The 121,896-nt window shown below is 37.3% G+C and overlaps 1 protein-coding gene across 4 annotated transcripts; it reads right to left on the reverse strand.

Moving 5' to 3' along the window:
* Nucleotides 1-33,169: 33,169 nt before the first annotated feature.
* On the reverse strand, nucleotides 33,170-121,318 carry tafa3a (TAFA chemokine like family member 3a). Of its 4 annotated transcripts, none has more exons than XM_079629597.1 (6): nucleotides 120,851-121,318; nucleotides 67,075-67,359; nucleotides 62,019-62,131; nucleotides 40,824-40,973; nucleotides 37,708-37,832; nucleotides 33,178-33,916 (listed from the first exon to the last, which is right to left on the reverse strand). In XM_079629597.1, the coding sequence occupies exons 2-6, from the start codon at nucleotides 67,104-67,106 to the stop codon at nucleotides 33,905-33,907; spliced, it is 432 nt and encodes a 143-aa protein (XP_079485723.1). In that variant the 5' UTR covers nucleotides 67,107-67,359; nucleotides 120,851-121,318; the 3' UTR covers nucleotides 33,178-33,904. The 4 variants fall into 4 exon arrangements, with proteins under 4 accessions (XP_079485724.1, XP_079485725.1, XP_079485723.1 ...); XM_079629596.1 differs by lacking the exon at nucleotides 120,851-121,318 and adding an exon at nucleotides 98,261-98,458; XM_079629598.1 differs by lacking the exon at nucleotides 67,075-67,359 and having other exon boundaries at nucleotides 33,170-33,916; nucleotides 120,851-121,311.
* Between the last annotated feature and the right edge of the window lie 578 nt (nucleotides 121,319-121,896).

Raw genomic sequence — 121,896 nt, forward strand, 5'->3', positions numbered from 1 at the left:
GATAGTCCAGTTTGGATCCAGAAGACTTCAGATGCCCAACACATATAAAGAGACAGCGCTCTTTATATGTGTTGTAATTATTATAATTATTATTATTATAAATTACAGTGCTACCACTACTCCTTCTAATATTATCATGAATGTTGTTTATGTTGCCACTGCTACCGCTACTATTGCTACTACTACTATTATTTTTGTTATAATAATAATTATTAGTAGTATGAATACTACTACTACAACTCTATTATAGTTACTATGAATCTCTCAAATTGCCTCTGTCTATATCACTAAAATATCCCATTGCTTAAACTTACCAATGTACCTGCATACATCACTATATCGATATATTTACTGTCTGTTTTCTTTCCTTTTTTAATGTGTGTGTTCAGTTTACGTCCTTCTCTCTTCTGTGTGTGTATATATTTCATTGAACTTTTACCTTGTATAAGCTACAATGTTTTGTTAACTTGCAATAAAAAAATTTAAATTAAAAAAAGAGACGGCGCCAACTCCAGCGAAGACTTCAGATGAGGCAAACTCTGAATCAACATGCACCAATGCTACATTTTTCAAAATGTCATAATAATTTGTTAACATGTATTCATTACTTCAATGAGCTCATTGTTTCTGCCTTAAATTATTACATTGTTTAAATTAATACATTTTTAGCTAACTGTGATTTTGTATATGTACATTTCTGAAAAACATAACTTCAGACAGTTACCTCTGATAACACATAACTCTGAATTGTAATGTGGACTCGTGCCTTTTCTGTCAAGCTGCTTTGAAACTATGTGTATTCTGAAAAGCACTATACAAATAATTATAATTATAAATAACATTTGTTAGTATAACTATAATTTGGTGTGCCATTTAATACATTTACAGTGTCCTTGTTACATGTAGTTACTGTAGTAACAAAATTATGCATAATTATGTGCAACTAACCCTAAACCCATGCCTAATCCTAACCCTATAAGTGCATTAATCAGTACTTGAATACATAATAACACTGTAACACAGACACCTTTAAATAAAGTGTGATCACCTTAAATGTGATGTCAGATTAAATGCCACAGAAGGCACAGGGAAACATTTTAGAATTATTTTTTTTTTTTGCAGATTTTTGCACAAATGCCTATTATGCATATGTATACCCATAAGCCAACAGGTGCACAGTAACTCTACAAGGATCTGTATTTTCACACAGGTAATGTTCGACACATCACTCGCAGTGAGACAAGAAGAAATCTATTTTCAAAATGACACCTGTCATTTACACACTCTCTCCTTCTCTGTCTCTCTCTCTCACACACAAACACACTGACAGTCACTTTCTCCTCAGATGAATTATAGATAGATCCAGGGACTCCGCAATAATGCTTTTGTCACATCTATATAACATCTACCACTCTAACGATTTATCTGCTGTTATATACAGCCCCAGCTCAAAGGTTCCCTCTTGACATTTATGTGGAGTGTTATGACTGCTCAGTGCAGAGGGACGTCTCAATAGCAGTGACACTGACTGGAGAGCCAGAGAGCCGAGGGCCCGAGGCATGCACATTTGCATGAGACCTTTCCCCGTGTCACCCAAAGATCAGTCTGGCTGCGAACTGTGCCAACAACCATGTGTGTCTGCGACTGTGTGTACGTTTTGGATGCTTAAACTACACTTTAAAATGTATGAATTTCATTCATAGAGAAACAAAACAAGACTTTTTTTCACAGCTAAGCCATTTTGATACTTCAAGTATAGCTTTAAGCGAAAACCTTGGCACTGCCACCATGTCATTATATATATATATATATATATATATATATATATATATATTTTTTAAGGTGGCATTGTTACAGTGTAATTATATATTTAATTAATGAGTAATATTATTTTTTAACACGTAGGTTAGGGTTGGATTAGGGTTTGGTCGAGGGTTAGTTGCATGTAGTTATGGATAATTTACTGTTATTACTTTGGTAAGTACATAACAAGGACACAGTAAAATAAAATAAATATATATATATATATATATATATATGTATGTATAATTTACAACCTAAAAAAGTTCTTGCGAAATATTCTGCTCGAAATGTTTACTTGAGGTATCTTTTTTTTTTAAATGTTGTTTGGCTAAATATTTTATTAACTAATTTCATGACCTTAATACATTTGTAAGTTTGCGTTAAAAGCTTTTTGGGTGGCACTGTATATCAAGTCCAGGGTCTTTCTAATGTTACTTTTCAAATCCTAAACATGATTAAATCCAGTTAGTATTGGATAATTAAAAACCAAAAGCACTTACCGAAATCACATATTTTTTCGCCCTACTTTTGAATTTCAAGGAGGTTGGCACTCTACCAGCTAAATGCATAATTCATAAAATGCACCTGCTTTTTTTTTTGTCGCTCCCCGTTTCTCTCTGTCTGCATATTTGTTTCTATCGTTTCCCTGAAAATGTATTACAATCATTCTCTATCCATAGTGACAGCATGTTTTATTTAAGTTGTAAGTTGTTCTGTATCTGGGGTCAGGTGGAACCACTTTCTACTGGCTGTATGCATCCCACACACACGCACACACACACACACACACACACACACACACACACACACACACACACACACACACACACACACACACACACACACACACACACACACACACACACACACACACACACAGAGAGAGAGAGAGAGGGAGAGAGGGAGAGATGTTTACTGTAATAATAAATTATATTCCTTTAAATAAAGTATCAAGTACTTCCAGTACAAAGAGAATACAAAGGGTAACAGCATTCTGATGAAATTATGGTATAATATAATTATAGTATAATATAATATACAAATTGAACAGCAGCATTGCTGCAGTATTCAGAGCTTCATGATACTTCAGAACTCATTCTAATATGTCGATTTGCTGCTCAATAAACATTCATTATTATTATTACAATGTTGAATTTCTGGAAACTGTGATAATTTCTTTAGGATTCTTTGATGAAAAGAAAAGAACAGCCTTTGAAATAGAAACATACGTGACTTTACTGTGATACTTTAATAAATAAGATAAAAAAGTTAAGAAAAGAAAAGTAATTTTTGCCCTTCAACCACCTGACACAGAAATGAAAGTATATCGAGCCTTTAGGCTCGTCTGCTGTAGAACCCACCATATTTAAACTTTCTAAATGTCAGACTCCAGAAAAATGAAAAATAAACTATCACAGAGAAGGCAAACTACAGAGAAGTAGTAGATGGAAAGGCTAAATTGCCCAAAATAACATCAAAACATTGCATCAGAACTGAATGAGTCAGAAAAGTGTAAAGCGATTGGCCTACTGCCTGACAAAAAGGATGTGACCCCCCAAAAATACAAGGATTTCAATTTATTTTTAACTAAGGTCCAATTGAATTGGACCAATAAAATGTGTATAAAACAGAACTAGTATTTATCATTTGTTTTATTTTCATCTCTTAGAATTCTGTTTAATCCTAAAGTTTCTCTTTGTATGTGACATATTTTGGTATGTAAAACCACAGTATACTATTTATTTCCAGTTGTGTGTGTGTATGAATACAGCCAGCAGAAAGTGTTTCTCCTGACCCCAAACACAGAACCACTTCAAAATAAAGCATGCTGTCACTATGGATGGAGAGTGACTGGAATACATTTTCATAGAAATGATAGAAACAAATATGTAGACAAAGAGAGATAGAGAGCAACAACAAAAAAAGAAGCAGGTGAATGAGAAGATTGCGACGCTTCTCAAGCCACAGTGAGGTTGTCTGGTTTTGTATTTGTAGACAGGCCCTGGATTCATGATGGTGTGATCTGTATTCACCTCAGAGGAAGTGTTAGTCTCCTTCCTGCTGGAGCAACTGCTTTGGGGTCAGTGAATCCCTTCCACCACTGCATAACAAAAGCTTGTGTGTGAGATCCTTGTGTTGGAGCGACATCTCCATTTATTTATTTATTTATTTATTTTTCAGCTCTAGGCCTTCTTAATTTGAGCCGTGCTGTGAACCATTGTAAGAAATCAAGCGCACTTGTTACGAACACTCGATTGCAACTTATTCACAAGTGCAGCTGTCATTTCAGAGTCATTAGAGTTTTCATACACTTCATTCTGATTGTCATTGCTGGACTCTCTCTCTTTAATAAGCTTGCCCCGAGCTTTGACAGTTTCGTCAGTGTTGCTCTAATGAAGCGTGCGCTTCAAACCCTGTCTGGCTGGAAGTCACACTGCGTATCTTGGTCTATTGTAAGTCTTTCTTTATATCAGAATGTATGGACAGTTACAGTATATGATTGAGCAGCTTATTGAGGAGAGATGTGATAGTACTTTTCAAAGAGATTAGACTTCTGATTTTCAATTTGCAGCAACAATAAGAGTAAAAAAAATAAAAAAAATAAAGAGTTATATTGAAGAATGGAACAGATATCTATAAAGTCTTGCAATATCTGAAAAAAAATTAATGGGGTCAGTAAGCAAACACATAGCATCTCCCTAGAAAACACTCAGAATACCCTAGCAACCATTCAAAACCATTTAGATCAACCTAGCAACACCACGGTAACTACTTAGAACACTTAGCAACCACTTAAAACATTACACACTGGCGACCATTTAGAACTACCTACAGTAGTAGCAACATACAATACCCTAGAAACCACTTGTAACATCCTAGCAACCACTTAAAACACAAAGCAACCATTTAAATAGATTTAAAACAACCTAGCAACACCATGGTACAGAATGGAACAAAATATCTATAAAGTCTTGCAATATCTAAAAAAAAATGGATGGGGTCAGTAAGCAAACATATAGCATCCCCCTAGAAAACACTCAGAACACCCTAGCAACCATTTAAAACCATTTAGATCAACATAGCAACGCCACGGTATCCCAGCAAACATTCAGAACAACTTAGCAACAACTTGAAACATTACACCCTGGCCACCATTTAGAACTACCTAGCAACTTGCAACACCATAGAAACCACTTGCAACATCCTAGCAACAACTTAAAACACAAAGCAACCATTTAAATCGATTTAAAATAACCTAGCAACACCATGGTACCTATTTAAAACACCCTAGCAACTACTTAAAACATCCCAGTTACCATTTAGAACTACCTGGCAACTACTTAGACCGACTTAGCTACACCTAGCCACTTACAACACAATAGCAACCACTTTACAAATAACCAAATAACACCTTACAAATAACCTAGCAATCATTTAGAACAACCTAGTAACACCTTAGCAGCCACTTACAACAACCAAGAAAAACCCTAGTAACTAATTAGAACCCCCTGAAACCAGTGTTGGCTGTAACTCATTACTGTAATTTAATTACTTTTTCCCTTGTACAGTAAGGGATTACTCTTAATTGGTCTGTAATTTATTTACAGTTACTTCTGATGTAATTGGATTAATACTAGACTGTAGAACAGTTCTATATAAAAACAATAGTGGATTTAACATCATAATTTAACGTCTAGAAAAAGAATAGAAGAAAACGATTATTCACTTAATGCTGAAATTGCCCAGTTTATATTTTTGAATGGGCAAACTTTTTTTTAAAGTACAATTATTCCATGTCTCTCAATTAATATACAGTATGTTTGTAAAACTGCATGCATAATAATTGCGAAATCGTTTAAAAAGTGCTGTTAAAGAAGCTTTAGATGAATTATAGCATATCGCACCACAGGAAACTGCTGCCTCAGTGGCAACATGCCATCATCTAATGGCCTTACGTGAATGTGTGCGTGTGCGTGTGTGTGTGTGTGTGTGTGTGTGTGTGTGTGTACACGTTACAGTATTTGAACCCCAGGTCTGTTGGAGCAGGCTTTGAGAGACGGGCAAAAACAGGAAAGACAGGATTATTAATGAAACTGATTCTATCGCTGCAGGGGTGAGCATATGTTATGATAAATAAATGAAATGAATAGAGCTAGGCTAAATAAATAATGTTGATTGGGGAGATGTCCAGAGAGAGAGAGAGAGAGAGAGAGAGAGAGAGAGAGAGAACAAAAAAGGAGGTGGCCTATAGGCTGATGAGTGCTTTCTGGAGAAGACCGCGTGTCCCTGAGGCCTGCAGTATTGGCCCCCTGTGTGCTGTCATTAAGAGTGATTAGACCTTCATCAAACAAACAGAGAAAACAACCAATAAAGTCTCATAATGCCAGACTAATTGCAGAGGAGACTTCAAAGGGCTAATGTCTTTCTTGATAGAGAAAACATAAATGAAAGAAGGCCGCCATTGCAGGCTTCCATTAACTTCCTTTACACCAAGGTTCCCACAGCTTTTCAACTATGAATTTGCATGTCTTTTACAGCTGGGTTTGTTCGCTATAAAAGGTTTTTAAAAACCATTTTATAGACTTTTACAAAGAGGAATTCAATATTTTAGACTTGAGAGTAACCCAGAGGTGCTGTAAAAAAAAACACACACACACTTTGTACTTTGGTACAAAGCTGATACAAACAAACTAAATGTATAACGGTGTTCAATTCGGTGCCTGAGTGGCAGCTTTTAAATGCAACGTGTGTTTTGTATGCCAAAATACATGTACGCTAAGCATTTTGCCGAAGTGTTAACATAGACAGTTGTGTTTTATAACTTCAACAGCATTAATCTAATAATGCAGTCAAGATGATCCCAAACATTTTTATTACCATAAAAAAAAAAAATTCTGAATGTTTACTTGAATACTTGATATGCTGTTAGCTGAAAACATGCACTGTTTCATTTTCATCGTTCCTTATTTCATTTTTGACTGTTGACTAGTCTAGGCTAATTATAAACTTACGTGAACCAATGCTTAGCAATGCTGACAGAAAAAAAAAGTATAGTAAATAAAGGATTGAATTTTCATTTTTGGTACATCTATTTCTTTAAAAGCCCTCTAGGTAGCTCATAGGATTTGAAACGGAGCGACAGACGCAGAAGGGAACACCTCAGTCGTTCTACACTTCTAGACAAAGGTGCGAAGTATATTTTGCTGCTCTCTGCCTACATTGAATAATTGATATCTCGTGCACTCTTGCTGAGAAAGGAATAAGACAGCAGCATTCAAATAAGTTTTGAGATAAAAGAAAAATTGATTAAAAAAAGATAAGTAAAATTAAAAAGAGAAGACAGAAGCCCTGGGGAACACATTTAGCATATAAATGAACGAGAGAAAAGGAAACTTCTCTCCAACTTGTGCATCCTGCCTGACTGTATTTCCTCTGGTCCGTGTGACCAGCAGTCATTGTTCACTTATCACCAGCTCCACATTCACATCAAACACCAATCATCACTCTTATCTAGCCTACAATATATATGATACGATTTATCTTTCTTATCTGTAATATTCTCTATTTTATGGAGGTTTATAAACGTTATGGTTTATAATCCCATACAGACACATGACAGGCAAGTGTCTTCTGGATGCTTTTTAAAAAAATAGTTTGATGAGATATATTTTAGTTTCTATAGATTTTTGTGTCTTTTCCAGTACTGTCAATTTAATAAGGTAAAATACAGTATATGGTAAAATAATTTAATAAAGTTTAAGGGGCAGTTTACCCAAAAATTAACAAAACTGTCATCATTTATTCATCCTCAAGTTGTTCCAAACTTGTAGGATTTTCTTTCTTCGGCTGAACACAAAAGAAGATATTTTGAAGAATGTTGGTAACCAAACATTTGATGGACCCCATTAACTTCAATAGTAGACTCGATCGCTTTACATGATGAACAGATCATATAAACATGCTTGACACGCGAGAACAAACCTCATTATTCTTGCTGAAGCTCAATCGTACTACGTAACATGAGAATGAACCTCATTGGTTCTCGCACGTCAAGCGAACATGCTTGATCTTCCGTTTACCACAACTGATGTATGAGTTGATGTATGTTTATAAGTGAATAAAAATTAAATCTGTTCATCATATAAAGTGATCGTGTCTCTCCAGAAAATTTGGACTAAACCGCTCAATTCATGATTAGTTTTACGATCTCTTTATGAACTTTTTGAAGCGTCAAAGTGTCAGTTGCGTTGCTGTCAATGGAGGGACAGAAAGCTCTCAGATTTCATCAAAAATATCTTCAATTGTGTTCCAAAGATGAGCGAAAGTCGTACGGGTTTGGAACGACATGAGGGTGAGGAATTAATGACAGCATTTTTAGTTTTAGGTGAACTATCCTTTTAACAATTTTTTAAAAGTACCAAAATGTAAAAAAAAAAAAAATTTGATTGACAATATCTTAAGGAACCGTATGTAAGATTGTGGCCAAAACTGGTACTGCAATCACTTTCAAATTACTATAGAGCGGTGTGTCCTCTCCCCCTCCCCCTGACTCGAGGTTGCCAGATAGGCTGCAGGATCCAGCAGGAACGTCGGCTGCTACAAGGAGCTTCCAATGGCAAGACTAGAGCAGAGCTGGCAACCCGGATGCCGAAGCACTACTGACTTCGTGATTGGTAGATAGGTGGAGGGTGGCGCATCAGGCCAAAACACAACATGACAACATCAACATCAGTTGAGGGCTGCAACTTCACTTTTAAATGACAATATCCTGGCCGTACTACTGTTGTCAGTGATATAGGTATTTGAATTGAACATGATTTCTTAATGTCTACTGACATAAGGGCCATTTTATGATTCATTGAAATACATTTTTTACATACGGTTCCTTTAAAGTGCCATCAACAGTTCGGAATCAGACCTCTCAAGGCGTCTCTCAAGCACTTAAGATGTTTTTCATGTTAGCTAAACTATAACAGATGCCACTAAATCGCTCATTTTGCAGCAGTTGTTTTTGAATTCCTCATTAACCATAAGTAATGTTCACCTTGTTCACAGTGGCTACGCTAGTTCATTGTTCAGCACTGAATTGGCACGTCAGATGATCCCCAGCACACAATCCACTGCCAAAGACTTCCGCCAAGACTTCAGCTCTCATCAGCTCTGCTTCCAATTGCCAAGACTGCAGCACACACAGAGCTCAGATCAGGAAGAGGAAAACTGCAAAGAGTGATCCCGTTGAAGCCCACACAACAGTCCAAACTAACTCAAGCAAACACTTCATCTGACAGACAGAATACAGTAGATGTGAGGGTTCAGCGGCGAGATCAAACTAACACATTCTTGAGGGCAACATTGAAAGGTTCGGATCTTTATCTGAACTTTAGGCCAAAGTTCTCTTTCAACTTCTGATATTCATGTTTGAGGTCAGATCTTTGTTTTGTTGTTTTAATCTGACATATCTTTATAATATTACATATTATTTATATTTCAAATAAAAAGCTGTTCTTTTGAACTTTCTATTCGTCCCAAGAATCCCGAAAAACTCAATAGTAATGTCACAGTCATGTCCAGTTTGTTTCAGTTTTCTTGGACTTTCTGTTTGTTTTCATTAATCACGTGTTCCTTTGTTCTAGTTTCCCGCCACTCATCAGTCACCATGGACACTAACACTATCATCACAGCGGTTCATCCTTTAGTTGCTCATCATCACTGTGTATTAAAGTTCCTGTCTGTGTTCTGTTCACTGTCTGGTATTGTTCGTGTTTGCAGTCTATTTGGATTTATCTTTTATTATATATATTCATCTTCATTTGATCTAAGCATTACAAGTAAGCACTGCAACTTTCTTTTAAAATAATAATTGATGATAATAATAAATGTGTCTTGAGCAACAAATCAGCATATTAGAAGGATTCCCAGAGTAATGATGCTGAAAATTCAGCGTTGCCTCAGGAATATTGCCTTTAAATATATTCAAATAGAATACAGTTATTTTAAAATGAATTAATAGTTGATAATATTTGAATGACATTTGAATGGTAGTTTAAATTATACAGGCCTACATCAGATTATGAATTTGTAATGTGGTTTTAAGACTTTTGGACACTACAGTATAATTAAATCTATTCAGCTTTGCAATCACATGAATAAATGACATTATAAAATATATTTAAAAATAAATAATTTATTTGTAACATGTTTCAAATACATTTAAAAATATATTTCGGTTAATATAGAGTAAAGTATTATTTTATGAATCATTTTTATGTATATCTCATTTTGCTCTTACTAAATTATATTATATTCATATACAGGGCTTGACATTCACTTTTTTGCTCACCATCCACTGTAGTGGTTTTCCAAAGTTAGCCACTCACCATTTTCACCGGCCACAATTTTGACATCGATACCAAAGGGAAAAACTGCCATATCAATATTTTTAGTATGATCTCATAATTTGCCAGCTGGTATATTAGGCTGCTTTCACTTTAAGACCTGACACACAGACCCATTACTTATCCAATATACTTGTCCTTATGTGCGCACACTTTGGGTGTGAGTAAAATTATGCTCAATACGCACAATCCCATGCCGAAATTCAAACCCTGTAACTCCAAAAATAATCATCCGGAGCAAATGAAAGGCCCCCAATATTCCATTGTCCTGCAAATGAACAGCCAAAGCACAAAGTTTTATATTTTTAGTTAAACACATGTCATGTAAAGGGCCCCTGAGATTGCATTAAAAATTTGATTAAAACCCTTTACTGTAAGCCTGGAATTAAAGAGTAAATTTCAGGATTTTGAAAAGAAAAGTTCTGAAGTAAAATAAAGAAATATTCTTCGCCTTTTTTTCTAGATCACTAATCAAAGAAACCAATTTCTGCTCTCTAGACATCAGCAGTCGCTCAATGACAAAGCCATACCTGTTGAGTGTTATACACATCTCTGGTAATTCCTCTATCTTCCATCTCTCAAACATCACTTAAAAGACAGTAAAGGAAGTGAAAGCTCAAGGGTTCCTCGAGTTCTTGACTTCATGCCACAGTTTTTCCACATCCCCGCTCCCAACCCTGAACCTGCTGCTTCTAAAACTCGAGAGACGGGTTGAGACGGGTTGTTGAGGAAAGCAAGAAACAAACAATAACAACCAGAGGCTGATGAATGGGTCTTGGCATAGGAGCTGGGATCGAAGCGATTGATCCGAACCTGGCTATCTCAGCGGCACTTTTACCCTCTGTCAAACCCCTGCTAGAGGGAGATGGATTTTGTCGGCTAGAGCAGTGGATTAATGGTGGAGAGGTGACAGCTGGGTCCGGCGCTGTGGCCATCCCCTCGGGCAGGGAGTGTCTGGGCATGTGTGTGTGTGTGTGTGTGTGTGATGTATCGACAGTTCTTCGAGAGGTAGATGCTTTCTGTGACTTTATTGTGCGTTCCTGGATTGACAGCTCCAAGACCTGTAGATTGGGCCATTCCCTGGCTGGCAGAGGATGAACATGATTTCACCAAGTCTAACATGTTCCTGGATCAACATCTTTGATCAACCAATCAGATTTTAGGGGAAGTTTACTGTTTATGTCAAGTTTAGGCTTACAACCTTCTACATTAGTGTAATTCTTCCCCTATCGTTTCCCTTTGATTTATGGGATAACTTATGGGTAGGGTTAGGTTTAGATGTAAGGATAAGTTTGGGACAAAATCTTCAGACTGGAATGTTTTTCCAGGATCTACAAAATATGTTGATCCAAGAACATGTCTTCCAAAAGCACGTTGACCCTGGCGGAGCCAGTGGTGTCCTGCTCTGGTACTTCTCTTGTGTGGGCAGGTCAGTTGGTCAAGGTATGAGTGCATCAACAAATTAAGTTATGCAATAATTTATTCACCCTCATATTGTCCACACCCATATGACTTTAATTCTAGTTTGCAAGGTTGAAGAATCTAATTGTCGCTCTTTTCCATATAATGAAAGTCCATCAAGCTTCAAAATGACCAAGAAAAGCACAATAAAAGTCGATTCTGTGCTCCAAGTGTTCTGAAGACTCGTACACTACCATTCAGAAGTTTGGGTCAGTAAGATATCTTTTTTTTTTTTTAGGGAAAGTAATACTTTTATTTGGCAAGGATGCATTAAAATTGATCAATCGTGACAGTAGACTTATACATTGGTACAAAAAATACATTCAATTAAATGCTATTCTTTGAACTTTGTTTATAAAAAAAGGAAAAAAATAAAATAAAAAACGAAAATAATGTATCATAGTTTCCAGAAAAAAATATTGAGCAGCACAACTGACATTTTCAACATTGATAATGATAAGAAATGTTTCTTGAGCTGCAAATCAGCATATCAGAATGATTTCTGAAGGATCATGTGAAAATGAAGACTGGAGTGATGACGCTGAAAATTCAGCTTCGCATCACAGGAATAAATTACATTTTAAATTATATTACAATGGAAACAGATAATTTTAAATTGTAACAATATTTCACAATATTACTGTTTTAACTGTAGTTTTAATCAAGTAAATGCAGCCTTGGTGAGCAGACTAGACTTCTTTCAAAAGCATTAAAAATCTTACACTTTTGAACGATAGTGTATACATTAAAAAGCCTAAATTAAATTTGGATCAAAGTTTTCGGAAATGCATTTTAACCAGTACAACAAGGTCAGACAACCTCTTAAAAAAATAAAAAAATAATAAATCATCAGCTCCAGCATTTCCCCCCCATCCTAATTTTTATTCAGAGGGCGTGATACTTTATTCTCAAATATTAGGATTCAAAAGCCCATCTCATGTGAAAAGTACATGACAGAACACTGAAGGTCACAAGCTTAAGAGCTCTGGGGCAAACCATTCATTTCAATTCCTTTGCCAGTGTTCCAAAGTGCCGCATACTCCTCTTTTTTGTTTTGAAACATTCGTTCGGAGGGTGAGGCGAGGTGTAGTTAGCATTCCAGGAGCGTGGCGCTCTCCTCTCCTCTCACTCACTTTCTCGTTCTCTCACCCACCACCACAGCATCTGCAATTTCTGCAGTGCCACACAAACCATTGCGTTCTCACCCGAAACATTCCCTGTCAGCTCGTGAACACAACAGAGTGCGCGTGCACGTATTCTCACACAGAGTAATGAGGATAAAAATGTAAGCAGACAGCTATGGAATTAACAATACCTCCTGTTTTCACCCCTCTACACTTTCTGAACGCCAGCCCCCATCTTTTGTCCTCTTACGTCGCGCATATTTTGCCTTTCTGATATCTAATTAAAACAAAAACTGCACGGTGAGACTTCACTCTTTCCTGCGTTACTTGTAGCTGATGAGAACACACATTATGTCACATGAACGAAGATGCTATGTCTAAAAGAGTGTTTAAGCCTGTGTGCTCTTCAGTAGTGGATTTGCTTCAAAACTCACAATATCAAGACCACACAATCTCAAACTGGATGAATGTTTGAACGCTACCGATCTGAATTCTGACTTGTGATGCAGTTCGAATCATAATCACACTGTGTTTGTTTGTTCGTTGGCCAGAGGAGAACTGGCTCTCCGGCTGATCCTGGTTCCTCCCAAAGTTTTTTCTCTCCATTCTGTCTCCTGGTGGAGTTTGGGTTCATTGCCACTGTTGCCTCTGGTTTAGTTGGAGACACTAAATATTCAACAGCATTATTGATCTGACTGTACGGACGCTGTTGACTGAGAACTGAGCTGGACCACGACACAACTGCTTTATAGATAAAATGAACTGATTTAATAATTGATGATCTTTACAAGGGAACTGAATCAACACTGAACTGACTTAAGCTGAAATGCATAATTTTCCTGTTACCAAACAATCTGAACTGTATAAAAACTATATAAATAAAGGTGACTCCACTTAAGGTACTGTATGAAAGTAAAGAAAAATGTCCTTAAAATCACTGAAACAAGCCCAGCATTTTACATTGTCTATATATGTTGAGTGTTTGTTTTCTAAAGGTCTCATTTCACACACTTGAAGCCAACAACTCATTGCATGACACATTTCTGTCCGCTGCTTGTTATTTGTTTGTGGTTTAAGGATGTTATGCAACCTGTCCATGTTGGCATCTACCTGTATTGGCCAGATTTTACAAAACGATTGATGATGAATTTGCACCAAAATACTTGGAATGGACACAAGGAACATGGCATCAACAACTAAAAGATATGGGAAGCATTTTCTCCTTCCTTTTTAATAGGAAGAAAATCCCTTGTATATAATAAAACGTTCATTTTGCTGGTTAGTTGCATTTTATAATTTATATTGAGCACTGTTTTCCCCCTTAGATGTATGTACGCCACCATTCAAAATATTTTTTTATATATATAATATCTGAAAGAAACTCTCTTAAGCTCACCAAGGCTGCATTTATTTGATTAAAAATACAGAAAAACAGTAAAACTGTGAAATATCATTACAGTTTGAAATAACTTTTCCATTTGGATAGATTTTTTAAAATATAGTTTATTCCAGCATGTGTCAGTGTCTCTTTCGACACAACTTCGATTACAACTTAATTTTCTATACTATAAATCAGCTCTCAAGCGTGTCCATGTATTTTTACTCGCAGACATCCGACCTCGACGGACTGAACCGGATGAAGATTTCCACGTCAAAGAAGGCGGAGCCTCAGAGCCACACCTACATGTTACATAATCGCCACGCTCACGCACCAATGTTAGTTTGAAAGCATTTACCAGCCAGAGCCAACTTTTCCGGAAAGTTTGCTTTGGCAAGCTGTTTTAATCTCCCGAAATGAACACATAACAAACTTCATTTTGTCTTAAATTTCCTTTGAAGCATATCGGTTCCTTAAAGCTCCGTAATAAACTCGTGGCAAAGTTCTTTTTTGTTCTTTGCTTAGGGGTAAAAAGAAGTTCAAAATATGTTACCAGCGATATACTGTTAGCGAACATCTGACGCTGTCCACACTTCTGAGAGCGACGGTTCGATGAATATGTTAATATGTACTGCGCTTTCCTCTCAATTACAGAAGCAAACAAAACATCTGATCATAGCAATGTTGATATGTTTGCATGAGCTCTGCAATTCGGCACTCTAGTAAGGTCATGTAACGTTTATTTATATGGCATTTAATAGATTGCTTAAAATCAGGCAGCTTGACCTTATAAACATGTAACCGTGTCAGTGTCTCGTTTCATCAGAAGTACAACTTTATTTTCTACTTTAAAGCAGGTCTCCAGTGTGTCCATGTTTTCACTCACGGATATCTGACCTTGACGGACTGAACAAAAGAAATGAACCGGAGAAGATTTTCACGTGAAAGAAGGCGGAGCCTCTGCATACACCAACATATTACGTATTCTCCTCATTTTGACAAGCGGTTTCGAACTCCCAAAACGAACTCCAAACTAACTTAGTTTTGGCCTGATTCTGATCGAAATGACATCACATCAGTCATTGCAGTATATCGGGGCCTTTAAGTGTGCAAACTGGTATGCAGCCATACACATGAAACTAAAGGTACTAAAGGTGTCCCACTGCATATACATCTCAATATAAAGTTCAGAAAGTTGCTGCCACTGCACAAGTGTGCAAAGAGCAACAGGGAAAAGGAGTAAAAAGACAGAAAATGGAGGAATCAAGTGGTTGTCTGAGCAAAGGGGACGTCGGGAGTGGGAACGGAGACGGATTGTTTTCTGTTCTCCGGAGCGGCATGAGAACTAAAGGAGACTTTTTCCCCCTGTCCTCAACTGGCCTATTCATCTGTGTCACAGCCCGACGCAGATGTGAGAGGGGAAAAGAGAGAAAAGAGTTCATTTTAAGCGGCTCTCGGCGAGGAAACTCTGTATCTCAGAGCTCATCAATCTAATCTATTATCCTGCTTACTCCGAGCCGGTTATCGGAGAAATACAATCTCCTGATGAAATAAAAAAGTGTCTTTTCTGCCCACTCAACCTTTTCCATGTCACGCATGAAGGCCGTGTTGCCGCACGAGTCCCTTTTATCTCTGCTATGTTCTCTCATTTTTGTTATCGAAGTCTTGCAGCAAATGTGAATGTTTTTTGCATGTGATGTAATGGTTAGGGTGCATATTTTATGCTGCATTTTTTCAATATTCAATCCCTCAAAATCAGCATGTTACATTGACATCCAAATGAATATATTCTGTACGGTTTAACGCATTTTGCTGCTCTATGACAGTGACAAATAAAAAACAATGCTTTCGAGACACTTTTATGCTGGAAAGACACACTGTCCATTTACACAGATGTGAATAGTCTCGAGTTTAATGGCTGTGCTTTGGAAGAGCGTACTTCAGCAAGTCAATCAGAAGAAGTAATTGCGTCTAATAGGTGCGCCTCGTCGCTCGGCCCGAGAGATTTCTCTGCTCTCTGATCGCTGCCAAACCTCTGACGACCTGTCGTCTCTCATGAGTCCTCTGTCACCAAAAATAAATTGCCTGCTCACTGAACGGGTCACAACAACAAGCGATGTCATTACTTTCACGGCAATTGATCACACCTTCGGAGAGAAAAGTCAATAGTCAACATAATTGTTAGTGGTGTTGAGCCTCACATTGAAGAGGTCTGGTTTGTAATGCATGCAGCTCATCTTGCGACCCTCCTTTCAGGTGAAGTTGTGCTCGTTTTTGAGGATCAGAATAAAGGAACTTAATTCTGTGAGGGGTCCTGTATGTGCCGAAATTAGCAAGTGCTTAAAGCCAGAAAAACATAGCCTAACCAGTGCGTCTGGTGTCCTAATCAGATATGACGTGATAAAGCAACAAAAAAATGTTGTTGTTTTCTTCACGCATAAACCTGAATTTGTTTTCTAGTTATCTGCTACCACAACCAATGGTCCGATGAGGACATTTTGTTACATGGTTTCTATTTTGGCAGAGGCTATGTGTAAAAAAATTTTTTTATAAAAATTAAATAGAAGTATTTGCAAAATAAGTAATTTTTCTGAGAAATGGTGGGCAGAGCTACTGAAAATAGCCTTTGCTAACAGTTGGCTATAATGCTGCAGGGATGATGCATTTTTGTAGACCAAAACCCAGAAACTAGTTTGCTTTTGGCACTTCCGGTTCCATCGTCCTGAAGTTAATTGCTTTTTTGAATGGGTTTTCGGTTAAATGCTTGAAATAAGGACTGTAGTGAACACAAGCTAAAGATATTTTCACTTTTATTCAATGATATAAAACACACAAGTAATTCCCTCTTTTGATTTTTTTTTATCTTTTACTTTTGAAAAATTAAAACGAGTTTGTTATAGCTCAAGTTGTGAGGTAGCTCTGCATAAAGACACAGATACACGTGCAGCTGGCTAATCTGAGGTCTGTAATGTCTGAATAAAATATGTTTTTTGAGTTTCAACTTGTTTTGATGACGTCACCTCTTGCTTCGCAGATCTCGGGCTAGAGAGTCTTTAGAGAGCGTAATGTTTGCTGAGAGCGTCGAAAGAAAAGGGTGTGCAAAAATGCCCTAATATGGACATGGCTTGTGCGTGTTTTATGTAAATTATGTACCTCACGCACGCTCATTTAGAATACTCCGAATTCATCAACATTAGAATGAGGTTAAGAACAAATGTATGCGCGTACACACGTGTTGTGTATTAGGTGTAAAGTTTCCGTGAGAAGTTCAAATGTACGTATAAATATGAATAGTGTACGCAATTATTAGTAAATGAGACCCACTGCCTTCCGTTTTTGAGGTGCTGCTGCGTAGCTCCGCCTACAGTAAAATCTCATTGGTTCAAAGTGAACTGCTCTAGGTAACTGTATACAAAACATCAGTTTCTGATTGGCTGTGATTTATTAATTGAAACAGTGTTGATATATTAATTACAATTCATTTTGTAATTCCAGATTTTTTTATTTCAGAAAATGAAAATATAATATAATATTGAAGTTATCCTGAGGCCCCCCAAGTTGAGAGCCACTGTGTTAGTTGTCATGTGACAGGTGGCGTTTTAATGACTACATTATGCCAAGAGTGCGGTAAGTAGCTATATGATGCAGTGGGTTACACAAAGGCCTGTTGCTAAGCTATATACGTGTATATATAGATAAGTTTTGTACAACATTCAAAAGGTGACATTTAAACTGTTTTCACTGATTCCTTTGCATAGATTTAGTCTCGATACCGCATAATATGATGCAAGGTGTTCCTCAGTGTCCCGGTCACCACTGCCATACATACACACACCCCCTCACACTACCTCTGATAAAAAGTGTTTTTTTTTTCTTTTCTTCCTGTGTCCATCTGTTCTGCTGTGAATATACATATATTTGTGCAAACCACCATTTGGCCTTTCCTCACAGTCACAAATGCATCACAGCTAATTAATGAGTTACGTTGCGAGCGCAAATCGATCTCCGCAAAGGGTCTAATGGGAAATTAAAAATGGTTACCGATACTGAATCGTGCCAAGCGAGAGTGAGCTGCTGCCACAGCCATTTTCAGAAAACCTCAAAGACACACAAATACACCCACACACACTAAAAAACACCTCGCTCGTCCTCTCTCTATCTTTTTTACACACAGACATACACACACTTACTCTTTTCTTCTGTCTATGTCGTCCCACAGGATGTGATTAGATACAGCAGCAGCCATTCGGCAGTGTGGGATCCCAGTCTGGTCACATAGATTTGAGACTTTGAAGGCACATATATCATTTTTCCTGCAGGCCTCCACAGCCCTGGCCTCCAGTCATTATAGAGCTCCTGTCATATGCTTCAGTCTGATAAACTGAATGTCACATGGGTACCGTGAAAACACAAATCCACATATACTAGTAATCATCATTTGGATCACGTTGATATTTGACATTATGAGCAAATATCTGATTTAATGAGTGATTGGGTCATTATAGAAAAGAAAAGAAGAATGAGGGGGCTTCTAGGAGTCCGGGCGGTCATGAACAAGAAGAATAGCACACCTGAAAATGGACTTTGTAATAGGTATTCTACAAAATGCCAAATGTAGCTATGTCACGCAACATGTTTACCGGCAGTTCTGCATTGTGACTCGCAGGATATCCTGTCTGCGTTCCATTCCTCACTAACAACTGACAAGGACACTGTCATGCTGAATGTGTTTGGGCTGAATTGAGGCAGTGTGAGGTAAGGCGACAATAAGGCAGCAATTCTATTTCTGCTGCTTCTCTCTTTCCCTCACACACATTTTATACAAAGAGGGTACAAAATGATAAACTATATTCCACAACATACATTTTAAAACATGCTAAACGCGTCAAATGTCAGAACGCCCCTTAATATGTCATTGAAGAACAAATACATTTGTTAATGTCCAAAAACATGCCATTAATGCATGATATTGTTTTCAGAAGGTTTTTAACTTTGTTTCTGGAGGCATGCAACTGTATGAAGGGTTTGAGACTGTGAATGTTCTTGTAGCAACATCAGCCGATGAGCATGACATCTTTTTTCTGGCTCCAAAGTAGTACGCCACATGGCATTCACAGCTCAGGTGATTTTTGGCACGTTTTGGGAATTCTGCACTGAAAAGACAGATTTCATATTGTGTTCTTCTGAGGGGAATCAATCATCCCTGTTACAAAAGTTATTGTTAGAAAAAAAACTGATTGAATAAATAACTTTTTTGAAAGAAGTCTCTTGTGCTCAACAAGGCTGCATTTTTTAAAATAAAAATACAGTTAAAACAGTAATATTATGAAATAGTATTACTATTTCAAATAACTGCTTTCTATTTTAATATCTTTTAAAATGTAATTTGTAATGTAAATTGTGAAAAAAATGTAATTCCTTATAATTATCAATGTTGAAAATGGTGCAATATTTTTGTGGAATCCTTTTTTTCAGGATTCTTTGATGAACAGAAAGTTCAAAGTAACTGATTTATTTGAAACAGAAATCGTTTGTAACATTATAAACGGTTTACTGTCACTTTTGATCAATTTAATGTGTCCTCGCTGAATAAAAACTTTCTTTAAAAAAATCTTACTGACCACATGCAAACTTTTGAATGGTGAATATGTATCCATATACAGTATCTGTTGACAAAATTACACAACTTAAGGTTTAAAAAGAGTAGCAAAATTGTGCATGAAATGATAGAAACTTGAAAGAAGCAGATCTTGCAGGTTTAGTTTTGTCCTCCAAAATTGGTCAAACTCAATTTTCGGAAGGTCAAGAAAATTGTTGAAGGCCATTTAAAGACTTAAAAATGAACTAAAAAGTATGCCCTTCGCCTGTATTCTGCCCCCCACACACACACACACACACACACACACACACACACACACACACACACACACACACACACACACACACAGCTATATTTATGGGGGCATTTTGTCCCCATAATGTAGGGTTTACCAGGACACACACACACACACACCACCACCACCAAGGCTACAGTTTAAAACGGCACAGAGCAAGTGTGTCCAAAATGTCTCCTTACGTCATCACAAAAACCTGTCGACTGGCTCTCTCACCACCTCTGACCACTATATTACTGCCTCACACTGAAAAGCAGAACATCTGACATCGTGTCCACTGAGTTTTCACTGCCATTTTAAGCAGCGTTAGGTGGCATTGTGAATTCTTCTCACCCTTATTTAACCCGTGCCTTCATAGGTATTATATGCCATGCATTAGCTTTGGACTTTTACACATGCATGAACACACATACTAACGGACACAGTCCACAGTTCCACCCCACCGCCCATTTTCTCTTATTATCTTTTGTTTCTTTTGGGTTAAACACACATATGCATATGAGCCCACTAGCTCTTTCAAGCTGCCGGGGATGAAAATGCCTTTTCCTTGAATTATTCACATCCCTAAATGAGCTAACAACCTCAGCAGAGAGTGCAGTGATAAGAGCAGAATGTTAGGTTTAAATTCAGATGCCTATTCTTAGAGAGCTCTGGGACCACGATACACATTTAGTTTGTTTCATTTAGCAGGCAGCTTCAAACTGACAAAGCCATGTCAGCGGCGTCTACGGTTGTCGTTCGTGAAGCTAGTGCGCCACTTTTGCTTTGTTGCCAAATTGGAATCGTGTGCTTCCATTTAGATAATCATGCAAAAGTATCTTTCTGTGAGTAAAGCACACATAGAGGGAGATCTGTCAAAACATGACACATTTTCTTGCTGACTTTATAATGCCGGTGGCACTTAACAGTTTGCTAGGAACATTAAATTGCTATAGGAGATGGAGCTCCTAATGTAAATTTACATACAAGATATAAGAAATAGCCAATTTTGTAGAATTTTGCAACAAACTTCCCTAAAAACTCAACAGATTATATTTCTTTTTTAGATTTTTAAAGATTTTTCATTTTTATTTACAGTAATGTGACCCGCCCTGTCTGACATAAAACAGCTTAGTTTAGGCAACTTTCAAAGATATAAGTCCACGACAAATAAAGTTATTGTTTCCAAAAAGAAAGAATTGATTCTGAACTGCTGAAACAAGTCATCAGTGATTACAGTATCACTTCCTGTTACATAGGCTATACCGTAACAAATTAGCATAATTGCAGCCTATGGTCTTCATTGCTCGTGAACAACATCTACTCTCTCAAACACTGTAGTTGTAGCTGACGCCTGGAAGAGTTTGGTTTGTGTTGTCGACATGTCGAGAATATGCTGTTTTCAGCGCTCTGAATCCACTTTGCATGCACTTCAAAATGACGAGGACTCGTGCTGGCATTGATACGGTAAAACCGACGCCATCGTTAATGTTCGTATCATTGTGTATCAAGTGCTGAGGAAGATCTGGAGCTGAAATTAAAATTCTGAAAAAAAAAATTAGGTGATGGGCAATGTATATGAGAAAATAATGTGTTTGTACACCTATTTTAGATTACCTCCAAAAAAGTATGAACCTTTAAAATAGCAAAATAGAGAGACTTCAAATTTATTTATTTTTACAGAGGAAAACAGTATTTATTTCAAGATGGATAGATCAAGCTGGATAGATTATTCTTTAGTTTTTTTTTTTATTATTTACATTTACAAAAATGCAACCTGATCCATCTCAAATAAAGCAGCATATATGCCATGATACAAGAGTCTTCATGACTTCATTGTTATCCTATGTGATTTATTTTATTTTATTAAAAGTAGTAGTTTTACCTATGAAAAAAATGCATATTAATATGCATTTATATACATTTCAACATTTACTAATACTAACACTAATTTGTTAACATTAATTAATCCACAGTGAACATGAACATATGCATTTTTACTGACTAACATTAACAATAATAAATAAATAAATGCTTTAAAAGTATATTGCTTATTGTTAGTTTATGTACAGTAATGCATTTACTAATCTTAACAAACGACACCTTATTGTAAAGTGTTACCAATATCATTTATATACAATATTTATTTCAAAAACGATTCATAAAGCAGTTTGTATTGCTAAACTGGAAGGTTGGGCTGTTTTTTTGTTTTGTTTTGTTTTGTTTTTTACATTTCTAGGCAGTAGAAGACCAGAGACCAGATGTGCCAGATGTTGCAGATATTGGTGTAATTGATTTCCATTGACTGACATGTTGGTGATAATTCATTAGAGCTCAATTTTGATTGCACTGTGTTTTTTAATATCCCCACTTAGTGGCAAACTGGTACTAATATAAGTCTACGTTACGACAACATCAAGTCTGCAATAATAGTATTGTGAGGAGTAGATGGCAGAGGAAAGATTCTGTAATGACACAAACCCAATGTCACAACAAGAAAAACATGATGTTGATGAGGAGGAGGTGCCAGCAGTGCGTGCCGCTCCAGGCATGGGAATCTCATCTGCTAATTACCCATGAATGTTAACAGCCATCCCCTTCCCTGCACCAAAGGGCCCTGGGCTTAAGGAGAACTCGTTCGGCTGGGCTCCGTACCTCTGCTGGCACTCGTCTGGTCCCACACAGATGGAGGGGTGTGCCCTCTGGTAACTGGAGACAGCATATGAGACATGGATGACCAGGTCTCTCGCAAGAAGGCAGCAGTGGGCATTTGGGTACTGCACTACAACACATAATTAGTGAGGAGCATCTGTTCTAGAAGGTTCCTCCAAACTCAGAGGGCTCGGAGAGCTTGAGTAAGCCTCTGGCCTTCGGTGGGTGCCGTAGCCTTTATTGCTTTGGATGATGAATTGCGGCGTGTTGCCTGTTGAGGGACTTAACGGTGATTATGGTAACGAATACAGATCAAGTACGTTCTGCGGTATGTTGCCATACTTGCATTATGCTGAGGGAAAGTGAGGCACGAAGCGAAAGGGGTTTGATTCAGCGTCAGTGTGTTGTGCATCTCGGCAGAACTAACAAAAGAATTTCAGATATCAATGAGCCAGAGCTAAGAAGAATAGAATAGAATAGAATAGAATAGAATAGAATACAATAGAATAGAATACTAACACAGGTAAAGTGTTCTTGTAAATGAATGTACCGATCTATAAAAAATGAATTGAATTAATAAAAAATTATAGCACATTAAAATTCACATTTAGATGAACAATGACCAATTTTTTAAATGTTTTCAAGCAAAAAAGCTTGAAAATTTTCTACATATTTTGTAGAAAAAAAGCTACATATTTTCATTATTTTGTAATAGTACAAATTTATGTAAATATATTAAAATTAATAAAGCAGTTTTGTTGCTACATTGTCAACTGATTACCCATCCATCCATCCATCTCTCTTTTAAAAGTAGTTTCTCTTAATGTATAAAAAATTATTGCACATTAAGAACACATTTGGATAATTGCTTCCATAATTATTTTATTTCATCCATCCATCCATCATTTTGAACAAACAATATATTGCATATTTATATAAACAAAATATATATAAAAAAAAATGAATAAAGCTGTTATTTTTGCTAAATCTGAGAGAAAAAAAATCCTATCCATCCACAAATCTCTGTTAAGTGCTTTAATCCTTCAAAGGCTTTTCAGGCCAACATTAAAAGTTTGTCTTGAAAAATTACAGATTCCATTTCTATGAATTTCATTATTTGTATTCTACTTCCTTGTTCAATTTCAAATTGCAGTTCTGCATCATGTTTGTGATCTCATTTCAAATCCAGAAACTGATAGGGAATCTAAAAAGGCATTTTCAATTAAATTCTGAATGCCACACACTCCTGCACTCCCTTTTATATTCCACGAAAGAAAATATTTTCTCAGTAGGTCATACCATCGGTATATTCATGAAGCAGAAGCTCAGACACATCAAACGCAAGATACATATATACCGTATACACATATATACATAAATATACACATACACACACACACATATATATATATATATATATATATATATATATAGAGAGAGAGAGAGAGAGAGAGAGAGAGAGAGAGAGAGAGAGAGAGAGAGAGAGAGAGAGAGAGAGAGAGAAATAAGATGCAGAGATGAGTGTCATTAAGGATAATGTAAACTTTACATGTTTGACAGTCATCAAAAAGTACTCTCTCATCCCAGCGTTTCGTCCTTCCTCGCATCAACATCCTCTCTTGAGGGAGCTTTATAATGAGAGAGTTGTCGAAAGAGAGCACTCACCTTTCCTGCCAACTCATCAGCCTTGCTATCAATGTTCTGACCCACCTTATGGAAACTTGCCCATTAGGCAAAATTGTCTCTCTCCCCAAGAAGCTATTTACCACAGCAGAAGAAATAAATAAATAAATAAGTAAATGCGCACATATCAAGAAATGGGGCCAAGGAGAAAGAAGCTGTTAGGAAGCCATCAAATAGTCATTCTATGCGTATCTCTCTCTCTCTCTCTCTCTCTCTCTCTCTCTCTCTCTCTCTCTCTCTCTCTCTCTCTCTCTCTCTCTCTGAGCAGATAGGTATCAACTCATTCCAGCATCAGCTCCCATTAACCTGTTCACAGGTTGCAAAAGAAAGGAGGCGTTTTTTTCTCCCCCCTCTCAGACGCTCCATCTCTCCTCCTCATTCGCGTTCTCGCTCTCCATCTCTTTTGGTAAGAATCACAAAAGATAATTTCCTTTTCAAATGACTGCGGCCCCCTCAGCTGACCCCTGGGCATTGAGGCGATGCAGAGAGGGAGTGGAGAATGAGGTTCTGAGGATAACTTCCTCAGGCAAACCTCACAAAACACTGCATTCATTACCGACGGAAATAAGGCTGAAAGAATCGAGGAGAAAGGGTATTTGGAGGCATGCAAGGGTTATGTTCGCAAACAATATTTGACAGCTGGTGTGGCGTGACTATAAACGGGGCAAAAATGTACATCTGATTAGAGACTGGCTGCTCGCTCGTACACTAAACCTGCACACCTGACGGGAAACAGTGCACTGCTGTTTGCCAAGCTACAAGCTGCTTTTTATTTTAAGTTTTTTAAAGCAAGAACCCCTTTCATAACCCTTAAACTGATCGTGGACCAGGGGGCCTATACCATGAAGCCGGTTTAGGTAGATAGCCAGGTACAAGATGTTTCAGTTTAGTTTGCACCAACCCTAGGCTTTAGGCACCATGAAAAGTGACCCGGCTTTAAGCGACTATACATTTGCCCATGTCTCTGTATTCCTATACATATTATCAAATATATAAACTAACTTCACAATATATTTTATTCTTGCTGTGTAAATGCAGTCAGATACAGTAGTCAAGATTTGAAATGGATCAAAAAAGTTAATCAAAGTTGTCCTAAGACAATTCATGTATACCTTTGATGAAAGGTTTTGATCCACTTCAAATGTTGACTACTGTACTTCATATTCTTCAATCTCTTAATCTTCGACAGAAGAGAACAAATAATCTTGCTAATTCACTTGTGAGAAGTGAATTGAAATGTCTCTATATTTCAAGGCATGCAATTGGCAGTTGGCTACTGATTTCACACTAACATGTGCACGCGCTCCATGAACTCAGGATCAAAGCCTGTTGACAGAGAAAGTTGATGATCAGAATCATGGTACCAACAAAAATTGAGTTTGTTCATCTACCATCACGGTACAGGCCCCAGTTCACGAGCTACTGTATTTGTATCGACAACAAACCACTTAATGCCCTTTTCTGTGTTGCACTGTTTAAACTATATTTAATTCTCTCCTGTACATTTGTATAAGTAATGAATGACAATAAAGATTGAAGCTTTAATCGGTTAGTCCTCAAGGCTGACCTGTGCAAAAGGAGGGAGGTTACAAAATCCGTTCTGGGCTTTTTTCCCCCCAACAAAGAAAATAAGTATTTTACTAGATTTTCTAAAGGCTGTAAACAACAAAAAGTTGCATTTGGTTTCAGAGATTTCTGAGAGAAGTCTGAGAGGATTTTTTATTTTTTTTAAAACAACCTCTCCGAGTTGCTGCAAAATAACACGCAGGAGTCAGATGAGGTTTCAGGTGGAGACGGAAACTTTAATAAAAGTTCTGTCTCTCTCTAGAGAATCCTATTTTGCTTGAAGTCGTTGCAAAGTAGCCCTTGAAACAGCCGTCTTCACGACAAACAACACATGCAACTAAATTGCTCAAAAATAAATTCAACCATAACCAAGTTACAACATACAATGTGAAGATGAAAGCTATCTGGATATTGAGCAATTAGATCAATGTGACGCCAAAGTTCTCAGGTGCGACTTTTTACCCAGTTTGACTCGAGTATTTTCCGGATCCAATGCTTTTTTATTAAGCTCCGTCAGGTTTCATTACTAACTGGAAAATCTAATTTCATTCTGTGTATCTGACAGTATTTCAAACTAATTCATCTTGTCAAGGTGCAGGCTCGACAAGCCCACCAGATGGTGTTTGTGTAAGATGAAACCCTGCTACTTGCCCACCAGGTTCTTAAAGGGCACCATTACCTCTTTGAGATTGCCGTTGCCTCCTCGTTACAGTCGTCTCCCCGTCTCATTTCATGCCTCAAAGCAAATCATCTCTGCTTCACTGATGCCAGAAGAAGAAAAACAAACATAAGTGTTGTTGGATTGTTCTAGATATCTCAAAATACAACATGTACCATTTTTTAAACTGAAAGAGAAGCTTTGTGAGATCCAGTGTTATATATAGCAGTGGCGTAAAGCCAAGATGGCAGCAAAGTTCAATAGTGCTTGTCCGTGTACAAATCACTACTAAAGTGTTAGTGGTTGCAAGGGTGTTCCGAATAGTTTTTCATACATTCATACATTAATATAATACAGCTGCTAGGGTGTTCTAGATGGTTACTTACTGGTGTAACGGAGGTCAGCTAGTGAGAGCTGTGCATGTAAACCTCACTCCCCTGATTTCAAGACACGCATTAGTGAATTGTTAGCACGTCCGCCTCCCATGCTGGAGATGGTTCGAGTCCCGCTCGGAGTGGGGCGTGTTGGACTAGAGGGGTTACACTGGTGCCGTGACCCGGATGGGAGTGAGGTTTAGGAGGGTGAGTGTAACGGAGCGGGCTAGTGAGAGCTGTGCAGGTAAACCTCACTTCCCTAATATCAAGAGGCACACTAGCGACTGCAGTATTTAGCGTCTTTGTAAGCACATCTGCTTCCCATGCCGGAGTGGGGTGAGTAGGTCAAAAAAGCCCACATGATGCTAACATGCTTTATGGTCCACAGGCCTGTTGTAACTTCTCCATCCAGTGATCATGATTAATCACTAGAAAATGTACACAATGTTATTACTGTTACCTAGAAATAAAGCAATTAAAACAATTTTCGGTCATTTAAATACAGCTGAAATAAAATAAAATATAAGGTAACACTTAGACGTCTTAGATTCTACTACTAACTATAAATAACTTTGCATCTGCATGTCAACTATAGTTTTTAGAGTATTAGAGAACTGTCTGCTTAATATCTGCTAACACTTTATTTTGATGGTCCCTCAACAGACATTCTGACTATAATTAACTTTGCAAGTAAATACTAACGTATGCTACTAAACCTAACCTAACAGTACACTAATACTAATGAGAGCGAGTTGACACGTAGCTGCAAAGTTACTTATAGTTGGTAGAATGCCTAAAGTGGACTATAAAAATAAAGTGTAACCCAATATGCATATTAAATGAAAAACCTAAATTAGAAATGTAGCCTTGGCAACTAATTGAAATAAGTTTAAGTTAAAATACAAAAAATTGTTTAGAAATAGCAATGAGTTCTGTGAAAAAGGCACAGCCTTTTAAGCAGCCATATTTCCATGAACGTACTCAACTGTTGAGACCATTTAAGTATCAAACACCCAATCAACAGATGTCTAACACCTTTATACAGTAAATTGTACAACTTTTTTGACTACATTAGCCTACAAAGAACATAAGGGAACGCTCTGAGGATTCAGATGAATAAAGTGTTTAATATTAATGCATTATTATAGACGTAAGGTGAACCACATAAGCTTTGTTTCCGTACTAATGGGGTTATGAGGTGCAGAGAGGTTAATTCCAGTATCCAAGCCTAGATTTACATCATTGTTTGTAGATTAAAGAGGGCTTTCCAGGGAATGGTCTTCTCATGTTTGCCCTCTCTACCACAAAGCAGCTGAATGTATTGCGGTCTGATTAATCTTAATGAATTATGCAAATGTACGTTATCTCAAGCGATTTCAGAATGTTTCTGTATTGTTTTATTAATGCGCTTTTGAATTACTTCGCACAATTACAAAGCTCTCTCTCCTCCTCTCGCGCACGCACCGCAATGTTTCTCATTCAGACGCGTTCCTTTATTAAAAACTTGTGGCGGTCTCTGGCGAGTTGCGCGCACGAATAAGAAATTAGTCATTACTGTAATTTAATGACTTTAAACCAAACAAGACTGCGGTCTAGATTACTAAGCGTAACCCGAATCCTCCTCCCCTGCATCTCAAGGGTCTGATCTTTGGGAGTATGTCTCCTTAATTTCTACTTAATTAATTATGTTCGTTATCACGACTACCCTGTGGTGAGAGCGTGGATTCAATTACGATGGGAAAACTGACATAACAATACAAAAGAAAGCCTTGACGAATGCTCTCATAGAGGTGCCGAAATTCTGAAAGTTTGTTATTGACCGAGTGAGCTGAAGTGTCTATTTATTACTCTGTGAAGAACTCTTCTGCACATCGGGCTGCTTCAGCACAGGACCTAAATGAGAGCTGTGATTTACTGAGCATGAGTCATTCCATTGATAAGAGAAACATTATCGAAGCTTTTACATATAATTGCGTACACGATTCACTTCAAAGCGCACATCAAAAGGCGGCGGCAACACTGCTTATCTCCATAAACGTGATATAATGTATAAATCTGGGGATTATGAGGGGATTTGGATAACAATTTGCATGTGGGCAGAAATGCTATAGATGAGGACGGGTTAATTTGGACTATAAAACTACACTGACATGACAGCTCCAATAGATTATATTAGCTGCCTCTTCATGTATCCTTCAAATGACAGCTTGTGCATTTCAATCAGGATGTCCAAGGATTATGAAACATCCAGCGTGTAGCATTCATTCTAATGCGTGATTTCATATTCAAAGCATAATGCTGATATGCTTATCAATGCGCTGTCATGCTCGGAAGGAAATGCCAACAGACAGCATTCATATTAAAGTCGAACTGCAACACTCATGCCACTACAGTGTCTCCTTGATCTAATGGCTTTTTGGAGAACCTTGCTTTGGCCCTTCTGTGCCATATGTGCGTCCACTTAGGGTGCAGATGACGTGCACGTTGTTTGCTTTCTTCACCTTTTGATTATGGATCAATCAATGCACCAACTGATATCAAAAAAATTGTTGGCACATTTTGCAACTCTAGTGCAACTCAATAATACTAACGTTTACAGGGGGGGGGGGGGGGGGATACTTGTGCACAAACAAAAACTGTTTTAATTGTATGAACTACTTCTATGGTGTTTTTTGGTAAGATGTGGTGACTATGGACTATATTTGTGTGTAGGTTCTTTTGAGCTTCATAGATGAAAGTTAGCCATACAAGTTTATGACAACAAGAGGGTGGGTAAATAATGACACAAGGTTATTTTTTGGGTGGATTACTCCTTTAAAATCGTCCATGTACCAACTGGTCATCATGTTTGATGAACAACATGCATCGATGCATACATACCTAATTCCATGTCCAGTTAGTGCCAAAACCCCATACTTAAGCCACACAATGCGCATGAATGCAATCCTTTCCCGGGATTTCGGAATTGATGGGAAGGTCTGGATGCTACTTTATAAACATGGAATATGATAATCTTCATTTACATAAATCTCTTTCTCTCCAGTTTCACATTCATCCCTCTCATCATCCCCTGGCATCATACAGAGGTCAAGGAGGTAAAAAAAAAACACAGCAAGTGTCCGTACATAACGGCCCTTTCCACACCATCCATTAACCTCATTGAGGTTGTTGATCATTAAGCGAATCTTTGTTTCAATTACTAGAAATCCTCAGAAGCGACAAACATTTAAAATGAATCTAAATAAAACCTGGCACTTTTGCACTCTCATAGCACACGCTCTGGCATTCCTCCAATTCCAATACCTTTTGTAATGTGACTGTATTCCTAATGTCTCCATTACCATTCTGATGCAGGTGAAGGTGATGAAAGCAGTGGTTGGTGTTAGGTGATGCGACATGAGGAAAACAAACCGATTCCTACCTGTGTCTTCCCTGCACCCTAATGAGCCCGGACGCCCGTGGACTCAATCCCCCTCACAGCTTGCTCTATAGCGACCGAGCGCGCTCCGCATGTAGATAAGGATGCCAGGCGTGATAATTCATAAGGGTTCATTCAGGATCTTCTGGAAAGCCTTGTGAATTCTGGGGCTGCTGCGACTGCCCTTGGCCCAGATGGATTAACAGCTGAGAGACCCAGCATGGCAAAGTCTGCTTAATCCTGGTCACTCTACGAGGTATCATCGCTGTCCCATATCTGGTACTGTCCTCAGTCTGATACCACTCATTAGACTCCACAGCTGGGCTTATATAACATGGCAGTCTTAACTACACTCTCTGCTAACTGTGTATATTTGAAACATGTACACACACCTACAGTTTTCTAAGGGCAGGAGTTTTAAGATAAAGAGTCAAGACAGCCTGAAAGATCTCCAAGCATGCTGCCTATATGCGCACATACACCAACAAATGCTATATTGTTAAAATACTAATTGTAGAAGCTGTTGGTGTTTAGTCAAGGTACCATTTCCAGAAAGTAAGAGTTAGATTAAGATAGAAAAAATAGGTACATGGAAGCCGTTTAAAAATATTCCTAAATATATCACTATCAAAAACTATTTATTTTTACAATCTGTGTACAATCAAGAACAAAAAAATAGTCGTCTCTGACATTGCGTCTGAATACGCATACAGTACTTCCATACTATATAGTAGGCAAAAAACAGTATGTGAGCAGAGAAGTATGTCCGAATTCATAGTATTCATAAAACAGTAGGCGAAAAGTTTCCGGATGACCTATTACTTCCTGCGAGATACTGAAGGGTACATTCAATGAACAATTTACTATCCTATGAGGCCACGGGGGAGGATTTGTGAATGGAGGTGAAGCGACAACTGATGCCGTGGGTCACATGACAGTGACAACATGGCGGATATAGCAGGCTATATAGAATGGCCGCAAAGTAAGTTTCAAACCAAATGTAGTACCTACTATACAGTATAAACAAATAGTACTTTTGCTTTGGATTATTTTGATGAATCAGGAATGAAAGATTAATTCCCAAATTGGACTGAATTGTCCAAATGGTTCTTCAGCCAGTAACTTACTGAACAACAAACCCAGGAAAGAACCAGACAAAATACGGCAACACTTTATTTGGTTACACTTTATTTTAAGGTGTCATTGTTACAGTGTATTTATATATTTAAGTACTGAGTAATTATAATTAACTACATGTACTTATTATATAGGGTTAGGGTAGGATAAGGGTTTGGTAGAGGGTTAATTGCATGCACTTATGCATAATTTACTGTTATTACTATGGTAAGTACATGTACTGTAACATATGTAACAAGGACACTGTAAAATAAAGTGTTACCCTTTATTTTAAGGTGGCGTAGTTACACATTACTACATGTATTTACTATAGTAACAACAATAAATTATACATAATTACAAGTAACGAACCTTAAACCAAAACCTAACATAACTCTATAGTAAATGCATTTAGTTAATTAATATTAATCAGTACCCAGTGCAAGTGCAATGTAACTACGTTATCTTAAAATAAAGAGTAACCCAAAATACACATATATTTGTGCAATCCATTTTGTGAACAAATTATTTACTGAAAAGTGTTCAAGAATCGGGAATATTGCTACTTTTTGTTTTTACTTAAAAAAAAAACATTGTAATGAGTCACAAAGTTTAATGAAACATTTCGCTGCTAATAAAAAAAATCATTAAATGCTGCACATGGATTGTTGAATCGTTCACAGACTGAGTTCACTAAAAAATAATCATACTTCTGAATGCCACACCTACAGAAAACACTTTTAGAATCATTTGATTACTGCCTCAGTTCAGTCGTAAAGCTAACATGTGAATGGAAAAGTACTTTATTATTGTCACACTACTTAAGATGTAGTTTTTAGTCTTGAGGTAAAAGTTTCTAGCCTTGATACTTCGTTATTACTCCACAACACAGTCATGAATATTTCAAACACCTACCGTGATTCAAGGGCAAGAAAGGTCTTTGACTACTCCGTTTCAGAGGACAGACCTTCGTCCTAATGCCATGACCTGCAGCACAATGTCCTGAAAATACAGTCAAAACACTCAAAACTGCCACAACACACACATATTCCTAAATGCTTTTATCTCCTCTTGGCTAATGACGCATTCTTTCATTTGAAAGCTTGCTCACTGTCTGCAATTAGCTAAACACATAAGTACATTAGTCCATCATTATGAACGCCTGAATGTTATGTTTATGACATGTTCGGAGCTATCCTTTGTGTGGCTTACTTGTCAAAGTAAATGACATCTTGACTAACCTCGCAGTGCCCCTCCTTGTTCTACTGTTGATACTGTTAATGGTAAATTAGCCAGACAAATCGCTGGCAAATGGTATTATGCTAATAGCATTAGCCCTGCCCTATGCAAGTCAGTCTGAAGTGTTCTGTGACAGCTGCATAAGCACTACGTGATTCACAGACTGAATGCTAATAAAGTGGCGTCTACACACAAATCGGTATATTAAAGAAAGAGGCTACATGTCAATTTCAATGCGAACATTAGCATAGTCATGTGACATCTTGATGTTCTTGAAGATTTAATCAAAGTTGGCGGATGTGTTAATGGATAATGAAATATGTCTGATTGTTTATTCTCTTTGTTCTGATGGTGGGTGGATGTTGCATTTAAAATGCACTTTCTCTTTTATGATGGCAAAGTAATCATCCTTCAAAGTTACAACTGGACAAGATTTCCCATAGAGATATTTTTATTTGAGATAATACTGACACTTTGACTCAATATTGGCCACCAAGGCTTTTAAAAACAAACAATAAATCATTTGCTATCTTCTTTTTCGCTGCTCCCGTAGACCACTTCAACTTTTCATCCATTATTAATACCTGTAATTCTTATCGTTATACTCGCTTTTGCTCAAGTCCGTTTCAAAATGGAGCAGAGTGCCCCCAAAACCATAAGCAAAAATCACACACCTCGCACGGATCAAAAAGTCTGTCCATAGTAGATAGAAGAAAGAAAATATTGGCACCAAAGGATAGGGGACTGAATATTAGTGCCTCTGGAACATATGATTCAAGTAATAAGTGAACCTTTCAAGTCCACATTCGCTTCAAAAATGTAATCCACTGTTCCGAAATTGCAGAATTGTCTCTGAACTGGTCCACATCTTGATTTTTATGGAATATTTACTTTACATGGTTTATGATCTTGTCCAACACTGTTGTAAAACAAAAATGGGAGTTTGGCAAAGCGAAAATACTGTAGAAGAGGGAGGGGGGGAAAGAGAAATACTCCATGTGTTTAAATGGTCCATTCCAAGCGACATTAGTATTCAGAAGTCCAACAACTTGATCCCAATAGTTGTGAAGTAGTTTGAAGTCTATGTATCTTCATTTCCATTGCTTTGATCAAAAAAATAATAATAATAATGCTGCTATTCCCAAATGTATATTGGTCCCAGACTATCGTGTGACCTGAAATAGAGAAGTCCAAGTTATCATTTCGTAAATGTCTGCAAATTATTTCAGTAGGGCTGGATTGGATAGAAGTGTGTGTGTGTGTGTGTGTGTGTGTGTGTGTGTGTGTGTGTGTGTGTGTGTGTGTGTGTGTGTGTGTGTGTGTGTGTGTGTGTGTGTGTAGCCCGCTCCTACTTTTCAGTCTGTCTGAAATGTTAAATGTGAGGTGTCATCGCTGGACTAAACATTACAACACTTCAGTTTATATCATCATAACATAACGACAACAATCACAGAGTGTTAACTAATTACCTCTTGAATATCAGAGGGCCTCCAGCACTATAAAATTGGAAAATTCTACTATTAGAATTATTCCTCTAAGGCATGAGGTGTTAGTAAGAGACTGACACATGCTCACACAGGCACATTGTACTGTCACCTACAAGTGTCATTAACCACACCACCAGCATGAGCTCAGCGGCAGCGGCCTGAAATAGAGACACACTGAGGGATTGGAGCCGTTAGTTCCTCTGGATCTGAGAGGGTTTAGCATGCAAGTCTGGTCCTGTTCCAGCTCTGTAACACAAAAGCACGGCTCTGGGTTCAGAGGCCAGGGTGGGGCAGGTCTCTATAGCGGTGGATGAGGCCAGACTGGCAGGCTGCTAAGGGAAGCCCAGTGTAATCTACACCTTCAGGTCACTGCCAGCAGGCAGCCGGAGGACACAGAGGAAGAGGAAGGTGTGCTGGTCACAGTCTCCTTCACTTCCTGCATTCCTCTCTGGTTCAGACATGAGATTTGGTGGGTTCACTTGACATGCAATTCAACAGAAATGTGGGTGGGCAAGATCAGACTCAGCTACTGAGAACTGTTCATACAACATTTGTCTTATTGCTCAACACTATATTATAGTTTGTATTTTTCAGAAATGTATACAATACAGTATTATCAGCCAATTTAATACACACATTTCAATTGCAAGAGATGTGAGTTTGTGCAATCATTTATTAGTCTTATAATAAATGTTTAAATTGCTCTTTGTCTCCTTTTATGTTGCTGACCCCTTTCTCAACGAGCATCTTAAAAACAGGGGTTCGTAACATTACAGTCCTGTTCAATTTAGGGTCATAAGTCTTTTATCCTCACCAAGGCTGTATTTATTTGATCAAGATAAAAATAGTGGTTGTTACCGCTCTTTAATTGCAGTAACAACACTATGTAGCACTTATTATATTTATTACTACTATCTAGTATTTTTTAATTCAATGTGGTTTTCCAAAGTGTGAAAGTGTAAGGAGTGTTTAGGAGCAGCTGTAATAAGTGAATTTCCCTGGTGTGGGATTAATAAAGTTTTCCTATCCTACCTAAGAATACAGTTATATTGTGAAATATATTTACAATTTAAAGTAACTGTTTTGTACTTTAGTATACTTTCAAATATATTTTATACCTGCATTTTCAGCATCATTACTCCAGTCTTCAGTGTCACACGATCCTTCAGAAATCATTCCAATATGCTGATTTGCTCAAGAAACATTTCTGATTATTATCAATGTTGAAAATAGTTGTGCTGCTTAATATTTTTTGTGGAAAATGTGATGCATTTTTTAAAGATTATTTTAGTTAGATTAGTTTAGAACGTTTAAAAAAAACAGCATTTGTTTGAAATTAAAATCTTGTTGTTATAAATGTCTTAACTGTCACTCTTGATCAATTTAATACACCTTTGAAGAATAAAAGTACTTATTCCTAAAACAAACAGACAAAAATCATACTGACCCCCTAACTACAGTGGTGTAAGTAAGCAACATTTCATTACTTTCCACTTTTTTCCCCAATTACAAATTAATTTGTATACCGGTATTCATTTTTGCTGTGGTGTTCAGAATTAGAAATTTCAAATTTATTATTATAGACCATTGAAAATTTGGTATCATCAAAATAGGCTTCATTGTCTTTGTCACATGAGCAAAAAGGAAAACAGATCTCATTGCATTCGCTTGTTGGAGAAAGTGTTGACGGCAGTATGAACTGATGGCTATATCAATAGATTTTTAATCGGCTAGTTGTTTTATTGTTGCCGTTTTATTAGATTTCAATATCTAAATGCTAGTGTGAAGAAGAAAAATAAAACCTTTTAGATATCAACCTGCATATGCGATGGACATCGGTTATGCTCATCTTTGCTCCCTTCTTTGAAGGTATATGGAGTAAAAGGGCTCCATATTTAACAAAGCACACAAAAGACTGAACCGGAAGCGATGCACCCTGTTTTACAGAATACGAATGTTTGTTGTGCATAACCCCCATTCTAGCGACTAAAAAATGTATAATCTGGAGTATATAAACAAAAACAAAAACCAGAACATGGCTAAACATTTTTAAACTGCATCAAATGTCCAATTGAACATAATTCGGCCAATGGACCTGCTACAAAGTTTAAAGTAATGATCAGAGTGATCAGACCTTAACAGATTAAACAATCCCATCATGCCCTCATCGTTTCTGGGATTTCTTCTTGCGGTTATATTGCATGTCCATGTGCAAGGACGGTGGCCTGGAGGGCCCCAAAATCAAGGCCAGGTTTGAGAGAAGCTCCCAACACCTCAGAGGTCTGCCTGCTGTTGACGTGTGAGTGCAGTGGCATGAATTATTAACAGGGCTAAAGTAAAAAAAGGTCTGCCTCACGCAGGCCCCTCTGCCCCATGAATAATGGAGCGCTCGACTCAAGCGCAAGCATTTGGTGAGTCAAACTTCTCAGCCTGATGGATGGTTACAAGCCCAGCGTGTCAACCGTACATACACAGTTGCTCGCAAAACACACGCCGGCAAACATAAAAACAATAACTCGTATTAGCCTGCGGAAGTGCATCATTGCCCTGCCCTGACTTTCCTAAATGCAATGCACATTGTGTTTCTTTTATCTGGGCTTTTAATCGCACATTAAAGTTTGTCTAGGGTCCCAGATTGTGTTTTAAGTCGATGTCAAATGCAAGGACCACTAACAAGCTGAAAGCATGACAGTCGAGGAAAGCAGAAAACTAGTGCATTCTGTGGAAAAACGGAAGCGATTACTAAAGGCCTGTTCACACCAAGGACGATAACTATAACAATAATGATAAAGATATAGTTCTAAAAACTGTTGTAAATATAAAAGAATAGAGTCCACAGCACAACTATAATGATAACGGCACAGATAAACAATGTCATTGGAATCACTTTCAGAATGTGTTTTTTTTTTCCAGCTAGTGAAAACCTTGACAGCCAATCAGAATCCATCCTGCTTTAAAGAGCTTGAGCATTTAAAGTGGCAGACGAAAAAACTGCAGCGCGGGCTTAGAACAAATTGAGCGTTATCATTCATCGGCATGGATGCTAATATAGTTGTCGTTCTTTGTGTGAACGGGCCTTAACACTAGTTAGCAAAAGGCTTTTTTCTTTTAAATCAATCAACAGTAAAACAGATAATACTTGACCAATTTAAAATGATATGAATTATTATTAATACTGATAATAATGATTAAAGAGTATATAATATTCAGTCTTGTGTATAAATTTAAATATGATTCATTTTAAATATTAATTTATTGTAAAGCGCCTTGAGCGTGGGCAAATTTATACAGTATATATATATATATATATATATATATATATATATATATTCATTGGCCCACTTTATTTCTGTTGTATGGTCTGACTGTTGTTGCAGATATTCCGAAACATTTCTTAACCCACTGGGGTCGGAGGTGTTTTCTGGTATTGATATTATTCTGATGGATATAGTACTGAGATTTGATGGGCTCCCTCTCACCTTGGTCGTCTTGACTTTGTTTCCCGTGCTGCAGCTCCAACCTTTTAGATCTGGCAACACCTTACACTCCTCGCCCTCCATACACGGCTGCATCTGACACCACCACTTCTGTGCTACTATTGAAGCTGCGCAGACAGAGAGACAGACAGGAAGAAGAATCTCAACACTCCGCTCACTCTGTGGGAACTGCCAAAATGCGAAAGACACATCCCCAAAATCACCATGGTTTCCAATATTTTAAAGGATGAATCAATGAAGATTGAGAGGAGAAAACCTCAGAAGATCTCAGTCACGTCCACAAAGAAATGAAACCACCTCATTCTATCTCTTTCTCCCTAAAACAATGAGGCTAGTGTAAAGGAGGTGGTCTTTGATTCAAAGCTGACGGTTTGAATCCATCAATTCAGTGGGCTCGACACTCACTATGTCTTTCTAGAAAAAGTTCAACCTTCATGTCAAGATGACAAGGGTTGCGGTTGGGGGAGCTGGCATGAAGTTGAGGGTTAAGAGGAATCGAGAAGTAGAGGGGAGACATTGTCAAGCTTTGGGCCTTAATTTTTAATTCAGAGCAGAGAGGAAGATGGTTTGGCTGACTGTTTAAACAAAAGTTTTTTGCCTTTAAGTCTACATCTATTAGGTTTAAATACAAATATAAGATAAAATTCTTACGTTGAAACTTTTACCAGATATATTTGAAGGAAAACAGGCCACAAATATTCATGACCTTGAATGTAGGGATGTATGCAAATGTTGTGTGCAGTAAAATGCTTTCTAACATGAGAATGTTCTAAATAACACCAGCAACTGACTAACAATAGCCCTTTAATATCTTCCAATCCAACTTTCAAAATGAGACAGAACATTATGAAGGTCAAAATTTCGACAATTTTACAAAATTTCACCAAAAAAACATTTGCTACAGTTATATTTACTACGATAAATCTATGGTAATTGGCCACCACTGATATTCTTACACTATTTGAAGGAAATCCCACATTAATTTACAATTTTACAGTAATAACAAGCAAAGTGAATATTGCAAATATAATTAATGGTCATTTTTATATTTCAATAGCAAATGCAACTTTCTGCAGCTTTCTACAGGCACTTCTTTGAAAACTTCTGTTTGTGGGGTCCGAAAATCTGATATCCTTTTTAAAATTTCTATGTTTGACATTTTTTTTATACACATTTTTTTATAAAAAATTACTTATCAGAATAAATAAATGAGGCAAAAAGCTTGTGGGGGGAAAAGCATGAAAAAAAAACATGATTTCCAATGTGGTCTCCGTTTTTTAAACCAACAGTATGACAATCTACAGCATAAAAATAGTGCAGAGAGGTCAAATGTCTTGCGCAGTGGCTTTTGTCCTCGTACAGCAGGTAGAATCATGCGCTGTGGTCTCGGTGCTCAGCAGGGGGTGGCAGCACCTGTCAGATGCATTAGAGGGCAGAAAAGAAGATCAAGATCGATTGACCTGTCCAGTGAGGGGGCCGTTGACATGTTATTAGACAAGCAGCCCACGCTGCACTTGAGCGAACAGCAGGATGACAGTGTCACACTCAAACGGACCCTGACTCTGATGTGACAGCCCAGAGAGATGAGACTGAGATAAAGAGGGGCAGCTAGACTTTTAAAAAAAGACAGCCAACTTTAAATTGACAGTTTAATTTAGAAGCATAAATAATTAAAATAATTAAACAGACAAAAGATAGACAAACGCAGCTGGCTATTTCTTGCACATTTTCTACTGTGTTTTTGTAAATTATACCATGATATTACCATGTTTTTTAGACATGGAACGTAGTAGTACGTTCTTTACATGTAAACACTGATGAGACAAAACATTATGACCACCCGCCTAATATGCTGTTGGTCCTCCTCGTGATGCCAAAACAGTGCCGACCCACCAAGTCATGGACTCTACAAGACCACCGAAGGTGTCCTGTTGTATCTGGCACCAAGATCCCTCAAGTCCTGTAGATTGATCGATCTTGTTGGTCCAGCACATCCCACATATATTCAATTGGATTGAGATCTGGGGAATTTAGAAGACCTTGAACTTTTCATCAAACCATTCCTGAACAATGTGTGCAGTGTGGCGTTATCCTGCTGAAAGAGGCCACTTCTACCAGGGGAACACCATTGGCATGAAGGGCCTGGTCTGCAACAGTGTTTAAGTAGGTGGCATGTGTCAAATTTACGTCCACGTGAATAGCCGGACCCAGTGTTTCCCAGCAGAATATTGCTCAGAGGATCACACTCCCTCCATCAGCTTGTCATTGTCCAACAGTGCTTCCTGGTGCCATCACTTCCCCAGGTAAACGGCGCACACCTACAGGGCCATCCACTTGATGTAAAAGAAAATGGAAAGGTCATCACAGGTCATCACAGGCTCTCTGATTGGTCTGTGGCTAAGCAGCTCAGAAGAGTGCGATGCACTTGTGTGTTGTGACATTCCTCCCATTACCATTATTAAAATTTTATGTGGCTCATGCCACAGTAGACCTTCTGTTGGCTCGTGCATCGATGATCCTTGGGCGCCCAACACCCTATCGCCGGTTTGTGTTTTCCTCGTCCTCAGACCATTGTTGGTAAATTCTCACCCCTACTGAGGGAGACACCCACAAGCCTTGCCGTTTCAGAGATACTCTGACCCAGTCGCCTTGCCATAACAATTTGGCCCTTGACAAAGTCGCTCAGATCTTTATTCATGCCAATTTCTCCTGCATCAAACACGTTAATTACGAGAACTTGATCTACCAGACCTTAATATGTGGCCTTGTTAGGAGATTATCAATGATATTTGCTTCACCTCTGACTGGTCATAATGTTTTGGCTCATCAGTATACACATTTATACATTAAAGTTGAATGGTTGTACAAAGTTCACATGGTCAGTTTCACAGATTTGCTTAATTAGTTATTTTTACATCATAATTTATTTATGTTGTATTTCATAAAAACAAAACAAATATTATGTTCATTAATGTTTTAATGTTATATGTTAACGTATGTGTGTGTGCTAAAATATATATATTTAAAAAAATCAAACAGCAGACACACACACACACACACAAAACATGAATACACACAACAAATAAAAACAGTCCTACCGTCCACACAGGAAGGAGCTGCTCTTGTTGTCCCAGCAACTTGCCCAGGGAAGCAAGAACACTTGACAGTTTGGGAGCGCTCCTCGATTTTGTTCTTGTTACAGCAGCGGTGGGCTGCAATGACCTCACAGGTTCCCGCTTTGACGTGCACTGAGGAAAAACAACAAGGACACAGAGTCTATTAAAATCAACCAGCTGTTTCAAACTCCCCTTGCCGACAAAGGAAACGATGAGGCACTAATGCATATTCTGTTGCTGCCGTTGGCTGCAGTGGAAATGAATTTGACATGGTGGCAGTGTACAATTTAATTAATGCTAATGCAAGCAGTTTTATTTGTCCCAGGTCAGAAATCAGAAGAAAATGGTCTCTGTGATCATCAGGTTGGGTTTTACGATTCACTTTAGTAATTACAAGTAAAACGGTTAATTGACAATCAAAGGCCTTCAAGCATCTAGAAGGGTCTTTTATTTTTTTGTTTTGTTTTGTTTATCTTTCACCTATGACTGAACAACAGCGGGGAGGAACATTACTTAGCATCTGAAAGTGTGTATTCACACATCATTCTGAAGATCTAAATTAAGGAGTTAAAAAAAGAGAATAAAACATTTTGAAAGTTTTAGTGTACCTTTCAAATCAGCCTTAATTGCATTGGTAAAGATTTTCAATTTAAGACTCGAGTTTAAAATTGATTGAAAAACGGGCCTCCATTTTCCCATTAGCTGGCCAATCTCAAAATCTCATCAACAACATTAAAAACATTTTGCCTCCAATCAATAAAGAGCCTTTAACGTGCGCACAAAAGAGTCTGTCGAGCGGCAGGCCGATTGTGGGCTTGGAAAAGAAAAACAGAGATTTACCGATGCAAACGCTGGCGGGTGAAGGGCTGAACCCCCTTTGTGTGATTATCTTTCAGCCTGAACACACTGCAGGGCCAAAGTTAATTTCAAAAAGTTTGAGCGGATGCAAATTGAATATTCAATGGTGGGAGTTTGTTCCTACAGCTTATAGAAAATGATTGCTTTGACTCATTCAATGTGCATTACCACCTTTATTTATTTGTGTACCTTCAACAGTGCTTGAAAAATCTATAAGAAAAACAAACCGGGCTGGGTTACTCCAAGCTGGGGTTTGGGGGAGAATTTTGAGTTACCTTTTGAATTTTTTAAGTTGCTTTCACTTAACTGGTAGCAATGACGTGAAATATGGTTTGAGAGTAAATAGTCAAGTTAAAACATGCTAAATAACATTTATTGGCATGATATATTAAGAATACTCTATTTCAGCTATGTACAAATTAACTGTTAAATGATCATAAGAAAATATACGATTATAATGAAACAGGAAATGTTGAAACAGAGGAAGCTGTTCACTGCTCTTAGCTGGATGACTTTAACTTTAATAAGCCATTTAAAACAGAATATTGACACTAGAGCTGCTGCAATAATAACCGTTAAAAGATCGCAATCTCGATTCAAACACCCACGCAATCTTATTCCTAAATGACAACGTTTCGGCTACAGTATTAAACCTTTGATAAGAACAATCACACCGATTCAAACCTGTGTTTGCGCTGTTGTCATGTAAAGGTTTGAAACAGATTCATAAACAGTCTTTTCAACCACACAGTATCTAAATGTTACAATAACTCAAATTAACACAGAAGTAATGGGATACAAGTTTATAGTTCAAATATAAAATAGAGTAAATCACCTTTAAAAAAGTAATATGACGTATTAAGAAATTTTTAATTCTTTTTAAAAATCTGCTCTTAAAAACTAGGTAAATATTGGGTACAGCAAGTTTAGAAAATAATTAAATTACAAGTTCTCCATCGGCCCTCTTAAAATTAGTTTGACACCCATGTGGAAGAGCATGGCACTAGCAACACCAATGTCATGGGTGCAATCCTTAAGAGCACACATATTTAAATATTTTGAGTGAACCGTAAATTGCCTCAATTAAAAACAATTGTCTGCAAAATGCATAAATGTACTGTAAATGATATTATCTGTGTGCTCATGAGCTTCAGTGAAAACTCAAAAGCTGAAAATTAGCAGTTTCTATGTTTGGCACCGATCAAAATGTGTTCCTTAACTCGAGGTCACACTGAAACTGAATCAAAACAAAGAAAGTGTCGTGTTCCTGGAACAGAATGTTTTTGGCAGCGCCACAGAGATCAGCACTGACACAGGAGCACCTGATCCCGGATCAGCCCTCGACCTGCTGTGGGAACCCTCTCTCAGAATAGCTGCCTTCATTACACTGCAGGAATGGGTTGGCGGGGCCTAGAGAAACAGTGCAAACTACTGATTAAACCATAACCCTTTCACCAAGGTCATAAACAAGCCAACCAAATCTATAGGCAGTATGTGTGTGTACGTGAGCAATCGGCTCCTGTGAAGATTAAGTGACCAGTGTTCAGCAAGGTGCCCGAGGACCAACAAAGAGAATTAAACAGTTACTTCTTGGCTCCGTAAACTCGACTGATGTGAGACCTTTTCTAAGAAGGTGTTGTGTCTTTCTCTGGACATCTGTGCAAAATTTCCATGGACTTGCAATAGCTGCGATCGATATGTTTCACTTAAGGTGTGCAGGCTGGTCGTCTGGCAGAGGCAGGGAACGTCTGCCTCAGCAGCAGGAGGGGGCACGATCGGGGCACTAACAGTAATGGAAGCTGGCATGGCTCTTATAGGCACTGCTTTCAACACCACAATCACATCCATTGATCCCACATTGACAAGCAATGAGGAAGGTGAGGAATGGATAATGGATAGAAACAGTTTATGCTATTTGACAAAAGCCAAAATAAATGAGAAGCTATATTTGATATAAATCGTTATTATTATACATTTGATCACAAATACAGTAAAAAAAAAAAATTTGTGAAATATATTGTGAACATATTGTGAAATATTACAATTTTAAAAGCAGTTTAAAAAAATTTGTATTAGGGCTGTCGATTTAACACATTAATTTAATTAATTAGTTATGGGGGAAAATAACGTGTTGAAATATTTAACTCACCCGGCTCACAGATCGATGTAGTTCATCTTACATTTCATAATGTTGATTGGTGATGAACACGAAGCAGGGCAACAACTTACTGTGTGACGTACAATTCAAGATATCAGGACAAAAATGCACCTGTATGACTCTTACATTTATATCATGATGTAGTTAAGCAATATCACACGAGTAATGAGCGCAATATCACACGAGTGCTGTTATTGTCCCAAATAGCATGAGTGCAAAGAGAGCCGTTTACTTAATTCCTGAATGAATCAGTCGTTTGAACGAAACGAATGAATGAATGACTCAATGACTTAATCATTTAGACATTTACCACCACCTACTGGCAGTTTTAGTTTCTTATTTAGAGTATATTTTAATAAATAAATAAAATCTCCATAAAAAAATCTATGGAAATAATTTCCATAATAATTTTTAAAAAAATGAAAAGGTATTAGTTCACCCAAAAATGCTGTCCTTATTTACTCACCCTCATGGCAGTTGAAGCCTAAAAGCTTTTTCTAATGTCTATTTGACACAAATAATGTAACACAAATGACTTTAAATTATCTTCAAAGGTACACTGTGTAGGAATTTTTCCTATCTAGCGGTGAAATTGTATTTTGCATTCAAACGAAAAGTGCTCTCTAGCGCCTCGCTTTTTCAAATGCGTGTTGCAACTACGGTAGCCGTTCTGTCTTCCAATAGCACTTCGGCGAGTTTTCTTCCGGGTAATGAGGTTCGATATTTCAAACAAACTGCAACTAGTTGACACACAACATTATGAAGTACCGTGCAGTGCAGCCTTTCAAATTTGCCGGGGCAGTGACAAGCGCCTCTCTCCTTGTCCGTGTCAGCTGGTTTCAGTCACGTGACGCTGGCTCTGAACGAAAACGCATTGTGGAAACGCATTGAGGTAGGCTAGTGCTTTTTGTCCCTCTCTGCTATTATAGTTTTTCAAAATGGCGGGATGACATGGAAGCCTCCTTGGACTTACCCGTCCAATGTAAATAAAGATAAGAAATTATTCACATACGTGGATAAGTCAGATCATTGGCAGAGGTAATTTTACACTAATGATGACATATTTATGAACAAAGACATTGATTTTAGCTACTAAAATAATTTTAAAAAACTACAGTGTACTGTACCTTTAAGAGATAATTACTCAGCCAAATTTGATGTGTGCTTAATTTGGGATTAATTTGATTAATTAATAGCCACATTGTGTAATTAATTAGATTTAAAAAAAAGATCACTTATAATATGCCGGCAATATGTTATGCCCTAAATTTTATGATTAACTAACTGTATTTTGTGTGTATATTTTTGAAATGCATTTTCTGTAAAGCTGCTTTGAAACAATATGTATTGTGAAAAGCGCTATACAAATAAACTTGAATTGAATTGAATATAATAAGTCCGTTTTAATATATTTAAAAAGTAAATACTGCAGCCATTCCTCCAATCTTCAGTATCACATGATCCTCCAGAAATCGTTTTTACTGATTTGCACATATTTTTGTGAAAACTGTGATACAATTGTTTTCAGGGTTCTTTGATAACTGTAAAGTTCAAAAGAACAGAATTGATTTGAAATATAAATATTTTGTAATGCATTTACTGTCCCTTTTGATTCATTTAATGATTCCTTGCTTAATAAAAGTTTTTTTTTTTTTAACTGTACTGCCCCAAAACTTTTGAACGGTAGTATAAAAAAAAAATAAAAAAAGACATGGATTTATATTATCTAATGCAATGATACTTTTCATCTGGTTTCACAGACGAGGCTTAAGTCTAGTCCCAGACTAAAATGTATGTTAGAGTTGTTTTAACTGAAAGAAACTTGCACTGACATATCTTAAAATGTCAGTGCCATTGTTTTGTCACAAGATGCACATCAGTAATGTTTTTTTCTAAGGCATGTTTATAAAAGCTACTTCAAAGTTCTAATTGAACAAAGGTCTAATCCTGACTTAATCTAAACCCTGTCTGTGAAACTAGGCCATAATATTTTAAGTGTGGCTAAAGTGTCCGGATACTATTATTTACAAATACCAAGTACCTTTCCAAAAACAATAGAATATATATATATATATATATATATATATATATATATATATATATATATATATATATACACACACACACACACACACACACACACACACACACACACACACACACACACACACACACACACACACACACACACACACACACTATAAAAAAAGGTTTTTCCAATTGCCCAAAAAGTTTTTCGAGCAATGACAAACATATGGTTATTTTACAGGATTTGCAAATGTTGCTAGCACTTGTCAGATGTGGTTAGGATCTAAGAGTCTCCATGCAGTTTCTCATTAATGTGAGTTGAAGGGTAAAATCATCTAACATTGGGATGTGTGACATTCTCCACAAGGGTAAAGGCCATTTTAAAAATAAAACAGAACAGATTGCTGCCTCAGATGCAAGTATGAGCATTAAGCAGGCATTTTTTCCCCTTATGCCTTACTTTTGTGCTTTTCCAGTCTGTCATTGATGAGCTTTTTTGGAGCAGAGCGGCTCTTTTACCACAAATAGTCAGCGAACATATTGACAAATAACAAAAAAGGGGAGAAAATACATAAAATGTTCCTGCTAAGCTCCTATTGAATTAGCATAACACAGCCACCCTCTGCTTTGGTGCAAGAGAGAGAGATGACAGACTTTGTGTTTGCAAAATTGCTATTCAAAGGTTGTTTTTCCACCTAGAAACACTGTGACGGAGACTCTGGACGAAAATATGAGTGCAAGCTGCTTAACCGTTAAAGCAAAGGCTGACAAAATATAACCATATACCTCAGATGAATGTAGTAAACAAATGATTAAACCATCATTAGCCGAGGACACATCAAAACAGCTATTATGTTGCCATGCTGAACAAAAGCATAAAGGGATGTCCTTAAAGGTACAATCTGCTTTCGTTTCATGTGACAGGCAACAATTACCCATGAGCAATAACAAAGCCTCTTCATATCTGTTAACTCCTCTTATACGATTCAAACGCAAAGCTCTGTTTGCAGCCTCAAAGCTAATAACTACAGGGACAGTTTGCTTAACCAAGAGCAAAAATAAACCATTGCAGACCAGATTGGATTCTGTATCACACAAAACAGTCTGACACTTAAATCTCACGTAAAGAATGTATATTTGTGTACCAAAACATTATCAACCCATTTTAGACACCGTGAGAAAAGGGTTAAAGGAATCCGTCTCTCTAAACCCCTCTTTTCCGAGAGACAACTCTGCTCTGATTGGTCAGTTGGCGCAGTCGGTTGTCTACTGCTTACAGTGCTTGTCAGAAACGAAAAACCCATCAGCAAATCTGAATTTCAGCTCTGGATCTTCATCGGCACTTAATACACAGTGATACGAACATCAACAATGCCGTCGGTTTTTCCATTTCAATTGTAGCCCGAGTCCTCAATCTTTGGAAGTGCATGCAAAGTTGATTTGCTTTCGCAGCGCAGAAAACAGCATCTTCTCTACATGTCGTCGACAACTCTTCCAGGCCTCAGATACAACTAAGTTGGGTTGAGACATTGTTCGCCGACAGCCAATGAAGACCATACTGGAATTATGCAAATGTGCTACAAACCTAAATAGGTTTGTGCAGGAAGAAGTACTGACAACTCGTTTCAGGAAGAATGTTTTTTTTCTTTTGGGAGACACTAACAAGCTTTTATGTTCACACACAGCTACACATATATTACACACTACACAACTGGCCTGACACATGCCTAATGCAATATGCTTAAAAACATTCATTAAGAAATTCACAAAGTCGGCAGGTTCATCCTGGAACCAAACACACATTCATCGCAAGAGTCTTGGTAGTCTCTCCATCCCAAGGCGCTTGACAGACAATATCAGCCTCACCGGTTCAATGGAGCAGAGATGGTGTGTGTGTGTGTTGTACGATGGAAGGAGTCTGATACGTCCAAGATGGACTGACTCTTCATGGCAGTAAAGAACCATCTGTTCCTTCATCAATGTTCTATGCTCAATGAAGAAGGAAGGGTAATATTGATTTAGTCATCCGAGAGTTAAATAACATCATGAAGTATTCATTAATGGTGCACTGACCAGAGCACACTGGCACATGCACAGCACACCTTTCTTAAAAAAGAGAAAACAGAAGTCTCACGTTTCGCACATACACTGTGCTTAGTAGTAAATAAAACAGCAATGCACGCGACCATGTTTAAAAAAAATCAAAAGTTTTGGTATACAAATGACTGTACAATTGATACAATTATATATATATATACTGTTCTTAAGTTTGGGGTACAATTTTTACAATTTTACAATTGTTACAAAAAATCTATTTCAAATAAATACCGTTCTTTTAAACCTTGTAGTTCCTGAAAAAATTGCATCAGTTTCCTCAAAAATATTAAGCAGCACAACTGATTTCAACATTGATAATAAGAAATCTTTCTTAAACAGCAAATCAGCATATTAGAATGATTTCTGAAGGAATGATTTCGCTCCACTCGCTTATTCCGCTCAGGGCCGTCCACTCAACCCAGAATACCCTTTAATGCTGGTTCGAGAATACGTGAAATAAGCAATATGTCTAAGGTTACGGAATTCAAATTGTTTTATTGTAGTTGCACACCTTATAGGCCTATAAATTCACAGCAAACACAAGTTAAGAACAAAGGAGGAGTAGAAATGAAAGGGAGTGTGGAGAAACTGCGTTGGCAAAGATTCATTTTGTGATATACTCAGCGAAGTTCTTTGTCGTTCTTCGCTTAGAGGTAAAAAGACGTGTGAAACACCTTCGCAGTGGTACAGTATATCGTTAACGAACATCCCGATGTCGTCCACGCGCCGTTTAGATGAATATGTAAATTAGTGCTTTGTGGTTTTCTCTCAATATCAAAATAAACATACAACAACAACAACAACTGCGGTGAGAAAACAGCAGAAAAAGAAAGCATCTGATCATAGAATTGTGGATATGTTTGCACAAGCTCTGCAATTTGCCATTATCCAGTCAAATCACGTCACTTAGCCTATACCACTTTCCAATAATGCTTTAAAGCCACACATATCATTACTGTTATCTATAGGCCTACTGTAATTGAGACATTTATTCAAGAAATTCATTACAATCATATACTGCAGTACAGAGAAATGTCATGTCGGAGCAGGATTTGAGCGAACGATCTTTTACCGGCGAGTGTGAGTGGTACATGAGTGGAGCAGAGCTCACTGGCATAGAGAGCTTCACTCACATGCTCCGTTTCAAAAACATTTAAATAATCTTACTGGCATTTTACCGACACACATTTTTCTGCCCAATGAAATTTCCTTACTAATCTATGTCTGTAGACCAAATTTTTATGCCAAGAAACAAAGCTAAAAACTTCAACAACCAAAAGTAAATGACAAAAACATTGTGCAGCTACATTTATAGACAACATGGGTGGTCAGTAGAGGCAGTAAAGCAAATGTTCTTCAACTCCATTGAGTTGCACATTATTAGCACATTCCAAGTTGCGCTGCAGGAAATAAGTGCACTCTTTTTCCTCGACTTCATGATCAAGCTCACTTTCACTCCGTCTGTCCTAACACTTATTACTCAGTGTGACTGCAGCGAAAAGAAAGAGAAATGATTCTCTCTTTTTTTTCTTTGACCAGAGAGAGCAAGTGAAGCAGAGTGGCAACCCAATTACCATACCATCACCATGGCAATTTACAGCAAGTCACTTATGAAATTGTTATGAGGCGATAGGAGAGCTAGCCATCTGCGTTCTGCAGAAATGGAAGATCAAACGTTCCGTCTCGACGCCGCACTGGTTACCTGATCAGAGGTGTTTGGGTGTGAGGAGGGGTGAGACGGTCTCTAAAAAGTCTAAATGAATAGATGTCACATCAAATGTTCTTTACCGGGTCAGAGCTTTGACACAAATACGCTGTGTTTTTCCCTGACACAAGACGCACTCTGATAACCAACGAGCCGTGGAAAGCCCGGGCTGGGGCACTGACAGCAAATTTTCGCCTGCAAGATATGGCCGTTCAGGTTCTGCTGAGGAACAACACACATACACGGCTAGAGTACCTCTGTGGTTGGCAAAGGCTAATATGAAGTCAACACTCCCAAAACAGGAGTGAGTCTGGGCAGAGGTCCAAAACCTCACGCTGGTGTAAACAAAAACTGAAAAGCACACAGTAGCATCACACATGAATACCTGTAAATGAAAAAGGCTTGATTTTTATGGTAGGAAATGTACAGTAAGGTAGCTGTCTAGTCTGGGAGTTGTTGGCCCAAATTTAAATATATTTTTCCCACTGACATGGATTTAATTATTTATCTATATATATTTAAATGTATTATTTCAGATTATATATATATAGTTTAAATATATGAATTTCACTACATTAACAATCAAGTAGAAAAGTAAAAAAAAAAAATACAGTAGGGTCAAAATATCCATTTGTGCCTAGTTATAGAAAGTGCTTCTATTATGCTTTTTTTTTTTTTTTTTTTTACAATATAAAATATTCACCATAATTGTATAATTGCTCTGAGCTCATTTCTTGAGTTATACAATACAAAATGTAAAGAAACACTATTTGAAAACAAACAATTTGAAAACAGACTCAAATCTCCCATACAAATATTTTTCCATTTCCTTCATCTAAATAAATGTCCTTAACATGCCAACTTTATTCTTCAGAAAGACTATGGTTTTCGATTGACCCTCTATTGTGCAAACACAAAATCTAATAACAAATTCAAGGTACATTCATTTTATTTCCCAGGCAGCTTTCTGCAAATAAACATTACAACCCTTTAAGCACAAGTCAACATTATTAATAATTCCATTTTGCTGATGATGCCTTGAGACATCACCAGCGGCATCATTATCATTTAACACAACCCGAGTTTTCCGTTGGCATTATTTCTTTTTAAAAACGAATGAGTGATTTTTTCCTAATTATCGCATTAACCATAATGCGATTACCAACAAATCTGCATTTACATGAATGCTTAAACAGTTTGAGAAATATTATTTTCGCATTCTGGGTCAACACATAAGCACACAGCTTAATGAGGCAGGGATAGTGATTCCAAAATACTCTACAGATCATTGCTTACCATTCTCCCTCTGTAAATATCATTCATCATAGCGGTATCCGTTTGAAAGATCTCTCTGGCTCTCTTTCCTTCCGCTGCTGTATCCTTTCCCAGACACCAGAGTGCACATAGTGGTCAAGCCAAAGGTTTGGTGACAGATTGCAGTAGCTGACAGATTCAGAACACATCGGCCAAGGGCTCAAATGAACCTCTGTCCAACACCATCCATCTCTACATTGCACCATTAATGGCTGCCCCTGATCAATGGTCCTCCCTTGAGGAATCACGGACCTATCTCAGTCAATGGTCTCTGAATGTTATTACATTTCAGTTGTTGTGGAAAAAGAGCAACACCCTGAAACTAATAGAGTCGCTGTCACTGTTTGACACGCACTTGGCAAATGGTGGATGAAAGTAAAGGTGAAGAATACTGTTATTCCAGCATTTCAGAAATGGCATCGAGTCTAGAGAAAGGCAAAAAGAGCTTCGATTTTAAATCCAGGATTTTGTTTTGTGCAGATACATACAGTTCTCAATACAGATACATACAGTACAGATGCATACCCATGTGAAAATGTTAATAAATCATAAAAATTGCATGTTATTTTGTTTAATACTGTCCTGAATACACTGTTTCACACAACAGATGTTTACATATTGTCCACAAGACAAATAATTGAATTTATAAAAATGACCTTCAAAAGTTTATACCCTTGATTCTTAATACTGTCGTTACCTGGATGATCCACGACCGTTTCTTTATACTTTTTTTGGTTCTTCACAAGTCCAAAAAATACTCCAAGACCTGCACAATCTTTGGTTTCCCAGCATCTTTTGCATATTTGAACCCTTTCTGACTGTATGATTTTGAGATCAATCTTAGGGACAACTTAGGGACTCACAAACAACTACTACAAAAGCTGAAAGCATTCACTGATGCTCAAGAAGGAAACCAGATGCATTCAGAATTAACCCTTTGAATTGAATGATCAGTGTACTTAAAGAAACATAATGTTATAAATAAATAAATAAATACGTAAATAAGCAATTAAATAAATAAGCAGATAAAAAAAATATCTGAAAACAGAAAAGGCTGTTGGTAGATTCTGAAACAAACACAAGGAAGTTGTAATGCTTCTGTTAATCAGCCAAGTGGGCATAGTTAGTTATTGATCAATATTCTCAAGATGGCCAAATATTGGCTGATACATTAGGCAAAATTTACATTTATTCATTTAGCAGCCGCATTTATTCAGACTGATTCGCAAATAAGGAATATACAACAAAGTAGTTACATAAGGAGGCAGTAAGTTAGTAAGTTGTGCTGTAATACAAAGTGCCATAGGTTCCATTATGTTTATATAAATAACGTTCTTCGGATGAGACGTTAAACCGAGGTCCCGAAATCCCAAAATGGCTAAATTGGTCCAGTGGCCTCGGTCCATCATGGCCTCCTAATCATCCCCATATATATATATATACTATATATATATGGGGATGATTAGGGAGCCATGATGGACCGAGGCCATATATATACTTATTGGCTTCATCACTCTTGTCTCCTCTCCACCAGTAAGCTGGTGTGTGGTGGGCGTTCTGGCGCAATATGGCTGCCGTCGCATCATCCAGGTGAAGCTGCACATTGGTGGTGGTTGAGGTGATTCCCCCCTTCTATGCAAAGCGCTTTGAGTGCCGAGAAAAGCGCTATATAAATGTAATTAATTATTATTATTATTATTTATATATATATAAAAAAATATATATATCCCTCCATAGTTAAATTGTGCCCTGGCTGCTCTGTAGATAAATTTGGGAACTGAGAGATGATATCTACTTTTCTCACTTCTGAGACTTTTATTACACCTGCCTGTCTGCGTGTTCTTGTCTTGTCTAGCTTTCAAGACGATAGCTTCAGTATTTAGTTACTTTCCTCATCCATTAGAGGAGCATCCGAGGTCAAAAGCTTGCATACAGTACCATTCACATCAAAGCACCTGACTATATTGGATAATAAATGGAGGGAAAAAAATGACAAAATGACAGAAATATGTGTGCAACACAACAAAGTTATTTTTAAAGGCTCAGGTTTGATATTACTTTATGGCTTTAACAGCACATTCTAGCTAGTCCACAATTCCCAAAGCTGATAAAATATATGAAATCATGATGTAATATCATACGAAACATACTGATATATCAAAATATGCTCAAAGGCTACTTATATGGACTACTATAATGGTGCATTTTCATTTTGGAGCCACATTCAGCCTAATACCTCCATTAGCAGGGATTTCGGTGTTCGTTTTCCCGTGTGTTTGTTCATTCCGAATGCATCCTGTCTCTCACTACAGTCATGTTTGCTCTAAATAGCATGCTGTCCCCACCCTCAAAGTGTCAGTAGTGTTTTATATCTCACATATGCACACATACGCACACATACACTCTCCTCTGAGCCTGCAAAACATGACTGACAGGAGAGATGTCATCACACATGCTGCCGTGGTAACAAACAACACCAATCAGCTTCCTGTGCTGTCGTCTACAGTCTGAGGTGGAAAGGAAACAAACACAACCCTCTCGGATTCAGAATCGTATAAAATATAGTGCATGCTCCAAATAAAACAAATGCTATATTAACAGGACTGTATTAAAAAATCATTTTAGTTCAATTACGGTGAAATTTTTCAAATGTAACTTTGAGATATGAAGGTTGTACATCTCGGAGGGCAATACAGTATTTTAGGATAGTTCACCAAAAAAAATCATGGTGTTATTTTCCAAGGTCCAGAATAGATTTCCAACCAAAACCACCAAGGCAAAAGGCATAAAAAAAAACTCCATTACTAGCTCTGACTCATTCAAGTACACCATTTCGGGTCAAGGTGAAATATTGCTAGCATTAATTGTTAATCGGCCAAATTACAATGAGTGTTAAGCAAAGCTGCTGCTAGCCAGAGGTGAAATATTACAATTATGAATTCTTAATAGTCTAAATTACTTTAACTGAGGTCTGTTCAAGAGTCATTAACTTACTGAATGGTAGCTGCTGGTCATAATTAATTCACATTTGAAAACACCACATCGCTCCCTGACACTGAACATTTAGTTTTGCATAATTTAACCAGCATCACTTTTCTAGTAGTATCACTGGTCACTGTGGGTCACCAGACAGGGATTAGACTGCATGTACAATATGAATGCTAAGTTAAATCACAGCAAAACAGATATGCGCAGGTAAAAAAAAAAAAAAAAAAGCATTTATAATATAAATTACCATCCACTTTTGAGAGCAAATGATGGGGTTGTCAATTTCTTTCTTATATTTAGTTTTTTAGGACTTCAAAAAATATCACACAACAAATACCTAATAGTGGCTAATTAATAGTAATTCAGCAAACAGCTCAATAATCCAACAACTCTAACCACATGCAATAATGCATGCTGGGAGCTTGCAGACCCTTAACCAATCAGTAGAATTGTTCAATATTCTATCTTTTTTTTACACTCTTTTTGGTTTGTTGGTACAAATTTCAAGGGAATACTGTCAGTCCAACATGTGCTATTATGTAGATTTATGGTAATTCACATTTCTAAGTATATCTGACTCAAAAGGCCCCTGTATGCTGGATAAAATGTAATTGCAGTGTACAAGATGAGTCATCAATATTTTTGGTCCATTTTCCGAGAAGAGAGAGTCATTTAAATGTAAAATGCGTACTGTATATCTGCTTTATTTTAGGAGTACACTAGCATGCAGATGGTTTCCGAGTAAACGAATAGGCCTATGGAGGAGAATTCTGCATCCATGGGTTACAAACCTTTGGGCAGATATTTAGACATTTGACTTCACAAACACAGGAATCTATGTTGATGCATTATGTAAAATCAGCACTGGAAATAGGACGAACATAATTATTTTTTTATGTGGTAACATACTGGTGCCCTTATTACTGTTGAAGTAAAACAGATATCTGAATTCAGTTTCATCATTTATCACTATTATTATTTATTACACAATTTCACTCTGCAACGGTTTAGGTTAGGTAGTGGAAACCAATGAAGGGAGAGGGAACCAACAACCCAAGAAATCCACAAAACCTGTGGAGCATCTCTCACAATACTTCTCTCGCCTCCTCTTGTTTTGCTAAGGATGTCTGCTCGTAAATGTCTTCCAGGATTGATATCGTATTATTACTTGCACTTATTGAGTGGGTAGTTTCAAAGGGACAGTTATTAAAGCAAATATCTTTAATTTACGATCTGGGGCCATCAATCTGTTCTAGTAATAACAGCAAGGAATTCCTTATTAGAGCTGAGAGAGAAATATTGAGTTTCCTGACATATCCTCAGCTGGGTAAAAATATAACCGTGCTCAAATCATGAAATGCGACTCTACTGGAGGTGTGCAAACAAACCGTGAGAAAAAAAATACCTTGCGTTATCATAGAACTGCAGTTAACACAGTGAAATCTAAAAAGCAATGTGCGCATTCAAAATCAATTGATAATTTTTTTTTGTTTAGCCTTACTATGCAATATTACTTTCAATATAGTAATAATAATTGACAGGCTACATAGTGGATGATAAATTAAAATGAAAGGTATCTTACATGCACTCTTCAATAAAGCAGGGAAAGGTTACACCCAATGAAAAAGTTCAAATGCATCTAAAAAATCCAAAGATAAGGTATTTAATTCTGTCCTTTAATGGCAAAAAAAAAAAAAAACTGTCACACTTATCTCAACAATTGATGGCTACAATTGTAGGATCCTAGAACACATAAATGTGAGGTTTAGATGTGAGGTAATTTTAAAGCCTTTAAGGCGATGTTAAAACTGTTCTCAGCGAGGCCCGCTAGACCGCTGTCAGCACTTCTCTGCTAATTGCCGCCCTCAGTTAAAACCATTATGATCCCCTTTTATTCTGCCCAAAATAGAAAAAAATCATGTTGCTCAGTCAAAGACTGACCGCCAGGAAGTCTCAATGGCTACTAATGATATGCTAGTCATGGGTAAAGGCTTGTCGCATGAGCTCTGGGGCCGTTGCATAAACAAAGCCATTATGTTAAGACAGTGTCTAAAGTTCTAGTAGTCAGTCAGGGACAATCAGTCTAACTTTTCGGTATCAAATTAGGCTAATCTACGTTTTTATGTAATTGATTTTAAAAAGCTATGAACAGTCTTAAAGAAAAAAAAAAGTTGTCTAACTTCTAAGACTCATCATTATGAGTTATAATGATGGCGATAATGACAACTTGTTTAAACAGTGAAAATGTGAACAGTGAAATATGTTGAATGTAAACTGATTACTACTGTTGCTATATGTTTGCTCAAAATTATATAGTTACAGTTCCAGTGTAGTTTGGGCACACCAAGCTTACCATCGTCCACTCAACACTTAAAGGGATAGTTCACCAAAAAATTCTGTCATTATTTACTCACCCTCATGTTGTTCCAAACCTGTAAGACTTCCGTTCATCTTCGGAACACAAACGAAGATCTTTTATTCACATTTAAACATTGATCAGCGAACATAAAACAGAAGCTCAATCGTACTACGTCACACATACGTCAAGCGAACATGCTTGAGCTTCCGTTTACAACAACTAATGTGTGAGTTGATGAATGTTTATATGTGAATAAATTCAACCCGTTCATCATATAAAAGTTATCAAGTCTCTAGAGAAAATTTGGTCTAAATCGCTTAATTCATATGAATTAGTTTTAAGATCTCTTTATGAACTTTTTGAAGCGTCAAAATGTGTAGTTACGTTGCTGTCAAAGGAGTGACAGAAAGCTCTCAGATTTAAACAAAAAGATCTTCATTTGTGTTCCAAAGATGAACGAAAGTCTTACTGGTTTGGAACGACATGAGGGTGAGGAATTTAATGACAGCATTTAAATTTTGTGGGGTTAACTATCCCTTTAAGAAACGTCAATTAAATTATATTTACATACCACTTTTTACAATGGACAGTGTTTCAAAAGCAGCTTTACAGAAAGATATTGCGGTAATAAATAACAATATGGAAGTTAGTTATGTAGATGCCAAAAAATATCTATTTATCAGCTTCTTAAATAGTATCTACAGAAGATGAGCCCTGCACACTCCTGGGATGCTTTTTAAACGGTATTAAAGGACTTCACATATATGCCAGACTCTTGGTGGCTGGTTTCCCTTCAGTGATGCGCGGGTTGATCCAAAATGAGCGGGTGCCTGCGGTCACCCGCGGTTACGAGTCATCCAAAAATATTTTTAATGATATTCGGGTCACAGTCTTTCGGGTCGTTTGAAATAAAGATGCCAATTAAACCTTTGTAATTGATATAGTACTAGACACAATTTTCTATGGAATACATAGGTCTACACTTTATTGGCTGAATAACTGGCGCGAAGATGGCGCACAAGCTCGTAGAGATGCAAGTGGGAAATCCTTATTTACCTTTTGAATGTTGACCGCGTTATTAACTTTTGAATAAATGCTGACGCGGGACAAAATGCCCGATTTCTCAACACGTTGAACTGAGCAATGTCATTGTACCATTTTAATTGGCTACTTTTAAACGCATATAGCTCAGTAATGTCCGTTTTATGTATTTTCTGAGAGGGGGCGGGATTTTCATTGGGAAAGTCGGGGGAGAGACGCACACTTCGATTAGACTGGATAAATACATGCAGCATCTTAATTGTTAAGAAAATGAAACGAAATAAATGAATAAATCAAGCCTTTATTACCCCTAGTTCCAAAGTCTATGGCCCAATGACGCTACGATGATGCGGGTCAGGAAGCGGGTCGGGTACAATATTTTCTTCTTCTTTTTTTGCGGTCCGAGTTGCGGGCGGGTTAGTTGAAAACGTCGGTGCGGGTTGCTTAAACATTGACCCACGCATCACTGTGTTTCCCTTCACTTCTTTCACATTTTCAGTGTAGTGTCAAACAAATGGTCAAACTTCGACCCAAAGGAAATGCCATCTATGACAACTGAAACAATCACTACCTGCATTAAATGTCACATGCAGTACTTTAAGTCAAACTATATAAAAATGTTAGGACATGTATGCCATGTCTACTCTATCTATCTAATCAATTGCATTCGTCTATTTGTCTATCTGTCTGTCTATCGTTCCATCCACCATGTGTTTACTCCAGTATACGGTGAGATGTGTTCCAGTGTCCCGGAGGAAACACTGACCTGCCCTGCAGACACCAAAATGTCACAGTCCAAAAAACAGATGTCTTCCTCCTGTCTTTCCCTGGTAAAAGCTATAGCTACACTATTCTACACAAAGTGCACTGAGGCATGCACAATTTCCCTTGTAGACATGCAAGCCCTCTCTAAATTCTGCAGTCTGTGACAAGCCAGCCAACATGTAAACGAATATGGAAATTACTTTAAAGATTTTAAAAAAAAAGTGTTTAAAAATTAAATGTACCTGCAATAACGGCAAGGAACCCTCATGAAACATATTATAACAACCACCAAGATAATAATACCTGGAGTGAGATATGAATGGTGTAATTATGAAAGCAGGGGCTAAGACTATGCTAATGAATAATGTCAACCATTATTTTTCTGGACAAAGAAGATATTATTCAAAAGTGCAAGTGTTAAAGTGTTGTAAGTGTGTATGTGCAAGTTAACCTTTTTGTTTTGGTGATCTCATTGACTTAAAAATTCAGTTTGGGGCCATATTTCATCTCAACATCAACAGACCATTATTCCAGAAACCAGTAACATCTATAACTTTATGACCTGCATGGTGTATCACTTCAAGCACCATATCTGAGGAAAAGAAACCAGCTGTCAGATTAAATCTGATAATCAGTTCTTGCAATGTGGTTTTCACGCCTCCATTATTCCAGCGTGCGTTGCAGAATCTCCCCCTGCAGCTACTGACTAACAAATCAGAAAATGCTTGATTGCTGCGTATTAATATGGAGACGCATCTATTTAAGGAGAAGAGGAGGGAAACATTCCATCTAATCAACAGCAAGAGATGATCTTATTGCTTTATGAATTTCTATGGAGAGATTTTACATTGATGCATCAGCGTCTTCAAAATCAACACAGGAAATGCAGGACATAAATAAAATCTCAATTGTTTCTCCTAGAGAGCAATAAGATTAAGAGGTGAGCAAATGGGAAATTTCTCAAATATCCCTTTGAGTTTCACAAACTGTGTTCAGATATGCCCACTTGCCAAGACACCAACGTCTCTAATAAAAAGTCAGAAATTTCAATATAAACTATTTCCCAACAAATTCTTCCAAGACCAAATGATAAAAGCTATAAATATCAATGCCAATTTGTATAGCTCTTACTGTAGTAGAAGTATAGCTTTTTAATGCCAGGTCTTATCAGCATCTGATGCTATCTTCACGGCAAAAACGGAGTTCCAAAAAAATACACGAGTTTAATAAATACAATAAAAATAAAAACCAAACCAAACAAACAATACAGCAGTTAATATTATACAAGATGTTTAACATTTACACATGATAAAAAATTCTAAAACATTTTTTGGTAAAGTCCTTAAAAGAAGCTTACTACATAAAAATGTTGTCTACTTGCATGAAACATGGGACATTCCAATAAAATAAGGTTTAAAGTCTATGCAGAACATACATTTGCAGCCTTTAATCAATCTAGTATGACCAATGCAACATCTGGTGAATACCACTTGATCAAATCTTGTTGTCAACAGTTGTCTCATTAATGAAAAGCAAATACGGTTGACAAGGAGCACAATAAGCAAATGTTTTAATAGTATTGACAGTAGCTCAATGTTTTTTCAAAATAGCTTTTCCAGTATCAAGTTACTTTTTACAATAACTAGCATTTTTTCTAACAAATTTTCAGTCAAGTCTATTGAACATTGTCTAGGCATTAAAAACAAAATGGGTTGCCAATGGGTTAAGAAAAGTGTAATCCAAGTCATATTGCCTGAAAAATATTCTTTATTTAATTATTTGTTTATTTTTGCTTCTCAATGGATTTTATTTTAATTGAATGATGTTAAGATAGTTTTACTGGGGACAAAAGCAAACAAAAAGGAAAAGGATTGTGCAGTACATTTTCAAAGTAGCCTTCTCAAAATATATTTGAGACAAAGATGAGTCTCAAATATTTCCTAAAATATAAAAGACCTACCTTTGAGCAGCATTTTCTCTAGATATGCACACATTTAAATTGTGCATGCTTATTGTGGAGACCCCAAAAACAACTACTTAACAACTACCAAAAACAACTACTTTATTGCATTTCTGCGAGTTTTTAATGTTTTTATTTATTTATTTATTAAGTTACCAGATTTTCCCTCATTTCCCCTGCCTCTGTTTTTTCATCTCATGCCATATCTTCCTCCCAATGTTACCCCGTCTCTCTCTCTCTCTCTCTCTCATGACTAACTAATGAGTCCTGGCATTGCTGTTGTCCCTGAGGTGTTATTGGGCTGATCTGTGCTCTCTTAAGGGTGTTCTGAGAGGTTGACTCTAAAAAGCAGCATGAGGCCCGCACTTCTCTTAAATAGCGGGGCTAAAGAGGTTTGTTTACTGGGTAACACCTTGGCCTGACCTCCCCGAGCCACTGGGAGTTACTCTGTGATTAGTTCTGTGCTAGCCTGGAGCTGAGGAGCCGGCACCGGGTGGAAAGCCACTCTCTTCCCACCACAGGGTGAATGATTGGGCAACTTGCTCTGTAATCAATCATCCTTTCTACCTCCGACATACCGCACGTACATATCCGACGGGAAAAAGATGGGGCCTCCTAAACTTGTTGCTATCTTTGTCGCTGTGCCTGAAAAGCAGCATGATTTTATTTAGAGTCGGCCTTTGACTTGATAACAGGAGATTAATTGTCGCTGTTGCTTGGCTTTTCCCCAATGGGTCTTTGTGGCTTTCGGCAAACACAGAGAAAGGAAGACACAGCCTCACCAGGATATACACAGCTTATGTCTGTGTGTGTATGTACTCAAACATGACTTTCTCTTTTCGCTCCTGGTCCACTCCGGTTTGCCACTCGGCCCCTGTGGACGGGGTCTCATTATTGCGATGTGTATTCACATCTTCCACCTTTTGCCCAGGGTTCTCCTTCACGTTGTCGCTTTCTCCTTACAATGACATTTCAGTGACAAGCTGTTGGCCTGCAACTGGGCTCCAGTGACCTAACGCTGCACTCCCATCAAGAGACTTCAGAAAGAGGAATCACAAAAGTTATCACTTTTACATCTAAATGGTTTCTCCAAGAAAGGAGCAATGAGAGTAAATGGAGATCTAGGGTTTCACAATTGGAATAAAACGGTAATGCTTAGAGGCTTATTTCGTAGTTGTAAATAAAAAATTATTGGAGTGCATTTGACAAGAAACTACTATTTCAGAATTTCATAAATTGACATTTCTTTCATATTATTTGTGAAATTAACTAGCAATTTCTGAGTGAAAATTGCTTCAAAGTAGAACCAACACCTATTTTTTCTTAATCAAAATTAACTTTAAAATTGCAACTTAATTACATGAATATATGCGCTGCATGTTTCAGAGTTAAGAGCCACACTGTGTTCTTTTACACACAAGCATTTGGGTCACTTATAACTTGTATTTGTAATGAGAGCTTCTTATAAATCAGCTGCTGTCAACAAAAGAGAAGCTTTAACAACAGTAATAACTGTCCTCATATTTCTCCTATAGCAAACTGAGACAAAGTTGATACTGTAATGAACCATAATCACGAACTCAGGTCCATCTCAGAAGCTTAGAAAAACCAACTAAGCTAATGCCAAAAGAAAATTCTCATTCAAGCTAATGCCATATTATTTCTGAACAAGGTCAAGCAGATGGTTTCGAAAACAAGTGGCGCAAGGCTGTTCAACCCCAAGTACAACAAGGCAACAGTTATCTATGAGTTTCCAGGAAAAATGGACTTCAGATCCTTGGGATCAAGCTCATTCTACGCTAAATGCAGCAGTTGAGTGGGCAACATCTGAGTTGATAGTCTGTTTTCTCTAATGCTTCCCAATAAAGTTAATGTGTATGTTTAGATGTTTGCATGCAACTCACCAATATGGCTGCGATGTGTTGAGGCCAGGCTCAGCTGACCCCAAAGAGACAGCAGACAGATGCCCAACAGCAGCAATCTCCTGCCCACACGCTGCAGTTCCCTCTCCCGCATCCTACAAACACACACACAATACATCGAGGCAATTATTAACATATGATTCAATGACATATGGGAAATAACAGTCAGTAAACAGCTAATTTATCTTAAACACATGGAAATAAAAGTACTATGGTTTAGTAATGCTATCAAATTGTAATACTACCGCACTTTTATTTTAGAAAAAGAGGCTAGTTGTCACATAGGCAATATATCATTAACCACACTAGCATAATATATTAAAAGTTTTGTTGTATTATCAATCATTGTTTATCAATTTTAAATTTAACTGAAAAACCTGCTAACCTGTTGTTGTCGTTTTGACAACACAATATTGTTTGAACTATTGGGGCATGTTGTCACAAAAGGTCAAGATGCGTTCGGTAATAATGGTGGAAATGTTCAACAGCTTTTTCTAGCCTAAAATCAGGTATGTGCAAGCACTGCAAGGTACTTCAATCATGGTATTTTCTACAAGCGATGAATGTTTACATGAAACGGCAATTTTGATTTCTTGTTCATTATAATGTAATAACATGCTACTTTTCTGTAGGGAAACATTCTCATTTTACCCCATTTGGCAAACAAACAATTGTACAATTCCCTGTAATTGCCTCAAACACCCTGAAAATAGCCCATTTACCATTTAAATGTCAGATCAAATATCATATTTTACTCTGAAATACAGTCAGTCAAACTACAAACAACATGACCAATAAATCCTCAAAACGCGAAATCGTTTAGAACGCAGCAGACACGAATCCAAACAGCCATTAATTTCCTCAAATATCAGCCATCCTTCAAATGTGTTAGCGAGTGACACAATCTAGCTTTTTGGTGGTGGTCCGCTCTTGTCTGGAAAGCACCGTAATCTTGATATACTATCAGAGGCTGCAGGCCAGTAATTCCCTCTCTGTCTTTGAGGGGTCCGGAGAGACCAGAACACACAAAAGCAATCATCGTGCCGACATGCCAAGCTTGTCTTATACTTGTGGAGCGGGGACAACAGCAGTATCACAGGCATCTTTTCATGTCTTTTGCCAGCATCTCTCCTCAAATTACAGCAAAGGCGGGCACCATGTGAGGAGCTGCGAGCCTGCATGTTTGGCAGAGGCTGTGAGGCTTTTCTGCATATGTTCAGCAGTAAGTCAGACTCTGGAGGTTTCCCTGTCCCTCATTACACTACACTAAAAGAACATTGCTTTGGCTTTTATGGCCGCAGCAGAAGCATGCGAATAACCCAATTTGAGGTTTTGATTAAGGCAGACGTTTTCTGAATCAGTACTATTTGATTAGAGAAAAAGCCTTCAGTAGCATTTTGCAAGCCAAAAAAAGTCTTAAACATGTTAATGAACACTACATCGATATATATATAGGCCTATAGAAAGAACTAGATTTCTACAGTAGTGCTTACCCATGTAAAACTGACTGACACAATGTAGGGTGTTCTGGGTGGTTGCCAGGGCATTCCTATGCAGCTATAGCTAGACTTCTGATTGGATGCCAGGGTGTGGCTATGCAGTTGCTGGAGATTTCTAGACGATTGCCGGGGCTTTGCTATGCAGCTAGTGCAATAGAGTGTTTTCACCATGTTACTATGAAGTTGCTACCAAGCTAACAGGGAACGTTCTCAGAACTCTGGCAAACGTTGTGGCAAAAACAACATTGAGCAAAAAGCTGAGAAAATCACATTTTGGTCAAAGACTACGTCTGGATCGGATTCAGAACGATGATCAAAACATACAGTTGATCGACACCCAACACCCCTAATGCTTGCACAGTCCTGTAGCTCATTCTGGGTCGACATTTCATTCAGTAACATTAGGCAGTTTTGAGTTATATGCCGTTTAATGTTGAAGATCGTGTTATTTTACATATGTATATGATATCACTTGTTTCTGCATCGTCTTCGCATGTGTTTTGATCAGGAGATTTAGCACTCTTTCAGAAGCTGTGTCATAGCGCCCCCTAATTTATAACAGTGAACACGGAAAGCCAGAAATTTCCATCAATGACCAAATAATGAAAGAGTTAATAATGTTCTCAAAATATTAGCAAAAAAACATTTTTCATGGAATGTTTTTACCCGAAAATTTTTGTTGGATGTTCGCGTAACGTTTTTTTAAATGTTACTATACCGGTACTTGTTTCCGAACATTCAGAGAACATTCAAAAGAAACGCTTCCATCATGTTTTCAAAATTATAAAATGGAACATTCACAGAAGAAGAAAAACGTTTAAAACATTTAAAAAACTGGGCGTTTTGAACGTTCAGTTTTCATAACTTAAAAGGAACATTGGCAAAGCGTTCTTAGAACATACTTTTGTTAGCTGGGTAGTATGTTGCCATGGAAACCATGCAGTTTGCAGTAGGAAAGGTTGCTTCTGGTACAACTTTATGTGGTTGCTTGGGTGATTCTATTCAGAAAGGTGGTTCCTTTCATTTGTCCTGTCCAGTTGGATTGTTTTTTCATATGAGTGGTGGGTGTTCTGGGTGGTTGTCAGGGTGTTTCTATGCGGTTGCTGGGGTGTTTTGGATGATTGCCAGGGCTTTGTTATCCGGTTGCCAAGGTGTACTGGTGGTTGTCAGGGCATTTCTGTGTTGCTGAAAGTGCTCAGAGTGACTTTTACAATGTCACTATGTGGATTCTAGCGAGCTCTGAGTGGATGCCAGTAGAGCTGCATGATTCTGAATAGGGAATCACGATTTTTTGAGAGTTCCTGACAAAATGTTAATCGCTGCAGTGTCTTTAAATGGTTTAATTCATCTGAATGATTTAAAAACCCTCGGTTTGAATGGATGATCCAATGACTCACTCATAAATACTTCACGCGTTTCGTTACTGGATGAACTGTTTGTGAAGCCGTTTCATAACTACACGATAACCGTTTTCTCTGGGTCAGCGCACAGTGTTACAGTGTGATTTTGCCAAATATTTAATAGACAGGTAAATCCTTGTCACTTAGGAACAAGATCACACGTGGGTGTTTGAATAGAGATTGCAGTCTTTTAATGATTTATCGTGTAGCTCTAGTTGGCAGGATGCTGCTATGTAGTTGTTATGGTGTTATTGAATGGTTGTCAGTGTGTTCCTATGCAGTTGGTAAGGTGTTTCGAGCTAAGATGATGCTTGATTATGGGTGCTCTGACTGGGATACTTCAAAGATATTGTTATGCAGATAAAAAAGTATTTGAGTGTTTGATGCATGCTATTAGTGTTGTTGGTAGGATGTTGTTATGCAGTTGGTAAAGTATATTTATTTTAGAATGCTGTTGCTAGGGAGTTTTTGCTTCACTGTACAGTTTTCCATTTTGATCGTTCGCATGGGGAAAAACGCCACGTCTGATTACCTAGAAAAGTAATAACACCTCTCCTCAAGAAGCCACACAATCTGAGGTTTTATTCATGTCCATAACACAAACTACAACAGACTTCAAAATCCTACAAGAAATAATAACAGGGATGATTGCCTTAGCAAACAACACTAAAAAATGAAATATGTGCTTTTTAAAACTTGATTGGAAAATTCTAGTTTTTGCACACATAAGTATCATTTATCACCCCATCGTCTTTTCTTTCTCTCTTTCCCTCGTGCTTTCTTTCTCCCACCCATAAGCACAATTAGACTCTCTGTCCGCAATAACCGCACAAAGCCGAAGGGGTTCACAAGCTTATGAGGTCGTTGACAAGTCACTGGAGTTGAAGTATTGAAAACACACACACTGTAAATAGCTGACGTCGCCCTGCATGTACCCAAAGGGCTTGCACATATTGATTGAAGAGAGACGTTGGTAAATAGGAGCCAAAGAGGTCAGAATGTTTTTTTCCTAACAAACCCGGGCATGCAACAACACTTTCCTAAGCGGACATGTTTTGGTTTAAGGGCAGAACAATTCAATTGCATTTTTAACGTGTTTAGATTCAAACATGTAGCCTTTGACAAGCCCTCATGTGATCCAATCAAATTCTCAAAACACAATCTAATTCAGGGTATGATAGAGGCATCCAATAAGTTCATTATTAATGTGGCCAGTATAAACAGTGCCTACTAAGTTTTTTAAATAATATGTGAAGCAGTATGCATTTCGCAACAGTGAACGTTTCAAACAGTAGTCCAAACATTTGCATTCTGTGCACAGTATACATACTACATAATGCAGAAACTACTGTTGAAAAATTTGGGGTCAGTATGATTTCATATTAAAATGATTACTTTTATCTGGCAAAGATCAAAAGTGAATGTAACGACTTGCATATAATATTACAAAAGATTTCTATCTCAAATAAATGTCACATACAGTATGTTGCAATAAAACTCATCAAAACGTCATTTTGCATTCTTAGCTGAAAAATGCACGTTTTGCACACTATCTTTATAAGTGGTAGCACATAAAATGTGAATACAATGCAAACAACACAACACACTGAAGAAATAATAGTGGTAAACTATTCCAAATCCTGCTTTTTCCTTTGTGGACCCACAATTCTTCACTCCCTCTGAGGCAGTATGACTCACTTTTAAAGCGTATAAACACATAAACCAGAGGGAGGAAAGAACCAACAAGTTATTAAGCGTCTTCTCCCCAGACTCATCATCTCGCTGCAATATGTGTAAAACACTATACACCTAAGGGACACCAACAACAGCAGCTGATTGGCAGCGTTAAAGACACCAATGAAGGCATTTTATAAAACATTCAAAGAAGAACAGGCATTAAGAGTAAAAGTGCAATTGCCAAACCACTCAAACGCAATAAAGTGAGTGAAGGGGAAAAAAAACAACTCCTCCACCTGTTCTCCCCTAGAAGAGCGAATCACTTTCAAACGAGCAATCCAGCCCACCACGGCTGGCTAATTAGTCCCTTTGGAATGCCCCTCGTGCAGATGGCAAGATGTCTGACATATTTATTTTGGTCCTTCTCGTCAAATCGCTCCTTTCTCTGGTTCTCAAACTCACCCTCTTCGTACGAACGGAGGCGGTAAATGCATTTAGTCCTGCAGATGTAGAATCATTCAAGTTCTCCAGACTCGCTTGACCTTGCTGCGTGGATGTAAGTGCGCTCATATGAAAGAAGCGAAGAGAAAACAAAATTACAGAGCCGCCCAGGTAGGCGCGTTTCCCCACAGGGCTTGAAGGAACCGGGCACGCGAGGCTCGCGTCTGCCAGCTCGCCAACCACAGGAGAGCAAGTTAAGATCTAGACATCTGCTGGGTGAAGTGGGGAATCAAAGATGGAGAATGTCTGAAACGAAAGAGAGAGGAATGTATTCAAAGGAAGAAATGAGGGCCTCAGGTGTGGTTACGGGTCCACAGCACCATTGATGGGCCTTGACAAGAAGAGCCAGGAGGGGAAAACAGACGTTTGGGCACTAGGCACTTTCCACAAATAGGATTCAAAATGGGTCTGAAGTACTGTATTAGTTACTTTTTCTACAAATGCTCAGTCAAAGAAGGTGCTTAGCCTTCAAAACATGGTGATCATCAAACTAAATGATATATTAGTCAGTTGCAAAATTAAAACTTAAAAAACAAACAAATACAATTTAAAACTTTGATTGACATATAAAAGCATCAACATTGGACTTTCACTTTAAAGGGGCTAGTCTATTTGCAACGAAATGTGATTTTTCCTACAAAGGATTTCCACAACAAATAATATTTAAACACTAGATTTTTTATTTCATGATCTCTAAAAAAAAAAAGAACAAATGAATGAATGTAGACACAATCTATAGAAGACTGTCAGACAGCATTGTTATCACTGACAGAACAATATGGTTTGTTTTTTGATCAGAAACAATATCAAAATGTATTTGTGTTGAAATTAATAAGACAACATATGGTAGGCAGAACACTTTGTGTGACAAGCCTTTTGGTTCAATCGCTTTGAAAACTTCTCATGCCAGCCAATATGGAAACTTCAAAGCTCAGCGTTTTGATGGCAGTCAGTTGGTGAAATCAATAGCAATATATGCAGATTTTAAAATGGATTCTATTGCATTTGAGTTTAGATTGATGTGCAAAACAATAACTTTCAGTCGTCAATGTTTTAAAGGAATTTCTATAAGCAATCTGTTAAGGTTAGTCTCAAAAGTCCCTTACATGGTTAGCCGACTATTTCAAACTGTCAAAAAAATTAACTACTGTAGTATTCTGTACTACCATGCAAAAGTTTGGAGTCTATAAGAATTTTTAAATGTTTTAAAAAGTCTCACCAAGGTTGCATTTGTTTGATGAAATATACTGAACGCTGTAGAATTATTGTGAAATATCATCAATTAAAAATAGCTCTATTTTATTTTAATATATTTAAAAATGTAATTCAGCATCTTTACTCCAGTCTTCACTCTTCAGTGTCACATGATCCTTCAGAAATCATTCTAATATGCTGATTTGCTGCTGAAGCATTTCATATTATCAGTGTAATATGACCAAGACCAAAGCCAGACCAACACTCCTTAAATTCATCTAAAAGATCCACATTTACTGCCTGGGAAATGTCTTATGTGATATCCCTGCAGTTGTGTCTTGCCCGGACTTGAAATTAAATACAGAGTCCACTTAGTCTGAGACCGAGACAAGACCAAGACCTTCAAAAATGGTCTCGAGACCATATAAACTCACCTATGATTATGACAGTCTTGGGGTTTTGAGTGGTAAAGAAAACAAAGCATCCTAATGCTATAGTTACCTTTCAACTAATGTAAATTAGCATTTTTAGTGCGACATGAAAATATGCAGACAAACTTGTGATTTAGCAGTAGGAAGTATGAAGTCTTGGTTCACAGACTTAACAAAAATGTCCTCGTTGAAAATAGTCCTAATTTACACCCAGGTTCTGACTCAAAGGACGATATCTGATGCAATATGGTTTACCGACAGACACACATAACTTTGAACGACTGGAACAATTTGTTGTAAGATTGGGGGGAAAAAATGAGAAAAAGGAAAGAGAATGCAATATAGGTAAAAGAAAGAGAATTCTGCAAGATTACACACCTGTATGAATGTGAGAACCTCATTTTCCTTGCAGCTTCAAGAAGACAGCCTGTTCAAGAAGCGGCTGTGAAATACGGGGGAAGCTAGTCGAAGTCTTGCATATCTCTTCTGTAAAACTCAAACCTCACACTGATTGCATGCATTTCACCGGGCTGAGAATACAAAGGGTTTTCTTTGTTTTTCTGGGTGATCTTTCCACTTTGTGGCACACTGGAAACTCCTTACATATTCACCTGTGCTCTTCATTTCCAGATGAAAGACTCCGCAACAACACGAACTGAGCCGCTGGAAACCTGTCTTTAGTCTACAAACATCTGTTGGAACAAGGAATGGAATGATGTGCAAAGGAGAGTCGTGAAACTAAAGACGCGTTAGAATCCAGTTGAGTGTCATCTTATCTTAATAAGCCTATGTTACATAACCTAGGCTGCCAAAGAACATTTCATGCGATTATAGGAGAAGAAAAGCTCGACTTGATTTGCACATTCAGATTTAAGGCTTAATTATTAAAGGGACAGTTGAAAAAAAAAAAACATTAAGTCAAAGGGGTCTAATGTCGTTTGGAACACTCTTCAAAATCTCTTCTTTTGTGTTTCACAGAAGAAAGCAAGTCATCTGGAAAGAGATGACAGTGAGTGCGAAGTCTGCGAACTATCCCAATAATACTCAATAAGCATACACACATTTGACCGGAGGACCCATTGTTTAAAACTCCTGGATTACAGACACACGCGTATGGTACATGAATGTACACAAACACACACTCATCCGGTCTTGGCTCTGCTTGTCTCAGACTGCCCTGAGGATGTGCCCGACTCATTCTGCAAGTGTCTCTCAATTTCCAGGTCTCTCCGTATTGGTCCCGCTGAGGAACAGAGGTCAAAGATTTCGGAATGACTTGGACTAGCATAAAACTCCAAAGAGGATACGCCAAGAATGTCACACATAATGTCAGATCAGAGGACAATTTTTGGGCATTGGGTGAAAAAACAAACAAACACAAGAACAAAAAAATGTCACTTTCATCTTTTTCACAATCTCTTACAGTTGCTTAACACTGTGTCCTACCATACATCACATGACAAAGTCACAACAACAAAAGCAGAGCCATTCGAATTCCTCATACCATTGATGCTCAGGCCCCAATTACACACCACCACCTCATAATTATATTATTAACATACATGACTGGTACTAAAATTTGGACTAAACAGTTAAATTCATGTGCATTAGTTTTACAATCTCTTTAGATCTCTTTTTCAAAGTGCTAGTTGCGTTTGTACAGAACAACATAAGGGTGAGGAATTAATGACAGACTTTAAATTTTTGGGTCAACTATCCCTTTAATGCCTTATCACGTCATGTTTGATTAGGACACTATAATATTGTTCTATTTATTCTACTATACGTATAAACTCAAATGTTAGCCAAGTTTTTGCATTATTATTTAATAGAAATTTTTTTTTTTTAAGTTAATGTATCATTATCAAAGGACATCAAACCAGTAAACGCACGCATGTCACAGACAGTGAAACCAACAAGGCATAGCGTTCTATTTGAACATTAGATTCACAATTTTTTTTTTTTTTTAAAAGAGCATATTCACATGCATTCAAAGCCATAAACGGTGTAAAACCAACATTCAAAAGGTAACATTAAGTTGATCGAGTTAATACACAAATCATAAAAAGGATGCAAATCCAAAAATAACTGAATATCCCATTTATTTTATAGGTGTTGTTATTGCTACACCATTTGTGGAATTCAAAAATAAAGAAACGAAAATAAAGAGGAAAATCAACCTACCAATGGTCTACTGAAAAGGTCATGGTTTATGCACATTCATGAACATGGATAGGAAATGATACACCTTTAAACATGTAAATTCAGCTAGAAGCTGTCATTTTCCATTGCATTTTCCAGGCAAAAGTCTCTAGGAGCCCAGCGAAGTGCATTCTGAATAACCAGAGCAATCAGTATGCAACCCTGACTGCTTTTAACTGTTTCTTTCATCTGAATATTGGGCTCTGGATTATTTTAAAAACCTTCCCGCTTTCCCTGTTTCCAAACTACTAGTATTTTCTCCCCCAAAGCCCAAACTGCTCTCCCCACTCCACCGACCGAGATTTCACTCAAGCAGATGATTGCTAAATGCTAATGCTAAAGCACGAGGGGGAAATCTGACACAAATTGAAAGCATATTGAAGGCCAGAAGAGCCGTAATGCGATCAAAGGCATGCTGAGTGGATCTCCAGGCTTCCCCCAGTGCTTTTCAGCTGACACTGTGTCTGCCTGAGCAGAAAATTATGCTTCTGTTTTTGTCAGTCATAAGAAAATCCTCCTCCTCCTAACTGTGAGCCCTGGAGTCTGAACGCTCTAATACTGATGACAGAACCCACAAATTGGCATGAGCTAGATTTAAGAGTTGAAATAAATACTGTACCTGCTTGGAGGCATTAGAAAAGTCTTGAAGTGAAATTCTTTGCACAAAATGAAGCTTTGCAGTATAGTGTTGTGTATGAAGTCAAAAAGATGATTAATTGCGTTCCAGTTCGCATGCTGTTGTTTAAAGAAATACGCAAGGCCAAAATAAGTTAAAGAGCTTGGCACTTTAGAGATGCCAAGTGATTCATCCACGTGGGCTCTTTTTATTTTGCCGTTTTCTCTCTGATATTCTAAACAGCCATAAAATGGACATTCTTGGATTAAAATCAAGAGATTTTTGTGGGTTGTTTGTGGTGGTTTGGCTGGCAGCTACACCACACCGTGACCGGACTGCCCTGAGCTCTATGACACGGCTGTGTCTTGGATGGAAACGTTTAGTGATGTAGTCACTACGGCTGTCATCTGCATTTGATGATGGCCATGCATTGATTAGAGGAACAGGAGTTGAGTGGGGTGCATAAAACCCCCTTAGCCGTTCTAAATTCACTGCACAGCTTCTTGGGGCTTATTGCATTAATGTATCATTATTAATCAATAGATTATCAGAGGACATCAACCTAGTAAACACACGTCTAAAGCCTTATTCGGACGGGATTAGTTGAACATGGAGAGGTGGGGTAAAGTCATTATTACCAGAGATTTTCAGTCCCGTCCGAATGTACCATCTTAGTAATCATTACGGACTGTCAGTAAAGATTACGGCGAGTTTTACCCTCTGTAAAAAGGTCCAGAAAAATTACCTCAGGTTATACTAATCTAGTGCGAATAGACACGCTGTAAATACGTACGTAAATATTCCGTAATTTCCGGTTTAAAAGTAGTTTTCCGCGTTTTTTCAAGTATGGAGGCACTTAAAAAAAGCATTCAGTTACATTCTAGGCAGTGGGACAAGTCTGTGGCAAAAGTGTTTTCCACATACCATTCAGATGTAGTCAATTTAGAGACTACAATATATTAACTAGAGGTCGACCGATTCATCGGTTTTGCCGATTAATCGGCACCGATTGTTGACTGGTGGAACTATCGTTATCGGCAAAAATATATACCGATAGTTTTTCCTGGTTGCGTCCATTGCAGGAGCGGCTGAGAAGCGCACGCTGTCATTCATTACACAGAGCTGAGAAGGGTCTGCTGGCATGATGCAGTACAAGAGCGGCCTCTAGAGGTGTAATAAAAACTCGTGCCTCGTGTTGTTTATTTCGACACGTGATGCTGCGTGCTGCACTGAGAGCACATGCTGCGTGGAGAGCGCTGACATCAGACGCGCGTTTAAAGCACCGACAGCTCAAATGTATGTATACAGTACATTTAGTCATATCATTATAAAGTGATTAATTTGTTGACTAAATGCTGCATTAGTAGAGAAAGAACAGCACAACAGTATGTTTGTTTGCCTTCGAGGCTGAGAGGACGCTAACATTAGTAGTGCCTCAAGCGGTTAAAACACTGACAAACATAAACGTAAGTCTGACCCGAATGTTTAATGTCACAATTGTTACCTCTATTTGCATTAGTTCATATCCAGCTGGTCACTTTTATGCATTAAATATGCAGAGAAGTTGCATATTTAAAGCTAGACGTAAGCAAACTGATAGCCTATGTTAATACAGCCGACAGAAACATAAACGAATCAGAAAAGCATTCGATTTCGGTTATTTATTTTTTTCATCTTCACTTTAATACAAATTTTGTTACTTTTTTATTAATTAAGTTGGCTTGAAAAGAACAGTTAAATAGTTACATTTTGAATGTAACTGGTTTTATTTGTTATTTAGAGTATTACTTTTTGTTTCAGTTTGAATGAATGTCTTTTATTGACTTAAATATTTATTCACATTTATATATTTATTTCATTTAGCATGTTTTCATGGTTCAATACAGTTTTTTTTTTTTTATAATAAAGTTCAGCACTGTTTTACTTGGAGTGTTATGTTTGTTTTTATCCAGTATCAATTTAAAAAACTATCGGTTCATTAATCGGTTATCGGCAAGTATGGCCCAACCTAGCTATCGTTATCGGTAAAATCCACTATCGGTCGACCTCTAATATTAACTAAAAACGAATAGTTGGCAAATGATTTGTAAGTACTTTATTACTGTATACTTATTATAAAGTGCTACCAGAAAAGGTTCTTACAGTTGTACACATCCAATAATTTAAATGAAAAGTTGTGTGTGTATGATGAGCAGATGATTTTGCAGAGAGGTTTGGTAACTGAGAATCATATGACACCATGCTGCTCTGTTCTTGCAAGTGTCAATCGTCTCATGGCTCTCACTTGGTCTCGAACACAAAACACTTTTTACTGTCAATTAACATCAGACAGCTGTATTCTTCCTTCACAACCAGACCACCATGAAACATTGGACACTGCAGAGTTTGTATCAGAGAAGTGCTCGAACAGAATGATCTGTTGTGATTTTCACTCTATGACTGCGAGTTTGATCGATAATTGTGTTTTCTTCAATGTTGCACTTGTCATCTGTACAGACAATAACAGCAAGACTTTTTTCTGTAAGCTACAGATGAAAGAATGATGCAATAAATGACAAATATTGTCTGAAACATTCTGTTTTCTACAAACAGGATTCAGCTGCCTGCTGCTGGCCTACACGTACTGTATGTATTCAAATCATGTTAAAACCGTACGGGAGGCTCTATTAACAAGTAGCAGTCGCCCAATAGCCCAGACGCACAGATCAAATGGCCAATATCGTCACAATAATGCACATTTTCCAGTTTAAAAATATTTTTTGAATAGTATTGTGCAAAATAATAGCTCATCCATTTTAACAATTTTAGTCATGTCTCACTCAACTTCTTTATCGCCATTGACGAAATGTTCCGTCTTTCCGTTTTTCAGTTAAACGGTAGACACTATTATACGCAACTTCTGAAAGAGTTGTGAATCTTTGGATCTAAGAACAAGCGATAATAGCATATGAATGTTATAGTCTTTGAAAAAAATATATGATTTTCTCATGTTTTGTAAAAAAAGAATGCATGAAGTACTGTTCTTTTGTATATATATTGCACATATATATTATATTGTATTATATTATATTATATTATATTGTATTACAGGGTACTAGACTTTCTAGACTAGACTAGAATAGACTAGACTAGAATAGCCTAGACTAGACTAGAATAGCCTAGAATAGAATAGAATAGAATAGAATAGAATAGAATAGAATAGAATAGAATAGAATAGAATAGAATAGAATAGAATAGAATAGAATAGAATAGAATAGAATAATTTAGGAAATGGCAACTGTTAAAATCTAACAACAGACTAACAGGGAAAAAATGCCAAAGAAATATTTGTAATATTTTAAAATGACACTTAAATTAAATTACCATATTTAATAATAAGTTTTTCATTTATAGTTCAGTCCAGTGCACCAAAATAACTAATGTAAACTAAAGTCAAACTACAATAGTGCAATTATTTCAAATGTACCGGCTGCCTTGCTCTCCAGAAACTGGTCAGCCGTTACTATAAGCTTGTGTTTTATTAAGCACTAAGCTTTTAGTAAGTAAACAAATGATTCACATTAATGGGTTGAGAGCAGCAGAATTGAAGCTAAGCAAAAGAGGGAAAGGCAAACCACAAACTCTCAGACCTGCTTTGGCTGTGGTAATAGGCCTCTTTAAAACACCTGCTGTGAAGGTCTGCAGAGTGAGAATGCTGATCTAGGATCAGGAATCTCTCTCTCTGCATTAGTCTTAGTCAGCAAGCGGAGAGAAGACGGTGTGTGCCTCTGGAACAGCACTGCCTGGTGAACAGCCTCCTTGCATTATTCACAGAACCAGCAGACAGGTTTGGCTGCTCCATTTGCTGCCCTGCTGTCAAGAAGCAGCGAGCATGCAGTCTTACATTATTGACCAATGCAGCTCGCAAAGGGGTAGCGAGCAAAGGGAGGGAGAGAGAGCAAGATAGTCCACAAAAGGGTTAGCAGGATAATCTGAGTTTAAAGAGGCGCTTTTTGCACCATTCTACCATGGGGAAAAAACACCACTTGATGAGTATAAGCACAAGGAATAATAGGATGACAAAATAACGCAAAAGAATTACCACGGGCTACACTTTTGCCACCATGTTACGATTATTCGATTGCTGGCATCAGCAAGTCATTACACACCAACAATTTAACTGGGAAAGGATTTTCTTTTTGTGTTTGTCCCATTCAAGTTCTTTTGATACTTTAAGCTGGTTTATGGATGCAAAAGGGTTCAATTGACACGGTTTTTTAGAGCAGTACATGATCCACCTCGCTCGGCAACACACTCTCTGTTCTGGCGAAGTCACGAAATAAAATGCAAACAAATGTGCACCCAGTCATGACCCCAAAAAAAAAACATTTAGTAGGAATTTTGTTTGGTTTATTAAAAGCTGTATATGCAACCCATGACCACTAAAGTCAAAAACAAGAATGCTATCTATCTATCTATCTATCTATATATACATGTACTACTGTACTGTATGTGTTACTGTGCATGAGCATGCGTGCGTGCGTGTGTGTGTTGAATAGGCTCCTAAATATTAGCAATATCCCTAGAATACATTTATAAATCTAATATAGACTGCATGAGTTTTCGAAAAAAAAAAAAATTCTAATCAAATTTACATCCATGACATTGACACAGCTGTGTACAGTACAGTTTTTTAGCATGTTGTTATGTGATTGCTAGGGTGTTCTGGGTGGTTGCTTACCGATTAAAGTCCCTAGATATGGTTCGGGTCCCTGCTTCAATGTAAGCCTGTGGAAGTTTTTTTTACCCATTTTATCATCTGCCTGCCAGGTGAAAATTGTAAGTCTGACCACTTAGAAAAATAATAGTACACCTCTACTCAACATGCCACATGATTTTATATTATTCACATCTGGAGAACAAATGGTACAGGATGAGTTCCACTTTTCTTTAAAGATGAAGAATTAGTAATCATGATATGTTCCTCGGCAAGCAGCACTACATTTCAAAGCCTTGCAGATGACATTCATTTGTAGCTGTACTGAATCTGCACAACATATGTGCTTGTTTGCAAAATGTGAAATTCCTTTCAAGGGCAGCTAATAAAAACCGCTACAGCTCTTAGCCTTGTGAGACGCGGCTGACATTAATTAGATATGTAATTGAGTTCTCTGGCATGTTTAGACAAGCTAATTCTCAGAGCAATTTCGAGCCTTTATTCCTTTATTTCAGTTGTTAACGTTCCACAATCTTGAATTCTTTAAAATCATTACGCAGGCCACTCCGCATGCATACAGATCAGTTTCTCAGCAAGATAACCACAGGAATAAAGCTATGAACTGTAAGAAAATAGAGTCCCTATGTACCATAGGTGGAGTGTTTAAGGCACGTTTGTGTGCATGCATGTGACATTCTTCATTTCCAGAGCTGATAGACAAAGCAAAAGGCATGTTTGACTTCCTAACTGCTTCATTTCTTCTTTCTAAAGGTCTCTTGTAAAGATTTTGGTTTCCTCTTTTTATCTCACACAAGCAATTTTTGCGCTCAAGGTTTTGCCAAAGCACATTTCCACCTTCTTCCATTTATTCTTATGCACATAGTCTTGACTTGATGCTATGCATAGAGTTTAATATTTATTTTGCCTATAGCAGTCTTGCAGCAAATTTGCACCCACCCCGCAGCATTATGGAAAAATATTACTGGATATCATCATAAACGAACGTGTTACATAAAGCTGTGTGTTTAGCAGTGCTTCACTTAATCGCTAGCTGCTTTTATGACACAAAATGTTTTGCTGTTATCACCATGATTTCGAAACGCATTACAAGAGAAATAAACCCTCTTTACATATATTATTCATAATTTAATTAAGACCGTAAGGCTATATTTCAGCTGCAAGGAAACTGCGGTGAATAAAGATAAAAACATATAGCAGATTAACAAAAAATATGATTGAACACACAGCAGCTACAAACTGGATTTAGTCACTTTGTAGAGACAACAGTACAACCACAAATGATAGCCTAATTCGGTCATTATTTACTCAACTTTATGTTGCTGCAAGTGTCAAACACAAAAGAAGATGTTAGGCACAATGTTTATGGTGCTAAATATAAAAAAGTGACAAAAAAATACCACAAAACCATATGACTTGTGCACAACATTACATCTCTTACAGTAGCTTTGTGTTGAGAGACAAAATCCAAACAGACTGAAATTAAAAAACTAAATCACTGCCATATTCCTGCAAATATCTGCATATTCAAATTTGGCATGTTGTGATTGCTTATGAGACCCATGAGAACCACATGACATTTGACACATTTTGACTTACCATATTTGAATATATGCAAATGAGATAGGAAAGCAGCGCTGGAAAAGATTATCAGCGAATAATGACTTGAATTGATCTATTTTTCCCCATCACACAAAGCTACTGCATGGTTTTAGGAAACTTGGAATACCACGCATGAGTCATGAGTTAAAATAAGAAATAAAGTCAAATAGGTACACACACTGGTAGTAAGAAAGTAAACGAACGGGTGAACTATTTGCCAACAAAGGAGGCCGCTGTAGTTCATCTTCTCCAAATAACAATTTAGTATTGGATAGAACTGGGGAAAAAAATCTGCCATTTACTCAGCCATTTTAAAAGAAGGCATCACTATGCAGTTCATTTTTACTAACAAAGAGCCCTTTGATGGACTTCAAAATGCTAATACTCCTTTAACAAATGTATTCCTTTTGAATATCAGAGAACAACTGAGGGATTCCGGGAAAGATTGTGCTGTCGGCAAGCCATCTGCATGAGCCTGTGCTTGCTTATGTGTAAAATGAACAGAGGAAAGAGCTGGGAGGGGAACAGCGTTTTCTTCGCTTGTGAATAGATGCTCTTGACATTGCATTAAACAGACATAATTGCCAGTTAACCCCTTGCAGGTAGCCTGGGGCAGGGCACTGCCTCCACAATTGCAGTTCCAAAGCGCAGAGTTCAGGGGCGTAGCCCAGGGGCCACCCAGGTGACGGAGAGACGTCTATTTATTTCAGTTTATGTCAACTCCTTTTTTTCATAATTATTTTTCCTCTTGTCTGTCCCCTCGCTTTCACTCAATATCAAACCTTCTCTCCAACTCTCTCTCTCTCTCTATCTTACTTAACTTTTTTAGAACAAGAACATGCACTAAAAAAAGAATGAACTGGTTTGCGGCAAAAAGAATGTTCTGGATGGCATTCCAAACCCATGTGACTTAGTTTCTTAGAAAAGGAACAGTTTATGAATAATGTACTGGTTCATGTTTAGCATTCAATTACATTAAATGGACACATAGTCAAATGGACCAGTAGCTATGTTTCCATCCAAAGTTGCAAATTTAACGTATAACGTATAAAACATTTAAAACAGTTTCCATCCTGTTGAGTTCCATCCTGAGTTGAATAGAAAAAAAACTGTCACTTCCTGATAAACTAGAGCAAAATATCACTAAGAAAAATGGTTCTACATTGCTGCAGTAGAAGCCACTGCGGGTCTTCTTTTTCATAGTAAATTACTTGCGCCTCAAAGCGCGCAGACGAAACACAATAAATGGCGTCATGCTATCTTGCTTAAGTTGCTGTCAGGGGAGGATACCTGCTGTTTGGGAATCCAGTAGTGTAAGACAGGTTTTGGAGATGATTATACCAAACCACTTTGACGACAGACTTTGGGCTAAGGCATTTCAGAATGACCAAAACAAAATTTCTTATGTTGTGTAACGCGATTGGTCCGGTTATTATGTCCCGTCGTGCAATTGAGCGGATACTTTTATGTGCATTTTTAGAATTCATGTGCATCTTGCCGTTTACATTCATTTCTATGCAATATCCCAAAGTGCACATAAAAATATTGATGGAAACATAGCTACTGTTTTTGAGACTTTGACCTGTACAATTCTTCAGACCATGTTGTGTTTCACAGAAGAAACAAAGTTGCACAGGTTTGGAATGACATGAGAGAGAATAAACAAAGCAAACTTTACCCACAAGTTAATTTAACACTGAAAAAAATTGTAAAATCTAAATTACACCGTCAGGATTTTTATTTTTTTTAAGTTGCCAGTCACCGCCAGTGTTTTTGATAATTTTTTCCAAAAATGTCATGGGCCTCCAGAATATTTCGTTGTATGAGCTGAACATGCAATACATCAAAATAAAGAACAGACTGCTTTTAAACAAATATTTTATATTAGCTTCATGCGTTCTTTTTTTATCAACACTTGAATAGGTAAGTTTGATTAAAAAGCAAGATTTTGAGCAAAAACCAAAGAAAATCACATTTTTGCCAAAGATTACGTCTGGATCGGATTCAGAACATCAACACCCCTAATACTTGCACAGTCCTGTAGCTCATCCTGGGTCGACATTTTATCCAGTAACATTAGGCAGTTTTAAATACAAGCGGTTTAATGTTGGTGATGACATTATTTTACATGCATATGATATTGCTTGTTTCTGCAACTTCTTTGCATGTGCTTTGATCATGTGATCCAGTACTCTGTCAGAAGCTGTGTCATAGCGCCCCCTAGCGTATAGCAATGAAATCACGGAAACCCGTAAAATTCTGTGTTTGGTGGGGTTAACTGGTTTTATTCAAGCCAAAAATAGTATTTAACATGACTGAACCAACCTATATACATTACTTTATACCAACAAAACTAATTTTTATGAGTTAAATGAGGTAAATCACACTTTAAGGTAACATTAGCAGGTTACCACTTTTTACAGTGAAGACCGTATTCTTTTGCCTAGAACAGTAACACAGCTAAAGAATAATTTAGACAACACTACAGAGTAAATACCACTTTTTTGAGCATAAATACGATTATCATTTTTGTACAGAAGAATTCATAAACATGCTGTAACACAAACCCAATGGAATGCCCTGCACATTGACCTCAATTGCAATTGCATTAGTGTTAACATGTCTTTTACATTCCTGTAATAATAATATGCAAATGCAAACACTGCTTTAACCATTTCAGAACACCTCGACCCTCCATTGTGCAAGTGTATTTAACAAACTGAAGGTCAATATGATCTGTGGTAATTCACAGCAAGCCAGAGATGCTACTGATAGAACTAATTTTGAACCCAGAACATTCCTTTAAACCTATTATAGAACCATTATTAATGTCTATGATAAACACTGATTTGCATGATTGTCTCTACATAAATTATCTCTTCAAGGCAATATTGTTGCTGGAATCCTTTCAGCACTCCAGATGCAAAAATGGGGCACTAGATCGTGCCAAAAACAGAAAGAGAGACAGATTTAAACATCAAAATTGCCCCTCTTTATTTTCTTCATAATGTATTTCAAAGAATGTTGTAATTTTTCATTATAGTCCCTACCATCTGACCACCAGCCAAGATCACCCCACTTACATTTTTCTTCATTAAATGTCCTTTTTACTTGGGAACACGTCATATTATCAAAGTAGAATGGGTGGCAAAAACATTTCAAAGTGACTTTAAGAAGTCACGGTGACCGGGACAATCTGAACGTGAGCAAGCACCGCTGACCTCTGAATGTTAAAATATAGTCCACTTAATCTGGGTCGAAGTGGTAATGGTATGTCACACAGCCACAATTAATGAGATGAGCTGGTCAAATCTATCCCACGCTCTATTAGCTCGAACTACAAGGTCCCGTCAACAGAGCCTCATTACCGCACTAAACATAAGTGCCAGCGGCAGACTGAAGAACACTAAAAAATTATAAACCATTTGCACCCAATTCTATAATTCTGGAGAACTAGCAGAGTCTAGACGTTAAGCACTTGCTAATGTGTAGTGCCTATTTAGGTTGCTGTCCATGGTTCTGAAACATGTTCCTCACTTCATTTGTTCCCCTCCCCTCCCCTGCAAGGCAGCTTTGACATCATTTTGAATATCACACAGACTTTATCATAGTGGCACTGAAAATGTGCCTGTGCACAGACAGTTTAGCGCTCTTAGGAGTTCTCAAATATGTCATGCTGCTGAGGTTAAGGGCTTTCCCCTATATGCAATATGCCTTGTATTTTAAGCAGATTTAGTAAGAAAGTGTCTAAGAACATGCTCTGTGCAAGTATGCAAACAAAGACACAAATGCTTGGCTACTACTTAATAGTGGTAAACCTCATTACTTCAAGGGCAATAAAGTTAATGTCAGTGCCATTAAAGTGTTAGTTCACCCTAAAATTTAAATGGTCATCATTTACCAACTCTCCACTATGATTTTCTCTCTTCTGGGGAACACAAAAAGAGATGTTTTGAAGAACGTTCACAATGCACTTTACAATGAAAGTGGATGGGGACCAGGCCAGTCAAGCTCCAAAAATGCAACATAAAAAAAAAAAAAACAGTCCATATGACCCATGTGCTACAGTGCTATATTTCAAGACTTCTGAAACTTTGCATCATATTGCACAGGTAAGTCATTGTTCACTGAAAATCTTGCATGGCCACCATTCACTTTCATTGTGTGGAAAAGAACAGCTTGGACTTGTGCTATAAATAATAACTCCTTTTGTGTCCCATTGAGTTGTTAAATCGAGCTTGTGTATCTACAAGTGCTTGACTTAAAAAGTAACTTTCAGGCCTAAATGCAATAAATAAATGAATGGATGCAAATGGCAAGTCATTTCTATTTCCATCAGATCTCTTACTATGAAACAGTAGACAAATATTTACAAGAATAAACACTGAAATAAATTCCTCTCTGTACAGAAGGAAGCTATAAAATTGTATTTTGAAAATCCATAAATATAATGTGCTCTCTACAGATTTATTTCCAGAGGGCTTATCTGATTTTACATTTAATGTAAAGACGATAAGCCCTTCCATCCAAAAGATAAAGCAAATGAATTTCATTGAATGCCCAAATCATTTGTCAAGCAAACGCTCAAAATAGCACAAGATCATTCTTATTGACAAAGTAAAAACCTAGTTAAGATCCATAATCTCTGATAGGCAGTGCCTGAAAACAAAACAAAACTGATGAGTAAAACCTCCCTTTATTTTGCAACTATTATTATTTTATTACACTAACCCTAAACTAATGTAGTCTCCAATTGCATGATTTTAAATAACCTCCTATACTCCATGTCCTCAACTCAATGAGAAGAGACATATACAGCTATGTCTAAAGCAATAACAGCGGGCAAATATTCTTAGATAAAGTTCATTTTATTATTTTGTGCAACAGCTTTATTCAGTTGTTACGATTACAACATATAAGACCGGAAAAATTCCATTAGGGCTGGGCGTCTATTGTTAGAGATTTTGCTATATTGTGTACAGTATATCGCGGTATGTAAATATATACACTTTAGAGTGATGAAACGCATAAATGAGACAATAAAGAGCAGGACATGCGTGTTAAGCCCAGTGAAAAAGAACTCAATGCGGTGCTGGCGCTGACTGACACACACACACACACTTCTGAAGCACACGCACAGAAAACTCGTCTCTCAACTTACGCTCGCGGATTCAGTTCTCTTTCAGCTTTTATTGCGCTTGAATGGTCGAATACACACGCAATTGTGTCAAAATGCCCATCATGTGAAGTATCGATGTAAACACAGTTATGTCTCAAGTGAAAGTAAACACTGTAAACCGGATGTGTGTATCAGTATAATGGATCCGTGTGTTTTGTCTTAAAGTGACAGCAGCAGCCTAATACAAGCTGTCATTAATGTTAATCAAACAAATTAATCAAACATGACTGAATAACTTTTCTTTAATAAGAATAAATGTATATTTATTTAATACAGTATTTTATTTGTATATGTAATTATTACATTTCTGTACTATGTCTAACTACATGTAAAAAATAAACGTACTGTACCTGAAAAAAATATTGAATTAATATTAGTTTGTTTTTAGCTTTTTTTGTTCTTATTTTTAATAACAAAAATATAATAAAATAACAAAAAAATACATCCTGATATTATATAGCGTTATTGTAAAATACATTTTCATATTGTAAAATAAGATTTTGGTCATATCACACACACCTACTTTCCATAGTCAAAGCTAAAAAAAATTTTTTTTTACATAAAAAAAAACTTGGATAGTGGTCAACTTCTAATTTATCAGCTGAACAGTTTCTGAATCTAGTGTTTTTATAACTCTAAACCATCTAAAAAAAAACATCCACACCTAAAACTAAATATATAAATGATTTCACAATCATTTAAATGATGATATAAATGACGGAGCCCCTAAGGGACATGGTGTTGGAGAAAAAAGAATAAAAACCTTTTGAGCTCTTTGCGAGAGAACACAAAGTTTACTTTATTATTTTGCAGTAGCCTATATATGCTCCAAAAACATACTTTCTATCAATGTAAGTTCAAGCGATTTAACATTTTAATGTCAGCCATGAGAAAAGTAAGTCAGATCGCTTAAAGTACAGTTAAAGCACAACTAATAACAAAGAACTATACAATTTAAAGTATCATTCATGTCAGTAACTTAACTCATAAGAGTCATAAACTCACCGTTTGTGCTAAAATGGCCAAAAATAATAGTAAGCCTTATATTAGCCAGATTCGCTAATAATAAAAATTTTAGGAGCATCGTGTTTTTTTTTTAAACAAGAAGAGAATTAATCATGGTGATGATTACGGAGAAGATTGCTGTGAAATACACAAAAAGTCTGCACAATATCTGCTGTGTGTGTGTCAGTACAATGACAAAGACTTATAGTTTTATGGCAGCGTTCCTTGATTTATGATGGCATTATTTAATTCAGTTGCATGACAGCATGAACCTGTTGGACATCTTCATCCATTAGCCTTTCACATTGTATTCACATCTACCTTATCACCGTAAGAAAGTCAAGCTCTGAAAGGAACAGCCTGCGGTTTTCATTACTGTATTGTGGCCGGGCTCAGAGATAAGGTGAGGGAAACAGTTCAATGTGTGACCAACCGTTTTTCATTTCCTGACAGCAACAAACCCGAAGCATATTAGCATACAAGCATTAGAATGTATCAGGCATAACATCTAACTCTTTGGAATTGGAGGCAGAACATAATGTAGCAGCACACAGCAACAAAATTCCCAACCTATTTGAGTTTTTTTTTTCCTCCAGAACTGCATCTGCAAACAACAGGGGAAACTCATGGATCAAATAAACAAAAGACTGCAGCAAATTTAGCATTCTCCCGCCGCGAACAGTTTGTGTGCCGTGGGTTCATTTTCAGCATAATTAATATTTCTGTTGTTCTGAGAAAAAGCTGCACATTTGTCATTTTGAGCAACTAATTCATCAGCAATTATCCCATTTTAGAAAAGGAAGGTTGATTTGATTTTGAACTTACAGGACATTATATAAAGATGGGCAAACATTGAGAAGGGAATTCGTCAAGAACACATTGCGTTGGCTGACAGCACGTCGATGCTGTTTTAGCACCCAAATTATGGAATTATGCAAATCATGTAGTAGAAATTGTGATTGCAATTTGAAGAAAAAAAATTAAAAAAAAAAAATTTACTGTAAAAAAGTTCCCGTATATGCTGCAATGTGCTGTAAATGATGTGCTGTAATTTACCCAACCAGATAAAATAATATACAAAAGATAATAATTATCTTTCTTCTGAAGAAAGAAAGTCATATGGATGAACAATTTCAATTCAATTTAGTTCAAGAAATGAATTGAAAAAAAAGATCAAACGAAACGAAAAGATAAAATGAAATGAGACCAAAAAAATTTAACAAAATGTAACAAAGTAAAATGGCCATTTGTCCAGGGTGTTCCCCACCTTGGGCCCGGAATGGTGGGGATAAACACCCCTACATAGGATAAGCTGTTTGGAGAATAAACAGATGAATTTAAATAAAATAAAATAAAAAGTAGTGCAACTAAATTGTAGGGTTAAACTGATGCCCGGCCTAGGAAAACTGACATCTTCATACTTTATTTAATATTATCAAAAAATGTGTTACAGATTACAGTACATATTGTGCTTGGAGTCAATTGTTTTACATGTGATAAGTTAACGCAAAGAAACATGCCAAATTGTGCGGAAAATTTTTTTGGTCAGGCTGTCATAGATCGAAATTATGAACCGATGCAAAAAAAAAAAGAGAACTAACAAAATAATAATAACAGATTATGTTGTAGACAATGTATGAATTTTCCTGTGAGCTTTTTGTTTTACTGCGCTTTTTTTCGTAGCAAAAAACAAAACAATTACTGTAGTTTGCCTTTTTGACAATTTTAGTGTTTTGTTTTTCCTTCATATTTAAAATGTTTAAAAAATATACAAAATATTTTCAACATATTTTGATTGTTTAATCGAACTTGTAGGGGCATAAACTAATATTCCCTTCCGGCATCACTTTTAAGTACACTACTGTACTTAAAGTAAATGAGCCACAGGTTTTGCACTGAGATACCATGAAGCAACATGATTAGTGATGCACGATATATCGGCCATCATATCGGCCGATATATATGTTCATTTTGAAAGATATCGTTCCGATAAGAAATTGTGTCTGAAATCTTAAAGACAATAAATAATGGATTATTTTTATTTTATCCATTGCATATGCATTTTGATTCTTCATACGCGGGTATTTTGTTAAATTATTTTTTTGCATTATTTAGGCATTGTTTTATACATTTGGCCATAGTAGTGTAAAATTAATTTGAAAACGTACACTGGTTCAAACTATGCTACTGCTACTGTATATCATTTATGTTGAAGTGTTTGGGTCATAGCTTTTAATGGTGAGAATTTTTTTTTTTTTATTAGGCTCTAAAAAAACGATATAAAAATTTGATTTAGATTTATCGGCCAATATATTGTTTAACTCTAGGGGAGTTGGAAAATGAGCCTATTTCCCAAAAAAGTGGAGAGTTCCTTTAATGGTGAGACTTTTGTTCTTGTAATTAGGCTCTAAAAAAAAGTGTATATAAATTTGGATTTAGATTTATCGGCCAATATATTGGCTATCGTCTTTCAAATATAAAGAATTATCGGTATCGGCCAAAATGTTCATATTGGGGCATCCCTAAACATGATAAAACATGATTCAGCAGTAGCCAGATTCTATATCCACTTCAGAAGAAAGGCCTCTTAAACCTAACTTATGACAGCCTTGAAGTTCAGGTGGAACCACGAACGGTTCATCGACCCTTAGACCGCAGGCACTGCTAGCCCTCTGGATGAGTATGCGAAGGATTTTTCAGAACAGGAATGCCCTGAGCCCCTCTCATTAGCTTGAAAGAAAATACTCCATCCTTTCAGGGAAACAAATCTTTAATTCTCAGTTAGGCTGTGACCTGTCAGGCTGGAACTGACGGTGAGCTGAATGTTAACCAGTGATGTGTTGAAGGTGAGCAAGTCGAGATGATATTGAGGGTTTGAAGAGGTTTGGAGGTGAGCTCTGAGCGCACCTCTTGTCTTTCTCAAGTTAGAATAGAATCACTTTAACGATCAGATTCTTCTTTCAAGGCGTTGTGCAGCTGTACTCGGATGAGACCTGAAATGAGATCAATGAACTTTGACATTCTTCTCAAAAGTTTGGGCGAAGATTAGACGGCGCAAAGCTGGAAAGGCCAACTCACGAATAAAGAGGGCGAAACTAGCCTTCAGCCACAGTTCTGCATGTTCCCGTCAAGCTTTCTGTGATGTCATACTTCCTTTTTGTTTCACATCAGAGGGTGCGAAAACAACGAATCTGCCAAACGAAGCTGTTAATCGGTTGGCAATGTTCCTCACGGGCTTCCGCCAAACACGGGAAAAATACAGCACGACACAAGCAGCCCTAGCATCTGTTCTCTAATCCAGAAGACCCAGTGCATTTTCTGTTTCTCCGGCTTTTATTTATTAGCTGTCATTTTGGCTTATCTGTCTGCGAGAAGAACGTGACATTTGTAATTACGAAAAGTCAATTCATTAGCGCAAAAACATGGCAGACGCCTGGGCAGGAGGTCAGAGAATGGAGAGTGCCACCGCACCGCAATCTGTATTCAGACGCCACAAAGACGAGAGGCTTTTATCTTTTGACGCGGCAGGTATGTGAAGAACATCGCGCCATTGTCGAGTCTTCAGCTGGAGCTGTGAGAGAGACCAGGCCCGGCAGGAGAGACACAGGCGAGATGGCTTGATCTCCGGATGTCTCAGCTATGGGGAAACGAAGCCGTTTCAATTTGACGGTGGAGAACACAAGCAAGACAGGCTCTCAAATGGATCAAACCTACAGGGAGGTGAGCGTCACTTCAACAAAAGCAAACTCTGTCATCCTACAGCTCCACTTTTACATCACAGGAAATGCTTTAGCCAGTCTACCGTAGGAATTCTAGGATGTCTTGAGACTTGAAAGGCCCTTAAAAGCTTGAGTCAAAAGCTACAGTTATCAAAGTATAGCCACACAGTTGTGCGTAGTACTCACTTATGAATCATAATTCTAAATGTCACTACCCATGGTGTCCCTGTAATAGAGCCTAACTGCAGTCTGCAAGCTTGAATTTACTGCTGTTTTGTAGCACCAGAGTACCAGCATTTTTACCACGTTTTCATATAATCGTTTCACACGTTTCTATTCAGCAAATTTACTCACCCTCATGTTTATCCAAAACATTTGCATTTCTTTCTGTTGCGGAACACAAAACAATATATTTTGAAGAATGTTGGACAAAATTGGTTGAATATTTCACAGAAGGACAGGAAAGACTTACTGGTTTGTAACAACATGAGTTAGAGTAAATTATGACAGAAGTATCATTTTTGGGTAATCTATTGCTTTAATGCATTTACTGAATTATAACGCTTCATTATAACTATATATATAAACCAATATAATTTATATATAAACCAATTCCAAAAACAGAAATCATTTGCACTTTATTAGGGATATAAATTACCGTTGAAAAACTGTGTTTTGTACAAACATCTGGTCTGTCTGGTGAAATTATCTAATACGCACTTACAGTATATTTAGCTGTCTTCTAAATGAATTGTTTACACAGTATTTTGTTGTCTTTTCTTAAAAAGTTTAATTTCCGCAGTCGCCCAAAGACTGTTTATTCGTTGGGCGAGGTACTGACACCGAAGTACCCGAGGTCAAAAGTAAGTATCAATCCAATCCCAACAATACATATAGTACAGACAGTCCCGCCCAGTGAAAAAAACACATAAATACTACCGTTCAAAAATGTTAGTTTAAGTAAATGTATACTTTTTTTCTAGTAGAGAGATGTTTTAAAGTGAACAAAAATGTCACAAAAGATTTCCATTTCAAATAAATGCTGTTTCTTTGAACTTTCTATTTTCAGTTTCCTGAAAACAAATGATCATGCTTTCCACAAAAATACTAAGCAGCACAACCGTTTTCAACATTTATTTCTTGAGCAGCAGTTCAGCATATTAGAATGATTTCTAAAGTATTGTGTTACACCGAAGACTGGAGTAATGATGCTGAAAATTCAGCTTTGCCATTACAGGAAAAAATACTTTTTAAAATGTATTCAAATAGAAAACAGTTATTTTAAATTGTAATACTATTTAACAATATTACTGTTCTACTGATTTTTTTTTTTTTTTTAATGCAGCCTTGGTGAGCATAAGAGACTTTGTTTTTTCAAAAACATTTTTAAAAATCTTATCGACCTCAGACTTTTGAGCGGTAGTGTACACACTGAAACACTAAACAGCATAGCTAAATCGACCATTTGAACCAATTTCTATCGTCACATGGTATAAACCACCATAATGCAAAGCCCTACTATACTGCATCTTCATCTCTACAAGGCCATTGCTTTGCAACTAAATTGATTTGTTGGGTGCAAAAAAACAACTTGAGCAATAAATTTGTAGAAACAACATGTGCACCCTGGCCTGTACACACACACACACACACGTCGTACACACAGCAAAGAGAGAGGAATACTATAGCCATGTATAAGTGGACTATCAAATAAATGCTTAACTCATTAAACAAAAGCCATTGAATGGGCTTTTGTATGTTTCTGAGGACAGAGAAAAGCTCAATTCAAGGCAAAACTGGTGCCGTGTGCATTCAGAGAGTAATTCCGGTGGGACAAGAAGACAGAGCCGGCCGAATCAAACCTTGCTTAGGAGTCATTATTTTTAGCCTTGTTTACCGGGTGGCCTGTCTTGTGCTCTTCTTCTAGACTACAGGAAGAAAAACAAGAAAGTGGCACGGAGGAATGAACACATCATTATACAATCTGATGCCACATCATTAAGATCAAATCAAATCCCTAGACAACACTAAAATATAAGATAAACAACGGAGGAAATAAAACAACAAAATAAAGAAATGTTACATTGAGACTCACTCCACACTACGCAATTGACTATTTTTAGATGAGGTGATCAACAGTATGTGATGCAGAATCATATCAGTTATGAACACTCTTTTTGTGGATTCTGGCAATGCCTGCTGAGCATATGCCCATAAATACCAAAATTTGCAGAGTAATCGCTAGTGCTAATTAAACAGAAGTTAAATTAAGGGTCTGCGGTGTTAAGGGTAATTTTGCTGTTGGTAATTTAACACATTTGATGTTTTAGTATATTTGCACACTAGATCTAGCCAATTGAAGTACCAGTGTGTAATACAAATACCTTTTTATTCTTCTTTTTTTAAAGATTAAAATAAATGCTAAAATGAAAAGTCAAAAATATACAGTATTCTGTCACAGCATACTTTGCATATGAATACAAAATATTTATCATTATTCAAATAAAAAAAATCCCTGATAAAGCAATGGTTAAAATATTATACTACAGTATGTAATGTATTTATGGCCTAGTCCTACAAACCCACATAAAGTTTGAGAGTATTAATATTTTACTTGAGGTGTGGTTTAGCTGATTCAATACTTGTTGTGGCACACAAATGCAGCTCTAAGTGCTGATAATAATAGTTTATAGTGAACACTGCTATTCTCTAAATAATTCATAAGACATGATAGCAGGGCTTGACAATAAGGACTGCCCGATGGCCTGGGGCCAGCGTAAAAGTCCATCGGGACAGTTGACTGTCACTTGCCTGATCGGGCCAATGAGGCATCACGAAAGTTTATCATGTGCTCGTTTATAAGCCTTGCCAGTTTTGAGTGCGCACACATCAGAAGCTCGTGCCAAAAATGCTGAATTGAGCTCTCTTTCATGTCTTCTTGAACTGACATATTCACACAAAATTACGTCAAAAAAATGCTGGTCGAGTTTATGAGTAGCCCAGTAACCTGTTATATCTTAAAGGAACAAGCCGACTTTTTGGGACTTCAGCTTATTCACCGTATCCCCCAGAGTTAGATAAGTCCATACCCTTTTCATCTCCGTGCGTGCCGCAACTCTGTCTGACGCACACACCGCTAGCCTAGCTTAGCACAAAGACTGGAGGTAAACGACTCCAGCTAGCATACTGCTCCCAATAAGTGACAAAATAACGCCAACATTTTCCTATTTACATGTTGTGATTTGTGTAGTCACAGCGTGTACAAATAACAAGGTCACATGAGACACAGCCATCTTCCACGGGAAAGGTCCACGATCCGGGACTCAAACTCGGGACGCCCTAAGCGTAACTGCTCTATATGTCGGCACGCTGCCCACGAGGCTATTAAAACAATAAATAATCACTCACTGCTCTTGACTGAATAACTTTTGTAACTTTAAGGATTAATACATAATTAAATATATTTATTAGAATTGGAATTCATGACATCATGCTTTTCCACAACTTTCTCCTCAGTCATTCGTTCATCTACCAATTAAAAATGTACAGTAAAGTTTAAATGTTTGTCAATGAGCCATTGAACTTAAAAACGGCTGTGAGGGATATATGTATAGTATATTTGAGTATGTTGAAGAAGAATACTGTTGTCTTCTGTTAGTTTGGACTTTTTGTGTTTCACCACCGTCTGCCGTTAGTCGTTTGTTGTCTTGGTCACTCATTATGTTCAGCTGTGCAATCATTATCTACCTCGTTATCACGTGTACTTAAGTTCAGTTCTGTTTGTGTTCATTGTCGGGTATTGTCTATGTTACGTGTGTGAGTAGCGCTCTCTCTTTTTGGATTTATGACTGTGGATTAATTAAAGAGACTTTCCTCTTCATCATCTTGTTCTTGTCGATCATCTACACAGCATATGTGATCTTTTCAAAAGATTTCATTTGCAAAGCACAAAAAAACTTAATTTCTAACAACCTCATTTACATTACTATCAAATTAAATATTGTACTGTATCTATCAGGGCTGGACGATATTGAATATTCAATATAATGATATTGTATATAAATATAAAGTTAAACAACTTTGTAAATATTGCAATGATTTTACAGCACTTATTATTTAGCTATAAAGTTATAACATCTTTTTAGATTAGCTTAATGAATCTTTCCTTGCTCCGAGGCAAAACCAGCGCTAGAAAACTCGGCAAATCAGTTGAAGCTAAGATGCTGACAGCAATGAACCGATTCAGAATAGATTTAATGATGTATCTGCATTTATTTATCACTAAATGTTCAAGGAGGTCTACCTTCCATTAAAAATGGATAAAATAAATCAATAATACATCAATAAGTCTACCTCTCCAGCACTTCAGATAAATAAATGATAATAATCTTGATGTAGAAATAAAATATATTTTTGAAAGGTTGAAAAAGTTGTACAGTAACTCACATCAAAACTGTTTTACATCGGCTACTGTATATTCAAAAACAGTAATGTGTCAATAAAAGAGTCACTCAGTGGCACAAAACTGACCGACTTTACCTCTTTTTCAGTCACCTTTATCATTATCTCTGCATCAGCTGTCATGTGTACACGCATACCCATATTCCAGCTCTCACAGCTGTCATATCCAAAAATATGAATATTTCAAAGCTCACTGACATACTGGCTATTAAATCAAATAACAACCTTCACAAACACACACCGTATGATTTGAGTTTAAAGAGAACTCACTCAAATTCACCCCTGAATCAGTCAAAATAAAACCCCTACAGCAGATGTGGGAGGACAAGAGGACAAAATGTGGTTATGTCGACTATGGCGAAAATTTTTACATGACTGAATTGAGCGAGTTTATTTGCCCACGCTATCTTCTTTGATTTATTACTGTATTGACTAAATAAAGTCACTGGTTAAGCTGAATTGTTGGAGGTTAGTGAATAAAATGCTGTTTTTTACGCTAAGTGTCACTTTAGTCAATACGCCTCACTGTCTTTGGATGAACGGCTTTCCATTCTTGTATAACCACTGAGGTCAAATTGAAATGTAGGCAAAAATAATCAGCCATCTGAGAATACAGCCAAGCCCTTGAGAACTACAGTCATGCTTTCCTGGTCTAATCAGATTCAAATCACCTGATCTTCCCACTGTATCTTCCTGTCCTCACAATCTCCCACTCGTTCTTTTACAAATTCATCCCTCCATCCTCTTCTTTCTTTCCTCTATTTGCACGATTCTGTCACACGGTTACATCAGCCTACCCAAAGGGCCAGAAACAGAGGCAGAAAGGGAAAAAGAGAGCAACAGACAGACAGATAGATAGACCCTGTGGAGATGGGAGGAGCCGGTCAGTTAGACACACCTCCAAAATCAAAACTTCCGTCCATTCATCAGCTCTCTGCAGAGCGTGAGTTAATGAGTTCATCTTGATGGATCCCGGGTCTTCATCTGGCTCATTCTCTGTGCAACACGACAGTCCAAAGTCATTTCCATCAGCTTTACAAAAAGTGCAGCACTCACTTGTTTGTGAACTAAAAAATGCTTTTTAATTCCTCGATATTTGCCAATGCCGTCAAAAACTCAATTCTACAGAAACAACATAATTCATTCCAAGGACGTATAGGTTCGGTTTTAACATGGGTAGGGCTATTTTAAAATCCACTAAACCAATACACAATGCTTTAACTTAAACAGTAAAAAGCAGACTAACAGGTCAAAAGACCATATAGAGTTTTTATCTATCAAAGATGTTAATAATTAATTGTGCATAAATATTCATGAGCTCAACCATTTCATGATGTTAAAAAATTGTGTTCGTGAAACTGCCAAAACAAAAAAAAATGACACCCATGTATTATAAATATTGCATTGGCTACTCTGCTCGCTAAAAAAATCAGTCGACCACTGTAGTTTCACAATTTCTTCATGAAGACCAGAAACACGCATTAAGACAGCAAATGGGATCAGTTTTGATTTCGTGTTGACCTTTTTTTTTTATTATTATTCCCAAAATATGTTCGCAGGGGCATAATTGTTGCATGCAAACTATGGGAAAAATATCAGATGCGATATTGCGAAGTTGCAATAGTCTTTTCTTCCATTTTGTGACGTATATCTGTGAAGTACAAACATTTCTCGAACAAGAAAAAAAAATAGGGTCGGGACTTGATTTTGTCCATCAGGAATTAATTGGATGGTTGGATTGTTGTGGTTTGCTATTGCTGTGTGATGTCATGTGAGTGACAGGTGCCAAAACACACGTCATAAGAAAAGAGAATTTTGTGTCAAGACGCAGGGGTTAAGTTATTTTGATTAAAGTTTATGAGGACACATGAATAAAAAAAAAAGAGTATGTGCAGATAAATTGTTTATAATAAATCCTGCAATATTCCATAAAATAGGAATTGTCAAATATTGATTTCATGGTGACTTTAAATTACTCTCAGCCTAAAGACAGTAATACTAAAATAACTTTACATTCTATAAGTTGTGACGTAATTAAGTAGGACAAACACAATAATGCAACGTTACATTTAAAGGTATGTTCCTGAATAATATTTACATATGTCAATAAACGTGTTAAAGCCTCTGTTTAAGTTTGTGCGGCTACGAGCTTCTTAATGTGTCTCCTGTAGTCACGTCTCTTCAGTGCTTGCTCTCATTCTCTCGCTTTCATTATTTATTTCTCCTCCCAGCTTCACTTGGCAGTTATTTTGTCAGGCTGTGTGGGAGACAAAATAATTGCCTCTATATTTTCCAAATTGATTTTCTTGTGCAAGTTTAATACAGTTCTCACTGCAGAGTCTGCTGACAGCCATTGTGCAGTAGCCCTCGTTGTATCCCATTTACATACTTGCAGGTATTTACAAAGGATAAGTCTCATTATAGCAGCCTGACTGGAAGATCATTTTATTAATATCCGATGGCCAAAGAGATCATTCTGCTCTTGTGTTTGCTTATTGTCATTTAGCAAATAATTGTGGCAAAGAGAACAGCCACGTTGTGAATGAGCTACGAAACTGTACATTGCATTTGTTTACAGATACAAAACCTTAAATGAAACATCACAAATAAAGTTTGGCAGATGCTATTTGCACCCTAATGTAAACAGTAATATTCTATACTACCTGTACACCACATTTGTTGAATTAACTAGCTCATTCTGTACGTTATGGGGCGAATTATAAATGGCAGCTTCGGAATCACTGCAGAAAGGGAAAGGCATTCGAGGCCATTAGTGAAATGTAAATACAACAGTAATTTCAACGAAGTAATGTGCGGTTTATGATCAACATGATCCCTGACAATTTATTTTGAAATGTGAGGTCATTTATTAACATAACCCACTTTTTAGCAGCCTTGAGAGTCATTTTCTTATAAAATTTCTCCATAAGGATTTTAAAGGGATAGTTCACCAAAAAATGAAATTTCTGTCATTAATTCCTCACCCTCATGTCGTTCCAAACCCGTAGACTTTTGTTTATCTTTGGAAAACAAATGAAGATCTTTTTGATGAAATCTGAGAGCTTTCTGGCCCTCCATTGACAGCTACGCAATTACTACTTTTACGCTTCAAAAAGATCATAAAGAGATCGTAAAACTAATCCATATGAACCAGAGTTAATCCCAATTTTCTGAAGTTCTGAATTCTCAATCGCTTTATGATGAAAAGTAAGGGTGTCACGATTTCGATTTTAAATCGAAATCGATCGAAATTAAGTCACAATCTCGATCATCGAATTAAAAAATGGAATCGTCGATGCTGCCACGCCCCCATGTCACGTTCGGTCGGCTTGCCAAGCGGAAAAAACCCGTTTATATAGGCTACTGTCTATGAAAAAAACACGCGTGCTGAAATGCTGCGAGTCAACCTCCTCTCTGGGCCGCACGCACACCCGACGAGAAGCGCCGCGTCTATGACAACTCGAGGTATCGCACACACCGGACGAGAAGCGCCGCGTCGCGTCCATGACAACTCGAGGTATCGCACACCGGACGCTCTCTGGCGCGGCAGGATTAATTTAACAAAGGTCCTGAGCCGTTGCTGGGCGCCGTAGACAGACGCTGAATGGCGCCGCCGGTGTGTGTGTGTGTGTGTACACTCAAGAGAATAGAATAGAAGTGTTAGAATTTTAAAGACGTGGCTCTGCGCGACGCATAGATTTATCTGTTAAACTGTTTGTTTGTTTGTTTTGTTGTGAACTTGAATGTCATCTTCTGTGAAGAAGACTGCAGTTACAAAAGAGAAACTAGATCGCAGGTTATTTTGTTTAAGTTTCCAATTGACTGAAATAAGTTATTGCTACATTATGTTCTTAATAAATGTTTTAAATTTGACAATGTAGTGTGGTACATTGTGAACAAAGGTCAGATATTATGCATAAAAGTCTGGTCTAAAAATGGCATAGCAACCTGTGCTTTAAAAAAAAAAAAAAAGTAAAAACCGAGAATCGAATCGAACTGTGACCTTAGAATCGAAAATGTAATCGAATCGAGGATTTGGAGAATCGTGACACCCCTAATGAAAAGGTTAAATTTAGGCTTGATCCATATAGGTGAAAGTGAGAGACTAAGTTTTGAATGCTTATAAAAACTTCTAAATGTGAATTTTATCATTGTTTTGGAGAACACTATAGACTACACTAGCTAACATATTCATACTAAAAGCCAAAAAACATCAATTTTGATTTCATGGGGACTTTAAAGAATAGGACATAGTGATGCGCACTTTCAAATGAAATTCACCCTTTGTCAACTTCCATAAAAACATGTAAGTTTACCATCATATAATGCCATCAGGTTGACTTGAAGGGCTTTTTTCCCCCTAGTCAACGAAACTTATTTTGAACAAACAGCTAAAATGTTTGATTCAACTAAATGAAAACGTTTTAATCAGGCACACTAATTAAATATGCTCTCAAACGAAAATAAGAAAGGATCGCAACAATGGTCTAATGACAAACTCCTCAGGAAACGTAATGACCAAATAAAAAGAGCATTAAGATCACTACAGTAATCACAATGTTGCATAATTTTACATTGCAATCAAAATCAGCACAGCTTTATGCTAAATATTTGCTATAGACTCAATAGCTTTAGTTGCAAATGGACTCATACATTGCATTGGCATTATATCAGCAATAAGCCACCATATGCTCTATATACCGGCACTATCATCCATCACTACAAGAGAGCAACTAAAGCTGGATTTCCACTTTGAATTTTTCTGTTTTATCAGCCTGCTGAATGTTGATTAAACCAAAGAACCTGAGAGAAACCTCAGCCCCACACTGATGGCGGCCGAATATAGGCCCTGGCCCTGGAGAACCAGAAACCAGGACAGCCAGAGAAAAAGCTGGCTGAGAGAAGAGGGAAAATGAGGGGGAGAAAAAAAAAGACGACACAAATGAAAAAGAACAGCAGCCTTTTTATCCACTCTCCTGCCCACTCTCGTCCCTGCTCTTCCCACTTCATCCCTCCATCTCACAGAGGCGGTGCTCCCACCCGAGAGAATGAAGGTAAAAAAAGGAGGTTGAAGAAGAAAAAAAACTAGAAAATCGTCTGTCGAACATCACACCTTTTTTTCTCTCTGTCCTGTCAGGGGAAGGCAAAGGCCGCTTACGGAGGAGAGAGAACAAGGTAAGAGAATGCATTAGAGAGGACTCATGCTCTCTCGCTGTCATTAATGAGGGGCCAAAACGACATGTCCATCCACACACACTCTTGCTTTCATCAACAAACACACACACCATCCCTGAATTTTTTTGCCTGAAATACAAGGCTATAAATAATGGAGAAGAGTGCTTTCGAAGTTTTACATGAATGCACAGATGTGGGTGTGTAGATGCATATGCAGGAGCCGAGCTAGTGCTGGAGATTTCGAGATTTGTATCTTTTGAGACTGTTCATCAAAAAGATTCATTCTGATTTGTTAACCGATTTGTTCAGTGACACTTTCTATAAACTACAAAATGTCACCAGTTGTTTGTGACCATGTTTTTAGTGACTACATAGGACTATATAGGCCTACATGTCTACAGTATATAGGTGACTGCATTTTGTGACTACATAGGACTACAGTATATAGACCTACACGTCATTAATTGTTAGAAAAAGAAAAAAACAACTCTAAAAGTAGGCTACTAAAACAAAAAATCTGTGTTGCCAGCTGGTGTGTTAATAAGGAGAGAAAGTGAGGAGTGGTTAACAAACAAGCCAGATGCAAGGTGCACAAACTGTCAAAGTCAAATTATCTCTAAACCACATACTCACACGATACAGTTTCTCAAAACTACCATTTAAAACAACAGTAGCCTTCCATAGCACAGTGTACTCAAACGGAAATATCATGCAATTTTGTATAGCCCTAAATGACTACCATAATGTTCTCAGTTGTCTCTGATATTTGCATGGTACTCTAAGGTAATTCAAAGAACCACAGTGTATATCCAAAAAACATGGCAATGGCATATTCGAGTTTTAATTTACCTGGAGAGTCATTCGGGAGTGGCCCGTGCAGGTGTTTCCACACAGTGAATACCTTCATCGCTCGTAGATGATAAGATGTATTTCTAAAGATCGCAGGGAAATATCTACTCAATCCGGCGCTATTTTTTTTAAAAAGTTTCGTGTTAATGTTTTGAGAATGAGAAATCGCTTCAAACGACTGTCAGGCTTCAGCGCGTCAGAGCGGTCAGAGCAGAGGGATACGAATGATTCGAACTGAATCATGATGAACCGATTCAACCGTGTTTCTAGTTTGATCAAGTCATTGAAAAAAACAGAATCGTGAATCTCTCGGTCTGATTCTAATAAACAGCAGACGGAATTCAGCAGACACACGGTAATATAATGGTTCTTTAAATTAATTCGTATGATATCCTTTTCACTTTACTTCGTGATATATTTTCTGGTTGGATATGCCTGGTCATACAGAGTCATTCACAGGCTGCATGTGATGTTATTTAACTTTAAATTCTTCGACTCTAACCAGCATGAATTTCTATTTTTGATGACAAAAGACTGTAAGTAAATATTCACTTCGCTCTATTGATCTTTTTTGTTCAGTCTATTGTGTTGTTTTATGGAACGAGAAACCGTTCCAAGTGATTCAGTGCGTGAATGAACTGTCTAAAAGATTTGAACTTAATGTAGAACTGATTCAGACAATGTTGCTATGTTGTTTGGCCAACTCACACGAGTGAACCGACTCAAAAGAGTCATTCATTAAGGACAGGGACAACTTTTTACCATATCTACCCTTACAAGGTGCATATTGCTACCTCAGAGTAATATGTGGGCTATTCTGATGGGCAGGGAAAGTATTGCTCATTCAGTAGTATGGGCATAGTCATTCAGTATGTACAACCAATGATATGCTCCTTCACAGCCCTCTGTGTTACAGTCAGACTTTACTTAAAGTGAGAAAAGGTCAAAGCAGCCATGTGCTTCACAAGGGAGAGAGTTCAATGAACAAAATATAGTGAATGAGAATGGTTTGTTCAAATAAAAAAACACCACTAACAAACTGTTTGGACACAGAGAAACTGAGCATCATTTAAAAATTATTGCAGAGATCTCAGTTATGGAGATTTGGGTTGTTGGTCAGAGCCCTGTTTAAAACTTAATTTAGCCCTAGAAAGATTTCCCTCTAAGTGCCCACTTATGCGGATCGTACAACTTTATAGCCAGATTTCTGTGAGACACATTCATCACTGTGGTCGTTAAAGACCTTCCTTTTATCTCTGTGTATTTTTAATTTTCAATAAAGTTTGAACATTTTATGTGAGAAATATAAAAGAATAATAAAAAAAATAATACGTTTTTCATTTTTATGATGATCTGAATATATCGTTCAAAAGTTTGGGGTCAAATAATCTTGAAAAAATGTATCATGGTTTCCACAAACATACAAAATAAATGTTTCTTGAGGAGAAAATCAGCATAGAATGATTTCTAAAGAATCATGTGACACTGAAGACTGGAGTAATGATGCTGAAAATTCAGCCTTGATCCCAGGAATAAATTGTTTGAAAATATATTAAAACAGAAAAAAGTTGTTTTAAATTGTAATAATTTTTTGGATCAAATAAATCCAGCCTTGTTAAGCATAAGAGACTTCTTTCAAAAACATTTTAAAAATCTTACCGACCCTAACCTTTTTGAATGGTATTTGACATTTAATTGTGGACCTCTAGGAAAACCATCTAAAAAGTGTTGTTTAATGAGTTTTATGTACGTTCAAGAGAACACGTTCCGTTGAAAGAATGAATCAATGGAAACATCTGTCTGTTGTCAAAATTCAGAGTAATTTTGGAAGTGTAGAATTACTTTTACTGCAAGATCCGCATGTGTTCTTTGACGTTTAATTATGTGTGTGCCAGTGTTTCCTGCACAGCGCCATGACAAAAGATATGATGTTTTTCCCGAGTTGTGAGTTGGCAGTCTGAATTGAATGTGATGGCATAAAAAAAATTTTGTAGACAACATGTCTTTCTATTGCATTGGCTTCGCTAGCTGCAAACACAACTAGATGACTCTTATGAGCTAATAATACTTGTAATGAACATGAAACTAAAATTTCTCCAGTATTAGAAAAAAAATCATTATTATTATGCCATGTACTGTCAAGGTGCATATTATTATTCATATTTTTTGAATGCCTCTAAATGAATAAATTAAATTCACAACATTAATTCTAATTATAAATAAACAAATGTTACAAATAAAAAATGTAGTTAGGACCCAGTTGCATGGAGGGTTTCAGCAAAGAAAGAATTCTTTAGTAAAAACTGGCTTGTGTGCATGCTTTATTTGATTGACAGGTCTTTTCCACTTGGCTGACATGCATTGAGAAAGTGGAAATACCGGCAGGAGAGAGGAAACATCAGGGTTGGCATCTCGAACACACACTTGCACACAGAAAAAAAAATTGAGGGAGAGGAAGAGGAGGCGTTCATGGCCGTCTATGATTTGTCCGTAGCTTTTGAGAGGAAGTAAACATGGATCAGGCTGTCAAACAGACAGGAGGCCATAGAGTGGGAAAAGAGAGCATGTCAGGTTCCAGCGATGTGGGCAGCTCTTCCTTCCTTCCTGTGAAAAGTAGAGCAGAGCTCATCCAATCTTGGCGTGCCTCTTTCTCTCACACGTTATCATTTTTTTTCCCCGCTGAACTCTAAGTGATGGTTCCGTAGCTCAGAGAAATTAGTCACCTCCACAGATGCAGAGGCGCTGCAGATAAGCCATTGTCTTCTCTCTCCTTACATAGTAATTCTTGACACTGTCTCAAAATGTTGCTTTTGGAATCCAACCCACTGCAATGCCTTGTGGAAAAGGAGAATCGAGAGTAAAATCCGTGGGACTGTGCTTAAAATTGTTCTACAAGCAAACCTGGAGAATGTAATGGTTGAAAAGTTTTTTTGTGAGTGACTGTGACATACATATTCAAGATGTCCAACCATATGTGCCTAATGGGCTTAATTTGTAAAGAGCAGCATTTTTGGTTGCCTGGTGATCTATCAATGAGTGTCCAAAGTTAACAATTCAAACATTTCAGTCTCATGCTATTCTTTTCTAGCATGACTCTTGTACCTCCTTCAATGTAAGTCTATGGAAAATGTCCTCCACCAGGTCAATATTAGGAAAGGTAATATTACACCTTTTTTTATATATATATATCATTGTCATGTAAAGGTTCCCTAATGTACAAAGATGTCCATTTGAGGGAACTGCCCTAGTGACAACAAATGTTTTATTATTATTTGTTTTTTTGGGGAGAGTGTTTGTTGGACTGGTTGATGCTGTTCTGTAAGCTTCTTGGCTCCATAGAAAATTGAAATCAATGAGATAAATGTGTAAAATTAATACTTTCAGCACAAAAATGTGTAAAATTTCCAGAAAATCTCATTTGTAAAGAAATCTACCTCAGACTTTTAAATTAGATAAGTAAAGGTCACAAAATGTCTTTATCTTGAATTCTTGTAGTATGATATGACAGATATGAAGGAGACACTGTCAGAATGTTTTAAAAGTCATTCATTCTCTAACAGTAATTCTCAAATCATGAATTGTATGTATGCGTACATACTTTGCTTATGTTTCCAACAGTACAACTCCAATTTATCGGCTAATATGGTAATTTACCGGTTGATGGCGAGTGTCTTTTTGAGTATTATGAAGTTTTGCTGTTATTGTCATTAAATGTTTTCCTGTTATGGAATCTTTTTTTAAAACATCAGGGGGAAAAATATGTAAACCATGTACATTACATTATTGCTTAAAATATTTTAAATTTAATTATTTTAATTTCTTACAATATATACATGATGTGAACCAAGTCCTACATCATTTAAGAGATGTATTCACAGCTGAACATTAGACATTATCCATGTCTACAATATCTGTAAGCGAATCGAGAATTAAGGCAAACAAAAGTTTCTCAGGCGAACGCAAGAGTTTTATGAGAGCTTTTAAATATATTTTTTCCTTCAGTCTCATTTTTTGCCCATTCCGACGTTCCTTTAGGGGCTCTGAAATAAAGTTTAAGCATTAAGAAAAGCATTTATCCTCCATTTTGTTTAAAAGACACAAACCAACTTTGACTTTACTTGCTCGGCTTGACGTTTATCAAGCTGTTGACAATAGTAAGAGCCTAAACCAATGACAGATGAGTGTTGTGAAACTATTTAACGATTGTGTTCCAGGTTCGTTCAATTTCAGTGCTCAATCAAAAAAAATGAATCTCAGCACAGTGTTAGACTGCCACGATGGTCATAAGAACGCTTAAAACAAGCACATATTGCGTTTGACTGCTAAAACTGACAGGCTCGATTGGACCGTGAAGGATTTGACTTCCCTCCCCCGCGAAATGTGCCAGCGATACAGAATCTTTATGTGATCGCTTGTTAGGTTTTCAAACGGCTCCATTCCAACTAGCGAATTGCTTCGATCTTGAGTCCTGACAATCTAGTCTTATCTCTACGTATTCACATATACATATGAGAGAAAACGGCTTGATCAAAAGGCCCAAAGCTGCCCTTGAGCCAAGTCCAAGTTGTGGGTGGGGTTTGAGATGGGGGGGGGGGGGGGTTGAGATAACAAAAGTGAATATTCCGATATCTGTTTCATATTCTTTGTCATAGATCAAGGCCAAGACAAGGCGGCGTGGAATGAATTTATGATCAGAGACCTCCTTTGAAGTTCTCGCTGTTCTTTCAAAGAATTGTCTGACGATGAGTAACTTGAAGACTTTCTATGTTAGGTCAGAAGAAAGTGCCCTAGCAGGTGGTGGAAAAAGGAGAGAAAAAGAGAGTGAAATCTTTCCTCTGTCGATCTTTCGATCTCTGCTCTGCCAGCTTATTTATTAGACATGAGAGGGTCAAAAACTGCCAGGGGCGCCCATTTCAATCTGTCAACTCTTCACGCTGCAGTTTACACCCGGGGACTCCCGCCCCCAGCCCTGCCTGACAAGCGCAAATACGTGGAAACCTTTCACATAATTGTGTGCTTTATTGTCTCGTATTACCCTAATTACAATCAGAGAGGGGTCGTTTCTGCCCAGACAAAGAAATAACAAGCATCAGAGAAAAATAACAACCGATTTGCCGTAGCCTATAATTGCGATTTTCAGCCCCAAATTGTAGCCTAATGATTACAGGCGTGGGGCGGACCTGGCAGAGGTTGCTGGGATGCATGAATACTGCTTGAGCAAGAGAGAGAGAGATAGAGAGGGATGACGTAAAAAGTGCAGAGCAAATTAACAGAGAAAAGAAAGTGCAGTCTCTTCAACTATAGGCTGATTTCAGTGTATCGATTTCTTTCCTTTTTTTTACAATCATGATCATTTCCATCAATTGTGCCATTAATATAGTTTTTTTTAAAGTCACTTGGTAAGACAACAGTAGCAAGATAGATAAATAGATGGATGGATGGATGGATGGATGGATGGATGGATGGATGGATGATAGATAGATAGATAGATAGATAGATAGATAGATAGATAGATAGATAGATAGATAGATAGATAGATAGATAGATAGATAGATAGATAGATAGATAGATGGATGGATGGATGGATGGATGGATGGATTGATGGATGGATGGATTGATGGATGACAGATAGATAGATAGATAGATAGATAGATAGATAGATAGATAGATAGATAGATAGATAGATAGATGATAGATAGATAGATAGATAGATAGATAGATAGATAGATAGATAGATAGTTTTTTCTGTGTATTTAGGATAATTCTGTGTATTTAGGATAATTCTGTGTATTTAGGATAATTCTGTGTATTTAGATACATAAAATGCAAGTTATCAAATTAGCCTCAGCAAGACCATTTTCCCCTGAAAATGTATAAAATGTAATTAATGGTGATATGACATTCATAAGAAATGGCAAAAACGACAGAATTCCCCTGTCTATACTGTTGGATATGTTAGCATACAAAATTAGGGAAGAGCTTGAAAAGTGTTTTGAGAAAATTGATTTTCCACAGGGCAAAAGTTCCCATAGTTTAAGCCAAATTACAACTTTTTCTGTTCCTTCACAACACAACGCTTTATCTGAAAGCGCAAAGCCAAACCAAACGTTAAGAGCTGTTGAGAACTGACAGTAAAGGCCTCAGGACGTTCTGCGGCATTGGAGATAATGGAGATTTGGGAAAACAGAAAGGAGAAGGAATAAGGGCTGCCAAACGCCGACACGCTACAACAAACGTGGCATGGGTGTGTGGCAGGAGCGGGAACCCACAGAAGGGGAGGGCAAGTGGGACGCCTCTGAGGCCAGTTCCAGCACTGCCACGATTATGCTGTCAGGAACGTGGGCGGTACATCCGTGACTTGTAATGGTGGAGCACAACTCTACAGCGTTTGCCATTTGCAAACACCTCATGTCTCAATTATATGTTGTGCTCATTGTAAACAAATGAGATAGTTATTACAAACATGTCCTGTTTAATTACATACAATGAATGACGCAGTAAATCAGTTGTCTGTATTTATAGGAACTTCTACAGGTATTTTAAGGACAAAATCCTCATACAACCCAAATGTTCTTGTCAGATACTGATCCTAATGGTTGTTGTGCTTAACTCCTCAGGCTAAAATTTGACAATAGAGGTGAAAAGTATAACAAAAACATGGTGAGTAATTTCATATCAAGGGAATAGTGTAGTATTACGAAGTATTACTGGAGAAGCAGTCAAGCAGCAGATGTCAGCAGGAGTAGCGTGTAAGTGTATTGGTTTCTTGTTTCATTTGTTTTTAGTGTGCAATAGCGTAGCCCTTGTGTTTTGTTAAATGTAAGGCATGTCCAACACCAGGTAAAGTGGGGTTGTCAAAAGTGAAAGTAAGGCATTTTTATAATGTTACAAAAGATCTCTATTTCAAATCAATGCTGTTCTTTTCTATTCATCAAAGAATAAAAAAAAAATGCATTATGGTTTCCACAAAAATATTAAGCAGCACAATTGCTTTCAACATTGGTTATAATTAAAAAATGTTCGTGAGCACTAAATCAGCATATTAGAATGATTTCAGAAGGATCATGTGAAACTGAAAACTGAAGTAATGATGCTAAAAATTCAGTTTTGCCATCCCAGAAGTATTTTTTTCTCTCTTGATTTGAATAGACCTTAATAAGTTCTTTACAGTTTAATTAACAAAACTTCTGTAGTTCTCACCCTGGCTTTGAGATAAATAATAAGGCAGAAAGCCACACTGCTGTTAGACCAAGTGACTGAAACAATGTGGCTGTACCAGAAATATAAATAAATTCCAAGCGCATCCCGATTTGTCCGTCTGTGCTTTCCAAACTTGTAAGTGAAAGTAAACTAATGAGCGGTCGATCTGAAATCAGGTAGGCACGGCAAAATTGAAAAAGTCACGCTAAGCTGTTCATCAAAATTTCAGCCTGGGACGATATTTTTCTGCACAGCCCTGCTATATTGAGAGAGCTTATGGTAATATGGTTTGCTTTGAGAGTGGCATATTGAAAATAAGTCCGGTGGGATCGAAAAGAGAGTGTGGAGAGAGGAATATGGCCCTGAGCAATTTCACTGTGTTTACACGGCGCCTCACAACAAGACTGCCACATAAACTCAGCCTGATGGAGCCCAGGGCAAGCAGTGGACAAACAGTGACCAGCTCGCGGACTGTAAGAATTATGCTGCCGCCTTCGTGTGCCATCGGAAATATCCTTCCACTTCTGAAGTCGTGATTACGAGTCAAGTGCTTTGTTGTCGGAAAGAACAGGAATCAAACACTGGGTTTATTCTTCCCTTTTTTGGGGAAAATCTTATTAAAGCAAAATGATGTGTAGCGCCCCATTCATTGACCACAATATAAACATTCACAGCGCTGTCTAGAGAATCAGCTTGCTGGCGATTCTGGAATTTTGGTCAATATAGGCTATTTTTGCTCTACAATACGCTTCAAATGATTATTCATATATGTAAATATGCATTACTTTAATGATATGACAAGGCGATGTAGCTGTTGTGAAATAACTAATAAAGCATACCCGTCACAGCAGCAATCGTTCTCCTCCGTCATGTTTATCGTTTATGGCACGCTCAACTCAGGAACTCGGGTCTCAAAATTATACCCGAGATTCCCAATGGTACATACAACATGAGAGGGCGATCATGTCCTATTTTAAATAGGAAACTCATATTTATGTTAATTCCGATGAAGGCAGCATTACACTCGGGACTCAGGCAACACACAGATGTCACTGCAGTAAAACACAACTACCGTAACACAATTACATTTGGTGTATTTGCAAGTATACAAAAACAAGAGGTAGAGATATAAATAGTAAAATATACGAATGAGATCTCTTTATGAGATCAGAGCAACGAGATTAATGGAGACTTGAGAAAAAGACTCGTGTGTAATCTCATGTGTCTCTTTTAGAGTTTATGGGGAAAACAATGACAAACTGCTCAGATTAGCAAATATAACAAAGTGTGCAAGGAAAACGTAGAATATTCCAACAAAAATAATCTTAACTGTGCTACTGGTTGAAATCAATTCATTTCATAGCTCTCTACTAAGTCTCATTCTGTCTGTTTTTATTTCTATTTTATCTGTTCACCCAAAGTGTGTGCACATAAAGCCATCTCAGTACTAAATTGAGTACAGTCAAATACACACAAAACAATGTTAAAATGCAAGTCTTGAGTTGATGAGTATTCATGTACTATATGTTTTAAGTGATAGTATAACCGTTGGAAAAATTCCATGCGTAACATTATAATGGATCCATGCGTCAGGTCTTAAAGTGACAGCAGCCTAATATACCTGCTGCCAAATTGTGAGATATTCAAAATATCTATATGGCAGAGTTTCCCCAAGATATGTCACAATTGTGGCCAGTGAAAATGCTGAGTGACTAGTAACTTTGGAAAATCACTAGCCACAGAAAAAAGTTCATGTCAAGCCCTGATTATAATATATAAGAGATTATTCTATTCAGCAAAGATGCATTGTATTGTTCAAAAGTGACAGTAAAGGATTTGAAATGATTCAAAATATGTCTATTTCAAATAAATGCAGTTATTTTGAACTTCGATTCATCAAAGAATCCTAAAACGAAAAAGTTTCCTCAAAATATTCATCAGCACAACTGTTTACAGAATTGATAATAATAAGAAATGTATTTTAGCACCAAATTATTACAATGATTTCTGAAGGACCATGTGACATTTTAAAATATATTAAAATGGGGGGAAATGTAAATATTTTACAATATCACTGTTTTTAATGTATTTTGGTCAAATGAATGCAGCCTTGGTGAGCATAAGAGACTTCTTTCAAAAGCATACTGTAAAAAAAATGTTTTATCGACAATTGTCTCACTTTTTTATCTCTTTTAAGAAACAAAAAGTTGATACTTGAGTGAAACATAACTGAGATCTCATGAGCTATGAAAAAGCAACCGTTGAGCAATAACATTTTCCTTTGGGGACATAAGGAGTTAGAGAGAAAAGAAACAAATGAGAGCAATCGAGACCCGGTGGCCAGAGAGAAAGAAGGAGACTGAGAGAGATGTGTTTCCTGTTTTAATCTCAAAGGAACACACCGTGCAGGATGTGGGGATGTTCTCGCTCCGATGGGAGGCGGGATGGCACGCCGACGACTCCAAGGCAACCAATTTGTTTGTTTATTGTCTTGGTGTTTTGTCGCGGTCACAGTTCATTGCAGTCTGCCTCCACTCCAGCACGCTCTTTTAAATGGCATCTATAAAACATGCGGCCTCTGTCGCCCGTCTTCCTCATCCCTCTCTCATGCGCTGTCGTTTTTGTATCCCCCTTTCTTTATCCGTCCCTTTATCCCTTCTCTCTCATTCCCTCCTTCTGTTTCTTCCAGTATCTCGTTCCCTCTCTCTCTCTCTCTCTTTGTCTCTCACTCCTCACATCAGTCAGGCATTATGTGGTGGCACAGAAGCTTCCAGGATGCCCACTCACATTCTCTGCGCTCACAAAGCCGCCCTGCTCTCTGCTAAATCCAATCACACATGGAGCCGCATTCAAGAAAGAGCACATCGGCACAGGGAAGAATCACTTGCAAAATATCCGCAAGGTTACGCTGTTGCATAATCAAGGTTATGCAATTTTAGACTAATGATTCCCAACTAGCTGCTTAAGTGGTGAACAACTAAGTTCAGTTTAATGGATTTTCCCTCTAAAAACAATTTAAAGGTGAAGTAACTTCTGCACCACTAGAGTCACCAAACGGAATTGCAAAACAATGTCTGTTTTCGAATTGGTTTCCGGATCATTTCACCTGTTTTCTTATTGGTCGGACAAAAAGAAAAAGTTCCGCCCCCAAACTCACATCATTGGATGAGTTGGTTGCTATGTCTGGCTGCAAACAGTATGATGAGATATCATAGACCTATGGTCAGTGCTTGGTAGATTACTTAAAAATTGTAGTCTGTTACTGATTACAAATTATATGAAAAAAATTGCAGTTAGTAACGTAATCCATTACATTACACATTTAAGATAATATAATTGACTGTCTAAAATATAAAATCATGGGATTAATCACAATGATTTTCTATACACTCAAAAAAAAAATGTTGGGTTGTTTTCACCCAATTTTGGGTCAAATATGGACAAACCCAAACGTTGGGTTAAAAATGTAATTAAAAAAATTACCCCAACAGCTGGGTTTGTCTATATTTGACCCAAAGTTGGGTTGAAACAAACCAGCATTTTTTAGTGTAGACAGACATAGATATGGTTTATACATCTAACATAACATTACAATAGTGGGTGGGGGGGAAATCATTTTGGGAACATTAGACATCTTTAGAATAATATGATTTTTATCACATTAATGCCAAACTAAACATTACATTAGATTAATAATAATTAGGTGCATTTATTGCCAGCCATATTCATTTTGTTTCAGTTGTCTTCAAAATATAACTATTATTAAGTTTAACAAATATGCACTACCATTCAAACGTTTGGGGTCTGTAAGATTTTTATGCTGTCCAAGCATTTATATGATCAGAAATATGGTAAAAGAGTAATATTGTGAAATATTATTACAATTTATAAGTAAACTTTTAAAATTGTAATTCTATTTTTATGTATTTTAAAATTATATTTTTTACACAAAAGTTCCTGTGATGCAAAGCTGAATTTCCAGCAACATTACTCCAGTCTTCAGTGTCACATGATCCTCGATCAGTCTAATCTGCTGATTTTCTGCTTAAGAACCATTTCTTATTATTATCACTGTTGGAAACACTTTTTTTGTGGAAATGGTGATACATTTTTGAATGATTCTTTGATGAATAGAAGGTTCAGAAGAACAGCATTTATTTGAAACAGAAATCTTTTGTAACATTATACAGTAAATGTCTTCACCGTCACGTTTGATCAACTGAATGCATCCTTGCTGAATAAAAGTGTTCATTTGCCCATCATTAGGACCAGCATCATCTTCTCTTCCTCTTGGTCTGTGCTGTTACTTGACTGTTTATTGTTATTTTATAGAGGCTTTGTCATTGTTCTTGCACACACACACAGTGAGATAAGCCACGGCTCCTATGAGCCATCACAGCTTTCTCAATTGGCTACGCAACTGAGCTTTGGACACATTACGTGGAGTGTGACATCCATCTCAATGTGTGCTGTAGCTGCTATATTTGCAGATTCAATGCTCTGCAGTGGCTCTGAATTGGTAATTCAAGCATGCTGTTTTGAGACTGCTTTAGTACTTTTAATTACAAACCCAAAGATTAAGATTCGATGGAGGAAAAATCCCCAATGCTGCTTCATTATCCGTGCTAGCTCTGCAAGAATGTAAAAACCAGGTGGATGCGCTAAAACGAATGAAAACAAGCTAAGTGAAGACAGTAAATGGGAAGACTGGGGCTTGTTGTTATGGGCATGTTGTCATACCAGCTAACAAGGAATGATCTCAGAACCTTGAATAACGTTAATAACGTTGGTCTTTAATAACGTTTGGCATATAACCAAGAAAAACTGGACGTTCATTAAAAATAATGTTTTTATAACTTAATGGGAAAATTACCCTTGTGAAAAAAATCCAAACCAAAGTGTATTTAAAATGCATTTAAACTGTGAAATGAACAATATGTATTAAATAGGCAATAATAATTGGTTCAAATAAAGTATCAAAAGTAATCATATGGTTTTATTGAACATCCCATCTAACCCAACACGTTGCACGAGATCATGCGCTAGAGAACATAAAGCACTGGTCTTTTGACTAAAAAGCTTGTTACAATGTCCCTGTGTTTCATCCGTTCCTTGCTAACAGAGACCAGACCGGCTGCATGATTTCAATTTGACACAGCAACAGTGTGATTGCACCGAGCGAGCCGAGCCTCATTTCTGAGGCAGGAAGACAAAGGCAAATCTATCTCGCATCGGTTGCAGTTCCCTCTCACAAGCATGCAAAGCAATATCTCTCCAAATTACAGCCTCTAGAATTCAACAGGCTAAAGGCCGAGGACACGACTAGAGCGTTCTGTTCCCCAGGAAACAAAACCGTCTGGACGGCCCTCTCGCACTTCTGCCTCGTCTCTGCAATAAATCACCTGCCGGCTCATCTCATGCATGTGTAGTGATCTTAAACACCCCTCCCTCCCTCCAAACAATGATGATCTATGATCGCTCGGTGTGGCTGGAAATATAAGTTGGATCAATATAGAAGATGCAGAGACGTTCTCAACTGGTTTCACTTCAGGACCATGATTGTACATTAGACATCAGGAGGTAGAAAGAGCCAAGTAAACAAAAAAATCATTAAAATAACATGTAAAATGTCATAATATAAACATGAATTCTGCATTTTGTTGGACATACGAAACAGATAAAATGTCCAGAACTGGATACAACCCATATCAAGAGGCAATGGATGGAAAATATTATTTATTATTGAAAATATTATATATATACTGTATGTATATATATATATATAGCAAAACAATATACAATTACAATATGATAAATTAATAGTTATATATTATTTACCAACCAATTACATTTTGGAAAAAAATGTAATTTGGTTATATATATATGGTTCCTATATATATGTTCCTATATATATATATATATATATATATATATAATAAATATTATTAATAATAATTTTATGATAAAATATGAATAATAATTATGAATTAATTATAATAATAATAAATAAAATATATATGAATATAATTAATACTGATATAATAGAATATGAATCATAATTATTATATTATATAGCCTAATATGTTACATATAATTAAGAAATATAATTATATATATATATTATAACATGAATATAATTAATACTAATACTGTAATTAAATATTAATATTAAAATAATTACAAGTATTAATACAATTATTAATAACATATTAATAATTAGCATGTATATATATATATGAATACAATTAATAATAATATTATTATAAAATATTAATAATAATTGATTAATATAATTAGTAGTAGTCCTACATATAATTATATATATATATATGTTATACAATGAACATAATTAATCATATTAATTCCAAATAATATGCATATAAAAAACTATTCTAAATCAATGTTAATATATATTTATTGATATAGGTTGGTCAATAAATACTACAATAAATACTACTAAGTATATTTTCATTATTTTAAGAATATAGAGTGCTATTTTTTTTTAACCAAAAAGTGTTTACAGAGTATTAGCAGTAGTAGTAGCAGTAGTATTAGTAATATAATTTGGATTATATATAATTTAAATATATATACAGTATATATATAAATATACAGTATATTCATAAATATTGTAATTTGCATTTAGACCTGCAAGACATTTCTGGTTTGCGAACCACCACTTGAGAACCACTGAATGTAGGAAACAAAAAGGCATCTAGACACCACACCACCTGCTTACCAGAAGCTTCTATTCCTGAAATCATTGTGCAATAGCAGAAGTGATTCATGCACCTGCTTCTTACACATACGTACACTCGCAGAGGAAAACTAAATGTGATCAAGATATGCTTCATGTGTAGTTCACAGATCCATTAGTCTTGTTCTAATGTTCCTGACCTTAAAAGCAAATGTTAAGTCCTGTATAATTGCTAGCGCAAATGTCTGTATAGAAAAGTATCTTGTCATCCTATTACTGCTAACGATTGCCGCATTGACCTGCCTTAGAGGAAGTCTGAGAGCTCTTCCTACGTGCTAGACCGCCATCTATCTATATCTCACAGATCAGAAGGTCACACGCTCTCAAACGGATAGTACCTGAGCTTGACCACGGCTACAAACGAGAAATATCTGTTCAAATCTAACTGGCCTTTACGATCTTGTCAGATGAAGTGCTTAGAAAAGCACTCTTCATAAAAATGCTGTCATTTTCAGTTTAGGATATCACGTTCATTAGTGGGAAAACAACATTGTTCTTTGTAAGAGGAAGGAGACATGCCGGGGATTATTTTCATCTTGTCAAGAGCAATATTCTGAAAAATATGAAAGCTACTTTTGCTGCAACCTCTAGTTAAGGAATGGTTCCCGTAAAGATAAAATGTCTGTCATCATCAAACATAGAATGACACTTCTTGATGTTCAAGTTTTGCATGAATGAAGGAGTGAATGAGATTTGAAAAAGATTTTCAGAGAATGCGATCTCGACTTGTGATGCAGATCGAATCGTAATCGCACTGTGTTTGTTCGTTCGTTGGCCAGAGGAGAACTGGCTCTCCGGCTGATCCTGGTTTCTCCCAAGGATTCTTTCTCCATTCTGTCTTCTAATGGAGTTTGGGTTTCTTGCAACTGACGCCTCTGGTTTTCTTAGTTGGGGAGACTTAATATTCAACAGCATTATTGATCTGACTGTACGGACGCTGAGAACTGAACTGAGCCATGGACGACGACATAACTGCTTTATAGATCAAATTAATTTAATAATTGATGATCTTTACAACTGAACTAAATCAACTGACTTCAGCTGAACATTTTCCTGTTATCACTGTAAAGCTGCTTTGAAACAATCTATATTGTATAAGGCACTATATAAGTAAAGGTGACTTGACTTGAATAATAGCTAACATTTTGGTATTTTCCTCAAAATATGGCTTCAGAAGATTTCAAATCTAGTCATATTTTATAGGGTACTTTGTTGCACTGTAAAAACAAAAAAACAAAACATTGAATATATTTTACAAGGAAATATTATTCCACCCTTTGCCAATTAATTCATTGTGTTGCTGTTCTAATTATTTGTGAAATTTATTAGCAATTTCTGAGTGAAAATTGTTTCAAAGTAGATGCATGGAAATAAGCATTGTGCAAAAGATCTTTTGAGTTCACACAGGTTTTGAATCAATGACATGATGCTGGGTAAATAATGAATTTTGAATTCTGAAGTTTCACGATTTCTATTTATGAGTGAAACATTTCTTTAATAATCGGATTAATCAGAATCAGAAAGAGCAATACATTTTTCTTGGGCCTTGTTTGATAACAAACTCTCTCAGTGGCGCTGCAGAAAATGATCTGAAACGCCAATATGTGGGTGAAAGCGAGCGTCTGTTTCTGTAATGCACTGTGATCTGTCATCAGACTGTCAAATGATGCTCTGAGATGCGAGACAGATTGCGATGCTGTGACCTTTGTTTGCGTGACCCGGAGAGCATAACCAATTTAAGTTGCCCAGCAGACGCATTGACTTTAACAGAGCAGCGCCATGTTTCGCAGTGAAACAAACCGGGGAAAAAAAAAAAATCCGCAGCTGCCCTTTGGTCTGTCTGTCAGCAATTCCCACAAATAACACGGCACAATAAAATCATCGCCCAACAGGCCCACAGGCGTTTTCAAAGGCTGCTGACGGCGATCTATAAAGCACAGTAATGGGTCACTTGTCATGGGGCGTGAAAGGGAAGATCTACGGCGGCTCTCCAGTCGCTCTCCTGGGAGCGCAATTAATCAAGGGCGAATAGTATCAGCATGCAACAAAAGCCGTAAGGTTATTACAGCCGCTGTTCTGCTGGATGAAATGCGATGATAGCGCTAATTGCAAAAAACAGCTGACCGCACACGAGACGCGGAAAGCAAGATGAAGGGCAGATGAAAAGGATGGAGACAAAAGGAGGGGATGTAAAAGGAGGAGAAGTTGTGCGGAGAGTTGGTGAAGTCAGGGCCGGCCCTGCTGACGAGATAAGCAGGGGTGTTCGCTTTCATTTCTGCTGCTCTGCTCTTGTTTTACGGCACGGTTCATTTTCATTTTGACACTTAGGATTTCATTACAGGCTATAAGCGTATAAGCTATGGGTCTTGATTACTAACACTCTGGCTGCATCCGGAATCACAAACTCTCTTGAGTAGGTACTTATTTTGAATAAGTAATTACTTCAAGGCCGCTAAATAAAAGCATGTTCTATGTAGAATGAATGTGTGTAGTATACATGTAATCTGGACGACGTACTACATTCGAAACCTACGAATTCACAAAATTAACGGAATGCATAGCTGATATAAAAAATTGGATGACTTGTAATTTCCTACTACTAAATTCAGAAAAAACAGAGATTATAATTATTGGACAAAAAACCTCCACACGAAATAACCTAGAGTACTGTCTAACACTTGATGGCTGCTCTGTTAAGTCTTCGTCGTCGGTTAGGAACCTGGGTGTGCTCTTTGATACCAATCTTTCATTTGAAAGTCATGTGTCTAGTATCTGTAAAACCGCTTTCTTCCATCTTAAAAATATATCTAAATTACGTCATATGCTCTCAATGAATAATGCAGAACAATTAGTTCATGCGTTTATGACCTCAAGGCTAGATTATTGTAATGCTCTACTGGGTGGTTGCCCTGCACGCTTAATAAACAAACTACAGCTAGTTCAAAACGCAGCAGCTCGAGTTCTTACTAGAACCAGGAAGTATGACCATATTAGCCCTGTTCTGTCAACACTGCATTGGCTGCCTATTAAACATCGGATAAATTTTAAAATATTGCTGATCACTTACAAAGCACTAAATGGTTTAGCTCCGCAGTACTTGAGCGAGCTCTTAACGCATTATAGTCCTTCACGCCTACTGCGATCTCAAAATTCCGGCCAGTTAATAATACCTAGAATATCAAAATCGACTGCTGGCGGTAGATCCTTTTCCTACTTAGCACCAAAACTTTGGAACAGTCTTCCTACCATTGTCCGGGAAGCAGACACACTCTGTCAGTTCAAATCTAGACTAAAAACACATCTCTTCAGCCTAGCATACACATAACACATTATAGACTTATATAATTAGGCTGCATAGTTTCGAACAGCCGGGACCGGGAACACTTCCCGTAATCCTGATGTACTTGGTACATCATAAGAAGGACGGCGTCTACGCTAATATTAGTCTCTCTGTCTATCCCGAGGTTTACCGCTGTCCACTGGAACCAGGCCGTATCCAGATCTGATGAAGGACCAGCGCCAGGACACGACGACGACGCCGCTGACCTGAAGTGTCAACCAGTCTCTCCTCCTCTCCACTCTGACTTCAACCAACCGGAACTGGACAAATACTCTGATTCATTCTGAACTTCATACACTGTTCACTCATTGGCCAGAGGAGAACTGGCCCCCGACTGAGCCTGGGTTCTCCCAAGGTTTTTTTCTCCCTTCTGTAACCTGATGGAGTTTTGGTTCCTTGCCGCTGTTGCCTTACCTTCTGGCTTGCTTAGTTGGGGACATTTAATATTCAACAATATTATAGATCTGCCTTAAAGGTGGATGATGATGAAATTATTTTTTGTATTATTTTCATGTTATCACTGTGAAGCTGCTTTGATACAATCTGTATTGTAAAAAGCGCTATATAAATAAAGATGACTTGACTTGACTTGACTTGATTCGTCATTTGCGTTGATTCACCATCCTCTCCCGTGGCCTCATGGGATAGCAAAGTGTCCATCATATGCACACTTCAGAATCTCGCCGGTGTACTTTTTACCAACTCTTTTATGAGTATTGTAAATTCGGACATACTTCTTTTGCCACATACTGTTTTTCGCCTACTAGAAGTTTGTGATTTTCGAATGCAGCCATCTCAGTGAACCCATGACACATGGTTTTACCTGATGTTGGATCAGTTTTATAAAGTCGTAAACATTTGTAATGACACATTTGTATAATAAAAAAGGAAGAGCAGTAGTTAATTGTCACTTAGTGGACTGACTAGCCAAAATGCAAAAACAAGCCCTAGAAATGAATAAAATAACACATACAGTATTATACAGACACTTCATATTTAATGGTATTTGATGATTTTTAGATTCCATTTAATAGATTAAAGGGAAATGTTTTCCAGAAACATTTTGCTGGTTGAAACTCACTTCACGTCCAGAGACAAATCAATAATAGAACTAGAAGTGGTCTAAATATTGAAAATTTGCATATATCTTCTTTGGAAGACCAAAACATTTTCATCCAATCACTCCATTTGTCCTGAATGCAATGACAGAATGGCTTACCTGTCAACCTATGTGTTTAGCAACCTGCTCAACATCAGTGTGTTCCATTACGAGTCAGTGCAGAGTTGTAGACAGACAGTCACGAGTGCCGAAAACAAACAACAGCTTCTTTTTACAGTTCCTCCTGAACCAAAACAACGAGCTCATGCTGCGTTCACGCCATGTCGTTACTACGGTAATTAAGAGATGACAACCCATGATGTTGAACTCAGAACTATTCAAGTTCTCAATGCATTTCAATGGTAACACTAGAAACGGCACAATGAATCTGCAGCAGTCAGCTGATAAGTCAGAGCTCTCTAAGTTGTTTATGTTCATTATTATTGTAATGTTTTGTGCTTTGAGACATGATGTAGCAGTTTGCTCCCTGCATACGCGTTCATGTTTTGGAGGAGGAGTGGCTTTGGAGACGCTCTGAAGGGAGGGTGTAGAGGTCTGCACGGAGCACCCTAGACCCGAGGGTCCCGTACGGGTCCGGGTCTATGTTTTAAATTGTCAGCCGGGTCCGGGTCTGGTCCCCATCTATTACTTTGGGTCCCGGGTCTGTTTAACATTGTGTGTACCCGAGTCGATTGTGTGTTTTTTGTAACTTGCAACAAGCAATCGTTATTATAGTTCAAAAGAGCAAAAAAGTTATTGTGCGAGTTAACTCGAGTCGAGATGCAAATCCCCAACGTTGCATTTGTCATACGTCACCGTGACAGCAAGTGGACTTTTGAAGCTGAAATAATGAGTGGATTGAGCTTGGAATAACGAGAGGAATAACATGGATAGAACTTTAGTCAGAGGATTGTAATGCATCACAATCAGTCTGGTATAAAGAAGGGAGACGACGGCTAACGTTACTAAAATTAGGTAAGACAAAAAGTTGTATTTTTCGCAACTGGTTTATTGACTTGTTTAGCAATTTAATGTGGAATATGTGACAGTCGGGTCTGTGTCTTCCCGCCGGGTTCGGGTCCAGCTTTCAAATTTCTCGGATCTGCACGGGTCCAGGTCGGTTCCGTGTAGCACATTACGGGTCTCTTCGGGTTCGGGTATGAATTTTTTAACCCGTGTAGACCTCTAGGAGGTGGGATCTCATGTTTTCAAAGCTAGCTATTGCTAGCCTCTCCGAAATTGCTTACCCTACCTTTAACCTAATTGCTTTGTAAAAGGTGTTTTTATGTATGTTTGGGCTGGCTTTTCATGGCATTTACGCTGTTTTGACCAGCAGGTGTCCCTAGCGTGTGGTGTTTCAATGGCTTTGAAACAGTGAATCAAAGCAAATGGTTTAATTGATTCAGAGTTTTAAAAAGCTTCGTTTCTCCCATCACTACTGAAACCAAAGGTAGCTGCTTACTTGCCTGATCAGTGATTTAACAGACAGTGTCGTTTATTTGTTGACACCTCTTAAATGACTTTAAGAAAACCAGGATGAGTAAATGATTACATTTTCATTTTTGAGTAAAAATGTTAATTCCTTTAAGTGGGAGTCGTGGGTGTGTCAGTTAAAGAGTCATGTGGAAGCGAATTGCTATTGGTAATAATTAAGTTGTCATTTGGAAATGTTGGCTGCGTCTGAAAGCTTAAATGACTCTGCTGGAGGTACCTCACAAAACGTATACAGCGTAACGGTTTAATAATCTACAAAGAATTGGTGATAACAAAGCAAATACTTAATTACTTCAATAGAAATTTCTTGCTGGAAATGAAAAAGTTGGTCACACAAACTGACCACCAACTGCAACTTTCAGGCGCCATATTTATTTTTCCGCTCAACTATCATGGAATCGAGCACGCAGGATTGTGGGATACCATAGGCAGCGCATGATACATCTTCAAAAATGAATCAGATGAAAGTATCTCAGGATGTGTAGACAAAATGTGTTACCAACACTGGATTCGGACGTGCCTCGTTGCCTTCTCCGTATCCGTCCTGCAGAGGCAGCATTTTTCAGCTTTCAGACACAGCCGCTGCTGTACTATTTAAATCTCTACGCATTTTGTGCACTGTTGATGAATAATAGTGAAAAGGCCTGCCAGAAAAACTACTCATTTAGCCAGTTCATGAGGAACATTCATGACTAAACTTAATTTCTCATCATTCTCTGTCGGCGGCATGTGAATAATAAAGTACACAGATAAAACACTTACACTCCTGTTGTGCAACCTTTGCTGTTTACTTTGATGCAATAGCGCTAAAAGGCTTCCTAAAAGCCTTTCTTTGTCAGGATGTGAAAAGAGCTCAAGTTATATGAAAGTGCGTAACTGTGTCCATTTACTTCCAAACAATATCACTTAAATGAACCAAATCACTTGTGGATCATCCGATGCATCAAATCACGTATCAGAATTACGACTTCAGAACTTGAAATTTCTCAGAAGGCTTTGAATTCTGATGATCTATAGAACAAAAGTAAATGAGCTTTAGGCAACCATGTGAATATTTAAAAACATCAATGCAAGCTGAAAAAATGGCATTCATAAATTAATTTACTTTTTAACGGCTCCGCCAGATGCCTTCTTTGAACTAACCACTGAACTGTATATTTAAGGAATCATTGTTAGTGAAGTAGACGTGTGTGTGTGTGTGTGTGTGTGTGTGTGTGTGTGTGTGTGTGTGTGTGTGTGTGTGTGTGTGTGTGTGTGTGTGTGTGTGTGTGTGTGTGTGTGTGTGTGTGTGTGTGTGTGTGTGTAATAATGACTTTAAAAACCACTAGATGGAGCAATTTCAGTAAATATGATGTTAAAAAATCAACATGAAACAATTGCTGTGTTTCAAATGTGATAAATTCTGAAGGGCACTTCGGAGTGAGAACAATCATGGCCAGCATATTGAAGTGCTCAAAACTGGCCACTTCAATGGCAACCTTCACAACTGAGGATTTCGAAGGGAACTACTGATGGACACTTCGCTCCCATGATGCTTTGAGCAGGCAAGCATGCAGCGTACACAAGTATGCAACCACTGCGCCTCCAAGATGACGCAGAAGTGCGTTCCAAGGAACAGTTTTTTTGGTCCCCTATATAGGCTTCATCCCTTCGAAGCTCTCATTTTTTAAAGGTAAACCCTTCGATTAGGGCATAGGGATGAGCCCTTCGGAATGGGACACATTGAATGTTCGAAAAGCATTTTACTTCAGTATGTGACATACATCCCGGAAACAACCCATGCATTTAGTAGCTTACACATTTGTGGGTAAGTACACTGAAAGTGCACATACTGTAAAATAGTGTAACCCAAAAAGTGTAGGAGGGATTGGATTGGATGGTTTTTAAGGGAAGAAGTTAAGGAATGTCAGCCAAACTTTGCGGTTCCAACATGGATTATTTCCTACAGCACAGCCTGATAATGATAAGGCAGCATTTTGAAGATTTCGAACACAGTCATTGAATTTCTTTGCAAAGGTGCACCTGTACTCTGGCCTGCAGCACAGATGCTGACTGACTGTATTAATACTTGTTCAGTAATTATGGGTTATGTGACATTGATCTGCAACCCCGACAACAATCAGCAATGATTCAGATCCAAACAAGCCGATTTCACTTTCAAACCCACCAGCACAGAGGATTTCGCATCGGTCGGCTCGGCTGTGTGTTCCTCGTGTGTTCCACCATATGTCCAACTTTAGTGGTCACCATCATCTCTCTATTGTTATTAACTACCCAATCCATCGACATCATATCATCATCATCAGCATGGTATTCTCACTACCATTACCACCTTCATATCACCAGCTCTATATCATTTGTTAATCAAAATTCCACACAGTTATGAAATAAATAGCTACATAGCAAATCTGCATCAATACACTTTAAATCAGGAATAGAATAGCTGCCAATTATGTTCGTGTGTTTGTGTGTGTGTGTGTGTGTGTGTGTGTGTGTGTGTGTGTGTGTGTGTGTGTGTTGTTTTTATTATTTGTTTAATTTGAAACTAAAATGATAACAATATATTCAAATTAAATAAACAATTATTATAAAATCTCATACCATTTCCAACATATGCTCCGTCAGTAGCCAAACTCAGATGTGCAACGCATCTTTCTTATTTCAAAGCTAATTTCTAATATAAAATAAACTAGGACTTACCTGTCGTTGAGCCGTCAATAAAAGTGAAGGGATGATAACGGTCTCATTTGCTTTTCATTGTCAGAAGTAAAACCCCAGCAGTGCCAAAGACTGATAACTTCCCTTTGCGCAAAAACGATCCCGAGAAAAGCATCACCTACAGATTCAAACAAGAATGCAAATCAAATTAAAACGATTCCTGCGCCAGTTCAGAAAGTCTCAAATGAGTCCTTCAAACTCCCACTCTCCAAAGTTCCTTCCGATGCGTCTGAACTTTGCGCGCTGGAACGGGTCTGAATAAGCATGGATGATGAGATCTTTAGTTGCAGTTATTATAACGAAGGGTTCGAATATCCATTCTAGGCTTCTCGTGTGGTTGTGAAGTGAGGAGGGCTTTGGGCTGCTGCAGTCATGTGTTCAGGATGGCTGCTCGCTGTGTTGTGTGGAGAGGGATGGTGAGGTGCTCGACTCGCCTCTCAAGTGTTCAGCACTTCAAGCATCCGGAGGAACCCATGGGAGATCGTTCCGTGCGCGCGACCTGCGCTGTGGAGAAATGGCGCCCCCTGGTGGCCACGGACTCGTTACACGTGATAAATGAATGTCATCGCCATTGGATTACAAAATATCAGACCCATTGGCATCTGTATGGAAGCCCATTTCCCCCACATATGACACTTTAATGTCATAATATTGACTGTTTATGTTATAATTTCGGCATTTTATTTATAATTATGATTTTTTTTAAGTCATAATTTTGACTTGTCATATCATAAATTTGACTTAGTATGTCATAATGACTTAGCTTTTGTCCCCTTATGTGGTAGAAATGGGCTTCCATACATTTGTTTACAGGCGTATATTTTCATAATAATTTATTATCAATTATGATAAAAAAATATATTTCTTAAATATATCGAATTTTTGATATAAAAACTCGTAATTATGACATACTAAGTAATAATTATGAGCTAAAAAATCGAAATTGACAGTTATCATTTTTACTTTGTACATATAATTATTACTTATATGTAATAATTTCCACATTTTAATGATTATGACTTTTTAAT

Source organism: Phoxinus phoxinus (genome assembly GCF_949152265.1).
Source record: "Phoxinus phoxinus genome assembly, chromosome: 11".
NCBI classification, from domain to species: Eukaryota; Metazoa; Chordata; class Actinopteri; order Cypriniformes; family Leuciscidae; genus Phoxinus; species Phoxinus phoxinus.

Coding starts and splice junctions, on each gene's coding strand:
- tafa3a (XM_079629597.1), bottom strand. CDS start 67,106: ATGCATTTACCGCCTCCGTTCGTACGAAGAGG. Junction 40,974..62,018: donor AACACATCGCAGCCATATTG/GTGAGTTGCATG, acceptor GTTTTTCCTCAG/TGCACGTCAAAGCGGGAACC. Junction 37,833..40,823: donor AGCTCCTTCCTGTGTGGACG/GTAGGACTGTTT, acceptor CTGTCTGCGCAG/CTTCAATAGTAGCACAGAAG.